This window comes from Lissotriton helveticus, chromosome 1_2 (assembly GCF_964261635.1).
Source record: "Lissotriton helveticus chromosome 1_2, aLisHel1.1, whole genome shotgun sequence".
Lineage (NCBI taxonomy): Eukaryota > Metazoa > Chordata > Amphibia > Caudata > Salamandridae > Lissotriton > Lissotriton helveticus.
The window spans coordinates 402,394,835-402,539,013 of NC_136058.1; the positions used below are offsets into that span (position 1 = coordinate 402,394,835).

Below are 144,179 nucleotides of genomic sequence, written 5' to 3' on the forward strand. Positions count from 1 at the left end.
GTTGGCAAGTTCTCTTGACAGGTGAGCATGTAATAGCTGGTGGGATCCAGGGAACTTTGAGGTCAAGAGGGTGGGAGGACAAAGACTAGTTTCATATGGACTGAAGCCTGGGCAAAATGAGCAATATTTCAAGGAAGTATTTACCATATAGTAAATCATGCAGAGTCAATTTTTTAGGTATGGGATATTACGTACCAAGTGGTGTCAGGGAGATTATAATCTTCCCTACAAGGGTAATCTGCTTTACAAAGAATTTCAATACAAGGAGTGACTCTAAAAAGCAGCGATGGGACATGCAGTGAGAAGAGAGAATGCAAATTGTCACTAACGTTATGGAACAGCACACAACTTTAGAGGCTACGTAGATACAAGGGAGACACCTGAAATGGGCTCTGCACCTCACATAAATCCAGTACACGAAAGCGCCTTATCACACAGACCCAACATCCTTGGTGGGTCCGAGGGGAGAAGGAGGGGCTCAGAACACAAACATTTAAACTCGAGGTGTGGTATTATTTCTAGGGTGTTAGCGTTTCTTGGTGGAGTTCACACATGGATATTAGGTAAAGAAAGATCCCTATTTGGGACGGTGCTGCAAGGTATAGAGAACACTAAACTCTATAAACCTGAGCCTGTGCTCAAAGCTACAAATTAATACACTCCCCAGCACACGTGAAATTCGCATCAAGGTTTGCCTATTATGGTTTGTAGACAGTTCACATGTCAATGTTCAAGCAAGTAAATTAAACTTTGATGAAAACAAAAGGTTGTTCGTTGTTTATTCCATCATATCTCATCTTTAATGTATTCACCACATCCAACACGTGTTTCGTCACATTGGGGGGCTCTCCCGCGACTTCCTCAAGGCTAATGCTTCTCATCCGCGATCTTTGATATGTGGTGATAATTCCGACCCACATAGGGGTTCAAGTTTTTTGCGACGCGCCCACTCTTATATCAAGTAAGTATCTCCCTCGTGTCTATCGGTTGCAGGTATCTCTACACAGTCTCTCCTGGTATCCGGCGCGTCGCTCACGTTTCTCTCGTGTGCAATAAGCAACTGGAGTTGCTGTGTTTTTATAAAGGAGATATTTAGATATGCCTTCGTATTAAGAGATGCAGAAATTCATTCTTGATAGAATCAGGACTAGAATCAGGTTTTTCCTAGATGAAGCTGGAATTTCAGCATTTGGGAGCTTGTAGAACAGTTGATTTTCAGCTCCTTTGCCACCCGACCTCGAAAAGGACAGGCCTCACCTCGTCTGCACCCCTCCACCCCAGGACAGGCCTCACCTACTCCGCACTCCTGGAAAGGCCTCACCTCCTCTGAATCCCTGGACAGGGCTCACCTCCTCTGCACTAACCCTGGGCGTAGTGGGGCGTAGTGGGGCTCCGCGGAGCTACGAGGAGAGGGCGAGAAGCTACGCCCACTCCCGCACTCCGCGTAGCCCCACTACGCACCTCCCTCCCGCTCTCCCCTACATACATTATTTAAGGAATTACAGTGATTAAAACAATATTAAAGCACTTACATTGTCCGGGGCTCGTCCGGGGCTCCCTCTTTGAATAGCGTCCTTTCCTGGATACCAATGCGCATGCGCGGGCGGCCGCGCATGCGCATTTCTCCCGAGAAATGCGCATGCGCGGGCTGCCGCGCATGCGCATTTGTTTCCAGGAAAAGGACGCTATTCAAAGAGGGAGCCCCGGACGAGCCCCGGACAAGGTAAGTGCTTTAATATTGTTTTAATCACTGTAATAGCTTAAATAATGTATCTAGGGGAGGGCGGGAGGGAGGCGGGTGGCGGCCGACTCGGCTACGCCCACGGAGTGGGCGTAGTGTTGCCGGCTACGCTGTCTACGCAAAATGCGTAGAAGGCAACACTACGCCTACTCCGTGGGCGTAGCCGAATCGGGCGCCCACCCTTACTCTGCACCCCTAGACAGGCCTCACCTCCTCTGCACCACTGGACAGGCCTCACCACCTCTGCACCCCTGGACAGGCCTCACCTCCTCTGTACCCCTGGACAGGCCTCATCTCCTCTTCCCGCTAAACAGGCCTCTCCTCCTCTGTCCACTGGACATGCCTCACCACCTCTGCCCCACTGGACAGGCCTCGCCTCCTCTATACCTCTGGACAGGCCTCACCTCCTCTACACTCCTGGACAGGCCCCTCTTCCTCTGCACCCCTGGACAGGCCTCACCTCCTCTGCACCCCTGGAAAGCCTCACCTTCTCTGCACCCCTGGACATGCCTCTCCTCCTTTGCACACCTGGGCAGGCCTCTCCGCTTCTGTACCCCTGGACAGGCTTCACCTCCTCTGCACCCCTGGACAGGCCTCCCCTCCTCTGCACCCCAGGACAGGCCTCACCTCCTCTGCCCCTCCCCTGGACAGGCCTCTCTTCCTCTGCCCCTCCCCTGGACAGGCCTCTCCTCCTCTGCACCCCTGGACAGGCCTCACCTCCTCTGCCCCTCCCCTGGACAGGCCTCTCCTCCTCTGCACCCCTGGACAGGCCTCGCCTCCTCTGCATCCCTGGACAGGCCTCTCCTCCTCTGCACCCCTGGACAGCCCTTTCCTCCTCTGCACCTCTGGACAGGCCTCATCTCCTCTGCCCCTCCCCTGGACAGGCCTCTCCTCCTCTGCACCTCTGGACAGGCCCCACCTCCTCTGCACCCCTGGACAGACCTCTCCTCCTCTGCACCTCTGGACAGGCCCCACCTCCTCTGCACCCCTGCACAGGCCTCACCTCATCTGCACTCCTGGACAGGCCTCTCCTCCTCTGCACCACTGGACAGACCTCTCCTCCTCTGCACCTCTGGATAGGCCTCACCTCTACTGCACCCCTGGACAGGCCTCATCTCCTCTGGACCCCTGGACAGGCCTCTCCTCCTCTGCCCCTCCTCTGGACAGGCCTCACCTCCTCCGCACCCCTGGACAGGCCTCACCTCCTCCGCACCCCTGGACAGACCTCACCTCCTTTGCACCCCTTGGACAGACCTCTCCTCCTCTGCACCTCTGGACAGGTCTCTCCTCCTCTGCACCTCTGGACAGGTCTCTCCTCCTCTGTCCCTGGACAGGTGTCTCCTCCTCTGCCCCCCTGGACAGGCCTCTCCTCCTCTGCCCCCCCTGGACAGGCCTCACCTCCCTGGACAGGCCTCTCCTCCTCTGCACCCCTGGACAGGCCTCAGCTCCTCTGCACCCCTGGACAGGCCTCCCCTCCTCTGCATCCCTGGACAGGCCTACCCTTCTCTGCACCCCTGGACAGACCTCTCCTGCTCTGCACCTCTGGACAGGCCCCACCTCCTCTGCACCCCTGCACAGGCCTTACCTCATCTGCACCCCTGGACAGGCCTCTCCTCCTCTGCACCACTGGACAGACCTCTCCTCCTCTACACCTCTGGACAGGCCTCACCTCTACTGCACCCCTGGACAGGCCTCACCTCCTCTGCACCCCTGGACAGGCCTCTCCTCCTCTGCCCCTCCTCTGGACAGGCCTCACCTCCTCCGCACCCCTGGACAGACCTCTCCTCCTCCGCACCCCTCGACAGGCCTCACCGCCTCTGCACCCCATGGACAGGCCTCTCCTTCTCTGCACCTCTGGACAGGCCTCTCCTACTCTGCACCCCTGGACAGGCCTCACCTCCTCTGTCCCCCTGGACAGGCCTCTCCTCCTCTGCCCTCCTCGACAGGCCTCACCCCCCTGGACAGGCCTCCCCTCCTCTGCACCCCTGGACAGGCCTCACCTCCTCTGCACCCCTGGACATGCCTTATCACCTCCACTCCCCACTCAGGCTCCTGACCTCACCATGAATGCCAGGCAGGGGGGGGGGGGCATCTGATCCATGGATTAATAGATTGCAGCCAAGTGAGTTGGCAGCTCTCCTACCTGAGCAGAAACCTGTCTGGGCTCTCTCCTCCTCCTGGGGCTGGGGGGGAGCAGATCTGGGGTCTGTGAGGGTCTGAAGATGGAGGTATCTGCCCACCGGACAGGGCTCCTTCCTCCTCTGCAGCAGGCTGGACACACCAGGAGAAGGAGGAAGTGATGTCACCACCGCTGCTAGTGCTGTCTCTGCCACCTCTGACCCGGAAGAGGAAACTCTTCTTTCATCCAATGTGCAGCTCTGTGGGTTTCATCAGCAGGCGAGGAGCGCCCTCTGATGGCTGCTGACGGAACCACCGCCTCCAGGCTCACACAAACAAGCATTGGTGCCTGTAAAGACCTGGGATTCCAGATGTCAGAGATGTGAATGTTTTAAGGGTCAGACAGTTCAAGTACAGGGCCTCACACTTTGCTGCTGTAAAAAAGTATTTATAGCTACACTTCAGATGAGCATCTTCCAAACACTAATGTAAAGGACCTAAGAGTATTTACAGAAAGGCGACAACTGGAAGCAGGCGCGCAACACCCATTGGAATGAAAGGGCTTCAGTCCCACCCCCCGTTGTGTGTGGCAGCCCGGGCTCAGACAGCTCCCGGGCACACACGCACCCGAGCACTTCACAGGTCTTTAAAAGACCATGTGCATGTTAAAGAGGCTTTGTTGATGTTTCACCCCTTTTAAGAGCCCCTGCAGTGCCACTCTACCTACTGCTTAATGTTTCAGCCCCCCATGAAATTTTTTCTTAGCCCCCCCCCCCCCGAAATGTGGCTCTAGTTGCGCCTCTGACTGGAAGTGGCAGTCTGTATTTCAAAGAATATATCTGTATTTCAAAGAATATATCTGTATTTCAATGAATATATCAGAATATCAGTCAGTTTTCCCATTAAACTGGGCAGCTTATTTATTCTTTAAAAAAATTTATTTGCAGTTTTTCAAATCCACAACGTCCTAGATAGCAAAGTAAACAGAGGTAAATATCATGGAGTTTTAAACACCAGATCAGTGACAATGCGGCATAGGTCATGTGTCAAAGCGACAATTGAAGGAACAGCGTATTTATAATTTTCCTATGTCTGTGGCTTATTCCTTATATTTACTTCGGTTTTATATCCTCGAACAAGACTGAATTGTAGGTTCTAATTAGGTTTTGAGTTTCTGATTTAAGAGCACAACTGCCTCCTAAAATATTAAGATAGCGCCCTCTTCCAGGCTTTGTTTTTTTGTTTACAGTAACCACCATCCTCTCTCAAGATTCACTGACAAAAATAAAGCAATATATCTTTGAAACAATTAATTCCTATGATAGGGCAACCAAGTATGAACCAGAAATTTCTTACACAGTTTACATTGTATCATAAAAATGAGTGAGTGTTACTGGTCTGAAGAAAAGGGGAGGGGCATTTCTTTACTCTAAAATATTCTACTCCTTCACATAGGCTCCTATATAAAAGTACGTCGTCATCAATACACCGCTGATTAGTGAGCACGTCAACTCTTTGTAGCATTGTCATGCAAGCAACCTTGAGTGCCTCGACAGCGACATTAATTTGGACGTGCATTTATCAGAGCCTTCAAACCTCACTCATCACGAGTGACACTAACACATTTGGAGGTCGTGCTGAGGTTTCACACAAACCTGGCCCATTCTTCCAAAACTATGGGGATTAACTAGAACTTCACACATGACTATTCATCAGAGAGCAGACCCTCTGTCCCACATTTTGGTGCAAAACTTTTCTCATATTTCACCATGAGTACTGCACACAGTGCAGTCGAATGTTACATTGAATGTCTATTTTAGTGATACTTGGTTGTCAATCTTATCACTTTACATGTGTGCTGATCATGTCTATAAATTCAGTAATAACTATGAGTGATTTTGTTTTTTCATTTATCACTCTCTGAGTGATTTTGTTTTTTCATTAAGAAACCTGACCTATAAATTCAGTAATGTCTCTTCCTTTGGTATTGTCAAAGTCAAATGTTAAGTGACACCACTCCCTGTGTCTTTTTTAAATACCTCAATTCTCTATTGATTTTTCATATACAATGAGCATATTACAGGGATGGAAGTTTATCGATCCAGCAGAGTCCAAGATACTGTGTAAACTAGAACTTGTGTGAAGACATTGAAAACAGGAAAAACAATAAATGAAATAACCCCTCTAGATAGAGGTGATGTGGCCCAGAAAATCCCGCAGATGATCCGGGAAGGAGAATGAGGGAGAACACGAGGGGAAGGGACATGGGAACAGGAAAAGAAAATGTCAGGGTGCCAAGCCCCATGGTCGCCCACAAAAAGCCAACTCCCACTATGAAGGCCATAGCCAGCTAACTCTTACAGTGGTGGGTTAAATCCTGGAATGCTGACATTTTGTGAAGCAAGGTCAGACGGGCCATCAATTGCGGTGCCACCTCTAGGTTGGTCATCAAGATATCCCAAACATGACAGGCACCGCGCGGTGCCTGCCATGTTGTAACCCCCAACCCCCCACGCCCTTTTACCCTGGGGGCCCACAACGGGCCACCAAAGCAAGAACCGTATGCCTTTTTGTGGTGGCATTTCCGCCATGGAAAGGCATTACCCTCAGCCCATCCTAATATGGCTGGCGGTGTCTGATAGACACCGCCACCATATTATACCTTTTCAGCCGCGGTCGCAAGGTGACCGCAGCAGTAAAGAGGCGTACGGTCTTCCCGTCTGCCACAGTCCCCCCCGCCATTGTAATATGGCGGGGGGAAATAGGTGGCAGATGGGCAAGGATGGCGGACGGATCGCCACCGCCTGCATGGCGGTGGCAATCCGTCCGCCATCCTAATCGTCCCCTAAGTTAGCGGCCTCTGTCAGGCATTGATACTTGGGATTGTCTCTTTGTTTGTTGCTTTGTTGACCACCTCCCTCTCTCTATCAATTCAATACTTTATTTTGCATAAAAGTGTCTAAAACATTTACAATAATTTAATAAAAAAAACATTAAATATGAAATAGCGCCAGTATAGGGATAAACATATCTTACAACACTACCAAGCTTGTTTTAGATCAGTTAGTTATCCCACAACAAATCGACTTAAAAAAATTCATAAAAGGCAATGCATCATAAGTAAACTGAATAATCTATTGTGTTTCTCTCCGGATGGTCAATAATCCTCTATTTCCACCATAACCACTTCATCTATCACTGGACACTCATCAACACCAATAATAGTCGACCAAAAAAAAAACTCCCTCTCTCAAGTATGATTCAATTACAAAAAATAATCAAGCAATGGCGTAGCCAATAGGTCTCGCCGACCGGACCTAATACGTGTTTAGCCATGCAGGAGAATAGGGTTTAGGCGCAGGGGGGGTTTGCTTAGAATAGCACTAATCTTTGAAGCTACTGTTTGTGGGGTCATGCCGCTGCAACACAAATCAACCACCAACAGAACCAAGCAGATCCAGGCACACGTACAAGCATACACACTCGTGCAAGCAGGCAATGAAGAGGGAGCATGCGGGCACCTGATCTGCCAGCCAGAGTCTGTGCCCAGCTCCTCGTGCTGCCCAAGCAGAGCCCCCCGCACACTGCGCCAGATGCCTTAGGCATGTCTCTTTTATTAACCGGATTGACTAAATCGATATCATGGATAATGAGACAGCAAGCACTGAGGCACTGTTAATTGTTAATTGGCAGCTCGCCTTTTTTTTTTTTTTTTTAAATGAATGTCGCCATTGCTAAACTGGCAGCAAGTGCCCATGCCTGGGAGAGGTCGCCATGCCAGGCACACCATGGGAAGTCTTTTACAGCAAAGGTGACAAATCTCCCTTAAGGGAAGAAAGAGAGAGATGGGTCCTGCAGAAGAGGCAGCGATTTCAGACATCCCTTTTCCCAGTCCTTCTCCTCCCCCTCCTTCTCCTCACCGGATCCGTTACCCCAACACTGATGCACCTCGTGTACCGGCTTGGCAGACAAGCATTGGCAAAGCCAATAGGTCACACCTTTTGGCTTTGCCATTGGTTTTTGCTGACTCTGTTCAACCTTTTAATAAACAGTGGTGTGCCGCGGGCGGGCAAGGGCGGGGGAGCACCTCATGGGCCGCCGCAGGTGAAGAGGCGGAAACAAAAAAGAAATGCAGACAACGGGAGGAGGGCGGGAGCATGTTCAACACGGACAAAGGTGGGGGGCGGGAGCAAAGGGTATGCGGACAGCGGGGGACGATAGCCTGGTGAACACGGACAAAGGGTGGGGGGTGGGAGCAAAGTAACAGGAAATTTAACAAGCGCGCCGCTAACGTGAAAGTGACTACACTGTGTTTAATTAGTAACCTAATCCAAAATGAGGAATGCAGCTGCCACCCTGCACGCTGCTACTCACTCCCGAGATCAAAACAAGGTGGGAGTGAACCTTTGAGAAGAGGTGGGGCATGCACCCGCCTTTGGCCGTTTGCGCGCTTCCATTATTGAAAGACACATGCAAAGGCCAATCCAATGTGTGGGAGGAGTCAGACCCATACAGAGAAGTTTAGAGTGCTCACAAGAAGCCTCCCATAGAGCTAGGCTCGACCTAAAAAAGATATTGTTGAAACAAGAATCCCTAAGAGAGAGCAAAAGTAAGAGACACCGCTTGCCTTCCGCACCGCGTTTTTAAGCTCTTTAAAACACTTTACATTTTCCCTTTCTCATTTTAAAAATACCTTACTCATTTGTACATTGCTTATTTGTACTTACATGTCACGGGGCGATGTTGTCATACAAGTTTGGGGTAGCTTTTAGTTTTTAACTTTACTGGGGGGTATACAATTCAAATTTGCTTGAATACGATTTGGATTTGCTTGAATTTGAATCTGCTTGAATCACTTTTACCTGCATTCAAATGGCGGCGGTGTAACTCCACTGCAAAGCCTTCGCTTCCCCACTCCAGTGTTTGGCAGTGGGCGGGGCAGCTTACTCTTTTCTCTTCTAACGCTTCTTAAGATGTTCACAGTGCAGATGTGCCACTGGTGTACTGAAGGCGAGCCTAAGGCAAGCTCATCTGCGCCCGTCATGATCCCGGAAGTAACCAGATTCTAGCACATCAGAAAACGTCAATGGGAATAGCAATTGCTCCTGCTGCAGATAATGTCTTACCAATGCCCAGTGCTTCAGGGGCAAAGAAATGCATGTGACAAGAGAGATCACTTATGAAAGGTCTGCAGGTTAAACCTTTCAGCACAATCTAGAGCACCTGAAAGAGAAAGGAATCTCGACTCTTCATGAAATACACATCAACGACAAGCGAAATAACGACTGAGAAGAGTTCCTCCACCAGACCCCATGCATGGTCAGGGCCGCATATTTTCTATTCACTACAGATTTGTTACTAAAGATGACTGCATCAAAGAGCTGGTACTGGACGTCATTACTGATACAATTGTTTTTCTAGGTTGATACAGTCCCCATGTTTTGTCTGCATCCCACCTTGGTCCAGTTTGATATCGCTGTTTGCCGATTACCTGGTCTTCTGAAGTACTTCCTTTGCCCGTTGTAGCTGCCGCCTAGAGCCTTCTGAGATTTGCGGGCTCAATCCTTACATCAAACCATCCACGCGCTTTCCTCGCAGACCGCGGACTGCCGGGGAACTACATCCCCCAGAAGGCAGTGCGGTCTCGCGGGAAGAGGCGCAAGAGGACCCGTGTCACCACCACATAAATCTGCCAGGGAGACCCCGCGGCGCGGGACGCTGTTTGCCGATTACCTGGTCTTCTCAAGTACTTCCTTTGCCCGTTGTTGCTGCCGCCTAGAGCCTCCTGAGATTTGCGGGCTCAATCCTTACATCAAGCCATCCACGCGCTATCCTCGCAGACTGCGGACTGCCGGGGAACTACATACCCCCTAAGGCAGTGCGGTCTCGCGGGAAGAGCCCGAGAGGACCCGCGTCACCACCACATAAATCTGCCAGGGAGACCCCGCGGGACGCTGTTTGCCGATTACCTGGTCTTCTGAAGTACTTCCTTTGCCCGTTATTGCTGCCGCCTAGAGCCTCTTAAGATTTGCAGGCTCAATCCTTACATCAAGCCATCCACGCGCTTTCCTCGTGTACCACGGACTGCCGGGGAACTACATCCCCCAGAAGGCAGTGCGGTCTCGCGGGAAGAGGCGCGAGAGGACCCGCGTCACCACCACATAAATCTGCCAGGGAGACCCCGCGGCGCGGGACGCTGTTTGCAGATTACCTGGTCTTCTGAAGTACTTCCTTTGCCCGTTATTGCTGCCGCCTAGAGCCTCTTGAGATTTGCGGGCTCAATCCTTACATCAAGCCATCCACGCGCTTTCCTCGCGGACCGCTGACTGCCAGGGAACTACATCCCCCAGAAGGCAGTGCGGTCTCGCGGGAAGAGGCACGAGAGGACCCGCGTCACCACCACATAAATCTGCCAGGGAGACCCCGCGGTGCGGGACGTGAGTGGGCTCGCCCAGGCCAAGGGCGGGCCTGTCTGTGCCCGTCCGGGATCGTTCGAGGCCGGGCAGGGCCACCCCCCCTGATATTGCCATTCCAAGGACAGCTGGACCCTGCAGCAGTGAGTGGGGTGTATTTTTTTAAAGTACCTATTGAATGTCTGGGGTAAAACACACCATGGGCAAAAAAATCCAACCGCCACAGATCGTAATGCTACATCTACAGATACTATGTTGGAAAGGGCAATGGACATAGTCAGTACCGAGATCGAACTGACAGAGAGACGTTTATCCCTGGGTCTCACAAAACCCCAACCTGCAGTACAAGTTGAGAACACTGATATAAGTGACCCTCAAATAATGGTATACAATGAGGCTGACCACTGTCCACACCCATTAATTGGAGATAACTTACTGAACGTGGAAGGTTCTGACCATATAGGTGCAATAGTGGACTCTTTATCTAGGAGCTGCCCAATTGACATTACAGTTTTGGTTAATTCGGACATATCCCCTAAAAGGAAGAGGAAGGCGGCGAAACCAGTTTGCTCCAAACGGAAACAACCTCCACGCTTGAACTCAAAATGCACAAATTGAATACATGGATTAAAGGCCTGAAGGCCATAGTAGACCCAATCCCTAGTAGTGACTCAATTGATTTAGTTTCATTGGATGTTTTAAGTAACTCTGTATACACACAGACGGAGTCCACACAGACTGGTTTTTCTAATTTTACACTTGGGGACACTGCCATAGATATTATTATAGACACACTGTATGAACGTGTTAAAGGGATTGTGGATAAAAGCTTTGCAAAACTATGGAAGCGTCTAGATTCCGGGAGGCAAGATGGCGGACTGAAGCCGCCACAGTGAGGACGCTTCTACGGGACCTCCCGACCTTCGTGTTTAGCCGCGCTGAACTGCACGGTACTTGGAGAATGGAGTAGACATCTGATGAGCCGGAGCTCTAATTTGCGCTAAGACTGCTTTAAAACTGCTTTCAGAGACGCGGCAAACCTGTTAAAGAAGAGAAAATTCCCTAACCTGCTTACCCGCTGTGTTTGCTCGAGAAAGGAGGAGAGGAACGCCGTATGATTACTATGCGGAGCCGGTAGCTGTGGAATCCTTGAGGCAGTAGCTGCAGCTGCAGAGAGAGGCGGAGGAGGCGGAACGAGCGGATTGAGCAAGGGCAACCCGGCAAGTGAGACTACGGGGAATCGGAGCCTCGGCAGAGCAGCGTGGTGCAGAGGGGAAAAAAAACGCCAGGTAGGAGCAAAAAACCAGCAGCCTCCCAGCTAAGAGGTCAAGCGGCAGAGAGGGGTTAAACAAAAGCCCCGCTGTGCCGAGGACTAGGAGTAAGAAGAGACAGAAGAACGGTGCAGTGATGGCCCCTAAAAACGCGCCCAAAAACCCTCCTCGCCTGAATAAATTACAGAAGGAGATTAATGAGGGTAAAGAGACTGTGGTGCCGGCGGCGGTGGTGGTTAAGCATGTAACAACAGTGCCAGCAACAGCAACACCATTAACACCAAAACCTGTTACCAAACCTGCCACTACCCTGAACGCTCTTTCCCCCAGCATGCAAGGTAACCAAATTAGTAAACAAATAATAATCCGTCCATCGGTATTACTGGCCTCAGGGGTCAAAGATACAGCATTAACTGTTGGAAAGTATGTAACTGTTACTGCTAGCAATAAGGGACTAGCTAACTCTCTGGCTTCTTCTACTAGCCCCACGGCCAATAATCAATCAGACGCTGGCACTACTCCCACTAATGACATGCCTACAATGCCAGATGACACCAATGCCGTTTCTGCTAATACATGTCAGTCAGAGGCGGATACGGTACAGCGCCCTGTTGAAGACTGTCAAGGTCTTGAGGGGGCAAACAAGGGGGTACAGACCCCAGGATCTGATACGGGGAGTGTGAGGATGATCACCGATGATGTACTAATGAGGTATCTAATCAACCTGACTCACCGGCCAACTCAGTCATCAATACCGAGATTACTAATCATATAAATACAAACATAACAAGCGTCTCTAATGAAACTACAACCGATTTTTTAGCAGTAGAATCCAACGAGGATGAGTATGAGGACCTAGGGGCTGGAGAGGGTCCCGAGGGTGAAGAGACTGAAGAGACTGAAGATGATGCCGTGATAACGATCAACGGTAAAAACACTGGTCTTTTAAAAAGGAAAGGGAAAGCTAAGATTAAGGTCAAGAAGGGCAGAGGCATGAATTTAAACATTTTGCCATCGACTTTGACATCTGCCAGCGCCAGCACCCGGGAAAAACTTTTGAAGGATCAGAGCCCACTGCGTAAGTGGATACAGGCAAAAGGAGGAGTAAAATCCATAGCCAAACGCCTCTCTGACAATAATAGCATAAATAACTTTAAGAATACACCCGGCAGTAAAAATATATCTCCAGATCCTCTGCAGATAGCTTCTCAGAAGGTAATAGGTAATGGCTCCAGCTCCAGCTCCACTATTATATTGGGTGAAAATGCTGACTCCTCGTCTTCTTTCTACGCTTGCAGTGAAATCACTCAGGTTCCTTTGACTGCATTAGACCCAGCATTGATACCAACCTCACCCCAACAACAACCGCCTCAAACACCTGCAGTTTCCCCCATGGGAACTTCATTGGATTTAATTCTGAAGACGCTATTAGAACATCGCCAAGAAGTTCAGCATAGCTTTTCTCAATTAAGAGAAGACAACTGTAAAATGCAGAGTTGTTTGCAGGAGGTTAGAAGTAATCTGCACAATGTTACTGAGGAGATTGTTGAAATCCAGCAAAGGATTGTTACTGTTGAAGAAACGCTTGCTACTACCGTTATAACTTCAGATTGTCAGGATAGAGATATTTTGACACTCAAGAACAAGGTTGAGGATTTGGAAAATCGCCAAAGGCGCCAGAATCTGCGATTTTTTGGAATACCCGAGGGGTCAGAAGGGGCAGACACCCGGGCATATATGGTCAAGTTTCTACATAAGGCCTTCCCAGATCTATCCGATTGGGATTGGGATTCCCAAATACAAAGAGCTCACAGACTACCTATGTTTACGAAGAAAAAAGATGGCCGATTCCCTAGACCCATACTGATTTATCTGGGAAACTTTTTATTAAGACAGGCAATATCCATCAAAGCCAGGCCCAATACTCCGGTGACGGTGGATGATGTTACATTTTTCACGAAGTCTGATCTCAGCAAAACTACAATGGATAAACGATGGGAGCTGCGAAAGTTGATAGTCCCTTTAAAATCTAAGGGGGCAGTGGTCTATCTTCAGGAGCCTGCCAGGCTTAAAGTTATAAAAGCAGGCCACACCCACATATTTGATGACTTTAAAGAGGCTGAGCAATTTCTTGCTTCATTGGTTAATGATCATTAGCCTCCAAAATTTAAAAGAAAAACACTGATTTCAGACAGATCATAGAGGGTTGGCTCTCTTTTTTTTATTTCTCATTTTCTCTTTTTCTTTTTGGGTGCTTTTCATACCTTATTATTTTTTTCTACTCTTTTCCCTACTCTTCTAATAGGGTAATAGGATACTCACGTATGATTTAATACGGAGGGAGGGAGGTCCTTGGGGAGCTCCCACTGTCTGGCTGCCCATCCAACGGCAGCAGAAGATAGGGGTAGGCTTCCGGGTAGGTACAGGGTGTGGGGAGGGACGCAGGTTGAGACTAGGGGGAGTCTGGGGGAGGGGTGGGGGGGACTTAGGGGAAACTGAAAAAGGTGACACAAGCAGATACAATATGAGGTACAAATTTACCATTTTAGAAGGGTTTTTTTTCCTTGAAGCAGTTGTCTAAGGAAGAACTAAAAACAGCTATCTTCTCTCTTCCCTCTGGGAAGGCTGCAGGGGATGACACTTTGCCGATTGAAATTTATAAAATATGTTGCGAGGAATTACTTCCAATATTCTGCTCAGTTGTTAATCAGATAAGTACAACAGATAGGGCCCGACCTCTTGGAATACTGCTAAAATTATATATTTTTTAAAAAAGAACAAACCACCTACGGAATGCGGGTCTTACCGCCCTATCTCCTTGATTAATGCTGATGCCAAGGGTTTTTTTTCCTTGAAGCAGTTGTCCAAGATATATCTGAATTAAGACATGAGCCAAGTTAGTTGCCTTGCTTGGAATGTTTCAGGGCTTAATAATAAAAACAAAAGACAACTTGTCTTTGAAGAATTAAAAATGTACAACCCTCATTTTGCATTATTAAATGAAAAACATATACGATACCAGGATAGGAAAATGTTGGAGCAGGGGGGTTATGAGCTTATTATATGCACACCATTGAATGCCTCTATCCGCGGGGTGGCTATACTCAAGAGAAAGCTATTTAAGGTTGAAGTTAATAGGGTTGCATCAGACAAAGCCGGAAGATGGGTAATTGCTCAAATTACGCTGTCTAATCTCAAATATACCCTCTGTGCAGTTTATGGGTCTAACCATGATGATGCAGCAATTTTTGACCGATTAAATATTGAACTACTTGGTTGGGAAGGGGAGTTATTACTTATGGGGGATTTTAATTGTGTTATTAATTATGCAAAAGATACGACTAAGGGCATTTCTTCACAAAGAATGCGTAAGACTAGGGCATCTATTCTAGAACTAGCCCGCATACATAAACTGAAAGGTGTTTGGCGGCACCTTTACCCTATGCTTGCAGGATATACTTACCATTCAATACCACATAAAATGTACTCGCGTATAGATATGGCTTGGGCAACGAATCATATTTTGGAAGGCTGTAAAATGGAGATTTGCCCAAAGGTAACATCTGATCATAACCCTATAGTGGTAATCTTCAAGATCGTATCTAAAAAGACAGAACCTAGGTTATTCTCCTTTCCCAGACATCTGATATCTAATCCTAGGTTTATCTCTCTTTTTAAAGAACACATAAAAGAATTTCTAGAGTTTAATATTGATACGGCTAAAGTTACCTCAGTTTGGGACTGTTGTAAAGCTAGCATCAGAGATTTCGCCCAACAGTTTATTATCCAACAGAATGCCAATCGTAAGGACGAGATCCGCTGTATTACATCAAGGATAAGGGGGCTAGAAGAACATATGGCAGAAATTACCAGAAAAGAAGGCACGGGGGCTTCTCATAACCTAAATAAAGCTAAACTAGAACTTAAGCTGATAACATTAAGATGCAAGACCAAGAAATTCTTAAGAGACAAAGTTACGACTAAACTACATAAATATAAATTCTCGCAATACGAGAGCGGCGATAGAATAGGTAAAATCCTCGCTTACAAAATCGCTGACGATAGATTTACTTCTTTAATAAAGAGCATAGAAGGCGCAAATGGTATTAATTATACTAGTCCAGAACAGATATTGCAACAATTTGTAGAATACTATACTAAATTATACACCCCAGAGGGCATCCCCCCTACGGCGATAGTGGAAAATTATATTAGAAACAATTGGCGGCTAGAGAAGGATATAGTAGATATGGAAGAATTGGAAAAAGATTTCACTAAGGAAGAACAAAAACAGCTATCTTCTCTCTTCCCTCTGGGAAGGCTGCAGGGGATGACACTTTGCCGATTTAAATTTATAAAATATGTTGCGAGGAATTACTTCCAATATTCTGCTCAGTTGTTAATCAGATAAGTACAACAGATAGGGCCCCGACCTCTTGGAATACTGCTAAAATTATATTTTTTAAAAAAAGAACAAACCACCTACGGAATGCGGGTCTTACCGCCCTATCTCCTTGATTAATGCTGATGCCAAGGTATTCGCTAAACTAATTGCCACAAGACTTTCCCCCCTCATGCCTAAGTTGGTTAGTGAACATCAGCATGGCTTTGTAGTAGGCAGAGATACAACCCAACACGTAAACACGGCTATTACTCTGTTTGACATAGCAGCCACTAATCCCTCCCCACTCGGAATGATATTACTCGACGCTGAAAAAGCTTTCGACCGAGTGGGGTGGGATTATCTCTGGGTAATTCTTAAAGCAATTGGGTTTAAAACTAAATTTTTAACTAAAATTCAAGCACTTTATGACCGCCCTAATGCTGTAATTGGGTACGATTGTTTACTCACTTCTAAATTTTTAATTTTGAGAGGGACCCGGCAGGGATGCCCGCTTTCACCTTTATTATTTGCTGTCGCCATGGAACCTTTTATTAATGCTAAACAAGAACAGATGTTGATAAAACCATTTACATCTGGGACAAGATCGCTTAAAATTACTGCTTACGCGGATGATTTGGCAGTTTATACTACTGATGTGATGGAAGCTATGGCAGGAATTATCAATGAAGCGGATGCATTTGGTGAAGTTTCTGGATACAAGTTAAATCTAGGCAAGACTCAAATTATAGCCAATTATAAACCACAGATACCAGTAACGGGAATATGCCATGCTGCTACCTATGTAGGTATCAAGATAACATCTAGTATCAAGGATATAATGGCATTGAACTATGATGCTTTACTAAAAGACACTCAGGCTCTCCTTAAAAAATGGCATAAGGTGCCTTTAAACCTTATTGGGCGAATTAATCTTATTAAAATGAATATTTTGCCAAAATTTCTATACTTATTTAGATGCATTCCTTTGAAGATAAATAAAATATTTTTTAGGAAACTTGAAGGCTTATTGGGCAGTTTTATATGGGGCTTTAAAAAGAATCGTAGAGCACTTTCTTCCCTGAAACTACCTTTCATTAAAGGAGGGCTTAACTTTCCGGATTTCAGAATGTACTATTTTGCATCATTTTTGGGACGGTTACAGAGCTTGTTTAATTCTAGTAATCCATATTTCTTTCACCAATTTATGTTAGGATTAGATTCATTACAATTTTTGGCCAGAAATAATGACCCAAATTATTTTAAAAGAGTTAAGTTCAAGACTGCGAAAGATATAATCAGCATATGGAAGATAGTAATGACCCAGAATAAAGCATCATTCTATCATTCTCTTTTAACCCTTTGGAATAATCCAGGATTACCAAGTATTTTTAGTGATTCAGGATGTAAAATATGGGCGAATCGAGGCATAGTAAGATTGGGGGACCTATATGGGTCGTCAGGCTTCTTGGATTTTGATACACTTAGGCTATTATATAAATTACCCGCAAATACTTATTTTAAGTATATACAAATACGCGACTTCCTTATAGGGAAATTAAACCTTAAAGAGATTGCTGATTCAGATTTATGGCTGTGCATGTATAAAGGAGTGGGGAACAAGAAAAATACCATTAGTCAAGGATACAAATGCTTTATTGAAGGCAAGATAGATGATTGTCCCAAATTAGCACAGAAATGGGCTCTACGGTTTACGACCGGTATTAGCTCAAATGACATTTCCTCTTTTTTAAACAAAATTGATACATTAATCCACTCTTCAAGCTTAAAACTCCAAGCATGCAAAACGATATGTCAACTTTACTATACCCCTTTACAAATAAGTAAATGGGTTCCCAACAACGTTTTCAACGATCGTACTAAATGCCCAAAGTGTCATACTCAGGCTACTGATTTAGAACATATGCTGGTTCTATGCCCTGTTCTTACTTCATTCTGGGACGGCATAGAAAATATTCTGAGATCAAAACACCTAATCGAGGTACCATTATCATCAGACATGATCCTTTTAGGCTTGCAACTTAACTGTTCTCCATTTCAAGACTTAATTTTTATTCTATTAGCATGTGCAAGGCTGGTCATAGCTCGAGCATGGATATTGGAACAATCACCTCATGCAAATGAATGGTGGTGCTTGGTTACAGAGATACATCATATGGAAATACTGTTAGCTAGGAAAAGAGGTGCTAAAGCACTGGTTAAAATAGATAGAATTTGGGGCTGCTTGTTTCCTACTTGTGAATTGATTTAATGTGAAATTGAGCCCTGTTTCTTCTTACTATTTTGTAATTTCATTTACTCATTCCATTCTTTCTTTTTCTTTCTTCTTTCACTGCTTCTTGAAATATTTACGCTGATTTTGGAAATTTTTTGTTAAACAAAATAGTTTGTATGTGTTTAAAATGCTTGTGTCACCTTTAAATAAAAATGTTTAAAAAAAAAAAAAAAAAAAAAAAGGAAGCGTCTAGATCGCCTGGAATCCTTAACCACTAAGGCAAAATCTCCCTGTAGGGAACCTAATCAGCAGCCTGAAAAGGCCGGTCCCCAGGGAAATTTAGCCCAGAGTGGGCAATATGTACCTCAAACTGCAAAGTCGTTATCTGCCCCCTGTGATATTAACAGTAAAACTAATGATTCTGCAGCTTTAAAAACATGCATTGGACCTGCTAATATTCAAAACATGAGTGTCATTTATGCTCATGACGTCACGACAGTCCGCTCGAATACTGTCGATATTAATATCGGCAAACATGTTGAGCCAAACAAGGATGTTTTTTTTTTTTTTATATTTATTTTTATTAATTATAACACAAGAGGAAAATGTACATATCGGGTGTCAGGTAACAAAGAAAATACTGCCGTGGGCGGGCAGACGGGTTAAGGAAGTGCATTACAATCAAATATCAGCGAGATTTCAATATTAGTTAAGAACCGAGGCAAAACGAAACAATACAGATGTCCACAAATAAACCACATCAGTACCCACCCCCCAGGAATGGAGGATATGCGAATTAAGCGGCCGACACCCAGATATGAGATGGAAAGGATAAGGAGAATATGCCACATCTCTCGTGAAGAGGGAAAAGGGAAATAGAAAGGTCATAGAACAAAACAAAGGAAAAATAAAAAATAAAACCTCAACCCCCCACCCTGCACCCCTGCAGATGGCTACGACCTAACCCCACTAGCAGCGTGCCTGTCGCCCCCTAAACTACACCCAAGGAAGGGAAAAGCTGGAGGAGGAGATATATTACAAAACGATACGGGCTCCTGAACTCCCTTCCCCCCCGCCAAAAGCAGACATCCCCTACCGTAATATGCAGCAAATTAGGATCGACCAATAAACAAAGTAATAGGGGAGCCACCGACAGGAAAAAAAGGGGGACCACCCCGCCAGGCCCCCGGCGCCACAGAGGCAGCAAATCCCTGTTCGAGCATGGTAGTAGCGCCAAACCCAGACAGTCAGAATCCCATCCGGCCCTCACGCCCACAGACTAAACCCAGCAGAACTAGAAGAAAGTCATTGCACGAAAGTTAATTCAAATTCAGCCCTGGCCCACACGATCCATTATAACCAAGTCACGATTCGTCATGCGAGCCCTGGCCAGTCGAACCGCCATCCAAGCGAGAACATCCAGAAATAGAATAGTGTCCAAGACGACACGAAAGGAGTGATACCAGGATAAACAGTCACAGAGTCGTAATGTCAAAGCAAGTTCACTGCCCACCAGCGATAAGTCAGCAAAGCGTTTTTGGTCACTCGGAAATAAAAGAGGCGATGCAATAATCTGATATTCACTGGGGAAGTCACACTGAAGTACAGGGATAGTCACATCCAGCTCGGGCAATATCGACACGGGGCAATCCAGACAGCCAGTACTTTCGGGCTCGCTCGCCGCCATCTTAGGGTCGCAAGAAAGTTCCATGTCCGATTCCAACACAGAGTCCTCGATAGCGATCGGTTCTTGCACCGCGGGTGAGGCATCCCGGCTCACTACCATCAAAGGGTCAGTGTCCGGTCTCCGGCAATTGTAATCAACCGGTACCCCCAACTTCTGGACAGTGGCGGTGACACGGTCGTGGAGCTCCCAAATGGCGGCCATTATTGTGCGTAGCGACGGTGTGCTTTCAGCCCGCTCCATCGCCCCTCAATGAGCGACCGGGCGGGTATCCGAACCCCGGAGGTCGACTACTTCAGGGCACCAGGCACAGGCACTACAGATGACAACTGTTAGCAATGCAAAAGTACAATCTCAGCACCGTCGCCGCCAGCGAGGAACCTAGCCCATCAACCCCGGGAGCTCAGCGGGGTCTCCGGGCGGCGGATCCCCAACAAAGACAGTTCTTAAGGCGAGCCGCCGTAGTTGCAGGATAAAACTGCCACCGGACACCATCCAAAACGGAAGGGACAAAAACGCCACTTTGGGAGACCGGAACCACCCAAGTCATGCGGCCGATGTTGTTGCACTCCAACCCAGCAGGGTTAAAACTCGAGGCCCCGGCTTCAGCTCCGGATTAGGCCGAAAATGGCACACGGCGTATCTTCCTCATGTGAGCAGCCAGAAATTTCGGGATTGCACCTTTAGAGTCAGGCGCACTTCAGCTACACGGGAGTCCGGCGGGGAGTCAGGATGAAAGGCAGGATGTATCAGCGGACAACAAGGAGGTTTTCTACCTCCAGCATCTTGCCCGTATGCTTTGGTTCTTGCAGGGGTACCTCCATTAGAGAAAAACAAAATAGAGTCCTGGGAACAACTTCGGAACAAAAGTGTGGATTGGCTGGCTAAATACAAAGGGTACAGGAGGTGGGATATACATGATATTCTAATGGTACGAAGGGTAGGCTGGGTGGGACCAGCAGAAAAAGCTATTAGGGGTGATTGTATTGTCATCAACTTTAGCCGACCAGGTATTGTTAGATCTAAACTAGTTGTTAGAGAGACTAATTACCCCCTACCCACAAACCTAAGTACACTACCCCTCGGCTTCTTTTATAGACCACCACCGACACAGTGCTCATTCATTAGCCCATTTTCCCAATCGGTAAATAGGTTCTCTCCCGTCTTTGACCTAGACACTCTTGATTGACCTTTTTCTAAATCTCAACCGACTGTTTCTGTATTTGCGGCACCCTTTGAGACTCCTAAAATTAATATTGACACTGAGGTGGAAACTTTCTCCAAATGATCATTCTGACTCATTACTACTGGTGCTGAGCAGGAATGTGGCTGGTCTGGCTCCTAAACTAGACATCGAAGAATGGGTTAATATGGTAAATAAATTTGATATCCTTATCCTGGGCAACTAAAGAATTATACCTAGAAGGATATGAGTGCTATAATATTATACCCCCAAACACGGTAGACCCTCTGGCGGTTTATCAATATGGGTCAGTATCGCATCAGGTGGCAGACCGAAATTAATTCCCATTAGAAACGCTAACTTTCAAGTACTGATTTATACACGGGGGGGTTCTATTTGTTTTTATTAATTTTTATAATAAGGACTTCTTAACCACACCTAACGTTAATTTTGTTAATCTTTTTAACTTTATTTCAGACATGGCTAATCTACTGGGAAAGCATAAACCGGTAGGGATATGTTTGGGAGGTGACTTTAATGCGAAGATAGCAGGGGGAAATACTGCGAGTCCCACCCAGCATATCTGAGTTAATCCATGTAAGAGAGGACACGAATTAATAAACCACCTATCAAATAGCAGCCTTTTAAATGTTATGGATATTGTTTCTGTAAATAATGGGGAAAATTCAACACCGACTTATAGAGGTTTTGGTCGATCCTCAACTATAGAGTATGTTTTTATATCTGCGCCATTAGAAGATCATCTGGTTTGGGCAGAGGTTAGGGCATCGACTTTTGGGGATCGCAATCCCATCTTAGTCTCTTTCTGGGCAGGCCCGAGACCCAAAACTAGAAAGGAGCCAGGGGCTGGCAATTTAGACATTTCCACTGATAACCTAAGAGTTAAATGGAAAGCATTGGACTGCACGAAGGTGTTCCAAAAGATGGTATACAACTATCCATCACTCTGTGAGACTTGTCTCACACTGGCTAACCCTAACCCAGAGGCAGTCTCTGCTTTTCTCTTACTATGCGCAGGTATTAAAGAACTAATCACCAGACCCGCAGCTACACCTCTACCCGACCCTAGGTGGTTTGATAACATTTGCTCCAGGGCTAACAGAGAACTCAGAGCTGCCCTATCAGCGTCCCCTAGAGATCCTAACCTCATTAGAGTACTAAGGCACACTTATAAAAGTGCGGTAAAGCACAGGCGAGATGTGGTTTTAAAAGAGCTCAGCCCAGGGGCCCCCGGATAGAAGAGCCCAGCTCAGCCCAGGGGCCCCCAGATAATCAATCAATCAATCAATCAAGCATTTATAAAGCGCACTACTCACCCGGAGAATCCCAGATAGAAGAGCTCAGCCCCAGGGCCCAGGAAAGAAGAGCCCAGCTCAGCCCCAGGGTCCCCGGATAGAAGAGCCAAGCTCAGCCCCAGGGGCCGCCGTATAGAAGAGCCCAGCTCAGCCCCAGGGGCCCGCGGACAGAAGAACCCAGCTCATCCCCAGGGGACCCTGGATAGAAGAGCCCAGCTCAGCCCCAGAGGCCACCGGATAGAAGAGCCCAGCTCAGTCCTAGGGGCCCCAGATAGAAGAGCCCAGCTCAGGCCCAGGGGCCCCAGATAGAAGACCCCAGCTTAGCCCCAGGGGCCCCGGATAGAAGAGCCCAGCTCAGCCCCAGGGCCCCAGGGCCCCCGGATAGAAGAGCCCAGCTCAGCCCCAGGGGCCCCGCATAGAAGAGCCCAGCTCAGCCCCAGGGGCCCCCGGATACAAGAACCCAGCTGAGCCCCAGGGGCCCCCGGATAGAAGAGCCCAGCTCAGCCCGGCTCCTGAAGAGATTCCCTCCAGGATTATTCAGTCCATTTCTACAAACACGGCAGAAGGTGCTGACAATCTCCTACCTGAGCAGAGACCCGTGCAGACATGTCCAGGCTCTTTTCTCCTCCTGGGGTGCCGAGGGGGGGAGCCGGGGCTGATCTGGGGTCTGAGGGGGGGGCGCCGGGGCAGATCTGGGGTATGGGGGAGGTGCAGATCTGGGGTCTGGGGCGACGGGCAGGTCTGGGGTCTGAGGGAGGGGTCTGTGTGGGTCTGTAGATAGCGGTAACTGCCCACCAGACAGGGCTCCTTTCTCCTCTGCAGCAGACTGGACAGACCATGAGAGGCCGGAAGTGATGTCACCACCGCTGCTTGTGCTGTCTCTGCCGCCGCTGACCCGGAAAAGGAAACCCTTCTCCTTTTCATCCAATGTGCAGCTCAGTGAGATTCATCAGCAGACAAGAAGCGCCCTCTGCTGGCCGCTGACGGAACCGCCGCTTCCAGGTACCTGCAGTGAATACATTTCACACAAACAAGCATTTATACCTTTAAAAACCTGGGATTTCGGATGTCACAGACATGAATGTTTTTAAGCACCAGACAGTTCAAATACAGGGCCTCACACTTGGCTGCTGCTGTGGAAAAGTATTTATTGCTTCACTTCAGATGAGCATCTTCCAAACACTGATGTAAAGGACGTAAGAGTATTTACAGAAAGGTGACAACTGGAAGTGACAGTCTGTATTACAAAGAATATATCTGTATTTCAATTAATATTTCTGTATTTCAATTAATTATATGTAGTTCAATGAATATATCTGTATTTCAATGAATATATCTGTATTTTAATGAATATATCTGTATTTCAATGAATGTATCTGTATTTCGAAGAATATGTGAGCATATCGGTCAGTTTTGCAAATAAACTGGGCAGCTTAGTTATTTATTTAACTCATGTAGTTGCAGTTTTTTAAATCCACAGGGTGGTACACAGGAAAGTAAACAGAGGAAAATACTACGGTCTTTTAAACACCAGATCAGTGACATTGGGTCATAGGTCATGTGTCAAAGCTGAAGGGGACAGAGCTGTATCCTCAGCACTTCTTGAGTGGGGTGCAGGGGGGAGTCATCTAGACAGTCACCTTGAGGTTTGTCTTAAGCTTTCTAGAGTGTTCATAGGACTTTGCTCTTTCTGGTCCCTACACTCCAGGAAAGAACGTGCATGTGCGTGATCCAAAGGATCAGAATCAGCTTCCGGCCTGGCCATTGTAATGCCAGCCACGCGCATTGCTCGCATTCTGGTTGTCTGTTTGTACCATACGTTATCTTAACAGCATCCATCTAACATTTTCTAGCTTTACAATTGCACCAAAATACGTTCTTATTAATGTCATTCTTTTTTGAAGGCCCTTGGATTTCTATCCATGGGCTGTGTTTGGATGCGTATCATTGGAAGAGATTTGTAAAGTATCAGATTTTAAATTAGTTATGCCACTGATGGCCGTACCAACCACATATTCCTAAACATAATGGGGTGCATTGTAGTGGCGGTTTGTGACTTTTGAAAGTAGTAAGGCGTAGAAGTTGGGGCTGAGTGTTACATCGGAACCAAGCAAAGCAAGCAAGCCTGGTCAACAAAAGGGGATTTGGGGGTTGTCCCCTCTGTGAAAATGTTTAAAAAGAGTGCACTTTAATACAAAATTATTTGACATGCAATTAGACATGGGGTCACAAAATTAAAAAAGTTCTGGCAACTGCCTCCTTAAACTGACCGACTTGCGTGCACAGCTGTACCTTTTATAATGTGTGTATGTAATTGTGATTGTGTGTACATGTAGTGTGTATGAAGCATGATCTGCTGTACTGTACCTGCTATGTGTGTATAAAGCGTGTGCTGTTGTTGCCTGACTGTACATGTCAAATGTAAGTGAGCGAGAGAGCGAGTGAAGCTTTTTCTGATATTGATGTGTGTGTGTGTGTTACTGTCTGTTTGTGAAAGCACATGTATGTGCAGCACTGCTTCTGCCAGAGGGTGCCTGCCAGTCATGTGTGTGTGTGTGTGTGTGTGTGTGTGTGAAGCTTGTGCTACTGTTGCCTGACCAGCTGCTGTTCCGTGTGGGAGAGCAGAATGAAATGGTAAAGCTTCTGCTTGTTAGCATAATAAGCGAATCTCGAGAACAGTGTTTACACTACACCATGGCACTACACAAACACTAAAACTGCTGGCCGCTGACACGGCTTGCTGCTTTACTCACCAAAACACGGGGTGTGCAGCAGCGCCTACTAGTGCCTAGAGAACCTGCTCTCCGGCGCCTCGGTGACGCTGTCGAGTAGTGAACCGCCCTCCTCATATCGGACTCTCGCAGGGCTGACTCTACCTGATTATCTGCTCTGAGGGGTTGGAGGAAGTGGGTTCCCAAAGGCCACAATTAAGAGGCAGCCACATCCCTCCTCTCAGCGAGCCCTATGTCATTGCTGCGCAGTTTGGCTTTTTAAACCGGCTTTCTTGGGGAGAGAGAGGCCCTTCATTACCAGGTCTTAAATCCTTGTGTCAACTGATAAGGGGGAGGCGTGAGGGAGCCAAGCCCAGGAGCTGTGTGCTCTGCCCATCGAGGGCTCTGCTGCTGCCTGGCACCGCGGAACAACTTTGAGGGCAGATCTAAGAACCTACAGCCTACCAAACAAGCATTATAAAATGCAATAGATCTAGCCTTTAATTAACTTAAAGCTACTTGCTTTGCTATACAATACCATTAGCAAAGCAAATGGCTTTAACTTAAGAAAAGGCGAAACCTATTGCATTTTCAATGCTTGTTATCGTATTGCCTCAACGAATGGACTGCCACCAACCGCCTTCGCATTAGTTAAGAACCTTGTAGTTGTAAGTCTAGCTCAGCTAAGATGACAGTAGCCTTCCTGAGTGACCTTTAATTTGGGATTTAGTGACTACCTGCCCTGCCCGGGGTAAGGTCCATTTATCGGTGCAGCTTTTCAATGCAGAGGGCTTTACTTTGGATTTTCTTTTAGCCCTTTTAGTTCCCGAGTATCACAAGTCAGCATCTAAAATGGTGTAACCCAGCTAGAAGCTATGGCCACACCTTGCCCTGCAGAGCCATTGGAAGCCCTTGGGCGGAGGGGGCTTCACCAGGCCTAGTGTGGCGTCTTCTGATTGATTATAGCATACATCTGCATAGCATAGTAATAGGAAACTTCAGAAAAACTTCAATCAAACCACCTGTAGCACATTATACAAAGGGCATTTTCAATGGACACAAAACAGCCAGAGATTCATTTTCTACAAACCGCTGAAGACTGTAATCAGAAGCCTGCAAACAATCACACACAGCACCCGCCTTACCCCGAAACACCAGCACGCCCGCTCTTACGTTTGAACAACTTAGATGGACTGGGTAATTCATCCCAAGCCTTTCCAGCTATTGTGGCCTCAATCGATGCACTCTATGCATACAGAACAGCCTCAATGTACATTGATCGCACAATATATCCATAGCCCAGTGTTCCCCAAAAGCATCAGTTTTACAATGGTGGCAATAAACAACAACTGCACATTGATTTCCAAAGACAGCATCAAATACTGCTCACCCAAATAATCCCTTTGCTTAAACAAGGCCATTATGGATTGCGCCACAAAATAGATATAACACATCGGTTTAAAAATATTTTTCTATCACAAGTTATATTTAAAACAAGCATTTGCAATGCAATAGGTCTCGCATTAGGAAAGTTTGAGCTAGTGGTATTGTAAATGACATTTTTTTTATTTATGTGTTGGTTTTGAAAATAGTGAAATTAATAGCTTTGTCATTTACAATGCCAATAGTTTAAACTTTCGCAAACGTGACACTTATAGCATTTGTAATGCAATATTTGTTGTATTTACATGACTTAGATGTATTAATATTACAAATAACAATGGCTTTTATTTTTTTAAATAATTAATACTTAAATAACAGGTATTGTAATTTATAATGGCGATACCGTAAACTTGTGTAAATAACTTTTGGGAAGATTATGTTCAGTGTATTTTATTGTGATGAAAATCCAAGAACAGAAGTGAAATATTAACATCTTTTTGTGACATTTGTAATAAAGCTTGAAGCATTGAGAGAACATATTAGAACCAGTTGTTATTGAATGGTTGCACAGAGTGATGCTGTGGCGTTCAGTGGTGCTGAGTGATGCTGTTGCCTTCAGTGGTGCTGAGTGATGCTGTGGCCTTCAGTGGTGCTGAGTGATGCTGTGGCGTTCAGTTGGGCTGAGTGATGCTGTGGCATTCAGTGGTGCTGAGTGATGCTGTGGCATTCAGTGGTGCTGAGTGATGCTGTGGCGTTGAGTGGTGCTGAGTGATGCTGTGGCGTTGAGTGATGCTGTGGCATTAAGTGATGCTGTGGCATTGAGTAATGCTGTGGCATTCAGTGATGCTTTGGCGTTGAGGGATGCTGTGCACTGAGTTGTGCTGTGGCGTTGAGTGGGGCTGTTGAGTGGTGCTGTGGCATTGGGTGGTGCTGTGGCATTGAGTGGTGCTGTGGCATTGAGGGGTGCTGTGGCATTCAGTGGTGCTGAGTGATTCTGTGGCGCTGAGTGATGCTGTGGCATTGAGTGATGCTGTGGCGTTGGGTGGTGCTGTGGTGTTGAGTGGTGCTGTGGTGTTGAGTGGTTCTGTGGCGATGAGTGGTGCTGTGGCATTGAGGGGTGCTGTGGCATTCAGTGGTGCTGAGTGATTCTGTGGCGCTGAGTGATGCTGTGGCAGGATGGATCCCACTGATTTCAGAAAAGGTCAAAGGGTGCGTAATATCACATCTGCCACCACCAGCAGTTTGGTGAATGGGGGACAATAATTGTAAGGTCACAGTGAAGCTTTTATTGTGGAAGTGGAAAGTGCACCTGCCCCTGAGAGCCAGCTACGAGACGGGACAGTAGTGTGTGCCAGCAGTAGCACCACCCTCCTTCGCTTGTGAACTGGGAAACTCTTATCACATGTAAAATCAGAGCAGAACCGTGGAACATACACAGGCGCGGGACTGGAAGCTTCCATCCAGGAACAGCGGGTCAGGGGTCAGGCACTGCAGACACACTCTGGGTATCGGTCAGCATCTCACCTGGAAGGACGATGTGTCCTCTTCTGCAACAGAAAGGGGCAGGTAGAGGGAGGGAGAGCAGGGGCGGGAGAAGCGAGAAATGAAATAGGAGCAGAGAAAACAGATAAGGGAAGGCAGTGTGGACAGAGGAGAAACAAATGCACAAATAAAGTGAGGGAAAGGATAGAAAGAGAGTAGAGTGACAAGATAGAGAAACAGGGACGAGGGGAGACGTTTAGAGAAATATGAGGTTGAGAGAGGATGAGAGGGACAAAGGGAGGTAGAAAAAAAATGAAAGGAACAGAAGGGAGGAGGGGCCAATCGAGAATGAAGGTGGGGAAACAGGGCACGAGGAAGTAGGAGAGAGGGAGAGATATAGAGGCGAGAGAGCGAGCAGGCACAGAGAGGGGAAGGGGCAGAGAAAACGTGTGTTACTTAAGTAAATAAAGCTGATTAAATATCATTTCACAGCGCCTAATCACAAACCTTTAACCCGGATTAGCATATGGCAGCAGGTCAGCACTAAAAGAAAAGGGTGAAAAGTAGCCGGCAGAGGAAAGGCAGCGCTGGGAGGGGGGCTGGGTAACCATGCCAGCATCCCGATTCACGAGCAGATGGTCCTGTTTATGACCTGCGGAGCGCGTGAAGTGGATGGTGGCAAATGGACTCAAAGCGGCTGGTCGCTTTGATGTTCTTGGCTTGCTTTGTGGGATGGCGGGAGTTTCAGATCCTCAACAGAGTCAGCAAGTTTCCAAGTACTAAGTGCAAATGTAGTCCTTAGTACCAGGTTATGGTCCTGTCCAGATTTTCATTCTGCTCCTCTAGTGCACGATGAAACATAACCAAACTAGGGCACAAATTAGAAAAGCAAGACTGCGTTATTCAACATGCACAGGGATATGGACTTGAATATTAAGCAGGCCTCCCAGGTGCACTTTAGAAATGGGGCTGGAGAGCTGTGCAGTCTGGCTGCAGTCCAATATCTATCTATCTTATTTAATATCTGTAACCCTGCTGAAATAACCAGTGATAGGAGCAGAAAAGCACCACTGTTAGTCTGGTACTATAGTAGCTCCTGTTGTGATTGGGATTCTGAAACTGGGGGATCAGGCATGTCAAAAATGAAACAACTGTGAAACAAACTATACTTATAAAAGCAGGACAAATGTATTTGTAAAAGAGTCTGCTAGCAACAAATTGATACTTGCGGTGTGAGTTCAGAGTACTTGGGTCACTGTGAAGCGTGTAGTCAAATATATGATGACATGCTAGCGAAAAAGCACCAAAACTCAGGTAAAAAAGACAAAAAAACACACAGGACACATCAATACAATGATCGACCATGGTTTCAAAGAACAAACTCTATATTTTGTTAAGACTTTTGTGAATCTGCCTAATAGGTTGTCATCTTGTCGGGGTGCATTTGTATCCATGTCTACTGTCATAAGGGTGGGGGCTGTAAGCACCCGATCATCGATGGTTCGGCATGTTCCCAGGCTTCCAGGAACCTGAGACAGGCCTTGGGTGTTAAGGCCCGAGATAGGATGGCGCTCAAAGGTCACGAAGAGCATATAAGGCTGCTCTAGCAACTCGCGAGTCGGCCCTGAAGATGGAGGCCTGGAGTACACTGAGTAATAGCTCAAAGTTCTGGTGCATTATTAACAGCCCATTTCTATCTGGAAATAATGCTAAATTACTGGAAGCCCATATCACTGAGGACAATTGAGTACATCATTTCGAGGGTATCTTCCAGTCGGATACCCCGCCAACTGAGGGGCAGGAAAGGGTGGAAGGCAAGTCGGAACTTATTTTTACCACCCAAGAGGTAAGAGCTGGTATTCTGGGTCTGTTTAAAAACAAGGCCCCCGTGCCAGATGGGATCCCGCCATATCTCTACATCACCCACGTAGAAACCTGGGTGCCTGTCCTCACAGCTGTTATCAATGCTGCAGTCCAGGTTGCCGCCCAGATTCTTGGGCTTTATCGATTATAGTCCCGGTATTTTAAAAAGGGATATCGGTACAGTACCTATTGTTATAGGTTCATGTCTCTTCTGGACTCTGTGGTGAAGGTGATGGGCCACATGGTACTTGACACACTTGTATCTTGGGTTGATGAAAACAACTTTTTATCCGATATCCGAAAAAGCTTTCGCCCAGGTAGTTCCACCGTGGAACATTGTTTTAAACCTGTACATGGTTCTCAACAAATACATTGTGGCTCGTTCCAGCCCCATATACCTAGCCTTCATGGACCAGTCCTCAGCATTCGACTGTGTCAATAGGTCCAAGCTGTGGCAGCTGATGTCCTCCATTGGCATAGACAGTAACATCATTTTATTTCTGCTGGATCTTCACCGTGATTCAACCGCGGTTGTCTGCTATTCAAAGGATCTGAAAGTGTCCAGTCAGCTTGACATCAAGAAAGGGGTGTGTCAGGGGTGCATTTTAGCACCCTTTCTTTTTAACCTCTATATTAACTCCTTAGAGAAGACCCTTTTGGCCACAAATGCTGATTGTCCTCAGGTTGGCAAGCGTAGCCTGCCAGTCCTCCTATACGCAGACGATGCAGTCCTTGGGCGAAGGCAGCTAGGGGCCTAAAACTTCTTCTGAATTCTTTTGCCCTTTTTATGAATGACTTGAACCTTTTGTTAAATCATTCAAGTCGTTCATTATGCAGGTGGGACCTCGTAAAGTTAAGCAGTTCACTTTTAAATTCGGACTTTCGTCAATACCGAAGACCAATGTTTTCTCCTATTTGGGAGTTGTGTTTGACGATTCCTTGAGTTGGTGCCCTTTGTTTACTTGGAAGAAAGGTGATCTAGTGAAAGCTTTTTCAGCTGTTTTTAACTTTGCCAGCAGAGTGGGAGGGAAGCCAGTAGGGGCTCTTTTGAATACATATGAAGACAAATATATCTCAAAGGTTAGTTATGGGAGTGAGATATGGGGCCACATTGGGGTAGGGGCAGTGCAAAATGCTGAAAACTCTTTCCTGCGATGGGCCCTTTCTGTCCCACAAAGCACCCCGTTTTATGTTGTGCACGTAGAGTTGGGGATGCCTTTCCTCTCAGATTTACTGGTTTTCCATCCCCTAGCTTTGTGGCTTAATATTTGGGCTAATTAAGAAAATACACTTAGCAAAGACATCCTACGGGAATGCCTTTCACTTGACCATGTCTCAAGCATCCGATGGCTCCAGTATATAAGAGTTGGCCTCTCCAGGGTAGGTAGGAACTATTTGCTAACCCTGAGCGCATATGTAAGAGAGACCTTTCTCTGGTCAAAGAATGTTTTTTAAAGAATGAGCTGCTGTGATAGAAAGGGAAATTAGCTGTGTAAGCCTAGTGTGCATAAGTACATTGGGCCACATGCATCAACCTATTTAGGAAGTGCAAACGGTGCGAATCGGTAAATTCGGCGATTCCTAAATAAGTTTTTGGGATGCATCATACATTTTTGTGAAAATCGCTATTTTTAGTGATTTCCAAAAATGCGATTGCTTTTAAGGAATCGCAAATTTGCGATTCCTTAAAAGCAATGCATGATTGTTTTTCAAATAGCGAATTAGCAATTAGGGGGTGCAAATTACCACGAGGTTGAACCTCGTGGTAATTTGCGAAAAGTTATGAAAATGCTCAAAATTGCATTTTTTAAACTTTCATGTTACAGACACACATGTCCTTAGGACATGTGTGTGTGAAACATGCACTTTAAAATACATTTCAGGAGTGCAGGGGGGGGTCCTTTGGACCCCCCTCTGCACCCTTGCAATGCATCAAACAAATGGGATTCGCCAAAAAAAAGTGCAAAACGGCATTGATTCCTATGGGCCTCTAGGCCCATAGGAATCAATGTGATGCCATTCCTTAATTGCGATTCGCAATTAAGGAATCGCAAATACCGAAAATTAAGAAATCCTAAAAACTTTTAGGATTTCTTGATGCATAGGATTTTGCAATTCCTAAATTGCGATTCCTTAATTTTCGCAATTTAGGAAATGCAAAATCCTACATTGATGCATGTGGCCCATTGTGTTCAAAACTGTACCAACCATCGAACCTTATTTCCTAGGGCTTAAAAGCATCCATGATCTTTTTCTATTCACCCAGTTTCGGCTCAACTTCTTCCATTACCTCTTGGCACACCCTTGCGGCTCTCACAGAGGCCTCGTGCCTCATGCCCTGTGGCTGCAACAGTGAGTCTCCTCAGGACATGATGCACTTTTTTAATGTTTTGTAATTTTAATGCTGTGTTTCATAAAGTTATTTATTATTCCCATTCTCAAAAAAGCGGGGTTTAGGAGGGTGAGACCAGCTCTTAACTTTTTACAACTGCTCTAATGACACTGTTTTGCATACGCTTAACTTTTTACGGGTCACTGTTCAGGTCAAGCTGCGATTAACTTCTGTACTGTAATTCATGAATTTTTATCTTGTGTTTTGATTAACTTGGACATATTATATTTGTCAATCTGTAACTTGGAAGATGTTTTATCATTTTATGTATGACTTTATGGTTTTCTTTTATAAAACCGAATAAAGTTTGTTGCTAATAATCAATAGGGGATTCATAGCATGGTATCCCTCACAATAACTCCAGGAGTCACAGTCCACACAATGGACATGCGTTGTTCCCCCTACTTCCAAGTTTACATGTATCCCCAATCACCTGCCCAAACCTCTCCCTGCTGATGCCAATGTGGTACTCCGTCAAGCCGCAGACCATATCTTTGGCCCCTTTGAAAGTGCCCATACAATAAAAATGATGCAGTTGTAAATACATATCAACTACCATTTGTTGTGTTTGAAACATTTTATTGAATAATAAAACCTAATAAACATAAGCTGATTATTAAAGCAAAACAGAACATCAGTTGCCATACACATAAGAGACGATAGTTGTACATAAAAATCAACATAATGTAACACAGCAAAGTTATGTAGAGCACATTTCCTAATTTCGGGCAATCTTTAAAGTTCAACAATAGAAACGTTCATAAAGAACAGGAAAGGAAACAAAGAAGGTAGGATACAGTGATTTCATTAATGTAATGCTTTTTACATATAGAAAAACAAATACTAATTATTTTCCTTAAACAATAAAGTCCTCACATTAAAATACTAAGAGAAATATATTGAACATTGAACATTTCATATGTAATTAGAATTCAATTAGAATATTTTAACCTCCTCAGCATTAATTGACTCATGATTACAACCTGAATGCTTTCTGGAAAGGAACCGCCTCATGGGGTTCAAAATCACATCTTTTCCAACAATAGGATTACAATGATAAACTTGAATTTCAATTCAATTTATTTATTTAGGCCATTTTGGAGATCAACAATTTGAAATATATACAAAATCCATACACTTTAGTAAAATTGTCTCCTAAACTTGAATTCCATCCACTTTTTGATTAAACACTTCCCATTCCAGCAAGCATCACAAGACCACTTGTTGTTATCTTCCCAATTAGTGATAATGTTTCGGCTGGCAACAACAATAAATATGTTTCGAATTTTACTTCCGAAAGCAAAAACATGCCATTTCTGAATCATGGTGCACAATAAAATGTAGGAACAGAAGGGCATCTTTTGGTGTAGCATTCATTAAGGTTTGACCAGGCTTGAAACTAGAATTCCTGATTTTTGGGACATTTAAATGTCATATTTTTGAAAGAGTTCTAACAGACCAGCAAGAGCTCCGTGAAAAATAGAAGATGACTGAATTGTACTTAGAGAAAATGTGCTGATAAGTAATGTATTGATTTAAAATACAATGGTCAGACAATGCTTGTGTATCTAATCTATTCAGATTTTAACTCCATAGTTTGTTCAATAAATTGACTGAGCATAATACTTGAAGGTCCATCTCTCAGATCAGTTCTATTACAGTTTTAGTTGCGATAACACTAAAAAAGATCAATGATAAATAGATTTTAAAAGCCATGGGTGGAATTGATCCTTGGTGTAAATCTAGATTATTGTCTGCAATGGAAACCAGTACAAACAGATCAAATCTAAAAGCATTGAATATGTTTATTATAGTGGTTTAGAGTAAACCCAGAGACACACATTGTTCCTGAAACTCAGAAAATGCATCTAAAGATCATGATTACATACTATTTTATGTCCAGAGACTGCTTTAGCTGCTTTCCTGTTTAAGTGACAACATTTACAAATATATTTAACAAAACATTAACGCTGGATGTCAGAAATTCTGTCTTTAAGTATTGTGTAAGAGTTATGTGTGATGGTTTTTATTTGATCTGAAGCAACACTAACACTAAATAGGTACATGCACCAGTTATAATTCAACTAACAATATTTGAAAACTTAATTTGGAGGGAATTGAGACAAATTGCCTCATGTTTTATTGTTAAAAAAATCTACTGGTTCAGTAGTTCACAGAGTTTGCAAATGCTAAACCCCTTTATGAAATGTACTAAGCCCATTTAACAATTCAGAATTTGGAAGGGGAATGTTAATGGTTTCCCTTCTGAATATTTAATACATTGTTAAGGTATGTATTGAGCTTTGAAACCATATGTGGACTGAAAAACAGTAACAGGAGGTAGTAGCCCAAGGGGACATTTGTGAATCTGAAAGTAAAATAGGGTGCATTAAAAAATGCCTTTATTTAAAAGCTATCACAGACAAAGTAGTGTGCTGACTCTACAAGCAACCACTTTTTACCAAATGGATTATTAGTACATGAGCCTCAGTATTTCCTATATTGCTGAGATTTAGTCTCTAATATTTTTGTAATGTCATGTAAATATTTGTTCCTGTTAGTTCCCATTTCAATATTGTAATGAAATGTCCCTATTCTTTTTGTCAAACATATTGAAATATCTTTCTCACAATTTTTGGAGCATTCTAAAAAGTGTTTTCACTCTCTAACTTGAAGCTTCCTAAGAAAAATACTGGCACCATTTCCTGGTTGCTCCTATATCATTTAGCTTTCTCACTAAAACAAGCACAATATTGATTTGTGAGAGGTGGTTATTGTAGTCCTACGCACTGGGGTTAGTTTAGAAAAGACCAAAATAGAACTTCCTTAATCTTTAGAAATAATACTTGGAAAAGTTTATGTTCAATAATTTCAGATACTTTACTGATAAAGATATCGGATAAAGATCCCCTAATTTCTTATACCTTGTGGTATCAAAAATCTGCTAGAATGAACAGACTTCTCTTCTAGATAAATCCAGGTTTGAGAAGTTATTAAATGCGATTATCAACTTTCTGTTATTGTAACACATTTTGTCAGTGCACAGAGTATTTTCCCTACATAGATCACAACATTTCATGCAATGGTCTGTGCTTAAACGTACAATGAAGGGGTAAAAATGCATTTCTACCACAATCAAGAAACCCTTGGGTCTCTGACGATTACTGTTTCAAATGAAGACCTAGCTAAAATGAAATATCCCTTTAAAAGGACAATTTCCCTCACCCACCATATTTGGCATGCTTCTTTATTGGGAATCTCCTTGCACAGTGATACAACCCCCTCACTGAGAGGGAGGAGTTCAGGCATGTTTTGTTGTAAAGAAAGGTATACTAAATACCACAATAATGAGCTCAGGGTAGTGGAGGCAGCAGAGTGAAAGTTAAAACTTGCTATAGGGTTTCCATTATTTGTACGCCCCTGGGCCAGGATTAAAAACAGGACACTGTGGGAGAAATATATATGCACTGTTAGAGTCAATAAAAGGTCAACATGTTTCAGTCTATTAACCCTCCGAAGAGGTGTTTGCGGTATTCTTCAGGACTTAATCAAAAGTTGTGCCGTTCAATGTACTCAATCAATAACAAGCATTGTCATAGCCAATAGGTCTCGCCTTTGGGACCTTAAGTGTTTAGCCATGCAGATTCAGTAACAATGTGAAATAATTACTATTGTAAAAAAAAGACTATAAACTAACTAAGCTAGACGTGACTTTATAACTGGTTAATCGAACGTTTCAGGAGGTTTAGTATATTTAAAGAACTCCTTTTTTCTATGATGTGTCATATAAAATTGATGCTCTAAATTTTGGTAAGAGTACACAACGTCAAGAAATTCAATACTGCTTTTATATCAATTTACCTTTGAAAGCTTGAAGTGAAAGACAATTCTAAGTGGCATTTGCTTATGAGTTGGTGCTAACGACTATTTCCGGATGACAATGTAATTAGCATTTTTTGTATAAGATGTTTTAAAAGCATGAGTAGGGAATGTGGCTATTTTGGCCAAAGGCTGCCCTTTCTATATGCATGCTAGTTTTAATTTGTAAACAGAATCACAATTTGTTATGTGGTACACTGTAATGTTAGATGAATCTGTTTTACCCTTCTGATAAGCAACGGATGACGATGAACCGTTTTTTCGTCCCTGGTTTTAAATGGATTCAGGTTGGAACAGACGAGGTGTTGGTTGACTTTACCTCAGAAAATGGTTGTTTCCCGCATGCTGCTTTCATGCGACTTAAATCCCTTCAGTGGAAGAGGCGGCTGCATGCCTGCATATATGGCCAGATAGGTACTTGGCTGTTTTGGTTCTCCAGTGGGGCTAGAATAGAAGCTGTTAAGGGCAGGGGCTTAGCTTCCCATTGGTGCAGCAGGTGCAGTGGCACCAGGTCCCAGATGCCTTAAAGGCCCACTGAACCCTGATAACTGCTGTTTGTCACAGTTCAAACAGAGGCCTGAGGGGCCCACAGAACAATGGTTATTGCTCTGTTCCACACTCCAAATAAAGGGCAGGGGTCACATTTCCTTTCTTGCCTTGGGGGCCAGGGCACACTGGCTAGGCCACTGGTTAAGGATGCAGTGTGGAAGAGGTGGCGAGACAGGTGGATTATCTAAACAGCTGGACGATGACTTCATGCATGGGTTTTAAAGTATTCATTACAATTAAAGACTGAAGCACGAATAGATATCATAATATAGGAAGGCCTATGTACAAATGCAGCTCGATTAGCGGCTGCCTTTAACTTCTCACTTATCACCTCTCCTAATTTACAGTTTTATATTAGATGCAGACATAAATCGTGACCTATGAATATGTTTATCTATCTTTAGGTTCAAATGACCCATCTTTTCCATATGCAAGTATCAGACAGGTCGGGAACGCCTAATGGCTTTGACCTTGATAAAGCCCCATTAATCACTGGTCTTGAAATGCAAATGGCAGCATTAGGCACGCAGAGGTGTATTCTAAGTAATCTCATTATGTTCAGCGTACGGGAGAGTATTTAGGGCATAAAGCACTTTGACAAAAACATTTGTGCCACCATAGAAATGTAATCTTCCTTGTCCTACCCTACTATACAAGTAGTACCACCTTCTTTGTATACCTGAATGAAATAGGCACACAAAATAGTACCGTATTTAAAGGCCCAGTTCAGAATTACATGGAAGGTGCACTGTCCCAGACTACACAACGGTGCAGTTTTCAGTGGGTGCTATCATTCCACACAGGGGGGAGCACACCAGATTATGCTGGAAAAAACATGTGGTGCCCCAACGTAGGCGCAGTTGTAAACCACCAGTCTGCTTACATAGTAAAGCGTCTAGCCGCTATTAAGTTAGGTGGCACGTTTCCCCTGCAGGTGGTTGGGGTCTGTCACCATCCTGTCAGGTGGGGGGTATACAATCAGTGTACCTCCTGACTGCTTGTTTGCCTTTTCGCCCGTGTCAATAATACAGTGCAGTCCTTGGAGGAGTAGTCAACTTGTATTCATGAAAGACACTTGTGTTTCTCGGATGTGTAATCCCCAGATGATGCCTGAACTGTTCCCCAATGGGCTATTTGTACATCGTATTGAATTGTATGGACTTATGAGCACTATTAATAATAAAAAAGAAAGATTTAGTGAGTGTTTATTGCCCTCTATGTCACTCTACTTCTAAGCACCTAATACAGCTTGTACAGTGCTTACTGTCATCTGCTCACTTACATTATGCTTATTATGCTTAATATAAATAGGGCACAATTTAGGCGTTTGTGTCTGCCTACAACGTGGACCTGATACAAATAGCAGTACCTACAAGGTGGATGTTACAATTCAACAAGAGTTTAGGATACGCCAGCACATATGACTTTGCATCAACATTACGGGGCATCAGTCTTGATGGCAAGCCAACTTAAAACTTATCAGTATTGTATACATTATTATCAGAGACTATACTTGCCTCTTGGATACAACTTTATAACAGAATTTTATTAATTTGTGTACAGTTGTGTGTATACAATAAAACAACCTCCCCACCATAATTGATCTGTCTATTCATCTTTTTGGGATCTGGAGTAGCATGCTACTTGCCGAAAAGCACTTCAACACTTCATCAGGGGTAGCAAGCGTTATATAAATGCAAAACCTTCCCTCTTCTATCTCCCCACAATCTTTTTTAACCCAACTAACAGACCAACATGTCCAGCTCTCATATACATTTTATATTTCCCTATACTAATTCACCACGAATCATTTTTGGATCCTATTCATCTTTTTGGGATCTGGAGTAACATGCTACTCGCCGAAAAGCACTTCAACACTTCATCAGGGGTAGCAAGCGTTATATAAATGCAAAACCTTCCCTCTTCTATCTCCCCACAATCTTTTTTAACCCAACTAACAGACCAACATGTCCAGGGAGGTCTGGAAGATAAGCCTGAAGCTCACTCATCCTGCAAGCAGAGGTGATGGCAAGCAAAAAAGCAGTCTTCAAAGGAGGCGAAGAGGACAATTATGTAGGCGCTCAAAGGGAGCACACATAAGATAAGTGAGGTCAACTCCCACTAGGGCATTACGAAAGGAGAAGGAGGAAAGAGATGAGTAATGCACTTCAGAAATCTGTTAACAATAGGATTGATGGCCATGCTCAAGAACTCGGGGTACCAGACTTGGGACTGATCGCGTTTGATCTTCTTCAGCAATCTTGGCAGAAGTGGTACAGGAGGCCGCAACTCCACTCGCAATGAAAAACGTCGCCGAGCGACAGCCGCTTTGGAAACTCTAACACGCAGAACTGCTGACATTGAGCATTCTCTTCGGTGGCGAATAGATCTTACCAAGGCTCTCCCCACTACTGAAAGAGACCTAGCACGACCTTCGAGTGAAGATGCCATTTGTGATCCATCATGCACTGGCGGCTGAGTTTGTCCGTCCTGGTGTTCAGTGAATCTGTTAAGTGTTGAACCACCAGAGATATGCCCTGATGTTCCAGCCATGTCCAAAGGCGAAGAGCCTCTTGACATATGGTCCACGACCCCACCCTGCCCTGTTTGTTGCAGTACCACATGGCGGTGGTGTTGTCCGTGAACACCTGCACCACTCTTCCTTTAACAGAAAGAAGGAATGCCTTCAGTGCAAGATGAATCGCCCGGAGCTCCAGAAGGTTGATGTGGTGCCTGGACTTCGCCGGAGACCAGAGGTCTTTGATCTCCACCATTCCCATATGGCCGCCCCAACCCAGGAGTGACGCATCTATCAGTACTGTGAACTCAGATCGGGGGAGGATAGAGCCAAAACTGTGCTGTGTCCAGAACCGCTCCAATGAAAAGGAGCTTATCGGTTAGAATCAGGTGCGACTTCAGCACGTTAACTGAGAACCCCAGCAAATGCAGGCAGTCCGTCGTAGTCTGGAGGTGGGAGCCTTCAACAGCCAGTCGTCAAGATAGGGGAAGACTGGAACCCCCTGATCTGCGCAGATGAGCTGCGACCACCGCCATCACTTTCGTGAACACCCGAGGGAGGGGGGGCTGGTAAGGTCAAAAGGGAGCGTGGTAAACTGAAAATGCATGTGGCCTACCGTGAACCGTAGGTAATGCCGGTGGGCAGGCAAGACGGGGATGTGAAAGTAAGTGTCCTTCAAGTCCAACGCTACCATCAAATCTCCAGGGTCGAAGGCAGACAAGATCTGAGCCAAGGTTAACAACTTGAACTTCTCCTTTCGGAGAAAGCGGTTGATGTCCCTGAGGACTAAGCTAGGATTCAGGCCTTTGTCCTTCTTGGGTACCAAGAAGTAGGGGGAGTAGCAACCCGACCTACTTCTGGCACAAGGACGCGTTTGACAAAGAGATCCATAACTTCCTGGAAGAGAAGGGCCAAATGATCCTCCGACATGGGATGAAATCACCACAAACTGCATGACCCTTACGCACTCCGCTGCTTGCGGAACTCCGCGTAGACCGCCAGAGTTTTTTTGTCACTTTGCGGAGTTCCTCACTGAGGAACTCCGTATAGGCTTAATCTTATCATGAAAAAATAGATATCAGTCATATGTTAAGAAACAAGGGTGAGTAGAAACCTTTTGGGTGGAGTAAAATTTAAGACATTATTATTGTGATTTTTTGGGCAATTAGTTGATTTTTGCAGGCACTAACACTTCTTTGTGTAAAGTAAAGACCTTGAGAGTTTTGTAACTTTCAGATACTCAAATTGTGGATTCTGTTGCAATGAAAAATATTTCCAGGCCTGAAATTTCTTTGGAGGTTGCATGCGGGCAGCCTAAGATATCCTGCAAGAGTTTCTTTATGAATTCTATTGCAACTACAAGATGTGCTCTCTCATGTAAAGTCAGGTTGTGAGAAGCTTTTCTGCAACTCAAGCTACGCCTTACTTTTCACCTGGTGTGGATGCATTTCACATGTGTAGTGAGATCTCCTTTCTCAGTAAAATGTTTCTGGCTTTCCCCTCCTGTATATGGCTTTAGTCCAGTGTGAATTCCCTCATGTGAAATGACATTGTATTCGAGACTAAACCTTATCTGACATTCAGAACACACATAAGGCATTTTTCCCCCGTGTGAGTTCGCTCATGACAAGTGAGAAGTAATTTGTAACCAAAACTTTGCTTGCATTTCGAGCACTCCTAAGGTTTTACCCCAGAGTGGGATCTCTCATGAAGCATAACTCTGTCTTTCAGATTCAAGCGTTTATGGCATAAGGATTTTCTCCAGTGTGGAGTTTCTCATGGTGAAATAGTGTTTTTCTCTGCAGCTTTTCTGGCATTCAGAGCACTCATAAGGTTTTTCATCAGTATGGAGTCGCTTATAGTTAGTGAGGCTGTGCCTATCAAATAGGAATTTCTGGCATTCACAGAAATTGGTAATGTTTTTCCCCAGTGTGCGTCTGCTCATGTAGAGTGAGATTGAGTTTAAAATTGATGCTTTTCTGGCATTCGGAGAACTGAATTATTTTGATGGTGTGTTTTCTTATGGCGCTTGTAACCATCTCTACCTCTGAATCTTTTCTGACATTTAGAGCACTGATAATTTTATTCACCAGTGTGGATTCTCACATGTTCAGTGAGATGAGATTTTTGGCTGAAACATTTTTGGCATTCGAAGCACTGATAAGGTTTTTCCCCAGTGTGGATTCTTATATGCTGAGTGAGACTGCTTTTTTGAATGAAACATATCTGGCATTCAGAGCACTGATAAGGTTTTTCCCCAGTGTGGATTCTTATATGCTCAGTGAGATTGATTTTTTGATTGAAACATTTGTGGCATTCAGAACACTGATAAGGTTTTTCCCCAGTGTGGGTTCTTATATGCAGCGTGAGATATCTTTTTTCACTGAAACATTTGTCACATTCAGTGCACCGATAACGTTTTACCCAAGTGTGGGTCCTTGTATGTTTAGTGAGTCTCATTTTGTCACTGAAACATCTCTGGCATTCAGAGCACTGATAAGGTTTTTCCCCAGTGTGGAATCTCACATGTGCAGTTAGAAGTGATTTAAGTTTGAAATCTTTAGGGCATTCAGAGCACTGATAAGGTTTTTCCCGAGTGTGGGTTCTTATATGCAGCGTGAGATGTCTTTTTTCACTGAATAATTTCTGGCATTCAGAGCACTGATAAGGTTTTTCCCCAGTGTGGGTTTTTATATGCAGCGTGAGATGTCTTTTTTCATTGAAACATTTCTGGCATTCAGAGCACTGATAAGGTTTTTCCCCAGTGTGGGTTTTTATATGCAGCGTGAGATGTCTTTTTTCACTGAAACATTTCTGGCATTCAGAGCACTGATAAGGTTTTTCCCCAGTGTGGGTTCTTATGTGCCGAGTGAGACAGCTTTTTTGACTGAAACATTTTTGGCATTCAGTGCACTGATAACGGTTTTCCCCAGTGTGGATTCTTATGTGCCGTGTGAGACAGCTTTTTTGACTGAAACATTTTTGGCATTCAGTGCACTGATAACGGTTTTCCCCAGTGTGGATTCTTATGTGCCGTGTGAGACTACTTTTTCTACTGAAACATTCCTGGCATTCAGAGCACTGATAAGGATGTTCCACAGAATGGGTTATTGCATGTCGAGAAAGACTTTGTTGGTTACAAAACCTTTCCTGGCATTCAGAACACTGATAAGGTTTTTCCCCAGTGTGGAATCTCACATGTGCAGTTAGAAGTGATTTAAGTTTGAAATGTTTTGGGCATTCAGAGCACTGATAAGGGTTTTCCCCAGTGTGGATTCTTGTATGTTCACTGAGTCTGCGTTTGCAACTGAAACATTTCTGGCATTCCGTGCACTGATATGGTTTCTCTCCAGTGTGGGTTATTATATGCCGAGTGAGACTGTTTTTGTCAATGAAACATTTCTGGCATTCTGTGCACTGATGAGGTTTTTCCCCAGTGTGGGTTCTTGTATGCCGAGTCAGAGTGCTTTGATCACTGAAACATTTCTGGCATTCAGAGCACTGATAATGTTTTTCCTTAGCCTTAGAGTGGTATCTTGTATGCTGAGTGAGACTGCTCTTGTTTTTGAAACATTTCTGGCAATCCGGGCACTGATAAGGTTTGTCCACAGAGTGGGTTATTGCATGTCGAGATAGGCTCGATTTGTTACAAAACCTGTTCTGGCATTCAGAGCCCTGATAAGGGTTTTCCCCAGAGTGGATTCTCATATGTTCAGTGAAATAAGATTTACGGTTGAAACTTTTTTGGCATTCAGCGCACTGGTAACGTTTTTCCACAGAGTGGGTTAATGCATGTCGATATAGACTCGCTTTGATACTAAACCTTTTCTGGCATTCAGAGCACTGATAAGGTTTTTCCCCAGTGTGGATTCTCATATGCTCAGTGAGATAAGATTTACGCCTGAAACTTTTTTGGCATACTTTGCACGGAGAGTGTTTTCCCCCACTGTGGATTCTCATATGCTCATTGAGATAAGATTTACGCCTGAAACTTTTTTGGCATACTTTGCACTGAGAGTGGTTTTCCCCTGTGTGCATTCTGTCAAATTCTGTGAGATAAGATTTATGGCTGTATCTTTTTGGGCACAGGTAACTTTTTTCCCCAACTTCGGTTATTTTGCCTCGATTTTAGAGTCAGGCTTGTTTAGATAATGTTCAGCACTTATCTCTAAAAGAAATTGTGTGTAATCTTCTCAACACTTGAATTGAGCAAAAAATGTCGGGAAGCAGTCCTGTAACACCTGTTGAAATTTTTCTAGCAGATAGTAGTATTTAGGTAATAGCCTCTCCGGCAGCAACTTCATTTGTGACTGAAGTTTTTCTCAAATCTATTTGTATAGGGTCTTAGCAATGCAGTAATAAGGTGTTAGTCTGATATTTAATGATTAAACTGATAAGTACCTTTTTGCACTGATGTAATGGCAGTAACTGAGGGTGTTAGAACGTGCACAGTACTATTGTGGATCATTAGTCGCAGAACATCTATGTTTGGTGTAAGGTTAAGGTTTGTAGTTCTAAAGATGAGGATTTATTTACATTAGCTATAGCGCAATGGTGATCCTTTAATCCATTTTTATATTTAAAAGTTCTACATATCACTCCTGCACAACAGATTATGTTGAGGCGATTTACATAGAATTGCAGAACAGTACACAATCAAAAGGAAATCATCTGAAATGGTCATGAACACAATAAAGTGGTGAATTTTTAAGGTTTTCGTAAGAGTGAGCAGAGTGGGTCAAGGTGTTATATCCCGAGGCAGATAGTCTCAAACTTGCGTAACTGTTTAAAAACGGTTGTTGAACAAAGGTGATTTTCTAATCTTTTGGTTGTTAACGTGTCAGCTTCGAAGTCTTCTTTTAGCGTCTTTTCTTTGATGGTATCCAGAAGAAACCTTTAGTTGTAACTTTCTTTTATGCAGTGTGTGCTTCCTCTCTAGAATTACATGGTGCTTTAGATGAACGTTATTCTGTCATGCTGAGGCAATTTGTCTTTCTGATAATATTTCAGATCAGGATGCTGAAGTGGTCTTTCTACATTATTTCTGATGCTGTGTGCACAGATATGGCTTTGCTCTGGGTTAATGAAATGCAAAATTAGAGACTTCACTTACAGGTATAGTACTTTCCTCGCCACACTTAGATTTTTGGAAATTGTTTAAACGTAGAATGCTGGATGTCCTTAAGTTTTTCAAAATAATCCTTCTTATGGCACTGACATTCAGTTGCTTAGTGCTAAATCTTGCTTTCTTCGTCCGTAATTTCAATCACCTATAGTATTAAAATAAATAGTTAATACATGTACATTTCCAAAAATATAATTTACAAGCCAAATCAATGGAGAATTTTGAAAATTCTGAGCTGTTTTTCAGACAGAGCAGAGTGTAGAATGGTAGCATGAGAGTACTTGGATGTAGGAGTGAGGTTTTGTAGAATTTCCAACATTTTATTAAGCTCACAAAGGATACATGTACCCTATGGATTTGCAACATAGAATCCCAAAGGCAGATATGAAAGTCATATGGACTGGCACCAAACAGATATTAAAAACATATACACTATTAATTAATTTGTAATGCAGATTTCTGGGAAGGGAATGACTCTTCCACGGGCAACAGGCGTTTTCCCCTGCCCTGAGTTACCACCTACTTGTATCTGGTTTCCTGACTTTTGAGTTTTGGCCTCTGCCTCAAGCAAATCTATTGGGCGTTGTGAGGACTATGCCTAGACCTATCCCTCAACTATGGTCCAGAGTGTGAATCAAGGGCAATGAAATTAAGGCGTACTTTCATGTGTTCATTTTATTCCACCTGATCATTAGTTGTTAGGTTTTTCTGCACCTGGATTTACCGGGTGCAGAAAACCAGGACACAATCTTTTTCCAGACAGAAAAATCAGACTGAAAAGACGCATAAGACTCTGGGTGCAGCAGAAGCAGCCAATGCTTATGCTGTTTTTTTCACTAACTGGGGGAAACACACGATTCTTCCCTCTGTTGGTGTTCACAGTTGTTGTCGGCCTGTGATACGGTGTTGAGTGCAGAGCGTATCGATTAGAGCCGAGGGGCTGAGCCGAGGAGGAGTTGACGAGCAAGCGGAGCGGAGCCTGGGACGACTGCCAGGGTTTGTTTTGTGACCGGTTCCTGCTTCACCCGCGTCCTGTTATAAGGGCGCTTTAAGTTCTACGGATCTGCGATGGAGGCAGGAACGGCCTCTGCCGGCACAGCGGTGCTAAGGCGCTGCTGGTGCTGCTCGTGCAGCGGCTGCTGCAGGGCACCCAGGAGCACAGAGGAGCCTTGGCCTGCCACCTGATTTATGTCAAAAATGTGTTTATTAATTTTTTTTTCTGCTGTCTACAGGCAAAAATTACATCATCACTTGGTCCCACGCAGGGGATCAGAAAGCCTCAACAGAATTATAACAGGTGGACAAAGTGCATTGATCAATATAAATCAGCTCCTCCTCTTATTAGATAAGCCAAATGAAAGATACAGCTTCTAAGTGCCCAGGAGCTGAGAGATAGAGATAAAGAAGATCATGCAACTTTGCTAAGCCAGCAGATAGGTCTAAAGAAAATTCAACGTCCTTCTGTAACGGTAATTTCTCCAGGTTGCTCCACCGAGGTGTTGTATGCGGAATAGACAAAAGGCGTGGAAAAACTCATCGTAACATGGGATAAGTAATTATGAATCTAACAAGGAACAAAGAAAAAAAAAAACAACAAAAAACACTCCCCACCTCACCCGTGGTGGTGGCGTGTTCATACTAATGAGAGGTTGGTCGACACTGGGATTGTGATCAAAACTGGAAGAGATGGCGGGCTCTGATGGTGGAGGGACACACCGCAGACGGACGGCTCTGGGAGAGGAATGAGACAAGGGGGCCCCATTTAAATTCAAAATTCTTTTCATCATCCCTGAAAATATCAGCCATACGTTCTAGGCTAAGCAGTCTCCAAAGACGAGAGTGCCATAGGAAAATAGCTGGAGCCTCCCTTCTCTTCCAGGCGGCTGTCAGGGTGACCTTAGCTGCCCTACAAGCACCACTCTTAAAGTATGGGACTCAATTTCGGGCGACATCGGGGATGGACTTCTTTTCCATCCCCATTTACTCCAAACCATTTCAATCCAGCTTTCCCCCGGCCCAACATGAGGGACCCTTTGATGCCTGGAGAAGGGGAGGCTGCTTAGCTCTAATACATTGGTTCCACAATTTTGATCCCCTTACTTTTGATCAATGTCAAAGGGACTTTGTATTGAAGAACACAGAAAGATATCAGTATATCCAGTAAATGCACTGGGCCCTCACACCTCAGATACGGGAGGCTGCTACTCGACCTCTCACAACATTTGAGGCCTTTCTCACCAAGACTGCTAACATGAAAGGGGTGATCTCATTTATCTATAGCTTCCTCCTTAAAACAGTGCTTTCCACACGCCCCCGGTATATGTCTATGTGGGAAGACTTAATTCACCGTCCTATTTCCGATGAGGAATGGACGCATCTATGGTCCGACATCGCACGCTTCAATCATTCCTCAGAACTCAGGGAACTGCCGCCTGATTTTACGTATACACCAAGCATTGAGCAGAGCAGAGATGAGAAGAGGAGTGGAGGGAAGTGCCTACATCTGCCGTCTGTAGGTGGACTGGCTCTGGATCCCGCTACTGCTCCTGAATGATTGCCAGAATTCTCCCTTGTACTATTGACAGCGATGAATAGCAGCGAACAAGCAATGAACAGTGAGTGGTGAGTGACAAGTGACAAGAGATGTGTGGCATGTGGCGAGTAGTTAAGGTTGATCGGTCCGTAAGTCGCTGAGCCATTTCAGTCTGTAATAAGTCTGTAATACAAAATCTGAGAAATTATGCAAAGGGGAAAGTGACAATAGACTTTGATCCTGTTGAAGCACCCCTCGACCCCTGAATTACTCTGCATGCCTAGACTACAGCCCTACCCGGAGATCGGATATTAATCAATCGATTAATTAATTAGTTAATTAAATAGGTAACCAGCAGCACCAGCGGGTTCTGTACGGAGGTGTGCTTTGGGGGTGTTTTCCCTTGGAGGTGTTTGGAGGTGTTTTTGTCCAATCAAAGCACCGTTTGGTCTTGTCACTGGCCTGTTTGATTCTCTGAAAGAAGCAAGACTTCTTCACCTTAGAGGATGTATTATGAGGTCAGGAAAGGAGCGGCCACCTTTCCCTCCTATCAAAAGGAAAAGAAAAATACAACAAACACTAATATTAGATATGTTTAAAATAAAACAGACAGGTGACGTATAGTCCTTTAAATCATCTAAGGTCCATACATTTGGGAAACTGGGAAAGTCGCCGTCAAAGTTTGATTTTATGAAAGATCCAACCGGTGCTATGCTAAAATTGCTAACTAACCCATGTGATCTTCAAACTCCGGTTAAACCACTGAGTAGAAAAAATATTATATCCCCTAAGCAAGGAGTAAGTGAACCAGGCCACCCTGAGTCTGAAACTGAAGTCGAACCAATGTCAAATTCAACTAAGGACCGAGTCAACCATTGGGGTCAAATAACGGACCTAGAGATGTTAACTATTCCACTTACTGGTCGTTCACAACAAGAGGACGCAAAATGCACAAATTTAACAATGGGAGATACTCAGCACTTACTACCAACTAGGCATCCAATGCCAATAGAAGTGCAAGTGAAAATCAGAACAGCTCACAGGATAGGGGAACCATCTAATTTAGGACAAATAAATCAACGAGAGCAAGAAGCTCCAAATGAACTAAATGGTGGGGTGAAAATCATAAGGGAAGCCAATACCCCACTGAAATCGGATCTTACTCTGTCTAAGATAAATTCAGTTAAAAAACAGGACCAGCCAAAATGTAATCAAAATAAGGGATCTCAAATTAATAAGGACGAATACAACAGCAACCCAGAAACTCTGCAGCGTTGGAGTACTCCGTATCAAAAAGACGTTTTGAATAGTAGTCCACAATTCATAAATTCTTGTGACGAGGGAGATGATTTTCAAGGACCACAAAAAGAGGAGTATAAGGACCTATCATTCATAAATGGGCAACACCATAGCCCAGGTACTCAGGTACCAGGAAGTGGGAACGCAGGAGCAATTTGGGATTTATTCTTCAAAACCTCGCAATTAACTCTGAAAGCTTTAACATATCAGTCCAACAAAAAGGAGGTCCAAATTGATCTCTTGAGCGCTACGGCATCCTCTGTTGCCGGAACTGAGCAGAAGATAACAACACAAAATAATCTAATAGTAAGGGCACAATCTCAGCCAATATCTACATATGCAGAGTGTAGTTGTACCCCACTAATTAACAAACTGGCTACCATTCCGGATATTTTAAAAACAATAATTGACGATGTAAAAGGGAATGTTCCTAATGTGGGAATTCAATCCATCAAGACCGACTGCCCTCTAAAGATACAATAAAATGTAAAGACAATACTGTTGTTGTTAAAGAAAAAATAGATGATAAAACAAAAGATCAAGAAGTGATAAACCTATGCTCGACACAATCAACAATGACAGACGCAGCTCCGGAGGTTCATCTATCAAAAAGTCAGAGGATAAAACAATGGAAAGAAAGAAATAAAGCTTCTAAAAGTATTAAAAAAATACAAATGTATCAGATATAGTGAGATTGAACACTGGAAACAACCATGACCAAATATCATATTGTGAAGGTGAGGGTAAACAAATGTCTCCAACAAAACCCTTTTACCCTCTATTTAATAAGCTATCGGAGGTACAAGCAGTTATGAAATATAAATGTCTAAACAAGCAAGCTGATAGTATAAAAATGATAGAGTATGGGAAAATTCAGTCCTTAGAAATGCTGCAAGTGGAGGAATGTAATAAACAGGTGGACAATAAGCCATCACAATTGGAAACAAATAGAGCAAAGAGTGAGAGTATCAGAGGGGATGAAACGAAGAGAGATTTGTTAAAAACCTGGAAGGATATTAAATTACCACAAGATCTGGGAACCGAACCGAAGCAGTTACATAAACATCGACAATCATGCTCTCAAACTGTTAATAATCATAATGGAAGGTTAATTGAGCATGCTCAAGGTAAAAATAGCCTGCAACAAATTAAATAAAATAACTCAGATCAAAAAGAAGGAGTGGTGCAGGTAATTTCTACGCTGGAATATTAATCTAGGGGTAATAATGATATCATGACTCGTGGGAACATATTAAAATGCAGTACCCTCATTAAAGAAAATTAAATGTACCGACATAGAATCAATTGAATTCCACACGTCAAGAATAATAATTGCAAATCAACATTAGTAACTTGGACATCATCTACTGCCGCCAGCCTTATTATGCAAGAACATAATCTCTTTCAAGACTGGGGAATAAAAATAACAACTCCCCTGCAACTTTCCTATCCTAGCCCTTTTGTTTTAACAAAATTACAAAATCATAACCAATGAGAACCGATAATAATAAGAAATACTCAATATTAAAAAACTCACAGGTATGACCAACGGGCATCTTTTAAAATTATTAGAGGTAAAAAAAAGTTTACCTATTATTTGACACTTTCAAATTAGGTTGGTTAACAGCAGCTCTCCATAATGTCAGGCAGGATTGACATCTACAATCTGAAGTTTTTTTAAGGGGGCCAACAATTATGAATAAAAGGGTCAGATTATGTTCGTGGAATATAAATGGGGTTCAAGCAAAGATTCAGAATAACCAACTCGCTACTCTGTGCTATTTTCAAATCATTTGTTTACAAGACACTTGGGCTTTAGTTCTTTTTAGATTGGAAGGGTATAGGGTTATTACTCATTAGCTTAGACAACAAGTAACTATGGCAGACCTTGTGGGGGTTTGGCTATTTTTATATCAACTGAGCTAAAAATGGAAAGTGAAATGGACGTCCCAAGTCAAAATGATTATCTTATTGTCAAAATACGATACAAGGAACAAAATATAATTAAATCTCTTGTAGTAATCAACATATATAATTACGAAGAACAATGGCGACCGATTTGATCATTATGATATTGCAGCAACTGGACAATGGCACCCAACCTGAGATTATTATTACCGGTGATTATAACATGAATATGCTATGGTCTTACGATAGAGATGTTGAAATACAATGGCAAAATTGCTTATGGTCAATTCCAAGTTTTAATATGACCAATATTGTTAGGACTCTGATTAGATTTGTCATAGGCACCTCGTTGGTGAGTTCATGAAGCCCTCACCCACCAACCTGGTTGGTGGCATGCTTCATCATCGGGCCCACCCAGTGACACCTAATGTGCCCCGGGTGTGCTGCGACGCCTGATTACAGCGGAGCTGGTATTTTACTGAGAGTGTAGTGTGAGGTGTAAAATGAAGTGTGAGTTAAAACGGCTTGGCGAGGGTCCCAGTACTCGAGGGTAAATAACATTTTAATAACTGGGCCCCCGTCAGCGGTTAAAATAAGGCTTGGGGATGATTAAGGGAGGCGAGTTACTACCTCCTACATCCATCAGTTGGTCGACATGTTTCAGCCAGTGCCTTAAACTAAATCTGGCTTTCCTCAGGACCTTTTTAAAATAGAGTGTAGTGCAGGTTCAAAAGGAGTGTAATCCAGGCTATGTGTTACACTCACTAAGGTGTTTCTCTAAGTGTGAGAGGGGGGATTCCCTTCTCATATATGCCTGTACCGACAACATTGAAGACATAGACAAAACATGTAAGAAGAGGAGAGTCAAATAGGCGTCTTCGCCACATAGTCATATACATAGAATGCCGAATCTACAGTGCTCAGTGGGTAGACTACAGTCGGAAAAAGTGTAATGGCACTGGTGGTGCCATTATTGTGATTATCGCAAATAATTGGGGGTGGTGTCGCTAAAACACGGGTATCACACATATGCATGAGATAAAAGTGTGATGGGGCGTAAGTAAACACTCTTACGCTTAGATTTTGCAGCCAATGCTTCCCGGAGTGAAGCGGTAAGGGGTTGACCCTGTAGGGAAATAATGTTGGCCACTGGGAGTTAGAGACGTCTAAGGAGGGAAAAACGCTTACCCAGAGATTGTTGCTTGGAGGTTGTCATACTCGCAGCTTTTCTGGTCAGAGCCTGCCTTGTACCTGTTGCACCGTCCTTGTGCTCCGGTAGAAAGAGCTGGAGTTTCTTGTTCGTTTTTATATGCTTGCTAATTGGATTAACTATCTGCACCTGTAGCTGGGAGTAAGAGTAGACAGACTACCCCGGGTGTGTTCCTAGCGGTCTGCTCATGGACGCTGGCAAGACACTAGCACATGCGCGGTGCTGCTTGTGTCTATTGCGCATGAGCGGGGGTGAGACACTAGTTGGTGGAAAGACACTAGTCTCTAGCACATGCGCGGTGCTGCTTGTGTCTATTGCGCATGAGCGGGGGTGAGACACTAGTTATTAGTGCAGGTGCGCGGTAGAGTATGTGTTGTGTTGAAGTATGCAATCTGCCACTATCAATAGTGCGGGCATGGAATTTCAAGGAGGTGCATTAGGTCGGGCATAGTGTAATAAATCATAACAGGTTGCTGTAGGAGCAGGAGGCTATGGCTGGGTATGGCAACTAGTCACAACCCGATATAAGTTGGGCACGATTAGGGGTGGTAGCCTCAGTTGAGTGGGAGTTCATAGGTCAACTGGGTTGAATGGGTACTAGTAAAGACCTCTGTATAGAGGTTTACGTCAGCATGTGACTGAGTTCCAAGGGATCGCATCGTTCAGGCCATTGATGTGTGAGGAAAGGCGATAGATCCAACGCTGTTCTTTGCTCATCAGTCTTCTTTCATTGTCTAATGCCTGCTCAGGGATTTGTTCGATGACTGTCCATGTGAGGTCATTTGGGGTATGGCCATGGGTGATGAAGTGGTTGGTTAATTTACTGATGTTTTTCTTACACCTAATGGTGCTTCTGTGCTCAGTGACCCTAGTGGGTATTTTGCGGGTGGTCATGCCGATATAGCGGAGACCATAGGAGCAGGTGAGACGGTAAATCACATTACGTGAATTACAGTTGGTGTGGCTGCGTTGTGTCCACACCTTGTTAGGTTCTAGGGTTAGAGTTTTGGTGTGGGTGGTTAAGTGACACACACTGCAATCATTGCAGGGGTAGTGTCCAGTTACTTTTGGTAGGCCCCATGCATTCAGAATGGTGTTCGGTTCTTGTGTGTTATGTGTTTTGGGACGGGTGTTAAGTAGTTGGTCCTTCAAGTTATTGCTTCTCTTGTAAGCAAAACGCGGTATGTCCCACTGCCTCTGGCCAGAATTCAAGATCTTCCAGTTCTTCTTAATGAGTTTGGCTACCTCATTGGAGGCTGTGTTGTACGTAGTGACGCAGGTGATAGGTTGTTCCTGCTCCTCTTTAGCTGTGGTTTCAAGGAGGGCCTCTCTATTCTGGTTCCTGGCCCTCTTCCTGGTTTTGGAGATGATGGCTGGTGGGTAGCCCCGGGCCTCCAGTTTCTTGGATAGTTCAGCGGACTGTTTTTTATAGTCTGCTATATCACTGCAATTCCTGCGTATACGTAAGAATTGCCCGAAGGGAAGGTTCTCCCTTAGCGGGCGTGGGCGGAAGCTTGTGAAGTGGAGTAAAGAGTTTCTGGTCGTGGGTTTATAGTAGGTTGTCGTGGTGAGTCTGCCATCTTTGACTGTTATATTTAGGTCCAGGAAAGCAAGTTGGTGTGCACTGATAGTGCTGGTGAACCTTACAGGTCTCTAACTCCCAGTGGCCAACATTATTTCCCTACAGGGTCAACCCCTTACCGCTTCACTCCTGGAGGCATTGGCTGCAAAATCTAAGCGTAAGAGTGTTTACTTATGCCCCATCACACTTTGTATCTCATGCATATATATTTTAGCGACACCACCCCCAATTATTTGCGATAATCACAATAATGGTACCACCAGTGCCATTACACTTTTGATGATTCATTACACTATGCCCGACCTAATGCACCTCCTTGAAATTCCATGCCCGCACTATTGATAGTGGCAGATTGCATACTTCAACACAACACATACTCTACCGCGCACCTGCACTAATAACTAGTGTCTCACCCCCGCTCATGCGCAATAGACACAAGCAGCACCGCGCATGTGCTAGAGACTAGTGCCTTTCCACCAACTATTGAACAGTAAAGCAAAAGAATTTTAAGATTGGGTAGTGGCAGGGGAAAAAACATTTATTCTGTACCCCTTCAGTCCCAAGATCTAAAAACAGTGCAGTAGTAGTGTAACAAAATAACTACTAGGAAGTATCTTAGGTCGACATGTTTCTGCAGACTACCGGAGCCAGGTGGTCTCCCGCTGCTTCTTCAGGACAATTGAATGCTACTGCTAAAAAAAGAGGAATTAATATCACCTTAAACGTGATCTGTTACCATCTTCCTGACTTATTAGCAGGAAGGAATAGCCCCACCTCACCTGGCTGCAGCTCAGGTACCTGGAGAACCGCTCTCTCCGTCGGTACCCCGGACGTCCCTCTGGGCTGTCTGTTGGGGAGACAGACTGAAGGAGCAGCGGGAGACCACCTGCTTTACTGTTCACTGATTCACTCCCACTTATTTCTTTTGCACTGCTACTCAGTCATCCACAGACACGCTTTCCTCTTGACACGTTCGATATAGATTAGGCTTATAACATCTGCCAATCTATTGTGGATATTCGACCTTCTAAACGTGACGGTCCCCAAATGATGAAGGGCGGTCTCCTGAGTTGACTGATGGGAACTCGCACATTTGGATGATGTTCCACAGGCAAGATCTCACTTACTACCTTTCTATGTATTAAGGTTTACACACAGATACATACTTAAGTTATATATATAATTTGTTTGACTTACTGCTATTTGTTGTTGGTGTAGTTAAGTAATTAGGGGTCATAGCAGTTTAGGTCGGTAAACTTTCCCCTAGCACCCTCCACCCTCAGTGTTTTGTTGAATCAGTTTCTCTCCCATTACACCATCAACTGAAGCAGCACGCATTAAGAGCACTAATGGAAAATAGCTGGCACTCACGCGCTGACTACCCAGCATTGTCTCTATGATGTCGGTGATAAAGCCAATGAGTTGCTTGCATGGTTATAGAGACAAGACAAAGGACGGAACTGGATCCTTGAGGACACTGACAACAAGGGGACGGAAATACTGGGAGAGACTTCCTGAAAGACCTGACCCTGCCAATGCTAACGAATGAGGACCGAGACGCACTAGACCAAGACCTGACAGTAGACTAAATAAATAAGACAATAGGAACCTTGCAAACAGGGCAAGCGATGGGGCCTGATGAGCTACCCTTAGAATTATATAAAAGCATGACCGATAAAACCAGGGAGTGCCTCCAGAGGAGGTTTCAGACTGCCTGAAAATAAGGGTGTCTCCCAGAGGACCAAAGAACGTCTGAGGTGGCGGTCATCCCAAAAATGTGGGACTTATAGACCTACCTCCCTGTTTAATTTTGAGACTAAGGTCCTTGCGAACGCCCTGGCGATCTGCCTGCGGACAGTAATTGCAACAGTGGGTCATCCTGATCAATCGGGCTTTATGCCACACCAGGGAACACGCTTAAATCTCCGACAACTTAATGGAGCTCTTGTATGTGGCCCCTCTAGCGCGCATGCGCGTCAATAATACAGTCTCCGGAGTCTTTGCCCTCCAACAGGGATGTTCCTTGTCTCCTATGTTCTTCTCACGTGCATGGGTTCGGCAGGACCTCTCATATGGGGTATTCATGTTTATCAGGAGTGGGATGAGAGAATCTTCCTCTACGCTGACGTTTTGCTATATGAAACGTAACAAGTCTTCTCGAGTGAACGAATCCTACAAATTATTCACATATTTGGAGATCATTCAGGATATAAGATCAATTGGAAGAAGTCCTTAATATTCCTGCTGGAGGCAGGGACCCTGCGGCTGCACTCTAGGTGCACAGCTCGGGTGGCACTACATGGCTTTAAATATTTGGGCGTAATCTGTCTTTCCTACTACCTCTTCTCTTTCTGACACTTTTCTGTCTACTCATCACTGCTCACTTCTTATGGGCCTCTTGCCCGTGTTCTTAGTGTGGTTGTTTTTAAAGGGTCCTGCGACTTCCCACAATAGACCAATATTGCTATACATAATGTGTCACGCGTCCGGCGCAGCAAGGGTTGTAAGCGACATGCTGTGTTCAAGCTACTTTGCTACTGATTCTCCATACTCTTGGAGACTCTCTTACAGTACGCTGCCGACCCTAAATAGGGTTGTGGGCTTTACGCTGTGTACATCAGGACCTGTTTTGTATTCTTTACCTACAAAATAAAAATAGATTTCAAACAAAATATTTGGGCGTGTTCATTACAAGAGAGCCACAGGCAGGAACATGCTTTCGAAATTAGACCGGTGTCACAGGGATACCCCAAACTGGCAGGCACTCCCGCTATCCTTACTGCGCCGGGTGGCCCTATTTAAAGTGATGACCCTCCAGGGTCTCCTGTACATCGTGCAAAAAACGTCCTTTAAGATCCCACCGGACATTTTCTTTCAAAGGGTAGACTGAGAACTTCGGCTCCTGTTGTGGGATAGTGGCACTTCACAGTAAGTTGCAGAGGGGAGTTTATTAAGGTGGACCGGCGGTCCAGAGCATTGTCAAATATTACTGGTCCACGCAGCTGGTGGCAGTCAACAACTGGGTTTTTGTGGACCGTGAGGATCCTGCTAACCAGGTAGATAGATTGGCCATGGACAAGAGAGGTTACCCCACCCCGGTGCTGTATTGAAGAAAGTATGAGTGCACCCTACCTACCCACCCTACCTACCCATATCCAAACATTGGTAAGGGTGTGAAGAGAGGCTACCAAGTGTTTAGGCTGAGAAGGTAAGCGGACTGAAATTACTCCACTGTATGATGGTGATATCTTAATTGCAGCAGGAGTATTGCAGGGCTTCACAAAATGGGGATTGATGAGCTTAGAACGGCCAGGCGATGTGTGGAGGGGAAAGGCGCTTGAGTCCTTCACGATCCTACAATAAAAGTATAAATTAGGTGACTAAAAATGGTTCTGAAATTCGCAGGTGGATCACGCTCTGCAAGGTCACATCTGGGAAGGGGAGCTGTTGCCTGATGCATCCCCACTGGAGGACCAGCTGCTAACTAATCTCATCTAACTAATCTAATCCCCTGACCGAAAAAGCAATCTCAACCATCTATAGGAAGTTGATACAGTTCTCTGGATCCCTTGGGGACGCGGAGGGATGTGTGGGAGAGGGATCTAGGCACGCTTGGAGAAGGCGATTGGGTTGAGGCCATTCAGGGTGCCAGGGAGGTGGCAACTAGAACTCGTTTTGGTCTAATTTAACTACAGATCCTACATAGGACCTACTACTCCAGAGCTTTGTTGCACCGAATAGGGCGGGCGGCCACCTCTCTGTGTAGAGGGAATGTGAGGGTGGGGGGGGCTTTTTTTAATGTGGTGTGGAGTTGTCCGGTAATTCAATGCTACTGGGTAGAGATCATGAGAATAATGTCCCAGGTCATGGGACTAGCGATCCCCGTGGGGGCAAATGGCGCCTCCTGAATATCACAAGTGAGGTGACATGGCATAGTATTCGCAGAATATGACTGGCCCTGGCTTCGGCGGTTGGCAAGCGTAATATTGCAGCGGTTGGGGAGCCAGCTCCCCCCCCCCCCCCCAGGGTGGAGGATTGGGAAGCAGATCTTGATTGGTGTCAACGGGTGGACACAGGGTGTATCTCAGTAGGGGCTGCCCTTGTAAATGGGAAAAGATATGGGAGGGATGGCAGAGCTACCGGGCCATGTGACGCGCCATGAAGTAGTGAAAGTTAAATATGCGAGCTAGTTTTATGTAGTCGTATTTAGCCAGGGAGTGTCAGGACAAGCCAAGCTATGTTACTCACTCCATATTTGCAGACTTTGTGTTTTTGGTCTAATCACTCTCACTAATGTGCACTGTATTTTTGTTTTCAACACCATCGATTGAGCACTAGTTCAATAAAAAGAGCTTTTAAAAGTAACTGTGTCTTGGCAAGATAAGCAGCGTGCTGGTCATTTATTAAATCGAGTCTGTTGATCTATTGCTGAGCTCGGAGTTCAAGCAGTCGACATTACAAAGCTGAGAATATTGTGACTGCTCGCCCTCGCTAACTTGAGAGTCAAGTACAAAAAAGGGTTTACTTGGTCAGTTTGCGCAGCATTACTAGGACAGGTCACATAACATCAAAGGAAAGTGACCTCAACCCAGTAGCCGCTACCTATCCCGTCGCCCTGGAACTAGACTGAACAGAGAGGCGGCACTGAAACTGCCTTGCTTTGTCAAGCTGAAGCGTTTGGTCCTTGTATGTTTTCTAGACCGCAATCCAGTATGACATAATTTAACATAACCAGTAACTTGCTCAGCTGGCATTGCAGAGATAAATCAATGCGACATATATAGCAGGTTTTTTAAAAAAAGGCTGAGTTAAGGTAAGGAACACCGCAGCGTCTTGTCATTTACTTATTCACATACAAGAAATCACATAGCGGCAGCATTCTAATTAACTCTCTTTTCTCCACTCCTCTATTTGTCAATTATCAAGACTATGTGTTTGATTTAAAGTCCAAAGGGTCACCCGATTTGTTAGAGATCTCTGCTGGCCCTGTTGCGCTCTCTGTTCCTTCAGAAGAGCAGCAGCCATGGTGGCTCCTCTGGAGGCACTGCAGGGGTGGTGAGCGGCTGCCATGTTTCAGGCGGCCATTCACCAACTTGTGTGTTTTTCAAAAACAAGCTTCCAAAGCAGTAGTTTGTTTTTAAAAACCAATAACTAATCACCCTCGCACCCTAGGAACTTTCTCCCTAATTAATTTTCCCCCAGGAAGTGGGGTTCATTTAAAAAAAAGATTCTCATCACGACTGCCAGGTATTCCCTGGTGGTCCTGAATAAGAGAAAAATACATCAGACTGCTTGATCTAAAAAGGAATGGCCGTCCGATGTATTTAAACCAACGGCACCCAAGCAAGGCTCGACACATGACACTCCACCTGACTTGCTTTAGGTCAGGCAGACCATCCGTTTGTTGGACAGGATACTCAAACATGCTTGTGAAGGAGTACCCTGCTCACCAAACTCTAAATCAAGACCGCTATATTTTCTGTGTTATGCATATATCTCTAGGTCCGCTTCAATATGTCCATCAGTCTTTCTATGATGTACCTGTTGTACGAGTTACTTACCTTCGGTAACAATGTATCTGGTAGAGACGATTCTAGCCGCAGATTCCTTAACGTAGAATTATCCTCAGGCGTGAAACTGGATCTGGAAAACTTTTTGCCACAGCATCCCTGTGCGCTGGGGGGACAGCATCACGCGACTCCGACCAGGCGTCGTCCGCGTACGTGACGTCAGCAAAGTCACATAAGTCCCACCCCGGCGCGCCTACGTCAGTTTTGTTCGGAGAACTTTTCCGCACCACAACGTGGAGCCAGCAGAGAAACTGTGGGAGCATGGGACCAGTGTGTGAAACAGCAGAAAAATGGAAAAGAAGGAATTGTGACGAAGAACACAATAAGGAGCAGTGCCAACACTGCAGTACCCAAAAGCAGGGAAAGAAGAAAGAACAGAGCACAGCCCTGAGCAGCCACTCTGCCAGTATGAAAACAGTACCCCCTTAAGACAAGGAAAATATGCAAAATATCATGACAACATGCAGCAGGACTACACCCCCGACCAAGACCCATGAAGGGGAGCAAGTTCCAAGAAAAAAGGGAACGAAAGACGTCCAAGGCAACCCCAGCACAGAGTGCCACAACCCCCCCAAGGGAGCCAGGACAGGGCACGGCCAAATGACACAAACCCAGAGGATAGCAGAGGGGCCAGGACCCTCAGGAACAAGAGGGATGAAAGGACGCCAGCCTCAATCCTGGAGCAACCAGAGCAGAGGGGCACAGGAGTACCTATAGACCCAGTCTTTAAATTGCCAAGGAAGAGGAAGGAACAAAGCAAGACAACGTCTTGGCGAGAGAGCGAAAGACTGCACTCACTCATCATAGCCATCCACCGGGAGGCGAGTGCAGAAGGGCAAGCCAAAGGGTCCTCGCAGAACGGGGAGGAAGGGCGGGCCGTGAAGGAATCTACGGCTAGAATCGTCTCTACCAGATACATCGTTAGCGAAGGGAAGTAACTCGTACATCTGATAGAGACTACTAGCCACAGATTCCTTAACGTTGAATAGATACCCTAGCCATACCCTAGGGAAAAAAGGGTCTGCGGAAGGACCCCACCAGCCTGGACAAGACAGGGGACTAATCCAATGGACAGGGCGAAGAGCCCCGTCTTCCCAGCCCCCCACAAGCAGAACACCACCGAACCCAAGAGTGGAAGAAGAAGAAGAAAAAAGAAGAAGAAGAAAGCCTGTTCACTCTCAACAGAGGAACCACGGGCAAGGCCAGGGAGGCCGAAGCACCCCACGCCCCTACAAGGCAACAGAGCTTCCATCCAATGCCAGGGCAAGGAAGAGGAAGAAGAAAAGCCTAGAGGGCCCAAGTAAACGATGAAAAAGAAGGCAAGCCCACCATAGACGGAAGGCAACAGATCAGACAGAGCGGTGCCAGCACTAATGAGCCGCCAGAAGCAGGAAGAACAGCCCGGGGGCCCCAGGAAGACCGGGAAGGCTATGCCTGACAAAGGGAGAAACACAGAACCAACCCAGCCTCCAGGAAAGGAGCATGAAGGCAAGGAAATGCCCGGACACACTACTACGAGGGGTCCACGCACACGACCTAAAGAAGCATCAGCAACATACATAAACGCCATGGAGAGCATAGGCCCGAAGGCGAGCATAACTCCCTAGTAGAGCGCAAGCTATATAACAGCTACTACTACCCCACATAGGGTACGTTAAGTCCCAAGACATGGGATCCCTCTTTGGAAGAAACTTCCGCAGCAGAGGAAAAAACAAAAGAGCCACGGGGAAAAAAAACAGCAGAAGGCTTGCCAAGCAGCCCAAGAGAAAAACAGAAGGCCTAATCTCAGGGCCAAGTCTGTGCAGATAACTCAAGCAAAAACAAACACAGTCAACAAAGGGCCTTCCAGCAGCCAACAAAGCCACAGTCTCAGCAAGGAGGACTCGAGTGGCCATAAAACCCACTTCACAGCCAGGGCAACCTGCCCAAAAGAAGGTCCAAGAACCAGATCAACTCAGCAGTCACTGAGGGGGAGAAGGAGAAGGAGAAGGAGGAGGAGGAGGAGGATGGAGCCCTGCCAAGAACCTCTGGATGGCGGAGTCTGCCGGGCATGGAATAACAGAGTGCCACCGAATGGAAGATCAACCAGCCGCTCCCGAACATTTACAGGGAACACACTGTCACCAAGCCAAGCATGCCGACGGAGGGCGACCGAGGTAGCCATGGCATGGCCCAGCACCTCAGAGATGTCCAGAGCGGAGCGGAGAATAAACGCTGCTAGCTCTCGGCCATCCAACGCATGATGCCGTAAGTCGACCTAAACAGTGAAGCGGCGAATCCCATGGACTCAGCCGAGTCCCAAAAAGAAGAGGTGGCCCTAGCCAACACACATAAGGTGTTAAGGGCCCGCAAAGCATCGCTGGTCGAGACGAACATATTGTGTCCCCAAGAGTCCAGCCAGCGGGCCTCCCGCGATGGCAGAGATAACAGTGGCGGTAAGGAGGGAAAAGAAGCCCGCAAAAGTGTACTGGAGGCAGAGGGGTGGAGGGAAAGACATGCCAGGTCACGTGGCGCTGGAAGGTGCCGGTGCAGGAGGTGTTGGAGCACCGGATCGCCTGTGGCGGGACGCCCCCAGGTCTCCATCAGGGAACAAAGGAGCGAACCCTCAAAGGGTAGCAATAGTTCCCTCCCACCAGAGCCCTGGTGGAGAACCTCCAAAAGATGGTCTACCGGGAAATGAGCAACCGGGTCACCCATGCGCAGAAAACCCAGAGCCGTGGACACTGCGTGAGCGAAGGCCGCACCCGCCTCCATAGGGCCCCACAGTGGAGAAAGCAGGTCCTCTGTGGGCGACGGCTGTAAACTAAGGCGGCCGTCATCAAAGCCAAGCAGGACGGGCAAAGGCCAGACCTGGAAGTTAGAAGAGGAACCGAAGAGTGGGGGACCTGTTGCACCTCCGGGAAACACCGCGGCCTCAGGAATGGCGGGGAGCCAAAGAGGTTTGACCTAAACTTCTCGAGGGACCAAACCACAGCAAAGGCGTCCATCTAAATGGCACTTCAACGTTGTTACCTGGGGATTAGCCTTCTACTGATGAAAGCCAGTGGCTGATCTTGACCGTGGTCATGTTTTTGGGATAGCACTGCTCCTGTACCATGTTCAGAGGCATCGGTCTGCACAATTAATTGCTTGACATAATCCAGGGAAGCCAAGGAAGGCCCTCACTTGAGTCTGGGTAGTTGGAGCCACCCAGTCCAGAATGGTCTAGATCTTGGGTTGCAAAGGTTGAACCTGGCCTCCACTAACAAAGTGACCCAAGTAGGCAACCTTTCCCTGCCTTATCTGGCACTTGAATGCCTTGATAACGAGGCCTGCACTTCTCAGAGCCCCCGGTGCTTTCCTAAGGTCAATCAGGTGATCCTGTCAGGTGGAGCTACAGACAGCAATATTGTGTAGAAATGCTGCACTCAAGGATTCCAATACAGCAAGGGCTTAGTTCACCAACCTTTGAAAAGTGGCAGAAGCATTTTTCAAACCAAAGGGCATTACAGTGAACTGATAATACCAATCTGTGGTTGGAAATGCAGATATTTATTTTGCTCCTGGAGTCGTCAGACCTATCAGCCAGTACTCTGATGTGAGATCAAACTAGCTGTCGAAGAAATGGTGCATGCCACACAACTAAGTATTGAGCTGACACCCAAATGCTTTTTATTAGGCCTGTTTAGATGTCAGAAGGGCGCAAGATAACCTATACATTTGGTCAGTCGCCTATGGTAATGGTATGACGTAGAATTGCAATCACATGGCTACCCCAGCATGCCCCATCGATTGTGCTCTGGCATGGAGATGGGCCTCTTCTTCTACGGCGGACGCTTCTATCTCGTCTTGGTCAGATTCTTCCCCGAAGATCTCCATAGTGTGTTGAATGCTTTGATGCTGTCTCCCTCATCATCGAGCCTGATGATCGTGAAGAGTCCTCTTGGACCGAAACGACTTACAAGCGTCGCAGTCTTCTTCTTGTGCTCCGGAGAGATGCACAAGTTACAAACTTGATGTACGTCGATGCGAGGGTACTTGGCGCGGCACCCAGGACAGAAATAGAATGGAGTCCGTTCCATTTGCAGATGGCAGCAAGGCCCGACGGTTGCCCACGAGGTTTTCTATCAAAAATGGAGAGTTTGCCAATTGATTTGAAACACGGAGAACAGAGAAACGTGTACTGAAACAATACAGTTGAGGGTAGAGTGGACTGCGCACTGAGGGGAACCCGAAGAGCGGTTTCGGAGTGCAGTAATACACATCCAAACCCGTTTGGTCTAAAAAACAATCTAACAATGCAGTCGATGCCCATGCGCACTATCACCGAAAGGTGGAGTCACCTTACCTCGTGACTGGAAAGGCTTCTTCAAAGGAAAATAACTTGCAAACATCCGGACCCAACACAAGATGGCAGGAGTACGTAAAGCATGTGCATATACAGCACACAAGCCTCGAAAAGAGGATTAATGGCCCCAAATCCCTGCCGTGGTATCTTGTCATGTTGTGGCTGAGTGTGCCATGTGATGTGGCAGGCTATAGTGCTTGGTGTGATTTGGTCATTTTTGCCATGGTGGAGTGCTAAACAATTAGGCAAATTTAGATTTTCTTTGTTTTTGGGATCGTGTGAAATAGTGCGGTACCTACCGTATGATGTAAGTAAATAAATTATATTGCTATTATACGGTAAGGATGTGGGGGTGAGTGTTATTAGGGCCAAAGCCTTGCTGATTATATGCAGAATAACAGGTCTGGGAGGTCACTCCTGACTAGAGCAGGTTAGCAGCTGCACAGGCCTTGGGCACTGATCCTATTGAGGATAATATGTGACGGGCCACTGGTGACTGGAGCTGGCTAGCAACAACGCTAGCCTCTGGTATTCCTTACAAGCAGGGTAACAATACATGTCAATATTGACTGGAACTGGTTGGCAGTAGAGTTGACCTCCGGTTTTGAATATTTGCAGGATTTAAGGTACAGGGGTCACTACTGACTGGAGTTACTTAGCAGGATAATAGGTCTCAGGGGGCCAATACTGACTGAAGCTGGTTAGTATGATCACTAGTCCTACTAATGACTCAAGTTGGCTAGAATGATAACCTGCAAAGTTACATGATTCTATTAGGGCCCAGAACCCTTTTATTTAGTGATGTCCATCTGCACACTTTCCTGCATCTTGTAGTAAATTGAACATTGACAAACAGAAGTGTTATTTCCAGAAACAGTGAATTCTGCAGCTTGTCTGTGTATCTTTTATCTGCACCTCACAGACTCCTCACATTCCTCTCGAGAGAAGATCCTGCCTCCTACTCATTAGTGTTGTTTCAGTAACTGTTTCTATCACGTGTTCAGGTTTCATTGACTTGTATTAGGAGAAAAGTGTATAAAAATACATTGTGTAGCATTAGCATTATATACTCCAACTTGCTTTAGGGTAGATGCTCTCGTCCATTGCAAAGACAATTGTGACTTGTTAGTTTGCTTGGCCTTTTGCTATTTTTGCATTAAATGTATGATAGATTTGTTGGCCTCCCTGTGTGTTGTGTTTTATTTTACATATCACAAGAGATGACGAGGAAAATGACAGTCCAGTATACACATTCTTCATATAAATCAACTCACAGTATACTGTTCTGGAGGTTCAGTCCCACAGACATTATCTCTAACTGAACGCACTCTAGGAAACATGTGCTTTTCAAACCAGTTGCCTTCTGATGCGGCGTCCTCGCTATTGGATAAGTCAGTATGTCCTGACCCTTAGGAGGATTACCGTATCTAGTGCACTCTGTTAGACAGCGCTCACCTGTGGTGGTAAGATGGTAATAGGCACCTTATCACCTATGCACAGTACAGGGCTTTGAGTTACAGAGCTCCTCACGCTGTGGAGAAGATTAGGTCACATTTACCCATTTTCCCATATTTGGGCCTGATGAAATGCCAACAGATTGCTCCATGGCTACACAGGGCATGAACAAAGTTGACCTGAAGTATAGACCCCAGCTTACCAGCAGGTCCATAGGTGATCGACACTTTCACACAGTGATAGGGGCCATTAGTTATTCAATTTCTCTGCCACTGTTTTTAATCTCAACATGGACCAGGATTAACTATATTGTGGCAACTGGTCGATAGTTGATCTTATATTCAGACTTTCACCAATCTCACATCTAATGACACAACATCCTCTGTCCTACTATGCGCATCCGGCGTACTTATTAAAAGATGTCCAACAAAGTGCCCTCTTGTGGTGCCCGCCAGGCATTGTAGCGCCGGCCTGGTGAGGAGTATAGCCCAATGATGAAGCAGGTCACCTTCAGGTGTGTGAACGCAACATGTCTTAAAAGCACATGCGTCCTAGGGTGTCTGCGTTCAGTTACAGATAATGACTCTGGGACTGAACCTCCGGAACAGTATACTGTGATATGATTGTGTTTTATTTTAACAAATGTACATAGCAGATATTGGCCCTTCCTTGATTCACAAAAATTATCGGATACCTGCTTCGGAGCGCACTTCTTACAGACGAGTATGGGGTTATCATGTTGCTGCTACAAGCTCCTTACCTGTGTGAGTTATCAGGAACGATGCAGGGGGCAGACCCAAACCAGCCACATGTGGAGATCAATGACAAATACTGAAGAATTAACAGAGCTTCCAAGCTGGTGACCATTACTTAATTGACCTAGAAAATAAAAGACATGTTTTTAGTATTCTGGTGACTCATGACCATAAAAAACAAAAGTTATAAATTCAATATTGTGTCAAATACTTATAAAATGAAACTGGATATGCTGAATCGGATGTTGCGCCTGGTCATGTGTGACACCCTCCACCACTATTGCTTATGGGACTTGTAGTTTTGTTTTTCTCTTTAAAAGGATGGGCTCTAAAGTCCCAGTGTTCTAAGCGATGTTGGTCAAAATCAGAGGCCTGACGGAGGATGAAGCATGACACTGCTCTGCTTAGCAGTGAGATGACTGACAGTTCCCCAGCCCTTTCATTCTTTGACAGAGAGAGGCTCGTCGGCCGTTCATATCTTTTTGCAACGACAAAGAAACTTTTATTGCAGCTTCTGTCAACTGAAGAGATAAAACGCCTAGGCATGTTTCATTAACTACATGAACAATCAAAAACATGAGTTTCTGGAAAACTATCAAGCACCCAATCGGAATCAGCCGCCCTTCACACCCAGGAAATCCTACTTGTTGGCAGGGTGTTGCCTGCCACTATATTACAGGTTACTTCCAACATAATCTTATTTATACATACATACTCCAGGGTGCTGCCAGCTATCGGGTGTACACACAGCAGTCTGGAGCCACTCAGTAAGGAGGTAAGCTCTTCATTTCATCTTAAGCCCATAGGTTACATTCACAGCCAGATGGGTCCGGAGAACTTTATCTGCACTTTAACTGCGCTGAGTAGATAGACGTAGCACATCATAGTCTGTGTTGTGTGCTGGGTGATGCCTGGTATCTTATTATCGTTGGCGGATGGATGAAGCTCTGATAAGAGCTACTACAAGGAGAACAGAGAAACAGGACCACAGATCGCCACAGAGTGACAACTGCCCAGAAGCTGAAGAAAGAACTCTGGAACAGCAAACCTCCTCTACCCTGGAGATTCTCCTGGGTAAGCAAATGATGGTAATGAAATGCAAACTGCAGCATTACGATCACACACTACAGCATCATTCCCTTTAAACCAAAGGTAGCAGTCTACAAGAAAAAACTAAACAAAAAGCAACAAAACTAGAAAATGCATTTCCAAATGCTGCAAAAGAGAAACAGTTAATACAATTGGAAAAATATTAAACTTTGTTGGTACCTTAGTAATGTGCTTACTTCTTGGCTTCACTCCATCTGCAGCAATAACGCTCTGAAAGGAGAAATTACTGCTGTGAGTCTCAGAGTCTTCAGTGTTACTGGTCTCAGTCACGAATACTGTGATGTCGGAAGATAACTTTCTCTTATTTGGCTTCATAGATCCACCAGTCATGCCATCGCTTTTAGCAGACACGCTACTGTCAGCAGCATCACAACTTCAGGCAGACCAGCAATGCAGATCTCACCACTCAAATTGAGTGAATATTAATAAGTACGGTCTCGGCTTACCAAGCAGAACCAAAGAATCGGGTCTCATAACCATACCCAGAGTCACAGCTGGCTCTGCCGCCACTTGAGCACACCCAAACACCTCAGCACTTAAGCACCAGTCCCAGGGGAGCCCATCCGAGATGTCCTTGTGAACTTGCACCACTCCTGGGTCAGCACAAGCAGCATCATGGACAGCGTCTAACACCGCTGCCACAAACATTCATCAACATCCAAATCCTCGTCACCCAAACTACCCAAAAGTGGCTTTCTAGATAAGCAGCCAGCCCTGTAGTGTCTGTCTCTGTGTACTAATTTGATGTCAAAGTTGTAATTTTAAAAACAGCCTTAGCAACCTTACAGGGGCCTTACTGACACCATTAAGGTTTCAAAGCAAAGGACTGTGGTCTGTGAACTTTAAAAGATGCATGCCCCCAGACCTCTTCTGGACAATAAGAACTGGTGAAACCATTCAGAGGAATTTGTATCATAAATCATGTAAGAGGGCAGTAAGCTCACTCCGTACCCTCAGAAAAACAGAGCGCACTCTATGAATGAGAGGTACTGCCTGAGCTTTAAGTTTGATACAATGCTCTAACCATTCACTGCACCCACTCGGGAAACATAAGGAGAATGTAGTAAAGTATTCTTAATGTCATTGGCATTCGATACCGGCATGTCACTCAACACCGCTGCATTATCAGGCACCGGCCTCATAGCGAAACCAACTTAGTCTGATTCTGCCATTCCATCCCTTACCTTCCATTGATAGATACACACATTTTTGAGGGAATCTTTTTACCCAATTATTCCAGCGGACTAACAAAGTAATCCAGTATATATCGATATCCTGCTCACCTAAGGCTTTAGGATTTATATTGGAGCTGGTCAGCTATTTCTCACATCTCTACTTTTCTCGAAGGCTACATCACACAAAATCTTGATGGGTAGTCCTGAATCCGCCATTCCATTTAACAGCACCGCACCAGCATGAACCATACACAAGGGACACATTACCTGTCGCAGGAAGGTGGAACGAACTATGGAATCAATTGCTAAAGCTAAGTTATTCCCTCTGGGGACATTCTTCCTCATTAACATCAATTGTGCCGACTTTCACAGTAGTGCATACACTCATACTGCTTGAAAATGCCCCAACACTGCCACACTGTCCTTGATCCGGGCATTTCCCATTACTTCCCACGTGTGCCTTAAACCCACACCTGTAACAACTGCCATAATGAGCTTTCAGAACCCCATTCCCATTTCTCTGGAGTTCACAGAACAACCCAGAGCAGTCCCAAGAATGCGACTCACTGGTGATGCGCCCTCCTCAAGTTCAGTGACTTAGATGAAAGCGTGGAGCGCTCTATGCTTTTAGGAATATTCACTTCTCGGGGAGAGTTGGGTTCCTTCAGCTCAGTAATCTCTCCTGCAACTTCTTAGAGAATCAGTTAAACACAAACTCATCTCTGCTACATACATCCACTCTGTTTTCAGATTTGCTTGGGGCTGTCAAAATGCAAAGAGCTGCAATATATTCCTCACACTTTCCTGACTACCTTGTTTTAAAAAGTTGTGACGTTCAAGCGTGATGCTTGGTTCATTTCCAAACTGAATTATTTAGAGGTTCTGTTCCCGCACGATACTCGTCCCATATTCCAAGTGCTTCAACCCTGGTAGGATATCAACTGCTTATTTTCAGATCATTTCTAAAAACTCTCTGCTACTTTCTGCAAGAAATGGAATTATTATTTGTGGTGAAAGAGGAAAAAACACAACCCCTGTCAGAGTGAATTTTCAACGCCATTAAAAGTAATCTGGAGTCAACCCCCTGGTACCTAAGGCACGGAACAGGCAGGCTTAACTTAGGGTACTATGTAAAATATGTATGCAGAAACCAAAACAGTAAAAGTCAAAATGCAAAAAAATAAAAAAGCGAAATAGAAAAATAAAGTGAAATGTAATGAACAAAATAACACTAAAATGACAAAACCCAATAAGCGGAATCTGAGATATGAACTGTAACGCTTTAAGTAGAGATAGTGCCAAGAATCACAAGGTGCCAATGATACTCCATTGTTGAGGAAGACCTAGGCGTAAACTGATGGTGACCGCAATGGAAGTCAGGTCGGATACATCAACCAGGTTTGTGCTGGTCAAAGACTTTACCTTTTGACTTTAGTCTTCTTCCATAATAGGAGTGCACTTCTATAGCCTCCCAGGACCTCAGGGGAAGCATTTAGAGCCTCATATGGGCTCAGTCCAGGACCAACAGCCAGGACCAGTCCAGTCCATGCCACTGGTCAGCTGGACAGTTGCAGCAAAGGCCTTTTTAGTGTTCTGTATCCTTGTAGGTTGAACAGGAGGTCAGCCGTATGACCCTACAAGTCTATTTCTTAGTCCAGAGTAAAATACGGAGCAGATCCAGTCCTTCGGGGCTTTTTTCCGATCACAGACAGGAGGTCCTGTCCTCGTCTGCTCTTCCTCAGGTCTAGGAGTGTTCTGAGGTGGGTGCCTGCAGATGCCTCATTTATGCCGGCACAGGCTATTACGTGGGAATGACTCCTAGGCATGCCCAAACCAATGGAGTAAAGGTTACCTGGCAATCAAACCCACTTTAAGCATTTCTAAGATGACAAACTTCTTCAACGACGCTAAACTTGGTCTTTGAGAGATGAGGGTGTCCATGGGGCATATACTATGGCAGTGCTAGTGCCCTTCCACATCCAGCAAGGTAGGTGTCATGCTTCAAAACATGAGCCTGCTCCTCGTTGGGCCGGCGCTGCAAAGCCCAACGGGCACCCTTACAGGGGCTCTTTATCGAAGATCTTTTGTTCCTTGCCGTATGGGTGTAGTGGGTGTGAGGGGCCTTAGTCAAGTGTAGATGTGTGTGGTGTGGTTTAAAATAGGTTAGGGGTTCCTCTTGAAGACTTTATTCTATACTAAGGGAGCAGTAGTGTGTTTTGTTATCTATGCGACAAAATACCTATTCTACTCCCAGATGGTTGACATGTTTCTCGCCTTAGAAATGTCAATAATTGATCAGTGGTGATTCTTCAGGACCGTGAGTCAAACAAATTGTGAAAAACAACCTATCTACATACAAGTGTGGTAAGGGTGCAATGCTACCTACCACTGGTATTCGCCTAGGGAATGGCCTCCTAGGGAACAGAGATCACCTGTAATAAAAACAAACAGTGAAAAGGCACAGCAGTCCTGAGTTTTTATACTACAGGTCATGAGACGTTTTGCACATTATATTCATTAGAAAGTTGAAAAGCACTGTTTATCAGAGGGGTAACCCATTGATCAGCGACCACCTGATATTCACAAGGCTGATGCGCCAGTGTGTGCAAGACTCACCGAAATTAGTGTGAAGTCTGGTCTCATCTGATGCAACGGATAAAAGACACCCAAACAGTGGTGTCACTATGAAAAGAGGAAAATCGAAATTCATTGAGTCAACGAGATAGGCAGGCACGAATGTGTAAAGTCTGCAACGGTTGAAGCACACATGCGCTAGGAGGAGGCACTGTCTCGCACACGAAGGTTCAAAAAGTGTCATGAAATGTTGGTTTATAAACAAGGGGGACTGTTGTGTTTTCAACCTCGTGGCACCCCACTCGTATCGTATCCCAAACAAAGAACCGTGGGGAGTGAGCAGTGTCAATGTTTCCTGTGGCTAAATATGTGTGCAGTCTCGAGGCAGTCAAAAAACAACTCCCTGCTGCCCGTACGGACTTGTGTGAACAGTAGGGCGGGGACCAAAGTATCAGCGGATACACTGGGGAAGAACAAAACAAGACACACCCCGTTACCATACTCGTAAACCGTTTGTAGCTTTTGCGGGCAAACAAGGAGTCACTATTCCATGCTGTACGAGCGCTACAAAAAAGAAGACGACACAAACACCTACAGTGGTGCTTACCTGTTCCCAATGCAGAAACAGTCTCTCGACCTACTCATACCGCTGCTCATCAGGAAGGGGAAGTCTACTCCGGACGCGGAGTATAAGTACTTTTCATGCATGTTGGAATGACTGTGGTGGAGGAGTGGCCTCGTTACTCAACAGCGAAGAAGGCTGAGAGGCATGCGTTAAATGCTTAAAACAAAGCGGCCATCTTGGAGTGTAGTACATAACCCAGCTAAGAGGTAGTTGGCCCTAGAAAACTACGTACGCTGAGTGTGTATCGCCCTGTGGGTTGTCTAAGTGTATATACAATTCAATGTAATATAAGGGTATATAATAAGTCCTAGTTAAGGTGAAATCAGTGATAAATATGTTGGCACAGTAATGGTAAAGCGTATGCCAGCAACCCTTATATTAGACTGTGCCGGGGTGAACAGCCACCTAGGTCCATGCGAAGTTGAAAGAGAGTACGTGGGTCGATGTGAAGTTAAAAAGCACCCGGTAGAATGTCTTGGACATTTAATTAGTTATTCTTTTAAGTGGTGTTAGGGTAGAGGTTCCTATGGGCCAAAACAGTACAACAGGTAGGCACAATGTGTCCGTCAGAGTACCCTATATTTGGCTATAAGAGGCTATAAGAGGGTAGAGCTATAAGAGGGTAGAGCGAAGAAAGTGTTTAAGGCCAGCTTGATATTACTGTTGTGTTGGGTGACAGAAACGTATGTTACTTCGTAGTTGTTCCAGGAGGAATAAGTGCTAGGGTGATGGAGGCGTTTGTAATCATGCTAGTTGTCTCATTGTCCCTAGTAGGCCAGATAAAAAACAATTAGAGATAATGAAGGAGATATGTTCTGCAGGTGCTTCAGGTGTTCGGCGAAACCCAGGGGATATCATCGTTGACTGCATCTAGGGCATGACCGCTGGACTTAGAAAAAGCCCAATAACTGTTCCCTCTTTTTAACCCTTTCGATGCTCATGACGAGCTCAGCTCGTCATGAGGCACAGTTGAGCTGTGCTGATGACGAGCTGAGCTCGTCATGAACAATGAGGATTCATAAAATGTCAGCACAGGAGGGGAAAATGCACAGCAGCCATGGTGTTAATAGCATGACAAATATGAATTGCCATTCAATACTATCGAATGCCATTTGGGCATCCAATGAAAGGAGTACCTCCTCCTCATCTTGTGTATTTTTGGTCCAGTATGGCCTTCGAAGGTTGAGCCGTGTGTCCCTATGACGCATAAACCCTGACTGATCCAGATGGACCACTGTGCTAGTATCTTCACCAGCACCTATGCCTATGTGTTTAGCAAGGATATCAACCTATACGACCCACACTCGACCAGCGATTTACCTTTTTGGGGGATCACCACTATCGTGGCTGTGCGTTGGTCCAGGGGGAGTTCCCCTTTTTCTCTTAACTCACATTTAAAAGATGGGGAGCAACCTTACTTGCTAGACTCTTGTACAGTTCAAGTTTTTCAGCTTCTCTATTTTGTTCTTTTCTATGACTGCCTATTTGTGCCTGGGTGTATCCTCTGATCACTGTCTTGTAAGCCTCTCACAAATTGGAGGCCGATTCCACCGAGTCCTCATTGTCTTGAAAGTATTGTGTAGTATGCATCTGTACCTTTTGCATGAACTGCTTGTTTCCGACGTGCCATGGCAGTGTAGTGTTTCTCGTTGGTCTCTTTAATTGCACTGTGACTGTGGGAGTGGTCGGATATAGCAAGCGCTTTGTGAGTGATCTCCCAAAATTGTCCCACCTGTGATTTGAATGTGAAGATGTACTCTAGTCTGGAGTGGCTTTTATGTGCCGCGCAGGTATGTGTGTACTGTTGACTCGATGGATTATGAGCCTGCCACAGGTCAATCATGCCCATCGCTGCTATCAATCCCTGTAGTGGTTCTCTTCCGAGTGTCCCCATTGCCTCGGTCAGTCTATCTAACTGCGGGTCCATGACTGCATTCATGGCATCCCCAAGAATGGGCATGCCTACGGGCAACTCAAGTATGGTGTTTCCCAGCCGTGCAAGGGTATCACTATGCAGCCTCGAAGGAATGTTTACTGAGCAAAGGTTCAGAGTTTTCCCTTCCCAAGAGCTGGTGATTGCTACATACTGTCCTAGCTTGTTGAGCCAACACCTACTCACTATCAGTGAAACGGATGCCTTAATTAGAATCCCCGCTCCACTTGAGCCTGAGGTATACCCTGCGTGCATGTGCAACTTGTACCCATATCTATCCATTGCATTTCAGTGATTGCCTCTTAGGTGGGTCTCCTGGAGCAGCACCATGCCAGGACCATGCCTACGAAGGCAGTGGAGCAGCAGCGTTCGCTTCACCTTACTACCCAAACCATTGATATTCCACGTCAAAATTGTAAGTGCCATCATGGAGAGTTGGTCATGTTATGGTGGGTGAGAACTCTCAACCCCTCGCGCCCCCAGCTGGTTAAGTGCATCTCCTCAACACCTGTGTCCACCTCCATGGAATTGTTTCATGTGTCCGACAGCTCTCATCCATGTGCCCTCCTGTATTACTGTGTTTCTTAGTTTCGAGCATAAAAATAACAACTACTGTAACAATCACACCCACTTGATGGGTTTCTATCCCTCTAACTTGCACCCCCCACCCTGCTTCCCTGCTTGAACTACCCTCTTCCCCAACCTGCAGGGAGCTTTTCGCCCTATAGAACATGCTTAATGCTAAGGTAGGCTGGAGTCTCTCATCTGACCCATTCTCGCCTGCGTTTCCAGCCCATTGTAACTATTAAGTTTTGTTTAATTGCATAGTGCCTTGGTTAAAATATCTCTTCCCATTGTCATCTATATTTCGTTGTCCCCCCTCCCCACTCTAGGGCCCCCCCCAACAACAGCAAGGCCACTGGAGTGAAGTCCATTCCTTGCTGCTCCCTGTTCAGAGCCTTTGCACAGGTGACGCATCCTATAGCCAGTCTTGTTGGATGTATGACGTTACAATGCATACTTTTACTCCGCGTACCATTACAACGCGGTATTTACAACGAATACCGTTACAACGCATAGCGCTTTGGGGTGCTGGATAGTGGTAAGTATAATTTACTATTCTAACTCCAGTCCCCGTGGACCCTAGGGAAGGTGTTGGATAGTAAATTAAACTTACCTCTTATCCTAGAGCGCCCCCCAGCGCAATGCGTTGTAATGTCATGCGTTGTAATGCCCGCGTTGTAATGGTAGTGCGGAGTAAAAGTTGCGTCGTAACGGGTGTATACCGTCTTGTTTCCCACATAGTCACTCAACGCCATTCTCCACCAGACCGGTTCTCGCCTCTCTTTTGGCTTCCCACGAGCCTGGGGGTCTCTGCTGATTTAAGAGGTTTTTTTATAGCACTGTCTGGACCCAGGAGTATCAGAGCACTTTACAAGGTGTTTCAATACAGGTACAGTGTGTATAAGCACAGACAATGGATTAATAAAAGAGTAAGTCCACATAGGATACATGACAACTAGATGAAAAAGTAAAAACAATTTCTAGACGCTATGAGAAATACAATATAGCGGTCACAGCTTGGTGGGAAGCTTCACCTAAGTCTACAAAAACATGCAAGAAAAAACTGAGGGTCATAAGGAGGGGAGGTAAGGTGATCAGATTGAAGGAAAGGGGGTTGGGTAGGCGGGTGGTCACTAGCCATATGCGGAGCAGCTAGGTGTGGTGATGCAGAGGGGCGAGGCTACTAGGGAGAGATTAGAAGCCCCAGTATTTATTAAAGAGAAGAAGTTTGAGTTCTTTTTTGAAGCTGGGGTAGAACTGGTTACAACGGATGTCTTTTGGGAGGGCATTCCAAATAAGTGGGGCATTGCCTGAAAAGGAGCGTGACTGAGTGGAATTCTTTTTCTGAAGGGGGGGATAAGTAGGAGGGTGTTGGAGCTTTTCAGTGATCGCGTGCAGCCTGCTTTGGTCAGTTTGTTGGAGAGGTATGTCGGTGTGTTTTGGTGGAGGATTTTGTGCGTAATGCAGGCGGTTTTATATGTGGATCTACCTTCAATGGGGAGCCATTTGAGGCCGGGAGAGATGTGGTCAAATCGTTTGCAGTCCGTGATAAGCCTAGCCGCGAGGTTGAGCACTGATTTAAGAGGTGCCAGGTGGGTTTTAGGAATTCCGGTGAGGATGGCATTGCCGTAATCAATGTACGATAGAGTAAGAGATTGGACTGCCAGTTTAAAGTCATCAATTGGGATGAAGGGCTTAATTTTCTTAAGGTTACGGAGGGTAAAAAGGGCTCCTTTGGCAGAGTTGTTGATGTGTACGTTGAGAGTTAGGCGGTTGTCAAGGGAGATGCCTAAGGATTTGACTGAGGTGGCTAGGGACAAGGAGCAGTTAAGGGCGTTAAGGTCTGTGATCCACTTTTGAATGGAGAGCTGGTTGTTTTTTGGGGAGAAAAGAATAATTTCAGGTTTTTATTGGGTTAAGTTTGAGATAGTTCGAGTGGAACCAGGCTTGAATTTTGATGAGGGTGTTGTTGAGGTGGAGGTTGTCAGCATGGGTTTTTATCTTATGGTAGAGTTGTGTATCGTCAGCGTAGAGGTGATAGTTAATCCCAGCTTGTTTGAGAATGAGGGTGAGGGATTCCATGAAGAGGTTAAAGAGAGAGGGAGATAGTATGGATCCTTGCGGAACTCCTATAGAGATGGGGGAGGGGTTCGAAAGGCAATTGTGGATTTTAATTTGCTGAGCAGATGGGAGTGGTCAGATGCACTGCAGCTCCGCGGCAGTCCCAACACCGCCAGGCCCCGCTTCAGGCGACACAGGACACGGAGGCACATTGGTCCGCCCAGCAGCAGGTCCAGGATCGGGGGCGGGCCGATGGAATGCAGGCCCAGGGCGATCCCGCGAAGGAGGAGGCAGATCGGGTTCAGTGAGCCAAGGCCCCGGGGGTCAGCGCCCACCACGGGAAAAGGAACCGATGGGGGAGGCAAGGAGGGGCTCCCCGCCGGGACAGCCAAGCAACGGCAGCACCACGGCCCGCACGAAGGGCCGAGACCAGGAGCGAACTAGGCTTCACTAGGCCGCAGCATCACACCACCCGGTCGCTCAGCAGATGGCCCCCAAACCCTGCAGGCACTAACCCCAGGCAGCGGCACAACTCACCAGAGGGGAACGGAATGACGATCTCCGCAGCGGAGCCCAGCACAGCCAGCAGGCTCACCACCAGCAGCAGCGGCAGGTCCAGCAGCTTGGAGCTCGCCACCGGTACAGGGGCTCCGGGCCCACCACGAGGCCAACAGCGTCGACCAGCGGACCAACAGAGAGGCGGAAACATGCCAGGAAGGTGCAGGACAGCCCACGGGGCGGAGATCAAAAGAGCAGCGCTGGCGAGGTAAGATGCCAGGAGGAAAATGACGGATTGTGTTGCTTGGCCGGCAGAGGCCACTTAGAGTGCGGCCATCTTGCAGCCGGCCAAGCCACGCCCCCACAGTGTATGATTTATAAGAAATGCTTTTGCTCTTTGGCTTTCCTTTCGAATTTACACTATGGGCTCGATTCCGATCCGGTAAAAAAAATCCCCCGTACGATTCGTATTCGTAGCCGTTTCCGTACGACTCGTAAACACACCGTACGACCCGGCGAGTACGATCCGGACCGGGTGATCAGGACGCTATTCGTACGGTCCACGTCAGGTAAGTGCGATTCGTACGGAAAAGCGCTGAATCACATACACACCGTACGCCGCGTACCCCCCATGATCACCGGGGTACGCGCCGTACCCCTGCGATCATGTGGGGTACGCGGCGTACACCCAGCGTACATGGGGTGCGCACCGTACACCCACCGTACATGGGGTACGGTGCGTACCCCATGTACGCTGGGTGTACGCCGCGTACCCCACATGATCGCAGGGGTACGGCGCGTACCCCGGCGATCATGGGGGGTACGCGGCGTCCCCGGGGGGGGCGTACTGTACTTGTTTCGGCGCGAACTATGCGTTTACGGCTGTTTCCAGCTCCCGTAAAAAAAAGGGTTGTACGTTGCGTACCCGACACGAATCGTACTTGCTGGGTCGTAAAAACCAGCCGCGAACTGTAGCGATGTCACGTACAGAGGGTTCCGAGTGCGACTCGTACGGATATTTTAGTCGTACGGAGTCCTGTACGACTCGTACGGTCTTTGGCTCCTGGTACGGATCGTACTTCGTCGTACGTACGGGGACGTGTACGGGTACGATTCGTACGGGGAAAATTGCTCCGTACGACGATTCGGAGCGCATTTTACCGGATCGGAATCGAGCCCTATGTGTAGTTATTGAATATTATGGTACACAGTCAAAATATCGAGTAGGAAATGTCGACCTACCATAATATCGAGTCTGAAATATCGAAGGTGCATAATATCGAAGGCAAGAATATCGTAGGACAGAATATCGACCCAAGGTAAGTAATATCGAAATACTTAATATCGATGTAAGTAATATCGAAGTAAGTAATATCGATAGCATATATATCGATGTTACTAATTTCGATGACACTAATATCGATATTTGTATTATTGTATAGTTTTTTATTATGTATGTGTTATATGTTTAATTTAAGTATTTAAAATAATTACTATTATATGTGTATACATTTTATATAATAATAAATAAATTTATAAGTAAATTTTATGAGCGGGTTGTGGGTTTATAGGGGAATAGGGTGGGAAGTAATTTAATTATGGTAAATTGATTAGTAATTAGTAGGATTTATTAATAAATTATCATTAATTGGTAATTATGTGAAAATAATAGGAAAATAATTTTAATTAATTTATTAATTGATATATATGTTCTGTAGCGGGTTGTGGGTTTATAGGGGAATAGGGTGGGAAGTAATTTAATTATGGTAAGTTGATTAATAATTAGTAGGATTTATTAATAAATTATCATTAATTGGTAATTATGTGAAAATAATAGGAAAATAATTTTAATTAATTTATTAATTGATATATATGTTCTGTAGCGGGTTGTGGGTTTATAGGGGAATAGGGTGGGAAGTAATTTAATTATGGTAAGTTGATTAATAATTAGTAGGATTAATTAATAAATTATAATTAATTGCTAATTAATATTGATTAATTGGGAAAAAATTAATTGATTAATTGATATATTTTTTCTGTAGCGGGATGTGGGTTTATAGGGGAATAGGGTGGGAAGTAATTTAATAATAATTAATTAATTAATATTGGTCTTGGGGATTGTTGGACTTCACGCACAGCCCCTCCTAAAGAAGCTGTTAAAGCGCTCTTTTGGAAGTGGACGGCGGAGCGCTTAATCACAAACTCAAAGCACTGCAAGTCCACGGTCTCATTTTTACAAACTAAAGACATTGTGGCCTTTGAACCCTATTTGGACCTGATCACACTCCCATTTGATCGTGCCCTGTATTTTAAATTTAGAGTTGGATCCCTCCCGCTAGGAGCTGTGGTATCAAACTGGACATCAGTGGCCCGCGCCTCCCCGTATTGTGCTTGTTGCCCGAACAGGGTTGAGTCTATTGCGCATGTTCTATTTGAATGTCCGGATTATGCCAGGCCCCGGAGGTATTGGTTGAAACCCCTCTTTCAAATCTTGGGTACTCGTAGCCACCTAGTCGCCTTGCGCATTTTAATTACTGACACTTCCCCCCTCATTGTGTGCGGAATTGCTAAATTTTTAAAACAGTTTTGGCTTATTCGATGTAAGAGATTGTCAGTAGCGATTTAATTCTTTTCTTAGCTAAGTTATTTATCGGGCGCTTTATGTCCTTTTATTCGTTTTAAATGAGTTCTCTATACTGACTTCTTAAAGCTATGTCTTTTTGTATTTTGTATTGATGTTTTGTATATGTGCTTATAAGATATCTTGCATATCGAATAAAAGCTTATGACTGACTGACTGAATTAATTAATATATGTTTTTAAAAAATTATATTTAATTTATTGGGAAATAATTAATATTAATTAGTTAATTAATTATTATAATTTTGTACATATTTAAAATTATTAATTAATTGGTAATTAAATAATATTAATTAGTTACATTAATTAGAGTAATTTTTTATATATAATTTTTAGTTACTGTTAATTAATTAATTGGGGGAAAATAATATTAATTATTAAATTATATTAATTACAGGTAATGTGCTAATATATTTACTTTATTTGTTATTGTTCATTAATAATTAATTGCTAATTCAATAATATTAATTAAGTTTGGGTAAAGGAGTATTTTTAGGGTTCAGGGTCAGTTTTGGGTTTTTGGGTAAAGGGGTATTTTTAGTGTTCAGGGTCAGTTTTGAGTTTTTGGGTAAAGGGTTTTTTTAGGGTTCAGGGTCAGTTTTTAGTTCTTGGGTAAAGGGGTATTTTTTGGGTTCAGGGTCAGTTTTCAGTTCTTGGGTAAAGGGGTATTTTTTGGGTTCAGGGTCAGTTTTCAGTTCTTGGGTAAAGGGGTATTTTTAGGGTTCAGGGTCAGTTTTCAGTTTTTGGGTAAAGGGGTATTTTGAGGGTTTAGGGTCAGTTTTCAGTTTTTGGGTAAAGGGTTATTTTTAGGGTTCAGGGTCAGTTTTCAGTTTTTGGGTAAAGGGGTATTTTTAGGGTTCAGGGTCAGTTTTCAGTTCTTGGGTAAAGGGGTATTTTTTGGGTTCAGGGTCAGTTTTCAGTTCTTGGGTAAAGGGGTATTTTTTGGGTTCAGGGTCAGTTTTCAGTTTTTGGGTAAAGGGGTATTTTTAGGGTTCAGGGTCAGTTTTCAGTTCTTGGGTAAAGGGGTATTTTTTGGGTTCAGGGTCAGTTTTTAGTTTTTGGGTAAAGGTGTATTTTTTGGGTTCAGGGTCAGTTTTCAGTTTATGGGTAAAGGGGTATTTTTAGGGTTCAGGGTCAGTTTCAGTTCTTGGGTAAAGGGGTGTTTTTTGAGTTCAGGGTCAGTTTTCCCTACTGTTGCACTCTCTGGAGTAGGAATAGAAATTTTTACCCTTACACTATCCAACGTTTTATTTAATTAATTGTTAAAATATCAAATGTTTATTTTATTTTTTATATTACTTACATTTTATTTATGTTACTCTTTTATGTTTGTATATGTGTTAGTAAATTAGAATATATTTCATTAATTTATAAATTCGTAAAATAATTATTAATATTTATTGTTCAGTGCATATATATTACATATTTACAGTATATATTTAATTAATGTATTCTTAATATATATGTATTATTTATTACTTTTAGACATTATTAGATACTTTTAAATATGTTTATTTTATTTATTAGTCTTATAGACTTAATATTCCATTTATATATTAAAAAAAACCGATATTTTTAACATCGATATTTTTTACATCGATATTTTTTTCCGATATTTTTGTACTTACCATGTTGTAGATAGGATGTCGATATTTTTGCCCTCGATATTGTTGACTCGATATTCTTGTAGGTCGATATTTTTGTAGTCGAAATTCTGTCAGTGATTCGAATATTATGTACTGTGCATACATTGAGTATGTTGTCGTTTCACCCTTTTGCCTCGGTGGCACGGAAAAAATGGGTGGAACTGATGTCATCACACCCACTAGCCTCTCTTATGGCTCAGGTGACGAGTCGCGTGCGGAGGTGTGGTATTGTGACGTCCTTATTGGCGTGCAGAGCTAGGAAAAAATGTTTCTGTGGAATGCTGGCGCAGGGGATATTCATAAGGTGAGGAATCCACAGGCAGACACTGTATCCACCAGAAAAAGCGTTACCGAAGGTAAATTACTCCCAACAAGAGCTTTCAAACATGTTTTTTTTAATGTGAAACATGAAAAATGCAAAAACAAGATTTATCCAAAAAATAGGAAGGTGAAAGAGCGCCATGCACTTTGTGCCTGCCTGCAGTGGGAACCAGCGCTCGCCATTGCGGGAAGGGAGGGGGCCATCTGTTTTCACTCAGCCGTGTGTTTATATTTGCATCGCGCTTTCACTTTCACTTTAAATGAAAGCACCATGCAAAAATAAACATGGGGCTGAGTAAAAACAGACGGCCCCATAAAGATAAGAAATTGCTTTGCGACAGCAGCAAAGCAGACAAGCCTGTCCGGATGGACCGGACGAAAAGGTGAACGGACAGCGGCTACAAAACCCCATTTCCAATGGCAGGCCACCGTTTAGCATAAATGGTGATGCAAGCCAATGAAAGTGAGGGGCGGCGCTTTGAGTCCCCTTCTCAAATCCCCTCTCTTACTATAACTCTAAAGGGCAAGCAGCGCATGTGAAGCAACGCTAGGTGACACCTAAAATAGGATTGAGTTCAAATCTTCATGCATTGCATTCAAGGCACTGCTTAACTCCAGTCCAGAATACCTTAGTCGACGCTTCCAGTGGTACGTCACTAAAAAATCACTGCCCATATCTTATACATCAAATCTCATTATAACTAAGGGTAGAAGGGCTCCTTGGGGATTGTGCAGCTGTTTTTTGTGCAGATCTTCTTTCCGGGCAGGACTTCTGTCAGCTGTGCCATGAGCAGATCTTCCTTCCAGGCAGGACTTCTGTCAGGTGGTCCTTGTGCTAATCTTCCTTCCAGGCAGGACTTCAGTCAGCTGTGCCTTGTGCAGATCTTTCTTCCAGGCAGGGGCTTTTGTCAGCTTTGCCATGTGCAGACTTAAGTCAGCTGTGCCTTGTGAAGATCTTCCTTCAAGGCAGGACCTCTATCAGCTGCGCCTTGTGCAGATCTTCCTTCCGGGCAGGACTTTTGTCAGCAGTTTCTTGTGCTGATCTTCCTTCCAGGCAGGATTTCTGTCAAGTGCACCATGTGCAGATCTTTCTTCCAGACAAGGGCTTCTTTCCTCAATGATCAGTTCAAAAGTTGGGAGAGGTAGAACTGGTCTCGGTCATCTTCTTTATTGCAGCTCTACTGGTCAAGCCACAGAGCTCGAGGTCTGAGATGAAGGAGAGTCTGGATTTTCTGATCTCCGTAGAGCATTGGGACAGTCATACCGCATCCAGCATATACAAGACTCCAAGAGTCAACGCTACAAGTGCTGCTCCAAAGTTTAATTCAACCACTGTATCTGAACATCCCCTGGCAAATGCCAATTGAAGAATAAACATCCAGCCAGCACCAGCAGAGTACAGAAAGCTTTTCAGACACTTCGTGGTACTTGGACTTTCTTTATCTGTCGTAACTGAAGATGTTAAACCTTGGTAACATCTATTCCCTTTGGACAAGGTCCTCCATTTTGTCATCAGAATGTAACTCATCCTGCGCAGACACAACCCCTCAAGTCCGTATTGCTTGAAGCTGGGTGGTTCTCACACAAAAGAAGGCCCTCCAAAAATTGCTGACATTTTCTTACACCCCCTGGACAGCCATGGCAACACCACACCAACTACACCCCCTCAGGGATCACCAGTCCATCTACCAGCAGCAAGACTCAGATCTTTCAACCTTCTCTGTTACCGTCTTTGGAACGGCTCATCTCTGAGATTCGTGGAAGCTACACACTCAGTGAGCTCAGAGTTCCCTTGTAAAACCATCTCATGAGAGTGGAAGAAAAGAACAATAAGTGACATGCACTGCACAGAAGTGTAAATAAATCTACCATTATCATTCCATGTACCATTGTTCTACTGCTGTTGTTTAGATATGGATGTTTTGCCGTCTATCACAGCAGCTTCTTCGTTACTCAACAGTTTGTTTTCCATCATACCTACTTACCTATGTACTGTTTCTGACCTTATAACATCTCTGTCTGACATGTTGTGCTGTCTGTTGCAACAAAAATTGGAAATAGATTGCTACTGCAGGATGAGTGCAGCGTCCTTGTAGTCAGATGCACTTGATTGAAATATGAAAGGTACCATGTTTGTTAAAAAAGCTGCAACTATTAGAATAATAACACACCAAAAGCAGCGCATACAATGCAATAACACGGACCACGTACTAGAAAAACGTGAGTCAAACAATGCAATAATACAGGTCAGGCCTAGGAACACGTGACACAAACAATGCAATACCACAGACCAGACATCGGGAGAATCTGACGCAAATAATGCAATAACACAGGCCAGGCACCAGGAGAATCTGATGCAAACAAAGCAATAACACAGGCCAGGCACTAGGAGAATCTGATGCAAACAATGCAATAACATAGGCCAGGCACTAGAAGAAACTGATGCAAACAATGTATTAACACAGGCCAGGCACGAGGAGAATCTGATGCAAACAATACAATAACATGGGCCAGGCACTAGGAGAATCTGACGCAAACAATGCAAAAACATACGCCAGGCACTAGGACAATCTGATGAAACAATACAATACTACAGACCAGGCACTAGGAAAATCTAATGCAATCAATGCAATAACACATGCCAGGCACAAGCAGAATGTGATGCAAACAATGCAATAACACATGCCAGGCACAAGGAGAATGAGATGCAAACAATGCAATAACACATGCCAGGCACTAGGAAAATCTAATGCAATCAATGCAATAACACATGCCAGGCACAAGGAGAATGTGATGCAAACAATGCAATAACACAGGCCAGGCACAAGGAGAATCTGATGCAAACAATGCAATAACACAGGCCAGGCACGAGTAGAATCTGATGCAAACAATGCAATAACACATGCCAGGCACGAGTAGAATCTGATGCAAACAATGCAATAACACAGGCCAGGCACAAGGAGAATCTGATGCAAACAATGCAATAACACAGGCCAGGCACAAGGAGAATCTGATGCAAACAATGCAATATCACAGGCCAGGCACTAGGTGAATATGATGCAAACAATGCAATAACACAGACCAGGCACCAATGGGTTTGCACCCAGTGGAGTTACTAACAGAAAGTGTTCAGTGTCTAACAGCAGGAAAAGTTCTATTCTGTCTGTAAGTTCTCTTGAGAGGTAGCATGTAATAGGTGGCGGGATTCAGGGTACTGTGTGGACAAGAGGGTGGGAGGGCAAAGACTAGTTTCATATGGCCTGAAGTATGAGCAAAATGAGTAATATTTCAAGGAAGTATTACCATATAGTAAATCATGCAGTCAGTTTATTTTTTTTTAATAATATGGACGGACAGAAAATCGACCTACAAAAATATGGGGAACAAAATTTCGAAGTCAAGAATATCGATATCCTATCTACATTAAGCACAAAAATATCGAAACAAAAAAATATCGTTGTTAAAAATATTAGTTTTTTTAAAGTTAAAAAAGAATGTAAAATAACTATATATATATATATAAGAAACATAGTTAAATATTTTTTAATATTTTAAAATAACTAGTATATATAATGTTAACATAAATTAAATATATAATACATATATACACATACAAGTTCAAGTTCAAGTTAAGCATTTGTATAGCGCACTACTCACCCAGAGGGTCTCAAGGCGCTTGGGGGGTGGGGGGTGGGGGGGGTTAAGTTACTTATCAAAGATCCAAGTTTTTAGTTGTTTTCTGAAGGAGAGGTGGGTGGGGAGAGAATTCCAGGTTTTGGCCGCTAAGTAGGAGAAGGATCTTCCTCCCATGGTAGATCTGTGGATGCAAGGAACTGCGGCGAGGGCTTGTTTGGACGATTGTAGTTGGCGGGAGGGGGTGTAAAAGGACAGGCGCGTGTTGAGGCATTCGGGTCCTAGGTCGTAGAGGGCTTTGTGTGCGTGAGTGAGGCGACGGAACATTATTCTCTTGTTGATGGGGAGCCAGTGGGGGTCTTTCAGGTGCCCGGATATGTGAGCTTGGCGGGGGATGTCTAGTATGAGTCTGGCTGAGGCGTTTTGGATGCGTTGGAGTTTTTTCTGTAGTTTGGCTGTGGTTCCGGCGTAGAGGGTGTTTCCGTAGTCCAGTCGGCTTGTGACTAGAGCATGGGTGACTGTCTTTCTTGTTTCGGTGGGAATCCAACTGAAGATTTTTTTGAGCATGCGTAGAGTGTTGAAGCATGATGATGAGACGGCGTTGACTTGTCTGGTCATCGAGAGGGAGGAGTCTAGGATGAAGCCCAGATTGCGTGCATGGTCCGTGGGGATGGGTGCGGTTCCCAAAGCCGGTGGCCACCATGAGTCGTCCCAGGCAAAGGGGGATGAGCCTAAGATGAGGACTTCTGTTTTGTCTGAGTTCAGTTTTAAACGGCTGTTCTTCATCCACTCAGCTACTTCTTTCATCCCTTCGTGTAGGTTGGTTTTGGCGGTGTTTGGGTCTTTGGTGAGGGAGAGGATCAGCTGAGTGTCGTCAGAGTAGGAGATGATGTTGAGGTTGAGTTGGCGCGCTATGGATGCGAGGGGACTCATGTAAATGTTGAAGAGGGTGGGACTGAGTGATGATCCTTGTGGTACCCGGCAGATGACTGGGGTGGCTTCTGATCTAAAAGGAGGGAGGCGGACTCTCTGGGTTCTTCCGGCGAGGAACGAGATGATCCAATCTAATGCTTTTCCTTGTATTCCGACGTCGCTTAGGCGTTGTATAAGGGTGCTATGACAGACTGTGTTGAAGGCTGCGGAGAGGTCTAGTAGGATGAGGGCAACTGTTTCCCCATGGTCCAGTAGTGTTCGAATGTCGTCGGTTGCTGCGATGAGGGCGGTCTCGGTGCTGTGTTTGGCTCGGAAGCCGGATTGTGAGGGGTCGAGGGATTTGTTGGATTCTAGGAAGGCGGCGAGTTGATTGTTGACGGCTTTCTCAATGACTTTGGCAGGGAAAGGGAGGAGCGAGATGGGGCGGTAGTTTTTAAGTTCAGTGGGGTCAGCTGTGGGTTTCTTCAGAAGGGCGCTGAGTTCGGCATGTTTCCAGCTTTCCGGGAAGGTAGCGGAGTTGAGGGAGCAGTTGATGACGTCTCGGAGATGGGGTGCGATAATGGAGTCTGCTTTGTTGAAGATGTGGTGGGGACATGGGTCTGTTGGCGATCCTGAATGGATAGAGTTTATCAGGCGGATGGTGTCTTCAGTGGTGATTGGGTTCCAGGCGCAAAGGTTGTTAAAGGGGTGTTTTGGTTCTGAGGTGGGTGGAGTGGACTGGACTCCGGATTGGTTTTCGAAGCTGTTATGTATATCGGCGATTTTGTTGTGAAAAAAAGAAGCTAGGGAGTCGCAAAGGTCTTGAGAGGGAGTGATGTCGTTGGTGCCTGCGGTGGGGTTGGTAAATTCTTTGACAATGTTGAATAGTTCCTTGCTGTTGTGGGCATTGTTGTCAAGTCGATCCTTGAATGCTGATTTCTTGGTAGATCGGATCAGTTGGTGGTGTTTGCGGGTGGCGTTCTTGAGGATGGTCAGGTTGTCAGATGTTGGGTTTTTTCTCCATGCTTTTTCGAGGTTACGACAGTGCTTCTTGGATTTCTTAAGGTCATCATTGAACCAGGGTGCTTTATTGTTGCCTTGCTTGATTTTATGGTTTTCCAAGGGAGCTAATTCGTCAGCGCTGTGGGTGATCCATTGTGTGAGGTTGCTGGCTGCTTGGTTTGGGTCCATTGATTTGGCAGGAGGGATTTGGTGAAGTGATGTGAAGAGCTGTTCGATGGTAATTTTGTTCCAGTATCTTCGGGGAATTGGTTGTGGGTGGTTGTGGGTCGTGGTCTTTTTGTAGTTGAAGTGAATGCAGCTGTGGTCCGTCCAATGAAGGGCTGTGGTGTGATTGAAGATGTGTTTGCTGGAGGTGATGATTGGGTCGAGCGTGTGCCCAGCATAGTGGGTGGGGGTGTAAACAAGTTGTTTGAGTCCGAGATTGGCGAGGTTGTCCAGAAGGGTGGTGGTGTTGCTGTCGTTGTTCTTTTCCAGGTGGAAGTTGAGGTCTCCCAGTAGAATGTAGTCCTCGGAGGGGAGGGCGTGAGGGCTGATGAAGTCAGTGATGTCTTCGCTGAATTGTGTGCGGGGTCCTGGTGGCCTGTAGATGAGGGTGCCTCTGAGTGTGGTCTTGGGGTCGGTGTGGATCTGGAAGTGTAGGTGTTCCGCGGAAGAGAGGTTATCGTCAGAGCTGGTCGTGATGCGGATGGTGTTCTTATGGACGATGGCGATGCCTCCTCCTTTTTGGTTGGTGCGGTCTTTTCGGATGATCTTGTAGCCGTCCGGGATGGCTACGGCGATGTCGGGTGCTGATGAGGCGTTCATCCAGGTTTCTGTAAGGAATGCGACATCTGGCGATGTGGTGTCAAGTAGGTTCCAAAGTTCAGTGGCGTGACTATGGACCGAGTGGGTGTTGAGCAGGATGCAATTTAGGTAGTTAGTGTCGGAGTTCTGTTTGGGGTTTGTGGATTTAGTGTGGGTCCTGATGCAGTCGAACTTGCAGGAGTGGCAGGTATTGCAACAGTAGAGAAAATATTGGATAGCGTAGGGGTTAAAACTACTGTTCCCACTGCAGTGAAATGTAAATGTAAATGTAGAGTATTTATATAGTGTAATTCTACCCGGAGGCCTCGTAGCGCTGTATTCATACCGCTGTGGAACCCATCCTGGCTTTCCTGTGAAATGTCCACTCCTGGGCACCCCCAAGGTGAAGCCAGGTATCCACAGCGCTGCTGGGGCCGTTGTGGAGATTAAGCAAGCTATTGCCCAGAGTCACAGAGTGTGACCCATGATTAGACTAGGCCCGAGGTGAGAATTATCAGGTCCGAGGAAATTGTGTTTAAGAGCCGCTGAGGCGGGAATGGAACCCTGGTCCCGGGCCAGACCTCTGCATCAGGGTCTGTCGCTCTAACCATTGATATTTACAACAAGGGGTGGTGAAGGACAGAGTCTCTGAATTAAGCAGAAAGCTCTCACCCAGTCAAAAGATCAGGGCTAGATCCAACACCGTTTTTTAGCTCACTGCACCATCCCAGTTTCAGAACCTGGCTGTATGCAAATTAGTCTGTTCCTGTTCCAGTGCATGATGGGAACAGGGCAAACCAAACTACAAAAGCCAATTCTTACACTGGGAAGGAAACAAGCTCCCGGGGACCGGTTTCTGGCATTACAGCCGTCTTCGGCCCGGTTTGCTTGAATCCTGATGGTGCAATGAGCAAGGGTCTCACATCTGAGAATACCCTTCCACGCTTAGGGTGGACAAAAATATTTACAACAAGGGGTGGTGAAGGACAGAGTCTCTGAATTAAGCAGAAAGCTCTCACCCAGTCAAAAGATCAGGGCTAGATCCAACACCGTTTTTTAGCTCACTGCACCATCCCAGTTTCAGAACCTGGCTGTATGCAAATTAGTCTGTTCCTGTTCCAGTGCATGATGGGAACAGGGCAAACCAAACTACAAAAGCCAATTCTTACACTGGGAAGGAAACAAGCTCCCGGGGACCGGTTTCTGGCATTACAGCCGTCTTCGGCCCGGTTTGCTTGAATCCTGATGGTGCAATGAGCAAGGGTCTCACATCTGAGAATACCCTTCCACGCTTAGGGTGGACAAAAATATTTACAACAAGGGGTGGTGAAGGACAGAGTCTCTGAATTAAGCAGAACGCTCTCACCCAGTCAAAAGATCAGGGCTAGATCCAACACCGTTTTTTCGCTCACTGCACCATCCCAGTTTCAGAACCTGGCTGTATGCAAATTAGTCTGTTCCTGTTCCAGTGCATGATGGGAACAGGGCAAACCAAACTACAAAAGCCAATTCTTACACTGGGAAGGAAACAAGCTCCCGGGGACCGGTTTCTGGCATTACAGCCGTCTTCGGCCCGGTTTGCTTGAATCCTGATGGTGCAATGAGCAAGGGTCTCACATCTGAGAATACCCTTCCACGCTTAGGGTGGACAAAAATATTTACAACAAGGGGTGGTGAAGGACAGAGTCTCTGAATTAAGCAGAAAGCTCTCACCCAGTCAAAAGATCAGGGCTAGATCCAACACCGTTTTTTAGCTCACTGCACCATCCCAGTTTCAGAACCTGGCTGTATGCAAATTAGTCTGTTCCTGTTCCAGTGCATGATGGGAACAGGGCAAACCAAACTACAAAAGCCAATTCTTACACTGGGAAGGAACAAGCTCCCGGGGACCGGTTTCTGGCATTACAGCCGTCTTCGGCCCGGTTTGCTTGAATCCTGATGGTGCAATGAGCAAGGGTCTCACATCTGAGAATACCCTTCCACGCTTAGGGTGGACAAAAATATTTACAACAAGGGGTGGTGAAGGACAGAGTCTCTGAATTAAGCAGAAAGCTCTCACCCAGTCAAAAGATCAGGGCTAGATCCAACACCGTTTTTTAGCTCACTGCACCATCCCAGTTTCAGAACCTGGCTGTATGCAAATTAGTCTGTTCCTGTTCCAGTGCATGATGGGAACAGGGCAAACCAAACTACAAAAGCCAATTCTTACACTGGGAAGGAAACAAGCTCCCGGGGACCGGTTTCTGGCATTACAGCCGTCTTCGGCCCGGTTTGCTTGAATCCTGATGGTGCAATGAGCAAGGGTCTCACATCTGAGAATACCCTTCCACGCTTAGGGTGGACAAAAATATTTACAACAAGGGGTGGTGAAGGACAGAGTCTCTGAATTAAGCAGAAAGCTCTCACCCAGTCAAAAGATCAGGGCTAGATCCAACACCGTTTTTTAGCTCACTGCACCATCCCAGTTTCAGAACCTGGCTGTATGCAAATTAGTCTGTTCCTGTTCCAGTGCATGATGGGAACAGGGCAAACCAAACTACAAAAGCCAATTCTTACACTGGGAAGGTAACAAGCTCCCGGGGACCGGTTTCTGGCATTACAGCCGTCTTCGGCCCGGTTTGCTTGAATCCTGATGGTGCAATGAGCAAGGGTCTCACATCTGAGAATACCCTTCCACGCTTAGGGTGGACAAAAATATTTACAACAAGGGGTGGTGAAGGACAGAGTCTCTGAATTAAGCAGAAAGCTCTCACCCAGTCAAAAGATCAGGGCTAGATCCAACACCGTTTTTTAGCTCACTGCACCATCCCAGTTTCAGAACCTGGCTGTATGCAAATTAGTCTGTTCCTGTTCCAGTGCATGATGGGAACAGGGCAAACCAAACTACAAAAGCCAATTCTTACACTGGGAAGGAAACAAGCTCCCGGGGACCGGTTTCTGGCATTACAGCCGTCTTCGGCCCGGTTTGCTTGAATCCTGATGGTGCAATGAGCAAGGGTCTCACATCTGAGAATACCCTTCCACGCTTAGGGTGGACAAAAATATTTACAACAAGGGGTGGTGAAGGACAGAGTCTCTGAATTAAGCAGAAAGCTCTCACCCAGTCAAAAGATCAGGGCTAGATCCAACACCGTTTTTTAGCTCACTGCACCATCCCAGTTTCAGAACCTGGCTGTATGCAAATTAGTCTGTTCCTGTTCCAGTGCATGATGGGAACAGGGCAAACCAAACTACAAAAGCCAATTCTTACACTGGGAAGGAAACAAGCTCCCGGGGACCGGTTTCTGGCATTACAGCCGTCTTCGGCCCGGTTTGCTTGAATCCTGATGGTGCAATGAGCAAGGGTCTCACATCTGAGAATACCCTTCCACGCTTAGGGTGGACAAAAATATTTACAACAAGGGGTGGTGAAGGACAGAGTCTCTGAATTAAGCAGAAAGCTCTCACCCAGTCAAAAGATCAGGGCTAGATCCAACACCGTTTTTTAGCTCACTGCACCATCCCAGTTTCAGAACCTGGCTGTATGCAAATTAGTCTGTTCCTGTTCCAGTGCATGATGGGAACAGGGCAAACCAAACTACAAAAGCCAATTCTTACACTGGGAAGGAAACAAGCTCCCGGGGACCGGTTTCTGGCATTACAGCCGTCTTCGGCCCGGTTTGCTTGAATCCTGATGGTGCAATGAGCAAGGGTCTCACATCTGAGAATACCCTTCCACGCTTAAGGTGGACAAAAATATTTACAACAAGGGGTGGTGAAGGACAGAGTCTCTGAATTAAGCAGAAAGCTCTCACCCAGTCAAAAGATCAGGGCTAGATCCAACACCGTTTTTTAGCTCACTGCACCATCCCAGTTTCAGAACCTGGCTGTATGCAAATTAGTCTGTTCCTGTTCCAGTGCATGATGGGAACAGGGCAAACCAAACTACAAAAGCCAATTCTTACACTGGGAAGGAAACAAGCTCCCGGGGACCGGTTTCTGGCATTACAGCCGTCTTCGGCCCGGTTTGCTTGAATCCTGATGGTGCAATGAGCAAGGGTCTCACATCTGAGAATACCCTTCCACGCTTAGGGTGGACAAAAATATTTACAACAAGGGGTGGTGAAGGACAGAGTCTCTGAATTAAGCAGAAACCTCTCACCCAGTCAAAAGATCAGGGCTAGATCCAACACCGTTTTTTAGCTCACTGCACCATCCCAGTTTCAGAACCTGGCTGTATGAGTGGTCTGTTTAACTCAGACACTCTGTTCATCACCACCCCCTTTTCTAAATCGTTTTTGGCCACTATAGGTGTGGCAGGGTATACTCAGACATGAGTCCCTTTCTCACTGCTCCATCAGGATTCAAGCAAGCCGGGCCGAAGAAGGCTGAAATGCCAGAAACCGGTCCCCGGTAGCTTGTCTCCTTTCTGGCGAAGAATTGGCTTGGTAGTTTAGTCTGCCCTGTTCCCATGATGCACTGGGCCAGGGACAGACTGATTTGCATATAGCCAGGTTCTGAGCTGGGATGGGGCAGTGAGATAAATAACGGTGATGGATCAAGCCCTGATCTTTGGACTGGGTAAGAGTGGTCTGTTTAACTCAGACACTCTGTTCATCACCACCCCCTTTTCTAAATCGTTTTTGGCCACTATAGGTGTGGCAGGGTATACTCAGACATGAGTCCCTTTCTCACTGCTCCATCAGGATTCAAGCAAGCCGGGCCGAAGAAGGCTGAAATGCCAGAAACCGGTCCCCGGTAGCTTGTCTCCTTTCTGGCGAAGAATTGGCTTGGTAGTTTAGTCTGCCCTGTTCCCATGATGCACTGGGCCAGGGACAGACTGATTTGCATATAGCCAGGTTCTGAGCTGGGATGGGGCAGTGAGATAAATAACGGTGATGGATCAAGCCCTGATCTTTGGACTGGGTAAGAGTGGTCTGTTTAACTCAGACACTCTGTTCATCACCACCCCCTTTTCTAAATCGTTTTTGGCCACTATAGGTGTGGCAGGGTATACTCAGACATGAGTCCCTTTCTCACTGCTCCATCAGGATTCAAGCAAGCCGGGCCGAAGAAGGCTGAAATGCCAGAAACCGGTCCCCGGTAGCTTGTCTCCTTTCTGGCGAAGAATTGGCTTGGTAGTTTAGTCTGCCCTGTTCCCATGATGCACTGGGCCAGGGACAGACTGATTTGCATATAGCCAGGTTCTGAGCTGGGATGGGGCAGTGAGATAAATAACGGTGATGGATCAAGCCCTGATCTTTGGACTGGGTAAGAGTGGTCTGTTTAACTCAGACACTCTGTTCATCACCACCCCCTTTTCTAAATCGTTTTTGGCCACTATAGGTGTGGCAGGGTATACTCAGACATGAGTCCCTTTCTCACTGCTCCATCAGGATTCAAGCAAGCCGGGCCGAAGAAGGCTGAAATGCCAGAAACCGGTCCCCGGTAGCTTGTCTCCTTTCTGGCGAAGAATTGGCTTGGTAGTTTAGTCTGCCATGTTCCCATGATGCACTGGGCCAGGGACAGACTGATTTGCATATAGCCAGGTTCTGAGCTGGGATGGGGCAGTGAGATAAATAACGGTGATGGATCAAGCCCTGATCTTTGGACTGGGTAAGAGTGGTCTGTTTAACTCAGACACTCTGTTCATCACCACCCCCTTTTCTAAATCGCTCTAACCATTGAGGCACGCTTCTTCCAGTGAGTGGAACAGTAGGAAAAATATTGGATAGCGTAACTGTAAAAATTACTATTCCCCCTCCAATGAGTGCAACAGTAGGGTAAGTGTTGGAGGGCGTAGGGGTTAAAACTACTATTCCCACTCCAGTGACTGCAACAGTAGGGTAAATATTGGATAGCGTAACTATAAAAATTACTATTCCCACTCCAATGAGTGCAACAGTAGGGAAAGTGTAGGATAGCGCAGAGGTTAAAATGACTATTCCCACTCCAGTGAGTGCAACAGTAGGGAAATTGTTGGATAGCGTAGGCGTTAAAGTTACTATTCCCACTCCAGTAAGTGCAACATTAGGGTAAATATTGGATAGCGTAATTGTAAAAATTACAATTCCCACTCCAGTGAGTGCAACAGTAGGGAAATTGTTGGATAGCGTAGGCGTTAAAATTACTATTCCCACTCCAGTGAGTGCAACAGTAGGGTAAATATTGGATAGCATAATTGTAAAAATGACAATTCCCACTCCAGTGAGTGCAACAGTAGGGAAAGTGTTGGATAGCGTAGGGGTTAAAATTACTATTCCCACTCCAGTAAGAGAAAAAGTAGGAATAGTGTTGGATGGCATATGTGTTAAAATTACTATTCCCACTCCAGTGAGTGCAACAGTAGGGAAAGTTTTGGATGGCATATGTGTTAAAATTACTATTCTCACTCCAGCAAATGCAACAGTAAGGAAAGTGTTGGATAGCGTAGGGGTTAAGATGACTATTCCCACTACAGTAAGTGAAATAGTAGGGAAAGTATTGGATAGCGTATGTTTTAAAATTACTATTCCCACTCCAGCAAGTGCAACAGTAGGGAAAGTGTTGGATAGCATAGGGGTTAAAATTACTATTCCTACTCCAGTGAGTGCAGCAGTAGGGAAAGTGTTGCATAGCGTAGGGGTCAAAATTACTATTCTCACTCCTTAGAGTGCAACAGTAGGGAAAGTGTTCGGATAGCATAGGGGTTAAAATTACTATTCCCACTCCAGTGAGTGCAACAGTAGGGAAAGTGTTGGATAGCGTAGGGGTTAAAATACTATTCCCACTCCAGAGAGTGCAATAGTAGGGAAAATGTTGGATAGCGTAGAAATAATATATTACTATTCCCACTCCCATAAATGCAACAGTAGAGAAAGTGTGGGATAGCATAGGGGTAAAAATTACTACACCCACTCCAGTGTAACAGTAGGGAAAGTGGTGGATAGCATAGGTGTTCATTTTAGGCACTTATAATTTAAATATTTTAATAGAAATAACATTTGAAAAAGTTCATTAAAAGAATTATTAATAAATATCAATACAAATAAAGAAATGTTTATGTAATTAACAATAAATTAAATCTCACCCTATTCCCCTATAAATACACTACACACTACACATAAAAAGAACATTATTTTAATTATAAATTAATTAAAAATAATGAAAAATTAGTAATTAATTAATAATAATTTCACATTAATTATTTAAAAATAATAATGACTTATTTATAATATATTACTTCCAAATATATTCCCCTATAAACTAACAACACACTACACATAAAAAATAACACAATTATTTTGTATCAATTGATAAAAAAATATTACCAATTAATAATTATTTAACAATAATTAATTAATAAATAATAATTAATTAAAATAAATAATTAATTATAATACATTAGTTCCCACCCTATTCCCCTATAAACACACAACACGCTACACATACAAAATTAACAAAATAATATAATTAACGATTAATCAATTAATAAAAATGAATTACCAATTATTAATTAATACACAATAATGCAATTATCAATAACCATAAATAAAACTAATAGCACATTATGTATTATTAATATACGTATTAATTAATAAAGTCATAAAAGCTAATGGCCAATTATTAATTACCAATACATTAATAATAAATACAAATTAAATAAAAATATTAATTATATAATTAAAGTACTTCCCACCCTATTACCCTATAAAGCCATAAACCGCAACAGACCTAAAACATAATTTCTCATTAAAATTAATTTATATTTAATAAAAATGTCTATTTAATATAATTTAATTACTTCCCACCCTATTCCCCTATAAACCCACAACCCGCTCTAATACTAAAATACAAATGATTATTAAAATTAATTTATATTTAATAAAAATTATTATTTTATTTAATATAATTACATTTCTTCTCACCATCTTCCCCTATAAACCCACAACCCGCTCTAATACTAAAACACAAAATGTTATTAAAATTAATTTATATTTAATGAAAATGATTTTTTAATTTAATATAATTAATATAATTAAATTACTTCTCACCCTATTCCCCTGTAAACCCACAACCCGCTCTAATACTAAAATGCAAAATCTGCCTAAAAATATTTTAATATTTTCTAAACATTTCATACATATATTTAAAAATAAATAAAATACATTACAAAAATATTAAACATACATATAAAATACATACTTAAATACATAACACTAATATAAATCTTGATATTATTTACAACTATATTTTTGCTAACAATATTACTTACATCAATATTAAATAAAACAAAATTACTTACCTTAAGGTCGATATTCTGGTCACCGATATTCTTGCTGTCGATATTCTGTACCTACGATATAAAAAACTTGATATTAAGGTAGGTTGATATTACAACATCGATATATTGACTGTGCACCACTTTTTTTGGGCCAGGTGTGGGATATTACGTACCAAGTGGTGTCAGAGAGATTATAACCTTCTCTACAAGGGTCATCTGCTTTACAATGAATTTCAATACGAGGAGAGAATCTAAAAAGCAGCGTCAGGCATGGAGTGAGAGGAGATAATGCAGATTGTCACTAACGTTATGGAACAGCACACAACTTTAGAGGCTATGTAGATACAAGGGAGACACCTAAAATGGGCTCTCCACCTCACATGAATCCAGTACAGGAAAGCGCCTTTACACACAGACCAAGCTTCCTTATTTATTATTATTGATTTTTTTGGGGAGATTTGTAAAGCGCACAAATACCCTGGGGTGTCTCGGTGCTACGGACTGCAGTAGGATGGAGATCTTATTGATTGAAGAGTCAGGTTTTTATCAGCCTTCTAAAAGTAAGCAAAGACTGACAGGATCTGACCTCCAGCGGGATAGTATTCCAGAGTTTACCCGTGGAGACCACAAATCTTCTGTCGCCCCAAGAAGCTGTTTTAGGGTGTGGCACATTTAGCTGAAGAGTATGTGAATCTTTGGGGGATATATTAGAAATTTGGATCTGTTTTGTGAGATGCTTTAAAGGCAATGCAAATTGTCTTGAACTTTATCCGATTCTTTACTGACACCAGTTATAATTCTTGACAATGTGGGAAATGGACTTGAATTTAGGGGTTCCTGATAAAATTCTAGCAGCTGCATTCTGAACTGTTTGAAGTTTTTGAATGACCTTCTTTTGCACATTCGCAAACAGTCCATTGCAGTAATCTATGGGAGACATAACTAAGGTGCTGACTAGAGCGTTCAGAGGAAGAAATGGCAGAAGTTTTTTAATCATGCGTAATGTGTGAAACGATGCTGAGGCTACCGAATTAGCATGTGGAAGAAAAGTCAGTCTATCATCAAATGTAACACCCAGATTCCTAACCTTGGTTACTGGAGTTGGTAGGTGCCCATGGAGGGGGGCCACCAGGTTTGAGACCAGCAGAGGAGTAGTTTACCGAAGAGCATGACCTCTGTTTTTTCAGAGTTTAATTTGAGGCAGTTGCTGGCCATCCAGCTACAGATGGTGAGAATGCCTTCCTGAAAGTTAGCTGCAACCCTTTCTCCGTTGTTGTTCATAGCCAGCACCAGTTGAGTATCGTCGGCGTAGGAAGTAAGGCCCATCCCATGAGCCTTGATGACTTTGGCTAGGTCCGACACATAGATATTAAAAAGAGTCGGACTCAGGGATGAGCCTTGAGGGACCCCACATGGTAGGGCCAATTGGGCAGAGTGGAAATTGCCTAAGTTTACCGACTGAGTGCGATTGGTGAGAAAGGATTGCAGCAGTTCTCTGGCCTTGTGTTGGATGCCCATACAAGTGACACGATCGATCAAGATAGTATGATCGACCATGTCAAAGGCCGCTGAGAGGTCCAGCAGGATGAGTATTGCTGTTCCTCCCTGGTCCAGGATAATTCTAATGTCTTCCGACGCCTTAATTAAAGCGGTCTCTGTTCCATGGCCTTTGCGGAACCCAAATTGAGTGTCATCTAAGAGATGATGGTCTTCTATATACTTGGAAAGTTGAATATTCATGAGTTGCTCTACACCTTTAGCTGTGAAAGGTAGGCTAGTTACAGGCCTATAGTTTTTGGTAACAACTGGGTCCAGGTTGGGTTTTTTAATAGAGGTTTTAAGATTGTCTTCTTCCAGGTGGTGGATAGGTTCCAGAGGAGAACATTACATAAAATTTTTGGGATAAAACAGCAGCCACCTGCTCAGCAACTGGTGTGAGTGCGTCCTGTGGTCAAGGGTCATTTGCTGACCCTGACTTTATAGAGGACATTGTATTAAGAATTTATTTCTTCTGCTGTTATGTTTTCAAATTGCTTCAAACAATGTTCTGGGGTACTGTTGATCAGAGGTTGATCGGCCAACTTGGTGTGAGATGCAAATTCCGAATAGATGTTGTTAACTTTATTATAGAAATAATCTGCTAAGGAGTTACATAGTGACTGGGAGGGTGTTGTAGCAGCGGTAGGTCTGTGACCTGATAGCTTAGAGACTACTTGATAGAGCTTTTTATTGGAGTGTTTTGCCTATTCTATTTGGGTTACATAGTATTCACTTTTTTCCTGTGCAATAATGCGTTTATATTTGGCAAGCTCATCTTTGTAGAGGAATTTTTCTTCGCTGGTGTAGGATTTCAGCCATTGCCTTTCCCGATTTCTGCATACTTTCTTTTGTTCCCTTAGGGTTTCAGTGAACCATGGGGCTGACGGGGAGGTTCGATTTTTGGAGAGGGTTTTGCTCGGTGCCAGCAGATTGAAGGCCTTCTGCAGCCAGTTGGTGTAATTGGCCACAGCAGTATTAGAGTCTGGCGAGGCATCTGGTCGAGGGGAGGACAACTGGGTATTGAGGAGATGATTGTCTACCTTTTTTCAAGCTTTAACTACATCTGGCCTATTTATGCTGGCGTTTAGGAAAGGCTTACTGTGGGTTGAAATGTCAAATATGATTGCGTGATGGTCGGTCCACACTAGAGGGAGTATATTTTTTACACGGATATTTTGGTTATTTGTGAAAAGGCCATCCAGCGTGTGACCCGCTGTGTGGGTGACTTTATGAACTCGCTGTGACAGCCCTGCTGCTTCTAGGTCTGCAAGTAGTGACGAGGTGTCCTTATCTAGGTGGTTTTCTAAATGAAAGTTGAAGTCGCCTAGAATAGAGAAGGTATCTTCGGCTACTGTGGATTCTAGGAGGTTACCTAGGCCGGACAGAAACTCTGTTCTCGATCCTGGGGGGCGGTATAGTAGTATCCCCTTAAATGTTTGGGATGGAGTGAGCAGGATCCTGAAGTATAGTGCTTCGCAAATGGAAGAGGGGATAGGATCTATTTTAGTAGTTAGCTGGCTGCGAAAAATTATTGCCAGCCTGCCTCCTTTATTGTGCAGTCTATCTTGGTTTTAAGGCAGAATAGCCCTCGGGCGTAGCCACTACGAGGTCTGGTCCAGATGCAGGGTCTGTCCAAGTCTCTGTTATAAAAAGGACATCGAGTTTATGATCAGTGAGTAGCTCTGCTATCTCATCCTTATGTTTGCCTAAGGAGCGGGCATTGATGGTGGGAAGGCACTTATAAATATGCTCAATACATCTAGAAAAATGATGTAAAAATAACCCTTGACACAAACCTTAAAGAGGTGGGCAATTCACAGGCATGTGCGCACAACACCACTAGACATAACATCTAATCCCGGCTTTACCACTTTACCTAAATATGCTGAAAATAGACACCAAATGTTACTTCTCGACAGTGCCACTATACAGGTCATTATCCAGGGATTGTAGTCCCTCTGCCTCTCCATCATAATCTCCAACACCCCAAGTGTGGTTTACTGCACTACGAAACTGGACAACCAGGAGACTCTGTGTTTATTCCTGACCTACAATGTGTGAAATAGTGAGCTTCAGGAATCACTAACTAAATGTATGCCTTTCCCCCATTTATGTCCAGGATCAGGGGTATATACAACCATTCTAAAGTTGTAAGTAAAACTGTGCTTTTTAAAATGGACCCAGACTGTGGTGATGCGTCTTTAACTAATGATTCCTTCCAGCGGCTCCTGGAATGTTGTTGTTGATGCGTTGCCAGGTTGTTACCGGCAGTTACATTCCTGGTGCAGTTGGGTGAGTGGTGAATAAATCTTACTCTTAGCCTACCGATGACACGAGAGTTTGATTACCACATAGACATTGCCTCTGGGTGGTACACATTGCTTTTGGGATGAACAAGATGATATCTTAAATGTGTTTATTGAATGGTTGAATGCCAGATCAGTAGATGTACAATTCTGTGTGTCCAGTAGCCAGTCATCTATCACATTTTTGGATGTAGCAGTCTTTGGCCACAATGGCAGATTATGAACTACCATCAACGAGCCTTCTCTGGCGCTGCACAAAATATTTGGAACTCTCTCCCACCGGAAATTCATAGAATCTCCTCCAAGGATGCTTTCAAGTTGGAAGCAAAAAGATTCCTCATGAATAAGTTCTTACCTTATCACGACGGACCCTAATCGCTCTGTAAATACTACAGCATTGGTTGATAATTCTGTTTGTTACAATTGTATTTGCCCCGCTTACATCATTATGTATCATCACTCCCTTGATGTCATTTTATCTTTGATGAGCCCACTCTACGTTAACCCTGAATTAGATAGGATCTGTTATGTTTGCTCTATGTGATTTTATGCTTATTAGTTTCACCATTTTAGTCTTGTTGTGATCTGTTTCCTTCCTCTCCCTCTAACTGTAAAGCGCTCTGATATCCTTCGGGATCAAGTTTGCGCTATATAAAACTTTATAACTAAAGAAATAAAGTGTTTACCAAATCAAGGGTTAGGAACAATGCCCTACATTATACAAGTCATCATCCACACAGTTTACATGACAATTTGCCTTCGGGCCAATTTCTCCGAATAAGACGGAATTGCTCAGGTAAAAGTGATTATTTCATGAATGCAGAAATTCTTGTGCACAAATTAAAGGAACGCGGATACCCAAACAAGTTGCTGAAAATACGATGAAACATGCTTGGTGGACTCCAAGAGAGACCCTTCTGGAAAATAGACCAGCAAATGACAAGTTAGAACGCATGGTATGCATCTCCACATTTTGTTCAAAGACTACCTGTAGGAAAGTGGGTTTCTGTTATAGTAACCCCCCAATTTTTGACAGACCACTGATTCAATTTGACTTGATGTGCCCTGGTACCCTGTCATTCACCTCCTCTGCATCCCTGGACAGGCCTCACCTCCTCTGTACCCCTGGACAGGCCTCTCCGCCTCTGAACCCTTGGACAGGCCTTTCCTCCTCTGCACCCCTGGACATGCCTCACCTCCTCTGCACCCGTAGAAAGCCTCACCTCCTCTGGACCCCTGGACAGGCCTCACCTCCTCTGAATCCCTGAACAGGCATCTCCTCCTCTGCACCACTGGACAGGCCTCACCTCCTCTGCACCCCTGGACAGGCCTTTCCTCCTCTGCTCCTCTGGACAGGCCTCTCCTCCTCTGCCCCTCCTCTGGACAGGCCTCTCATTCTCTGCCCCCCTGGACAGGCCTCTCCTCCTCTGCTTCTTCAGACAGGCCTCACCTCCTCTGCCCCCTGGACAAGCCTCTCTTCCTCTGTATCCCTGGGCAGGCCTCACCTCCTCTGCACCCCTGGACAGGCCTCTCCTCCTCTGCCCCTCCTCTGGACAGGCCTCACTTCTTCTGCAACCCTGGAAAGCCTCACCTTCTCTGCACCCCTGGACAGGCCTCACCTCCTCTGCACCCCTGGACAGGCCTCTCCTCCTCTGCACCGCTGGACAGGCCTCTCCTCCCCTGCACTCCTGGGCAGGCCTTTCCTCCTCTGCCCCTCCTCTGGACAGGCCTCTCCTCCTCTGCCCCTCCTCTGGACAGGCCTCTCCTCCTCTGCACTCCTGGACAGGCCTCTCCTCCTATTCCCCTCCTCTGGACAGGCCTCTCCTCCTCTGCCCCTCCTCTGGACAGGCCTCACCTCCTCTGCACCCGTGGACAGGCCTCTTCTCCTCTGCCCCTGGACAGGCCTCTCCTCCTCTGCACCCCTGGACAAGCCTCCTCTCCTCTGCACCCCTAGACAGGCCTCTCCTCCTCTGCAACCCTGGACAGGCCTCTCCTCCTCTGCACTCCTGGACAGGCCTCTCCTCCTCTGCCCCTCCTCTAGACAGGCCTCTCCTCCTATGCCCCTCCTCTGGACATGCCTCTCCTCCTCTGCACTCCTGGACAGGCCTCTCCTCCTCTGCCCCTCCTCTGGACAGGCCTCACCTCCTCTGCACCCCTGGACAGGCCTCTCCTCCTCTGCACCCCTGGGCAGGCCTCTCCTCCTCTGCACCCCTGGGAAGGCCTCTCCTCCTCAGCCCCTGGACAGGCCTCTCCTCCTCTGCACCCATGGACAGGCCTCACCTCCTCTGCACCCCTGGACAGGCCTCTCCTCCTCTGCACACCTGGACAGGCCTCTCCTCCTATGCCCCTCCTCTGGACATGCCTCTCCTCCTCTGCACTCCTGGACAGGCCTCTCCTCCTCTGCCCCTCCTCTGGACAGGCCTCTCCTCCTCTGCCCCTCCTCTGGACAGGCCTCACCTCCTCTGCCCCTCCTCTGGACAGGCCTCACCTCCTCTGCACCCCTGGACAGGCCTCTCCTCCTCTGCACCCCTAGACAGGCCTCACCTCCTCTGCACCCTTGGACAGAGCTCACCTCCTCTGCACCCCCAGGCCTCACCTCTTCTCCCCCCCCTGACAGGCCTCTCCTCCTCTGCCCCCCTGGACAGGCCTCACCTCCTCTGCACCCCTGGACAGGCCTCACCTCCTCTGCCCCTGGACAGGCCTCCCCTCCTCTGCACCCCTGGACAGGCCTCACCTCCTCTGCCCCTGGACAGGCCTCTCCTCCTCTGCCCCTGGACAGGCCTCTCCTCCTCTGCACCCCTGGACAGGCCTAACCTCCTCTGCCCCTGGACAGGCCTCTCCTCCTCTGCCCCTGGACAGGCCTCTCCTCCTCTGCCCCTGGACAGGCCTCTCCTCCTCTGCACCCCTGGACAGGCCTCACTGCCTCTGCTCCTCTGGACAGGCCTCACCTCCTCTGCCCCCCTGGACAGGCCTTATCTCCTCTGCACCCCTGGACAGGCCACTCCTCCTCTGCCCCTGGACAGGCCTCTCCTCCTCTGTCCCCCTGGACAGGCCTCTCCTCCTCTGCCCCTGGACAGGCCTCGCCTCCTCTGCACCGCTGGACAGGGCTCACCACCTCTGCACCCCTGGACAGACCTCTATTCCTCTGCACCCCTGGACAGGCCTCTCCTCCTCTGCACCCTTGGGCAGGCCTCATCTCCTCCGCTCCCCACTCAGGCTCATCACCATGAATGCCAGGAAGGGGGGGGGGGCATCTGATCCATGGATTAATAAATTGCAGCCAAGTGAGTTGGCAGGTCTCCTACCTGAGCAGAAACCTGTCCAGGCCCTCTCCTCCTCCTGGGGGGCTGATGGGGGTCCGTAGATGGAGGTAACTGCCCACCAGACAGGGCTCCTTCCTTCTCTGCTGCAGGCTGAACACACCAGGAGAGGCCGGAAGTGGTGTCAGCACCGCTGCTTGTGCTGTCTCTGCCACCGCTGACCCGGAAAAGGAAACCCTTCTCCCTTTCAGCCGATGTACAGTTCAGTGTTTCATCAGCAGACGAGGAGCGCCCTCTGGTGGCCGCTGACGGAACCACCGCCTCCAGTCTTTAAAAGTGAATTGGAAATGACATCCTGAATTTCATTAAATACATGAAAATGTAAGAAAACTGCCGTAATTAAACTACTCAACGTTTTTCTGTTTTTCTATTTTTCCTGTTTCTGTGGGTAATTCTTTATATTTGATAGGACTGTGTATATTCAAACAACTTTCCAACGATTTGCCCCAAATTAAGTTTTGCATTTCTCTGCATTTTTTACCCACTCACTCCCATGTGGAAACAGAGACCATTATGAAAGGACTGACTTCATGTTCAGCTTTTCTGCACAATACAAAGCCCCTGAAAGAGAAAAGAAAAGGGACTCTATAAGAAAAGGGGCTCTTCATTCAAAGTGAATCACTCCATTTGCTTGCTTGTTTGTATTTTCACTTGAGTTTCACAGTTCATTATTACATATTATTTGGGATGTCTGATATTTCTAGGATGGAAATATAGGGTGGGGGTGTAAAGGGGATGGATTTTAGTTTAGATTCTTCAGGGTTTCATTTTGTTAATGTTACCAGGCACATGCTCCTGCGAGTTGAACAGGATCACTTTGATTCTAATGACTAACAAATTGTTGTCAGACTGTGAGATGGGATATAGTATAAAGTCATGGACTGATAATAGTTTGAATACTAAAATTAAGAGGGGACGTTATGTTGTTTGTTGAACATCACACCCATGATAACCTGTTACTTCAAGAGACTCATTTACTAGGTACAACGTGTGTGTTCCTTGGTAGTACACATACACCTGTGTCAATCATGCAGGATTTACTCAGTGGTTCACAGGGTTTGCCATTCTTCATTCGCCTCTGTAGGTCCTTCCCATTTTCAGTAGAGACAGTTCATGTAGATGACATAGGTAAATATGTCATTCTCTCCTGCGGGCTTTTCGATCATTCACCAGTCCAACTAGCCCTCTGACATCGACAGTGGGAGTTGAAAAGTATGTGGTGTTTGAATGCCTGGTGGTTATTAGATGATACTCTTGTCAAACTTCTTCTTAGCAGTTACAGTTTGGGAAGTATTCAAGGTAGTGCCTAGAGGATATACCATGTGATACCAAAGGGGATGATGGCCGGAGCCTTTGAGCCAATCAAACACTCACCCCCAGCCAACAGATCTGGGTTTAATCCATCACCATTTTTTAGCCCACTCCACCCCCCAGTTCAGACATGGCCATATGCAAATCAGTCTGACCCTGTGCCTCAAGGGAACAGTCCAGCCCGAACTGCGAAGCCATGTCTTCCCTGGACCGGAAACAAACATCCTGGGACCGGTTTCGGATTCATAATCCTCATCAGTCAGGCTATCTTGAATCCAGCAGTAGAGGGAGCAAGTGACCCACGTCTGGGCATACCCTGCCAACTCCAAGCGAACAAAGAGATACCTGGTATCGCTTTGTCCGCCCCAGCCAGAGCATAGCAGTTTCCCTGCCCGCACTGGTCCGGACACGGAAACCTGTGTTTGCTCTCGCTTTGTGGGAGCAATTTTAAAGCTCCTGCAAAGCGAGAATAAACACTACGTCTGCTCCCAGCAGGCAGGAGCATTAGAAAATGCACCTAGCTGCTGTGAGCAAACTTTACAATTGTTTCCCTGCCAGCTGTGAAGTGGGCAGAGAAACATAAAAAAATTGCTCTTGCATGCTGGGAGCAGCATTTTTAGCTTCTCCCTGCGAGCGGGAGCAATGCTGGTACATGCCGGAGGCGTGGAGCATCAGAGGCAGTGCCCTAATGTAACTATAACTCACACCCTGGCCATGCACTGCTAATTACCCCACATATTACATCACTCATGATAACTTCTATACCATCATTGATGATATCATTTGCAGTAAAATTATTGATATGAAAACTGCATGGTGGGCGTGCAAGTTATAGTTACCCGAGGGCACGTGTTATAGTTTCTTGAGATAACTCTAACCATTACTGCTGAATTTCTATGGTTTTGTGTATAAATTGTGATCCGAACTATACCGTCCCTGTAACCTTTTTTTTTTAGCTAATTTCTCAGGTTTTTTTTAATTCTATTTCCTAACTAGAACGTCCCTGTACATTTTGTTTTTTTTCAGTGGATAAATATATAAATATATATATATATATATATAATATTTATAGTTAAGCACCTATAGAACTATGGAATTACTAGCCCCTAGACAATATCATAAAATTCTCTTTTACAGGTAACTTGGCAGAGGTGTAAGAAGATCTTACTCAGTAATCACAGTGAAGAAGCTCCGTAGACAGCCTTTGCTAGGACTTTATCACAGTAAGGTGTTCAGAAAATAGCCTCTCATACTATGAGAAAAAGTATAAAACGATGAGTTAGTCCGAGACCTAAGAGGAGCAACATTCTGGATTATGACCTTTGCAGGAGCGTTTCAACAAAAATCAAATAACCATTACTTTATAACTGATGACCCTTTACCCTTACTTGATGCTCTTAGGTTTATGAGAAGCTCTTTGTACTGAGCTCCTCCACTCCACAATAGTTCCCATAAATAATTTTGCCGTCAAGCATTGATTCTGTCCTAAACCAGTTAGAATGTGGTTGAATGAGTCTCTGTAAATAAGAAACTCATCACATATATTTATACAATTCATCTGACCGTGACTCATTTACACAGCCAGCAGTGACCAAGATCCAGCTCAATTCTAAACACCTCTGTTGTATACAATCCATCTAACCGTGAATCAGTTACATAATCAGCGCTGGGTGAGTTAAGATCCAGCTTGATGATAAACACCTCTGTTATATACAATTCATCGAAGCGTGACTTGTTTACACAACTATTGGTGAGTCAAGAACCAGCTCGATGATAAACACCTCTGTTATATACAATTCATCTAACCGTGACTCATTTACAGAGCCAGCGGTGACTAAGATCCAGCTTGATGATAAACACCTCTGTTATATACAATTCATCTAGCCATGACTCATTTACATACCCAGCGGTGAGCCAAGATCCAGCTCTATGATAAACACCTCTGTTATATACAATTCATCTTACCCTGACTCATTTACATAGCCAGCGGTGAGTCAAGAACCAGCTCGATGATAAACACCTCTGCTATATACAATTCATCTAACCGTGACTCATTTACACAGCCAGTGGTGAGCCAAGATCAAGCTCAATTCTAAACACCTCTGTTGTATACAATCCATCTAACCGTGAATCAGTTACATAATCAGCGCTGGGTGAGTTAAGATCCAGCTTGATGATAAACACCTCTGTTATATACAATTCATCGAAGCGTGACTTGTTTACACAACTATTGGTGAGTCAAGAACCAGCTCGATGATAAACACCTCTGTTATATACAATTAATCTAACCGTGACTCATTTACAGAGCCAGCGGTGACTAATATCCAGCTTGATGATAAACACCTCTGTTATATACATTTCAACTAACCGTGACTTATATACATACCCAGCGGTGAGTCAAGAACCAGCTCGATGATAAACACCTCTGTTATATACAATTCATCTAGCCATGACTCATTTACAGAGCCAGCGGTGACCAAGATCCAGCTTGATGATAAACACCTCTGTTATATACAATTCATCTAACCATGACTCATTTACACAGGCAGCGGTGAGTCAAGAACCAGCTCGATGATAAACACCTCTGTTATATACAATTCATCTTACCGTGACTCATTTACACAGCCAGCGGTGAGTCAAGAACCAGCTCGATGATAAACACCTCTGTTATATACAATTCATCTTACCGTGACTCATTTACATAGCCAGCGGTGAGTCAAGAACCAGCTCGATGATAAACACCTCTGTTATATACAATTCATCTGACCGTGACTCATTTACAGAGCCAGCGGTGAGTCAAGAACCAGCTCGATGATAAACACCTTTGTTATATACATTTCAACTAACCGTGACGTATATACATACCCAGCGGTGACCAAGATCCAGCTCGATGATAAACATCTCTGTTATATACAATTTAAGCATGGGCGGAAAATCCGTTACGCTCGCGGATTTTGCGGATTTTTGGGAAATTCGCAATCCGCGAGATTTGCGAATTTCCCGCAAAATCCGCAAATTCGCACGCAGCGGATTTTTTTTGCGGCTCGCGTCGTTGGTGATACAATTTTTGCGGCGCGCGGCGTTTATCATCGTTTGCCGAGTTGTTTTTCTCGATATTTTGCGAGTGCTGCGCCATTTTGGATCTTGCTGTGTGATCCCGCGGGAATTTGGCGAGCGCGATTACGTCATCGCGGCTTGCCAACTTGCACAGCGAGACTTTGTCAACGCAAGTACGGCGAGATCACGTCTCGCGGTACTTCGCAATTGCGAGATTTGAGATGCGGCGAGCAGCAACAATCTCGCAGAAGCGAAAATATCAAATATGCAATTCTGCACAAGAAATCCACCAGCAAGCAGCATAAACCTTCTTGAAATGATGATTTTTATCTGAATAACTCCTTAGGTTGACATTTGCCTGCACTTTTTTAGCGAAGAGTCCATTTTGGGGAGGGGGGGGGTGGGAGGAAGGAAGTGCCCCACAGTCTTCAACTTCCTGTTCCTGTCCAGCAGGCTCCTCCCAGTGCTTTGTCCATCTCCTGGTCACTTTTCATTTGGATCTGGAGCTGGAAGGATTACTTTTTGTGGATGCTGCTGGATATTTGGATTTGAGGCCTTTTGGACTTTCTTTGGATCACTGTTGGATTAGAAATTTTACAAGTAAGTTTGTTTGGGGCATTACAGTTGCTGCAACTAAAATTTTGGAATTTTCGATTTTTGAGCTGTTTTGGGGCCTTTTGCCCAGGGGTACTCAGTGGTGGGTGGACTGAGTCTTTCTGTGGGTTGTCTTGAACTTAAACATGATGGAGGGCATGGATGGATTGGGATTGTGCTGATTTTTCAGTGATTTTCGTTTTTTGGGCCTGTACTTGTGGCCTTTTCACCAGGGGTATTTGAGTCTAGCATGGGCCTAGTCTTTCTGTGGGCTGTCTTGAACTTAAACATCATGGAGGGCATGGATGGATTGGGATTGTGCTGATTTTTCAGTGATTTTCGTTTTTTGGGCCTGTACTTGTGGCCTTTTCACCAGGGCAGGGTATTTGAGTCTAGCATGGGCCTAGTCTTTCTGTGGGCTGTCTTGAACTTAAACATCATGGAGGCCATGGATGGAATGGGATTGTGCTGATTTTGCAGTGTTTTTCGATTTTTGGGGGTGTTCATGGGGAGGGACAGGCCATGTGGCTGGTGGCCATTTTGAGTGCTGCTACAGGCACTGGCCATGTGCTGGCAGGCAAGTGGCCATTTTGAATGCAGGCTTTGTTGTTAGGCCTCCAACCATTTTGCCTACTTTTTAACCTTTATGCCCAGGCCAGGGTAGTGAGTCTTGCATGGGCCTAGTCTTTCTGTGGGTTGTCTTGAATTTAAAAACATCATGGAGGGCATGGATGGATTGGGATTGTGCTGATTTTTCAGTGATTTTCGGTTTTTGGGCCTGTACTTGTGGCCTTTTAACCAGGGGTATTTGAGTCTAGCATGGGCCTAGTCTTTCTGTGGGCTGTCTTGAACTTAAACATCATGGAGGGCATGGATGGATTGGGATTGTGCTGATTTTTCAGTGATTTTCGTTTTTTGGGGCTGTACTTGTGGCCTTTTCACCGGGGCAGGGTATTTGAGTCTAGCATGGGCCTAGTCTTTCTGTGGGCTGTCTTGAACTTAAACATCATGGAGGGCATGGATGGAATGGGATTGTGCTGATTTTGCAGTGTTTTTCGATTTTTTGTGGTGTATAACTGAACTGATGTTCCTCTGTCTTCCATTGTTTTTAGGTGCACAAGACTCAAGAGAACCACCAGTGCCAGGAAGAAGTCCTTCAGCGGTGTGTGTGTGCAGCATAACGTCACGCGACGTCACGTCTGGCCTCAGACAACTCTACAATTCGTGCAACTGCGGCCTGCTGTCTGACCTGCTCTGAAGAAGATGGCCCCAAAAAAATTTCTCCGTAGCTCCTCTAGCAAGAAAGTTGCTAGTAAGGAGCAGAAGAAGCAAGTTACCAAGGAGGCTGGTGTGCCACCCGCCACGTTTTTTGGGAGCAAAAAAAAAAGTACGCCTGCAGCAGCAGGATCTGCTGGGGACCAAGCTGGGAGCAGCACCCCCGCTCCATTGGGCTCAGTGCCTCCACCACCACGCCAACTTAAGTCAAAGCCCTTGAGTGCTTCAGAGGCAGTCAGTGTACTTCTCCAATCACCATCGACCAGTGATGTTGGCTCATCGCAAGAAAGTAGCAGCAATGTCCCTGAATCAACACAGGTTGTTGTAACTCATCTGACAAGTGTTGAACAACCACAGCCGCAACAACAACACCATGTGCAAGTACACGCCCAAGTACATGTGGAAGGAGAGGCAGCAAAAGGAGATGCGCAAGCAAAGGTGCATGGAGGTTCACAAGTGCCCACAATAGTTGTTCCTCCCGAAGTAGGGGCACATCAGGAAATCGACAATGAAGCCGAGGTATTGGAAGCCACTCCTCCTGATGATCATTCATTGTCTTCCACATCCCTAGCAAGGAAAAGATCAAGGGGGGTGTCTACATCTTCTTCAAGCCCACCTCCTTCTGATGCAAGTGATCCGTCTTGGGAACCACAACTGCGGTCTGACAGTGAGGCACACCATGATCTGACAAAGGTACCTAAGCGTAAAAGGAAGGTCGTCGAAAAACTCATAGCTATGGATTGTGATGAGGCTCAACAAGAAGTGACAGATACTGCTGGTGATGAAGCCTCTCACGATGACGACGAGCCAGTCATCACAAAGGTCACTGCAGCCCCACCGGGCATGCAGCAAAGAGACATTTTGACCCTATCCCGAGAAGCTGCTGAGCGTGATGATGATCTCGACGAGGAGGCAATGGAAATGGAATCATTAGATTTGGAGTTAAGTAGTACACCAAAACCTACCGCTTCCATATTTCTTCCTCGCAAGAAGGTACCCACCTCGACCTCAATTCGTGGTGGTGAAAGTGCAAAACGTACTGAAGTTCGGCAATCCACATCCTCCACTTCATCTGGCATTAGCAGCAGGACCACCACCACCAGTATCGCCGCCTCCTCCGGCCCCCAAAGACATTTCAAGTCTCCAGTTTGGGACTTCTTTAGTGTTTGCCCAAAAATGGAAAACGTAGCCATTTGTAGCATTTGTAAGCTTCGAGTTGGTCGTGGTAAGCTTGGTTCTAACTATGGTACCGGAGGCCAGAGAGGTCATCTTAAGAGAGCGCACCCTGTCCAATGGTTTCCGCACCGAGAGGCGTTTAAGCAAGCCAGAATTGCACGTAATGAAAACGTTGATTTTTCATCTGATGATGACGAGGAGGAAGAAGACGATTCAAACACTTCACTTACACCCAGTACCCCTGTCAGCAGCACACCCCATGTGAGGCACACTAAGAGTGTGGGAGAGAGTGAGACATCAATGCGGAAAAGTTCATCAGCGAGGGTAACTGGGTCGAAGATATCATCATCATCCCGTAAATCCTTGGTCCAGGGCAACATTAAAAAGATGTTGTTTACAGAAGCGCAATATGAATGCAACCACCCACTGACGCGTCTGTATAACACTAAGCTGGCTAAAATGCTAGCTCTGGACCTTCTCCCTTTTTCTTTTGTAGAAGGGGTTGGTTTTCTAGAATTAGTGGCAGCGCTCTGCCCTAAATGGAAGGTTCCTAGCCGGTTCTATTTTGCCCGAGTTGCGGTTCCAGCACTACATGAAGATGTTCTGAAGGTGATTGGGGCAGCTTTGCAGAAGAGTGCTGTTCACACTATACATCTGACAACAGACATGTGGACCAGTGGCGCAGGCGCTGTTTACATGTGCATCACTGCACACTGGGTCTCTTTTTCAGGGGCTAAAGCAAAGCTAAACGCAGGTGTTGACGCGGACATTGTTTTTAAAGCTGCTCGGAAACATGCAACACTAGCCATGTTTGGTTTGGAGAAACGTCACACAGCAGAAAACATTTTGGATGTCTTTAACACAAAGGTCCTTAACTGCCTGTCCCCACTAAAACGCCAGGTTGGTTATGTTTCCACGGACAATGGCGCCAATATAGTTAAGGCCATGAGGGACGGTGACTATTTCAGAGTGCCGTGTTTGGCGCACTGTATAAACCTGGTTGTCCAAAAATTCTTGGGTAATAAAGGCAGTGCAGCGTACAGTGTATTGGACACCTGCCGAAAAATGTGCAAGCATTTCAGCCATTCTTTTAAGGCCCGGAAGCAGCTGAGGAGCCTGCTATATCAACGTCAAATGCCAGTGAAAGCACTCATCCAGGAGGTGGTAACACGTTGGAACTCAACCTTCTACATGCTTGAGCGTCTGTATGAGCAGTATAAGGAACTCGATCAATATTTCCTTACAGAGGGTACAGAGGAGCTGAGGATGGGTGCGGCGCAATGGAACATAGTTCAAAGCCTGACACGCATGCTTCGTCCTTTTGAGTTCTTCACGCGTGCAGTCAGCAAGGAGGACTCTAATTTGGGAAAAGCTATCCCATTGTTGTACATGCTGGAGGACCAACTGAAGGAGGTGTGTTCTGTGTTTGAAAAAGATGACAAAAACCAAGACTCTTTACTTCTGGCTGAGAAATTATTAGAGCTCCTACAAGGTGATGAACGTCTTAAAAAGATCCACTCAGAAGAGCATTACATTTGTGCTACTATTCTGGATCCAAGCTACAAAAAGGCGCTGGCAGGCCAAGCATTCTTTCCTTTTGATGATGAACATGTTCCAAAGTACAAACGTTGGCTAGCCTTGTCAGCCAAGAGGTTTGAAAGAGAACGGCTGAAAATTGAAGGAAATGGCAGTACATCAGCAGGCCATCCCCAGTCAAAACAATCCACTTCTGCACCTGTGGCTGTGGCACAAGTGACCTCTCAGCCGTTAAAGACACCGGCAACCGGATCATCTGCACGAGACACAACAGAAACATTGGAGGCTGGAGAGGATTGGCTAGCTCTGCGTGGGTTTGGTTCTCAAAAGGTCAGAGGCACAGCAAGAGCTAAGCAAAGTGGAGGAACCTTGGATGAGGACCTTGAGTCGATGGTGAAGGACTATCTGAATGACTCAACAGAGGTCTATGTTAATTACGAACCATTGGCGTATTGGCATGGGAAAAAAGAATTGTGGCCACAGCTCACCAACCTGGCTTTAAACTACTTGTCTTGCCCACTCGCAAGCGTGTCTTCTGAACGGGTTTTCAGTGCTGCTGGTGGCATTGTAACTCCCAAACGGAGCCGCCTCTCGCCCAAAAATGTGGAGAGGTTAACAATGATCAAGATGAATCAGCACCTCATACCACCAGATTTCAGAGTACGAGAAAGCGTGCCGGATGAAGAGGAGGTGGCCAGCAACATAGATGAGGGAATTTCTACTCTGTCAGGTGACACTGAGCTCACCCTGCCTGAATTCGCAGAGTATGATGACAAAGCCTTATTCTTATTCCTGGACCGTGATACCGAGCCCTGAAAATGAGACAACGAATCAATAACTTTCTTTTTCGTCCTTATTCACTTTTATTCCTGTGTGTCTGTCTTTCTTTGTTGTGCACAGTTAATATATTTCAAACTTTAATCAGATAATCACAAAATCAAGCCCATCAGCAGAACTGTCTTCACTGGTTTGCTAATTGATTTGAAGTTGCCGCAGTCTGCATTCCTCAGGTTCACAAGTTCAGAAGAACATGCTCCTCTATCCTCCTCCTCCAGACTCCTATTTCCATCAAACCAGAGGGCTGGTTTACGCCCAATGAAGAAAGACTCAGCACTTGTGGGGGTGTTGTTGTACCTCTTTGCAGGTGAGTTGACGGCTCTGGGACCATTGTTGGGAAGCTCTAATACCGGATAAAAGTGGTTTGGACCAAATCCCAGGCGGAAATTTTTTTGTGTTTTTGATGACATGCTTGCCTTTGAGGTGCTCTTAGGGGGCGTTCCGTCTGTTTGTGGGTGAGTTTCGTGGCCTGGGAGCACTGCTGGGACACTCTAATCTTGATTGCATTTGCTTTTCAGGAAATCCGTCGTGGCAACCCCGACTTATGGCCTAGCTACGCAGCGCGTTTGGACCGAAGGCCAAGAAATATTGCAAGTATGAGATTTTGCTTTTGGCCTGTTTTGGGGTGTTATGCTTCTTGGCGGGTGGGTTGGCGGGTCTTGGGGCATTCCTGGGAAGGTCTAATACCGGGTAGAACTGGTTGGGACAAAATCCAGGCCAATTTTTTTTTGGCTATTTCTGACATTTTGCTCAATGTAGCGTTTTCGGGGGCCTGTTTGTGGGGATTCCTGGTGTTTGTGGGTGAGTTTCGGGGTCTGGGAGCACTGCTGGGACACTCTAATCTTGATTGCATTTGCTTTTCAGGAAATCCGTTGTGGCAACCCCGACTTATGGCCTAGCTACGCAGCGCGTTTGGACCGAAGGCCGAGAAATATTGCAAGTATGAGATTTTGCTTTTGGCCTGTTTGGGGGTGTTATGCTTCTTGGCGGGTGGGTTGGCGGGTCTTGGGGCATTCCTGGGAAGGTCTAATACCGGGTAGAAGTGGTTGGGACAAAATCCAGGCCGATTTTTTTTTGGCTATTTCTGACATTTTGCTCAATGTAGCGTTTTCGGGGCCTGTTTGTGGGGCTTCCTGGTGTTTGTGGGTGGGTTTCGGGGTCTGGGCGCACTGCTGGCTATATATACTTTACTTTGCAAGAGGTTTGAAGCAAATCCATGGTGGCAGAGGGGAGTTAGGGCCTAGCTGCAGAGCGCGCGCGGAGTGATTTGGGAAATTTGTGAAAAATTGACAAAGTCCCCATTTTTGTACTTTTGCTCTTTGGCTGTTTGGGGGTCTTCTACTCGTTTTCTCCTGGGTTGACGGCTCTGGGGCCATTGCTGGGAAGCTCTAATACCGGATAAAAGTGGTTTGGACCAAATCCCAGGCGGAATTTTTTGTGTGTTTTTGATGACTTGCTTGCCTTTGAGGTGCTCTTAGGGGGGGTTCCGTCTGTTTGTGGGTGAGTTTCGTGGTCTGGGAGCACTGCTGGGACACTCTAATCTTGATTGCATTTGCTTTTCAGGAAATCCGTCGTGGCAACCCCGACTTATGGCCTAGCTACGCAGCGCGTTTGGACCGAAGGCCAAGAAACATTGCAAGTATGAGATTTTGCTTTTGGCCTGTTTTGGGGTGTTATGCTTCTTGGCGGGTGGGTTGGCGGGTCTTGGGGCATTCCTGGGAAGGTCTAATACCGGGTAGAAGTGGTTGGGACAAAATCCTCGCGGAAAAGCCTTTTGGCACTTTTTGTAACTTAGGGTTCGTTAGGGTTAGCCCTAGCAGCAGGATTGCATGTGTTTTGGGGTGTTCTAGATTTTTGCAACTGAGTTCTGGGGTCTTAGAGCACTCGTGAGAATGTGTAATTTTGGTTGCAAGTCATTTGAAGAAAATCCATGGTGGGAAAGGGGGGATTTGGCATAGTTAAAGAAAGCCTTTGCCACTATTCTTAACTTAGGGTTCGTTAGGGTTAGCAGTATTTCTATTGCATGTGTTTGAGTGGGGGGGATTTCGGGTCTTGGAGCGATGCTGTCTATGGATACTTTTGCTTGGTTGCTTGCAAGTGGTTTGAATGCAATCCACGGTGGGTAAGGGGTAATTAGGAAGGGGGTACTTCGGCCTACTTTTACTTTCAAAGTAAGTTTTGTCACCAGTTTTCTGCTAGGCCTCGTTTTTTGAGATTTGATTGGGGGTCTTCTACATTTTTGCGACTGGCTTTAGTAAGGGTCTGGGTGGGAGCACTGCTAGGAAGATCTAATTTTGTTCTAAAACACAGTTTACAGTACACCTAGCTTGAGGGGAAAGATCCGCTACATTAATTTGCCCCTACTTATTTATCCTTCAAAAGGTGACTCAGACAGAGTACGCACTTTCAAAAATATTGTATTGTCTACTAGGAAAATCAAATTGTGACTTTTTGCACTCCACAGCCTACATACCTTATATTTATTTATCAGTGGTGTTGTAATATTATATCACTTCCTGTTTTTCGTTGAATAATTACAGGCCGGGTTTCAGTCTCTGCAATGGGGAAAAAAGGATGGAGTCAGGCTTCACATTAGCGAGCCACAATTCAGCATCAGGCAGGCAGTGGACAGGGTGTCTTCTGGTGACCAACATCGATGGACGAAGCGTCGGCTGCAAAGGAGGAGTGCCGCTAATAAGAGGATTTTTTTTCTGCAGGCAACTTACTTACCACTTCCAACAGGACAACTACAACAACATAGATACAGTATCCCTTGCCTTTTTCTCTGACTGTGACTGCATTTCTTGGATCTTTCTCTGCTTCTAAATTGATCCCTTAACACATCACTTAGTCCACTCCACTATCACATCTGCACCACACATAGTCATTTGTAAGTGCTCCTACGTAATTCGCAAGTCGCAGCACGCCCCAGCCCATAGAGGACTGGGATGGCCCCAATGATGAAGCATGTCACCAAGGGGCAACCCTGGTGAGTGAGGGGACACCTAGAAAAAAAGCAATTTCTCCTTTTCTATCTACTATACCTTCCAGACCAACCCCATTGAGTGTTGTTGTGAATGGATTTATAGTGACCAGCAAGGCTCTCAGGTATCTGGCTACAGAGACCTTATGTTGAATATAGTTATCAATAATTCCACACATGCCCTGTACTGTCGCATTCTTTCTTCCACAGTTGTCGAAAGTACTACTTACTTTTCACTGACATGCATGCAGTAGTGCATGCACTTTCAAAGATTGATGGATAGGTTTGTACCCAAAGAATTGTTTAGGTTCAATTGTTTGTCTATGCTGTGCTTTTTTTACAGGGTGTCTTCTGGTGACCAACATCGATGGACGAAGCGTCGGCTGCAATGGAGGAGTGCCGCTAATAAGAGGATTTTTTTCTGCAGGCAACTTACTTACCACTTCCAACAGGACAACTACAACAACATAGATACAGTATCCCTTGCCTTTTTCTCTCACTGTGACTGCATTTCTTGGATCTCTCTCTGCTTCTAAATTGATCCCTTAACACATCACTTAGTCCACTCCACTATCACATCTGCACCACTCATAGTCATTTGTAAGTGCTCCTACGTAATTCGCAAGTCGCAGCACGCCCCAGCCCGTAGAGGACTGGGATGGCCCCAATGATGAAGCATGTCACCAAGGGGCAACCCTGGTGAGTGAGAGGACACCTAGAAAAAAAGCAATTTCTCCTTTTCTATCTACTATACCTTCCAGACCAACCCCATTGAGTGTTGTTGTGAATGGATTTATAGTGACCAGCAAGGCTCTCAGGTATCTGGCTACAGAGACCTTATGTTGAATATAGTTATCAATAATTCCACACACGCCCTGTACTGTCGCATTCTTTCTTCCACAGTTGTCGAAAGTACTACTTACTTTTTACTGACATGCATGCAGTAGTGCATGCACTTTCAAAGATTGATGGATAGGTTTGTACCCAAAGAATTGTTTATGTTCAATTGTTTGTCTATGCTGTGCTATTTTTTCTTGTCTCCCAAAACCTTTCCCAAAAACCCCCGTACCCATCCATTTTTCAAACCCTAACCCTCTTCCCCCGGGCTGTGTGGTTTTGATTGATGTGTGACTAAATTACAGCAATAAATCCACACACTTGCTGGGGAGGATAAGGTGATAGCAACAGGCTGGTGAAGAAATCCGAGGATATATTCTTACTCTGCTTGACAAAGACCCATGGCTAATGTCAAAGAACTTCAACCGAATTAGTTATACTTTAACATTTGTTAGGCTACAATGTGGCACTGTTCTAGTGTACTTCTGTCACCTGCTATATTCTGTATTGTACCTTTGAATTGCTCAGGAGGACAAACCGGATTTCATTTTCTTTTTTTTCATAGGCAAGCAACTGCCACTGTGTCACACCACAAGTACCACCGCTATGAGGAAATTTTATCCGCCCAGGATTGCCAACCTTATTTGCTGTTTCCCGTGGAGCCAGCCCTGGGCCTAGCCCTACTTGCAAACAGAAATTACACGTAAGATAGGCGTTTGGTTGGAGGTAGTATAATGGAGTATTAGGAGAGACGAGAGATTTGATTGACGGTAGTACTACTAAAGTCCTAGGACTATTCAGGAAAACAAACTTACTGTTATGTTAAACCCCCACCCACCAGACTCAAAAGCAGTAAAAAACAGGTATGGTCAGATAAAGTTTCAAAAAGTATATTTTTATAGCCCTAACAAAAGAATCTCCCGCAAGACCCTCCCTAACCCCAACGATTGTCCTTCAAAAGTCCCCAAAAATCCCAACTCCCAATTCCCACCCCCCAAAAGTCTCTAAAAAAGGGGCAAGGGACACTATGGCAGGGTGCTGTTAGAATTAACAGCCAGAGCATCATGCTCCTTGCGGAGGGTGGCAAGTTCGAAGCGGAGGCCCTCCACCACGTTCTTATAGTTATGGACCTCCTGCTCCAGGTAGGACAGTCTGAGGGATAAGCGGCGCCGGTGTGCCTTGCAAATCCTGTGAGGGGCAGCTGCTTTCTTTGCTGCTGGGCGGTGGCGTTTGGCTTTGGTAGCCCGGCTCCGTACCGCTGGAGCACTGCGCTGGCTGGCAGCCCGCACGGAGGAGGATGCAGCTGTCCCAGTGGACGTTGTTGTTGTACCAGACTGCGTCTCCTCCTCCTCCAGGGCCACCAGCCGCCGATATTCAGCAACAGTGGCATCCAGCCTCCGTTGCCGGGCCATTCGAGCCAGCTCCTTCCTCCTTGATGGTGTCTTGGATTTGGAAGGAGCAACTACATGAAAAAAGAAAGACATAGTCTGTAACCAATGCTCCTTAAGATTAACACAAAATGATTGAGCAGAAAGTTGTCACAGTACAAGTAGCAAATTGAAAGCACAGTACATAACTATTGAGGACAGTATCTATGTAACCTCCGATTTCTTCATCCTTGCTCTAACATTAGTGGGAGTTTAAGGAACAAATTCTACGAACACTATGGACTTCTATTACAGTCGACTATGACAGTACACCACTCTTATTCTTCTTCTTCTCTCTTGTTTAGGAAAATTGGTACGTTATCTTATGCAAGCCGGCATAATGCCAGCGCAGTGAACTTGCACCCGAGAAAAACAGACGCACACCATGGTGAGTGAGACAGACTTGCGTTACTGTACCGGTCCAGTACATGCAGGTGGTGAAGCTCTTACTTTTCTATTACGGGTGGCACTGAGAATACTCTGTTAAAATGGCTACTGCTTAATTAATTTAGCTTTCACCCTACAGTGCAAATGAGTATTAGAAAAGGAAAATGAAGAAGCTAAATTATCTGATTATCTATCACTTCACATGGGATGTATTTGATGACATATGGGATGACTTTAGGTGCTTTGCTTATTATTGAGTGAACAGTGATACCCCCACACATGAATGACGTACTACTACTAAACTAAAGTTATTAAGGGAGGTAGGGAGTGTCCACCGTAATAACCGGATATATGCTGTGCTTGCAGTTGCAATACAAACTACTGCTACTATTCATGGTACTCTTTGGACAACGTTACAACTTCTTTTCCTTGCCTTTCCTACACTGGAACGGACGTGCGGGTGCGGTGTTACATGCTCTTCAAAGTAACACTTAGTTCATCCAGTGACCGTCTACTCTCTCTAGATACACATATGCTATCTAAGAGTCAGATAGTACCATGAATGATCCAGGCATCCATCCATTCAAAGTATATTGCACATATACAGTTTCTGTCTCACCCACCCAGGCTGTTCTCCTTCCACCCATCCTTGCTTCATCATTCACCCAGCCATGCACCATACCATTTTCTTACCTTCCCAGCCACCTCGGGGACCAAGCAAACACATATCATTCTTCTTTGCCAGTCATCATTACATTTCTCGTGCTTCCACACTTACTTACACCCTTCTTTCGCTTTTCGTTCATCCCATCCATCAAGTTCACCTCAGATCTGATTGGGATTCTTCTCGCCAAAAACTTCACAGCTAAGTCGAAGTACATTTAGAGGAGGCTACTACCTGCTTTTTTTATAATACACCCGTGCAGAAAGCACACTCTGCAGTCTTCAATCTCAATGACTAAGGAATGTATAGCTTACCTCTGCCCGCCACCACCGTGTGAACCCTCACAGGCATGTCCTTGTCCGGCACTTGCACCGCCTCCTCCCCAGAGTTGTCCTCCTCGTCCAATGCCACCACCACCTGCGCGCTGGCCCCGTCTCCAGATGTTCCACCTACAAAGTACATTTAATAATGTTAGAATACACCACTCACTACTATATAATATTTGGTCTAGGAGGAAGAAAGAAATGTGAAAAAAGTGTACAATTTAATAATTTTTTGACTGTGTACTCTAGAGTAAAAATGTCCCATTTTCCAGGGAAGGCTGTTGTCTTGCTGCACTTTTTGGCACAACTGATGAATGTTTGCTTTTTACTTTTTAACACGCACCACTTTTTCTCCTAACAGACAGAACCTTGACTTCTAAGAACATGAGCAGGATCAAGTTCAAACCAGGTGAGAGCTCGGCTCGACCACAAGAAATGTGTCCAATTAATCGTCAGCACTAAGCACTTTTCCATTTTCAGTTACACGTTCACTTTTATGACAAACTTGAATTTAATAAATGTGTTTACTTTTAATAAAGCTTTTAAACTTAAATAGACTCTGCGGTTTTTGGTCCTCCAGACTAGAGTGGATGAGCTAAAGGTTTTCGAATTTTTGCAAGCATGAGTCCGTGCCTCTGCCATCGGTGACTTTGGGAGCTAAATGACTCTGCCACACTATCTAGTCAGTAAGGAGATTGGGGGTTCAACTACAAAGTCTGTTATCACTGAGGTATGTGGAAAGTCTAACAGTTACAGCACCTATTATAATTGATAAGCTAAGCGATGCATTATTTAGTGTCCATAGTTCTGTTTGTGCAGATTTGTCCCTGCAACAGTAGTAGAATGGATTGTCCTCCTATCCAAACCAAAAGTAAAGTAGTATCTTATTCTTTCTTGGTGGTGGTCATTCACCTTTTTATTGTTGGCAATGGTCAAAGCATAAACATTTAGAATACTTGAAAAGACATTATGGACAATCCCAGAGGACTGACTAGAATGGGAGTCCAATGGAAATGCCAAATGTGCAATCTTAGTTAGCTACACAGACAGACTAATAAGAATAATCTAGTAATACCACACAGAGTCATAGTCGAGGCAGGATAAGAATTTAGATCCTGTCTACAAGAAGATCAAAGACGATTTAGAAAAAATCGAATGAGGAACGCTAGGAAAAAATAAGTACTCTATATTAAAATTAAAACTTACTGGGGCCAGCAAAGGAGCCCTCGACTGCCCGGTCCTGGCCTGCATCGACAACAGCACCCTCCTCCTCCTCCTCCTGTGTCCTCCTCTTGCCCCTGGGGAAGCTGATGTACAACATGAAAGAAAGAAAAACAGAAAAATGGATGATATTTCTCAACCAAATCAAACATTTCAAAAGAACTAACAAAGCAACAAAATATTTTTGCGAAATAGCAAATAGGGAACGACTCCACGGGATATATTATTGACCAATCTCATGTGGTCGACTACGTCATTACTTTAGTATTGCTTGATTTGCGGACCGTCGAATTGGAAACTACCCTATGTAACTCACTAAACAAAGTACTAAAAAGGTTTGCCTAGGATTGGCAGGCAGCAGTCCGCAGCACGCAAAGTGACAGCCAAAGTCCATCGTGATTGAAGATCAGCGACAACACTAAAGTTTCCTACTACATTCACCAGTCATTAAAATACTCAAACTATTAATCCACCACCACTATTTCTTCTTATCGCCATGTGTACAAAGGAAGGACTGGACTTGAGTCTGTAGGGGCTGATTTAGAAGGCCCTTGCGGCTCTTTTGCTCCATTGTTGCGTGACTTTTGTGACGCAGCGACAGCACAAAAGAGGCGCAATGGTGCGGCGTATATTAACAACGTGACGCATCTGGGAGATGCATCACGTTGTAAAGCCCTGCGCCAATAGGGGGCGTTCCGGCGCAAGGGAGGGCGTTCCTGCGCAGGAACGCATCCTAAAAGTGGCTGAGGGAAATCTACAAGATTTCAATCAGTCACTTTGAGGACAATGATGCGTGACTCAAACCCTGCGCCTGCTTGAAGCAGACGTACGGCTTGACGCAGCATTGGGGAGATAGGGCACCCCAGAGCATTGATGGAGCTGCACCATCGTTGCGACGCAACTCCAGCAATGCGCCGCCTTTACGGCACAGATGCGTAACGCTTTGGTGACGTTTTGGGCCCATGGCGCGCCGCATTGTAAATACGGCGCACCATGGGTGATGGTGGCGTGACGCACAATTACTGGCGCATCCCTGCAACTTTGCAGGGATGCGCCGGTAATTAAAAATCTGAACCTTAGTGTGTAGCATTACGCAGTTCTTTCAACTACACTCATACATAATTTCACAGGCCAATGAAATGAACACAAAATCTAAAACAAATAAGCATAGTAGCAACACTACTGAGAAGAAGGAGAGCAGTGTACCTGAAATGCACAGAAGATTTTGAAATAAAATTTACCTACAATGTAATGAGCAGCATTATTGCTCTTGGTAAAAAACAAAAATTTGCAATATAATAACACAGCAGGAGAAAACATAGTAGTAAAGACATAGCTACTACTACTACTCACCAAGCCCGGGGATCTCAAGGCCAAGGAGGTCGAGCAGATCTCGCTCACGGGTCAGGACATCCGTCCAGCGGTGGGTGGCCTGGTTGTAGGTGCGCCAGACCCGAGAGTGGTGGTAAATGGCCTGGCACACCTTCTCCCACCGCTTCCGGCGCTCCCGGGCCCCGTACCCGGCACTGATCTTGCCGCCTCCCATGATGGTCCTGGGGAGGCAGCGCTGAACATAAAAAATGAGTTGGGCCACCTCCTCCGGGGTAAAGATCTCCCGTGGCATCACTAGCTCCCCCCTCAAACGCCCGCACGGGAGCCGGACACGGGGTGCGGGACCCTTCCCCTTCTCGGGATGCTTCCCGGCTCCCTTCACCATGGTCTGGGCGGAAAGGAATAAAGAAAATAGAATAGGGAAGAGAAGAAAAGAAAAGAAAAGAGTTTACAAAAGTAGTTTAAAATTAACCAAAAGTAGCAGTAAACACAAAAATATAGGGCTAGAAAAATAGAGGGATAGATAATAAGTAAAATAGATTAAAAAAAACTTCAAACTTCCGCAAGGCCGCTAAAACTCATTTATTTTCTGAGCTTTGTTAAATCCTTCACTCCCCAATTTCTTAATAATTATTTCTGTTCCCCAGTTGTGTTGTGTTCGCCACCTTGTCGGTGCTCCGGGACGCTCCTTCGCTGGAGCAGCCGTGCGCAATACAAATAGCACTAACATACCATAACATAACATAACAAACAAGCAAAGGATGGCAGAGATTGACAGAGGATACAAAGACCATGCCCAGAACCATAGCAATGAATGAGAAACAAGATGGCTGCACCCGTTCACGACCGCGCGGGTAAGTTCGCGCGAGATTTTCCTTGCGAACACGCGCGAGACTGTACTGGCAAGCCGCGGACTTTGCGAGATTACACTTCGCGCCCGGAAACGGAAATACGTCAGGCAAACAAGATGGCTGCGCCCTTGAACGACCGCGAGGGTAACTTTGCGTCTTGCGCTACGAGCGGCTCGCAAAAACGCACAAAACCTTACCAACTAACACGCCGCAAAAAAAACAAATTGCATATTCGCATGAATTTGCGGCTTCCGAATCCGATCTCGCGCGTGTTCGCGCCCCGCAAACCCCGCGAAATTGCAGAAAAACTAGTTTTTCAAAACTGAAAGCACTCGGCAGGGGCAAGACTTCAAACTCATCATTAGTAACAATTCCCGGTAGTGCTTCCTGACTGGGGCCCCTCCAGAATTCAGTTGCTAGTTGCAACAATTGTATGACCCTGCTCTGACCCTCACAGCAGGCTCATACAATAGCTACAAGTAGGCCACAAACAAGGTCCTGGGGAAAAAAAATGCACTGCAACAGAAAGCAAAATTATAGATAAGGAAGCAGGTGCCAGACTGGAATTTTAAAACAGTGACACATTAATAAACTAACCCCAAATTAATTCATCTCAGTTGAAGCAGGGCTGGTGTGCTTGCTTCCCCCCCCCATAATCTACAGTAATGATGAACCAGAGGGTGGCATTGATGTAACAGAGGGTTGCAGTGGTGAAACAGAGGGTGCTGGGAACCTGTGATGATGAACCAGACGAAATGTAAGTTCGCAATTGCGAACTGGTACGAAACCCTCGCGAACTGGCAGAAATCCTTGCGAACACAAAAAAAAAAAATTCTGCAAATTCGCAAGAATTTGCGGATTTTGCGGATTGCGAGTTCGCAAATCCGCAAAATTCGCGAACGCGAGATTCGCAAAATTTGCCCATACTTAATACAATTCATCTAACCGTGACTCATTTACACACCCAGCTGTGAGTCAAGATCCAGCTCGATGATAAACACCTCTGTTATATACAATTCTTCTAACCATGACTCATTTACACAACCAGCGGTGAGTCAAGAACCAGCTCGATGATAAACACCTCTGTTATATACAATTCATCTGACCGTGACTCATTTACAGAGCCAGCGGTGAGTCAAGAACCAGCTCGATGATAAACACCTTTGTTATATACATTTCAACTAACCGTGACTTATATACATACCTAGCGGTGACCAAGATCCAGCTCGATGATAAACACCTCTGTTATATACAATTCATCTAACCGTGACTCATTTACACAGCCAGTGGTGACCAAGATCCAGCTCGATGATAAACACCTCTGTTATATACAATTCATCTGACCGTGACTCATTTACACAGCCAGCGGTGACCAAGATCCAGCTCGATGATAAACACCTCTGTTATATACAATTCATCTGACCGTGACTCATTTACACAGCCAGCAGTGACCAAGATCCAGCTCGATGATAAACACCTCTGTTATATACAATTCATCTGACCGTGACTCATTTACACAGCCAGCGGTGACCAAGATCCAGCTCGATGATAAACACCTCTGTTATATACAATTCATCTGACCGTGACTCATTTACACACCCAGTGGTGAGCCAAGATCCAGCTCAATGAGAGAAGGAAGCAGTCTGAGTAGGAATCTTCTGTTAATTTGTTTTTAGCATTATATGTTTCAGATGTGACATTTGTTTTAACCTAGAACTGCCTTTTATCTAAACTGCCTCTTAACTGATTACGTTTCGCGCATTGTTTGGACTGCTCTCCGGTCCACCGCAATCGGATTTCCGATTGATTGAGTGGAGAGAGCACGCCCATAGTCTTTCAGACCTGTGGGGCGCCACTCTAACGGTTAGCGCTCTAGTTGACAGCCCTCCCAGGTATAAAATCACTGCATTTCCTGCCGCGCGCAGTGGGCGTGCCACTGGCCCAACGAAGTCGCACCTAAGGCAAACCCGTCTACGCTCGTCCGCGCCTGGACGCTGCCGGCTGCCAGGGTATGCTGCCGGTTTATCCCAGGCTGGTGTACCCTAAGGAGAGGTTGGTAGAATATGGGCTTGCCTCAGCTTGTGCAGGGGAGAGAATTAACCTGCAAGTAGTAGATGCTGTCACCTTAGAGAAGTGCCCCGATTGTGGATGGACATAGGGGGAAGTCATGCATACTCCCCTTAGTCCACTATTATGTTCCATCCCCAGTCCTACTGGAAGGGTGCAGGACACTGGAAGTGAGAGACAGACCGGGATGGGCCTAGCATTACCATTTAACGGGTTGTATCTGAATGCGCGATCTATCCCAAAACACGTGGTGGAAATTTGGGACCTATTAGACGAGACCTGGCCAGACATCTGCCTTTTCACCGAAACCTGGCTGAATAATGAAGCAACGCCAGCTTTGGCAATGGCTTTTCCAGAAGATTATGCTGTGGTCCGGCTGGATAGATCAGGAAAACGGGGTGGAAGTTTGGCCATTCCCACTCGTCCCCCTTATCGTATTAAGACTCTTGATACACTATCTTCCCCCAATATCGAGCTATTGATCTTCAGAGTGCATCCCTGCCAAGAGATTGAGTGGGGGGAGCTCTAGCATATCACCCCCCAGGAGGTATCAAGAAGGAGTTTTGTTCAGCACTGCTAGAACGGCCGGCCCCTTATACGTTACAGGCCAACAGGTTTCTATTGGTAGGGGACTTCAATCATCATCTGGAGGTTCTCTCCAATACAGAATATGTCTGTCTGTTGGCAGTGATGGAAACTCTTGAACTGTCCCCTAGAGTCACTAGCCCTACACATGTGGCTGGACAGGTGTTGGACATGATTTTTACCAGCATCCCTGAGTTAGTTGCCGAACCCCCCCTAAAGTTAAGCTGGACTGATCACCTGGCAGTACATTTTTCGTGGGCGTTGAAAAAACTTTCCGGCCCCCCACACTCTCACAAGGAGTTGCGTAGATCCTGGAAAAAGGTAACTTCTGCTGCGTTTAGTCGGGTCTATATCCCTCCCATACTTGAGAACTCTGACAATTGTGAGTCTACCTTAGAAAGGTTCAAGGCCTCTATAACGGATGGCCTCGACTTTATTGCACCTTTAAAAAGGGTAAATATTCAGGCAAGGGCAGCACCTGCCCCCTGGTATTGAGATAGTCTTAAGAGAGGGTGTTAGAAAGAAAATGGAGGAAATCCAACTTGGAGCATGAGGAAGCGCGTTACCGAGTGGCTCATAGAGCCTATCTAAACAGCTGTAACATAGCCAGGCAATCCTACCTAGGCTCCCGCATTATGGAAGCTAGGAATTCCTCTCGGAAGCTCTTCTATCCTAAAGGAATTCACAAACCCGAGGTCTAACAACCCACTCCCGCCATCCACCCAAAAATTATGTGAGTATCTAAGGAGCTACTTTACTAAAAAAATTAACGTGATCTATCGCGCCTTTGGGCCTGAAGAGGTAGCTCTTGAAAAGGTCCCAGTGCCTGAAAACCACTGTCCTTCGAGCCTAGAATATTTTCTCAACATCTCAGGGGAACAAGTAAGCCTGTTATTAACGCAGGTGAAATGCGGTTCCCCGCTAGACCCGGTGACGCCTGCTGTTATGTCTGAACTAACCCCAGTCTTATCTTATGTGCTTGCTCAAGTTTGTAACATCTCAAAAGGGACAGCAACGGTGCCACAAAATGGAAATGCGCTCGTATTAAACCTTTGCTTAAAAAGGCATTAGCGGACCCTACGGATTTACAGATTTTAGATCGATTTCCTCGCTTCCCTGTTGTTAAAAAATTATGGAGACACTAGTGAACTGGCACCTCTCCTGCTACTTGGAACAGAATAACTTACTGGACATATCCCAGTCGGGCTTCCGTGCTTCTTATAGCACGGAGGCCGCTTTGTTGGAGGTTACTGACACTTTAAGAATGTCTCTGGACAAGGATATCCCTGTGATGTTAGTGCTGCTTGATCTGTCGGCGCCATTTGCCACCATCTCTCATCGCATCCTGTAGGACAGGCTTCGAGAGATTGGTGTCAGAGGCATGGCCCTTAAATGGATTCAGAACTATCTGTTTGATAGAACACAAAGTGTCCAGTTGGACTCTTTTGTGTCAAAAACCACTTTGGTAGATAAAGGAGTCCCACGAGGCTCAATATTGAGCCCTACCTTGTTCAATATATATGTGACCCCCTTAGCTGCCATCATTAGGAATTTTGCTTTTGAAACTATATCCTATGCAGACGACACACAGGTGATAGTCCCCTTTGAGGCTAACCCTTCAGTAACCAAACTTAAATTTATAAACTGCACGATCAGAATAGCAAGCTGGATGAAGAAGAATTTCCTCCAACTCAACTCTTCGAAAACAGAGATCTTACTGTTTTACAAGGCGCAGGAGATATGGACCCCAGATTGGTGGCCAGCAGAATACGAGATCCCCTTCCCCTGGAGGATGGGCTAAGAACCTGGGTTTCAAAATTGACAACAAATTATCCATGGAAGAGCAGGTGAAGACCGTGTCATGCACGTGTTTTGGTACCATGAGAATGCTCAGAAAAATCTTTCAGTGGATCCCACTAAATGCCAGAAAGACTCTTATCCAGTCACTCCTAGTTAGTCGACTGGACTATGGCAACTCTTTGTTGGTGGGAGTAAGAGAGGACTTGGCGACCAAACATCAAGTGGTTCAAAATACGGCAGCCCGTCTTGCCCTCAATAAGCCTGCTCGAACCCCCTCTTTACCTCTCTTTCACCAACTGCATTGGCTCCCCATTAGAAAATGAGCCATCTTTAAGCTGTTGTTTATGGTTTTCAAGGCCCTCCAGGGTATGGGGCCATTATATCTGACAAAAAAATTGATTGTTATCAACCCGTACGACAGCTTCGATCCAGCAACTGCAACTTGCTCTGTACTCGGAGAATTCGGAAGACCAAAATGAGTGGGCTAGCCTTTTCTTATCTGGCACCCAGTTATTGGAACTCTCTCCCGGAAGAGCTCTGTGCCTGTTCCAGTTTCTTTCAATTTATGAAATTGCTTAAAACCTGGTTTTTCTAATCTGGTTCTTCTCCTTTCATTCTTCCATGTCAGGTTTTGGGTGGTAAATGCAGTGCACTGCAAGCATTAACCCTGAGAGTCACAGCTCAAATTCTTCTCCTTTCATTCTTTCATGTCAGGGCCTGAGTGGTAAATGCAGTGCACTGTTAGCATTAACACAGAGAGTCGCAGCTCTCATTCTTCTCCTTTCATTCTTTCATGTCAGGGCCTGGGTGGTAAATGCAGTGCACTGCAAGCATTAACCCTGAGAGTCACAGCTCACATTCTTCTCCTTTCATTCTTCCATGTCAGGGCCTGGGTGGTAAATGCAGTGCACTGCAAGCATTTACCCTGAGAGTCACAGCTCACATTCTTCTCCTTTCATTCTTCCATGTCAGGGCTTGGGTGGTAAATGCAGTGCACTGCAAGCATTAACCATGAGAGTCACAGCTCGCATTCTTCTCCTTTCATTCTTCCACATCAGGGCTTGGGTGGTAAATGCAGTGCACTGCAAGCATTAACCCTGAGAGTCGCAGCTCACATTCTTCTCCTTTCATTCTTCCATGTCAGGGCCTGGGTGGTAAATGCAGTGCACTGCAAGCATTTACCCTGAGAGTCACAGCTCACATTCTTCTCCTTTCATTCTTTCATGTCAGGGCCTGGGTGGTAAATGCAGTACACTGCAAGCATTAACCCTGAGAGTCACAGCTCACATTCTTCTCCTTTCATTCTTCCATGTCAGGGCCTGGGTGGTAAATGCAGTGCACTGCAAGCATTAACCCTGAGAGTCGCAGCTCTCATTATGATACTTTCATTCTTCCATGTCAGGGCCTGGGTGGTAAATGCAGTGCACTGCAAGCATTAACCCTGAGAGTCACAGCTCACATTCTTCTCCTTTCATTCTTCCATGTCAGGGCCTGTGTGGTAAATGCAGTGCACTGCAAGCATTAACACAGAGAGTCGCAGCTCTCATTATGATACTTTCATTCTTCCATGTCAGGTTTTGGGTGGTAAATGCAGTGCACTGCAAGCATTAACAAATAGAGTCGCAGCTCTCATTCTTCTCCTTTCATTCTTTCATGTCAGGGCCTGGGTGGTAAATGCAGTGCACTGCAAGCATTAACACAGAGAGTCACAGCTCACATTCTTCTCCTTTCATTCTTTCATGTCAGGGCCTGGGTGGTAAATGCAGTGCACTGCAAGCATTAACCCTGAGAGTCACAGCTCACATTCTTCTCCTTTCATTCTTCCATGTCAGGGCCTGGGTGGTAAATGCAGTGCACTGCAAGCATTAACCATGAGAGTCACAGCTCACATTCTTCTCCTTTCATTCTTCCATGGCAGGGCCTGGGTGGTAAATGCAGTGCACTGCAAGCATTAACCCTGAGAGTCGCAGCTCTCATTATGATACTTTCATTCTTCCATGTCAGGGCCTGGGTGGTAAATGCAGTGCACTGCAAGCATTAACCCTGAGAGTCACAGCTCACATTCTTCTCCTTTCATTCTTCCATGTCAGGGCTTGTGTGGTAAATGCAGTGCACTGCAAGCATTAACACAGAGAGTCGCAGCTCTCATTATGATACTTTCATTCTTCCATGTCAGGTTTTGGGTGGTAAATGCAGTGCACTGCAAGCATTAACACATAGAGTCGCAGCTCTCATTCTTCTCCTTTCATTCTTTCATGTCAGGGCCTGGGTGGTAAATGCAGTGCACTGCAAGCATTAACACAGAGAGTCACAGCTCACATTCTTCTCCTTTCATTCTTTCATGTCAGGGCCTGGGTGGTAAATGCAGTGCACTGCAAGCATTAACCCTGAGAGTCACAGCTCACATTCTTCTCTTTTCATTCTTCCATGTCAGGGCCTGGGTGGTAAATGCAGTGCACTGCAAGCATTAACCATGAGAGTCACAGCTCACATTCTTCTCCTTTCATTCTTCCATGGCAGGGCCTGGGTGGTAAATGCAGTGCACTGCAAGCATTAACCCTGAGAGTCGCAGCTCTCATTCTTCTCCTTTCATTCTTCCATGTCAGGGCCTGGGTGGTGAATGCAGTACACTGCAAGCATTAACCCTGAGAGTCACAGCTCACATTCTTCTCCTTTCACTTGTTCGCGTCAGTGCTTGGGTGGTAAATGTTGTGTACTGCAAGCAATATATCCGAGTGACATTTCACATTCTTCTCCTTTCACTTTGCTTTTGGACACTGTTCTCTGACCGCTGTCACTAAATCATTACTGTTGTAGAAAACAACCAAACACCACAATCAGCTGTGACTATTCACCAGTGTGTGCTTGTTAAATTAGTTCTTCTTGCAGGGACTCAGTCCAAGTGTGTTGAGTTTATAGGTTTTATCACTAATCCCTAAAGTTAGCTGAAAATACCCTTCCTAGTCCAAGCATTGTTTCTAGAGCTGCTTTTGTTGCGGGGATTCTGCTCATGCGCAGAACTATGCGCAGGAAACCAGGACCTCAGTGTATTGTGGTGTACCAAAAACCCACCTCAGTGCCCAGAAGCCCTTTCCGACTAGCAACAGTGCCTCATTCATTCTCCGTACTACAGCGAAGCTACCAATGATTAGACAACCCAGAACAAGAGACTTTGGGACCTCTAAGAAATAGTGGGCATTAAGAACACTTTTTTTTTTTATTCTAATAAATGTCCACAACGTGAGTAATCAGAGACACGGTATAGTTTACAATGCTTATTTCAACTACGTGCTCTAAGATGCAGTATCTTTACCGACATAAGTAAAATGAGGCATAAAATCAATACAATCAGCATTGTTACAATTCCATAAAATTCAAAGGGAGAAATCCTATTATAATGATAGTGGAACTAGGTCTATAGCGCCTTGTGTACTACCATCCCTTGGCTAGGAGCTATGTATTATAATAATAGAAGACCTCTAGGTTAAAACGGGGAACCCCATACCTCCAAAGTCAGGAAAAGTGAATCACATCCCAGATCAGCACAGCTCTTTGTCGATTCAAAGGTTTTTTCCAAGTGCTAGTCTCATGAATGCAGTGCAATATTAAAAGCACCTGAGATTCAGAAATGAGCAGCTGTGTTCGTGTTGTGTATAGAGCATGGGCCGATCAACCTGCATCAACAGCATACATTGTTATTTTAGCCTTGAACACTTTGTGCAGACTTGAGGCCGCATTGTGAGTCTAGAGATGTGAAAAACAGACCATTCTCATGTGAAGGAAAATCAAGCAGTTTGTCTTTATAAAAACAGAGACATGTAGTGTTATGTGCAAAAGCAGCAAAATGGCGTTTGAGCAACTAACTCACTTATGCTAACATAGCAATGTGTGCAGGCAGAACCGTATCCTCAATACACCCTCCCTTGATCGGGTCAATGCACGAAAAGAAACATAAGAAGAATGCAGAGTTCAAATTCATCCGAGACAGAAATAAGTTCATTCTTGTAAAAAAATGGGTAACGAGGAAATGAAAGGGGCAAAAAGAAAATAATGTCTATTAAAAAAGAAAAAAAAATGCAAGTGAGAAAAAAAATAACATCACGGGGAGAAGCAAAAAACTTGAGTGATGCATCGCATGCTGGATCGTTGCCAATCTAATCCATCAGCGTGTATGCACAGTATGTCGCAACAGCCTCCAAAAGGAAGTCATTGTTATTGTCAGCAAAGAGTTCTGCCATTCAATTTAGTAACGGAAATGAACATACATGTTCTTCAATTGCGGGAGACTCTAGCACAATCAGAGGACAACTTGCATTTACTTCAAGATAACTTCGTTCCAGGAAGTCATGCGCAGCCGTATATATGTCCCAATTCGGCAAAACTAAGTGCGCTGCTGCACAGACCATAATCCTGATTCCAGAACAGACAAACTCATGAGCCACTAAGGGACTCAATAGGTGGTCAAAATCAGGATCAGGAGACACCGTATTTGAGAGACAGAGTTCTAATGCCCCTTCGAATTGGCAATCCAGGCACTGGAACATGGGGAAGCCGCTAAAGATGCTGGAAAAAATAGAATGAAAAAATGCCAGTACCACACCAAATATAGTTTGGAATGAGGTCACAAGGCCGGAGCTAACAGTTTTAAAAAAGTGGGCCAGGCCTGTAGTGGTCGAGGCATTAAAGATAGTGTGGATTAAAGCGACAAAATGAAGTGGGAGATCCGTATTTAAAAGCGTGTGTACTTCTGTACACGTGTTAGCAACATGAAGGACAAATGTTTCACAAGAAGAAGTGAGAGCGACTTCTGTTTGAGACAATAAAGCTCTTATTCTGTTCAACTTGTTGAACTCTGCTTTCAGTGTCGGAATGGAAGGCCACATAGAGATATCGAGCCTCCATTGCGGGGGCGGGAAAAGCAAATTTTTACAGCAATATACTCGCTGTGAAACAGTGACAATGTACAGAATTCTAGCTAACATCCCGAAGCAAGCTTCATTATTTAAAAGCAAATAGCTATCAGTTGCTAATAGTGTGAATGTTGGTAGGATAGCTGGCACAGGAATTCCCTTAAAAATGCAAGCTAAATTCGGAGCCTCCACATTACACGTCCCGTGCAATTAAACATTCTTGCATACGAGTGAGTGATCAGGTGTGGAAGTGCACTCCTGCCCTTTTAAGCAAACATCTTAGCCATCCCTCAGACATCTGTATGAGAAGGGCAGAGACCAAACTTCATGGAGAAAAGAGGTACCGAGTGGTTCACATCTACCCAGGGCATAGTGTTTCATACATGAACTAAACTTAAACAGAGGAAAAGGCAATGGTATTAAACCATGGATGAGCCACACAGCTGAATTAGATTCGGCTACAGAAAATGGTAATGGTTCTAATTTATTTATATGCAATAGAGAATGTGACGCATCCTTCATGGACATGAACTGTTGTTTTTCTGTTAAATTAAACGGTATAAACACTGACGAAATATTAATGTAGTCCCAAGGCACTTTCCCAGATTTTAAAGTTTGTAAGGTCCAAGCAAACTGCGTGATGGACCGCAATTGATTTTGACCATGGAACAAAACAGAAACATCATCTTGCACAATATGCACAACAGATAAAACAATATTATCCAAGGTGTAAATTCTGGAAGAGGGTGTGTTAACGCTATTATCAATGAGAGCAAGCACTTTTTCCAAATTAACTTGGTCTATTGCTCTTAAACAGGAAGCAGCCTTAACCTGCGATAGTTTCCAAACTTCATTGTAAATCGCACATATATATATCTTTTAGATCTTCCACTCACAGGACCCTTAACAAAATCAGTTACATTGTCGGTGAACAAAGATAAATGATGTTTAACAGACGAAAGAGTGGAATGTTTCAGCCAATTTTGACATCATTTCCCCACTGACTAGGTGGTAACTGAATGGGAAGTTTCAAAAAGGGATCAGTTCTGTCCTGTGTAAGGCCTGGGGCTAAACCCAGAAAGCCATGTTGACAAGAATCAGAACTTGTTGGCCACAACAGCCAACCCTCAGGATCCAGGGACGAAATGTTAAAGGAGGAATTTGAAATTAAAGATTGTAATTCATCAAGGGATCTATCAGTATGATTCTTCCAATTAGGGTACGCATGCAGATTAGGAATTTTAGGGGTATTCATGTGTTTTGAAGTGGCCAAACTAAGACAAGTTGTTTGTGAGATCGTACTATTTAAAAACAACATGTGGCCCGGAATAAGACATGCTCGGTGTAAAGCTTCAGTGCACTGCCCTTGCAGATGAGAGGCGAAAACCCAAAGTTTTAGATTGTTTAGTGCAATACCAGAAAGAATAGAGGCTTCAAGCTAGATCATTAAAACTTTATTGTTTTTCTGCATTTTACACAGAAAAGTGACAAAGCCCTGATGACTGTCTGGGAACTGGTTTCCTCGGACTAGAAACGCGTCAGCCCATCGGAGGGAGCAATCAATATCACTAAGCGTTTGAACTAGCTCTGGCTGGTTGTAAAAGTCAACCTTATATTAGAACGTGCTCCTTCCTTTTGACTTTGTCTCTTCATTCTTCAGGAATTCAGATTAACTTTATTGAAAATTTCAATTGTTTGTGTTTGTATAGTGAATTTTTTGTGGAATGTATGATAATTGTGTATATGAATTGTAAATATTTTATTTGTAAATAGTTAGATGTTTAAATTTAAATGTATTGAATAAACAGTTGTCTCCTTTTTTTGCAAAACTTTCAAAAGAAGAATGAATTTGTTTTCCGAAAGAGACAGGTATAAATAAAAATACCGGGTGAAACTCAATACGTTTGTGTTTCTCCTATGATATGAAATAAGTTTTTGGAAATTAATTGGGTGTAGACATATTCTTGTGTTTTCTAGTTTATTACGATCCAGTCTACCCCATACCCTACATGGACCTAACTCCTTTGTTTCACAAAGATACTCCAAAACCAGGCAGTACGACCCTTCAGGTTTGGTAACAGTGAAATGAGGATTATTCACAGGTGACACACATGTCTCAATCACACCTTGATATTCTAATTGTTCAAGGATTTCCACAACGGGGGCTTTAGCCAATCGCCGCATGGGATATTGGGGTTGTGGCTGTGGCATAAACCGCAATGGAATCTTGTGTCTGGGAGAAAGTTTATCCCACCCGACTTAAGTATGGTACAATGCAGGTGCAAGCACCAGAGCCCACTCTTCTGCAAAGTTCTGCGGACTGCTCCTTGGGCACATTGTGCGGAAAGCTGGGGAGGGTGACCTCCTCCCCTCTTGGAGCGGCAAAATGAAAAGCGGGGGCCAGTCTGACTCAGCTAACAGAATGTCATATGTAGAGGTCAGATGGTCCCAAAAAATCCCTTTTATTACACGTTGGATATCACCTTCTATTAAAAGAACTATATCATATAGTCTGTCGGGGGAGCCACCCTACTGTCAGCAGTTTCCATTGTGATAAAAGTGTCAGTTGCTGTCGCCTTCAGCTATGGACGCAGTGCTTTCCGCACTATTGTAACCTCCGCTGCGCTGTCGTGCAGCGTTAATGCCCATGTCAGGATCCGTAGCTGTGTTCTCACTATCCGTGGCATACCTTACGGATAACGCAGCAACTTTCTTTTTCTGAAAATGAGGGCGTTAACGTGGCAAGTCTTCCTGCTTGCCTTTACCATCAGACCGGCGGGGCTGCTCACGTCCTTGTGGGGAACCCCGACCCCTGCCGTGTTCTCCTCCACCAGCTTGCGCGCGATGTTTCCTGTGAAGAATGAGGAGAACGTTGCTCAGGAACCTGAAATCTATCAGGAGACCTAATTCTTGCTTGGTCGCACAAATCATTAGTGCGCTCAGTATTTATTTATTTATTTATGACATTTATTATTTATTTATGTCATTTATTAAGCGCGAACAAATGCCCGTGGGCGTCTCGGCGCTAAGATATCTGCGAATGATTCTCCTACTGCCAGGGTAGATCTTGTGTTACTGGTTGAACAGCCAGGTCTTTAGCTGTTTGCGGAAGGTCCAAAATGAGGGGCAGGTTTTTATTGACTGGGGTAAGGAGTTCCATAGTTTCGGAGCCGAGACCAAGAACCTCCGATCCCCCCAGGAAACAGTTTTGGTGCGGGGAACCACTAGATCTGTTTCAATGTTTATTATCTGGTTAGTTAGCCTTTAGCTGCTAGCGCCGAGACACCTACGGGTAATTGTAGCGCTTTAAAAATTGCCAAAAATAAAATAAATAAATAGATCGTTTAGGGTAGAGGAACGTAAAGATCTCGATGGACGGTAAGGAGTCAGATGTTGTTTGAAAAATGAGGGTCCTTGATTGTGCAGAGACTTATACACAATGCAGAGAGTTTTAAACTTAATCCTGTTTCTGATATGAAGCCAGTATAACTTTCTAATGGTGTCGGTCGCTGACTTATATTTGGGAATTCTGGCCAAGAGTCTAGCTGCTGAGTTTTGGACAGTTTGCATTTTATTGATGACCCTTACTTGGGCATTTGCAAACAGGGCATTACAGTAGTCCAGCGTAGACAGCACTAAGGAGGTCACCAGAGTTTTACCGGCCGTTTCAGGGAGGAAGGGGATGATTTTCTTTATAAGGCGCAATTTATGGAAGGCTGAGGATGCAATTTGGTTGGCGTGTAAAACAAAGTTGAGACGGTCATCAAAAACGACTCCCAAGTTCCTCACCTTGCTAGCAGGTTTAGGCGGAATTCCGAAGGCGGTGGGCCACCATACGAAGGACCAACCTGGGTTAAGTTGTCCGAATATGACGACGTCCGTCTTATCGGAATTAAGTTTTAAACATTTGGGGGCTATCCAGTCCCCAATTGCCAACATACCTTCTTTAAAGTTTTCTGCTACCTTATCTCCGTTGTTTTTGATGGCCAAGACCAACTGCGTGTCATCCGCATAGGAGGTAAAGCTCATCCCATATGCTCGAATGATGTTAGCTAGGTCCGACACGTAGATATTAAAGAGTGTCGGACTTGGGGATGAGCCTTGTGGTACCCCGCATGGCAGAGACAAGTTGGACGATTGGAAGGGGCCCAGTGTGACAATCTGGGTTCTGTCAGACAGAAAAGATGCCAGAAGTTCCTTGGCTGTGTGTTGAATGCCCATGTTATAAACACGGTCGACCAAAATCGAGTGATCGACCGTGTCGAAAGCAGCCGATAAAACATGCAGTATTAGTACTGCTGTTCTACCATGATCTCGGATGGATCTTGTAAATGGGTGAACATTTCATTAAGCATTTCAGTAAGACTTTTCATTAAAATAATAACCAGCTCATCTAAGCAATGAAACATTAACTAACCCCGCCTGTCGCATCAGACTCTTTGGCAGGCAAAGGGGTAATTGTATAAACCTGGAGGATCCTACAAGAAGCGACTATAGTATTGCGTTTAAGTAACACATCAAACCTCTCATGGACGCTTTTCCTAGAAAGTAATAAAACATTCTAGCAAGTACTTATCAGTCTAACAAGGAACGTCAAAGAACACAGCCTTTAGTCATCAACCACAAGCCTTTCTTCTTGTGAATACAGATCGGTTTGCGACCCAGATCAGATCATCAGAATATTATGGAAGTCCACCTCTGCAAGAAAATTCAGTACAGTGAAGTGACTCTCCCTCTCATTAACTGGCTGGCAAATAAGGTACACTTTAAACATATCAGGCTTGTAAATACGGTACACTTTGAACATATCAGGCTTGTAAATATGGTGCACTACGATATAATTGTGAGAAGTTGGCCTGGTATATGATGCTCACTAGTTCTAGTGATCACCTTGTACCACGCCAAGCAACCCTTATGATGATTGGTTGTAAGTCAACCTTATAGACCAGCTATCCTAGTGGTAGCGTGGACAAAGCAGTCTTAGGCTAAACTCTGAAAGGCATGTGAAGCAAGCTGTTTTACCATATACAACCCCCTTGAATACCAAATGAAAGGACACCACACAGATATATATTGAAAATATATATAGATTTATTAACTACAAATATCCCCTGGACTCTTTATGAGAACAGAAGCACAAGCGTTAAACACAAGACAGTTTAAAATACACAAAAGTTGCACAATATGGATGAGCCCTAGGGGCCACCTAAACCATATACTAAGAAAGTGGTATAAGAGATACCAATCGAAAAGGAAATAGGCCTAGGGCCTTGGGAATCGCTGGATCTGATCGGGACTTGCAGTGACTAAGTCAGGAAAGGCCCGCGGGACTCTGGTGCAGTGTTTAAAGTGCACGCACTCACCAATGCAATGTCTATGGTGCCTAAAAGTTATAAAGTTAGTTAGAAAGGAACCTTCCGAGTGACCTAGAGGAGTGAAACTTATGACACAGACACTAGAGGTGTGTACCAGTGTGGGAACACCGGCGTTGCTGAGTTACCTCACCCACAGGACTCGGGTGCATAGGGGCGAAGTAGTGTCAGGTTTCGTCACGCTGGCCGATGGTGATTGGAGCTGAAGATGCTGCAGGCGGCTCGATGTGAAGAGTTCCTGTGGATCCAAGGGTGGATCTGAAGTTGTGAAGACCTGAAAGCAGAAGGGAAAATGTTCAAAGTCACTAGCCAGTGACTACCGTGGAACCAGGATGGAACCAGGTGATGTCGGGTGCAAACAGGCGTTGAGGTGTAGCAAGCCACGCAGGAATAGAAAAAGGCTTATCACTCGGACCAGCAAGGTCAGAGCGGGTGCTCCTTTTTACGGGAGGGAGGGCAAGTCTGGAGCAACCAGACCCGCAGTGTAGTTTGTAGATTTCGTCGCCAAGATGGCCGCTGACCACGTGGCTAGTGGCCGGGATGGCGCGTCGAGTGGCACAATGCAAAAGGGCCCCACGCAGATCGTGGAGATACTGGGGGGCTGATCTTCGGTGCAAGGGCTGCACGGTAGTAGGGGTTCTCAGTCCCCAAAGCACAACGTCGAGGATGCCTCGGATGCTGCGCAGTCAGCTTTTCGGGGGTCTTCCAAGAGGTCTGGTCCCACGTCTCTCGGTGCGTCCACAGGTCCCTTCTTTGCAGGGACTGTGGATCGGGCTGTGAGAAGTCTGGGAGTCTGGGTCTTGTCAGGCTCTGGGCTCGGGCTCCGGTGGGAGGCGGCGGCAAAGCACACGTCGAGTTGCTGGTTGGTACCTGTGTTCACAGGGTGGCCACTCCTAGGCCACAAGGGAGATACTCTTCAGTCTTCTGAGCAGCAGAATGTCGAAGTCCAGTCATCTTCTTAGTTGCAAGTTGATTTCAGGATGATCCGAGGTGCCATGGCACTGCTCCCACTCTTATTCCCAATCTGAGGGGTGGATCACCTGCTAGGTCCCTCCTCTGGGTGGGACCAGGAAGGGGGGCGGTTACACCCCCTTTCCTTTGTCCAGCTCCTTGCCAGGCCTGGGTCTGGAAAGTCCCAGGACCGGTTTGGACTGGCTTATGCACGAGGACACCTTGTGTGCCCCGGGCATGTCTCAATCTATTCAGCCCTGTCCTACCCAATACACAAAATCCTGTCTGGGGTGGTGCTCGCACCTCCCAGGCAGGAAATCCTTTGTCCAAGCCTCCCTCGCTGGAAGGACTCCCAGCAGCAGGAGGTCAGACTTGTGTCTGTGGTGGCAGCATCCATTTTGTGATGCTGAGGCTCTGGTTAACTTTAACCGGGGTTAAGGCTAGGTACATGTCGTGTCCCTCTAGAAGGGTGGAATGCTATCCCGGTCGACAGAACTGTCGAGGGGATAGTATTCCAAATCGTATGACACCTTACTCGACATGTTTTGATAAAGCCAAACCAAAGTTAGCAAATAACCGCGAGGATTATAATGCACTTAAGAGTATATGGTATGGCAATATCCCGGAAAAGCTAAGGGAGTTGTTCCCGACAGCTGCAGACAGGCTCAGCTCATGCTAGAGCACCATCTCACATGAAACCATGCACTCCGCCCCCAGGATTGCAGGGGCCTTCCATAGGAATGGCTTATAGGTTAACATGTGTCCAGTTAAGGTTAGATATAGGGATACTATATCTAAGCAAGAGGTGATTACACCAACTAACCCCAGCTGAGTGATCAGCCAGTTGTGTCAAAATGTGGAGGCCAGGCCAGAGGTGGCACAATACATGCTGCAGCCCCTGGTAGGCCTTGGCTACACCTATGCCCTGGGTACCTATGGTACACTGTTACAGGGGCCTATAAGGTGAACCAGTTCCAATTGTGTATGCACCTAAGGTACATGGAGTCTATTTTAAGGAGAGAGCAATTAGCCTGGGGCCCTGAATAGCAGGATCCCAGGCCAACTATGTCAAAAACCAGCTAAACACCAGGCACAAAGTTTGGGGGTAACCATAGTCAAATATCCACCTTCCTACACAACCCCCCCCCCAAAACAAAAGGAGATAAGGCTATCCTTGACCAGGTAAGCCTATATTGCCTAAGTGGCCATATAAGGAAGTACCAGCTCTGGCTTGGTAACCCCCTGTCTCATGGTCCACTAAGCAATCCCTCACCCTAAGGGTATCTGAGGGTCTCCACCATAGGGAATCTCTACCTGTGGTGTGTCTTTGCAAAGTTAAAGGTTGGTGTTGGGATGGAGTACTGAAATGAGATTCCTCTGTAGGACTCCGCTTCCTGCAATCACTCTCCACCATGTGTGCCTTTCGTTCCCTGAGGAGGCTGATCCTTTCCTAATGTCTGGTGAGGGGGAGATTTCTCTTCCTCCTCCATGCTCTCAGTTTGGGTAGAGTTATCCATCATTTCAGGCTTCACTACCCATGTATCAGTTTGAGTTTGGGCTGTGGCCATCACAGCCCCACCAACCTTTTCAGGAGGAGACTCAGTTTGGGTATGAGCTGTTATCATCACAGCTCTGCTAATCTTTTCAGGGGGAAGTTAGCTAAAGATGGGGCTGAGGTTTGCTCAGCCCTCCCAACCTTTTCAGGAAGGACATCTTGGATTGGGGCTGTAGCCATTACAGCCCCACTAACCTTTCCATGGAGATTTACCATTCTAGAATGGGTTTGCTGTTCAACCTCAGCCCAGGCTGAGATTTCCAAATCATTACCAAGTAGGCAATCTACAGGCAAGTTTGCTGACACTGCCACTCTCTTTGGGCCAGTGACACCTCCCCAGCTAAGATTGACTACTGCCATGGGATGTTTGGTTTCTATGCCATCAATGTTTGTCACCTGATATTTGGCATCAGGTAAAAGTTGCCTTGAGGGGACTAGACATTCAGCCACCATGGTGATGCTAGCCCCTGTGTCTCTAAAGGCCTCAACTTTCAAACCATTGATGAGGGGCTCCTGTCTATACTTGCTCAAAGTGTTTGGGCAAGAAGTGAAATTGGCAAACCCCATGTCAGTCTCATAGACAAGAGTATCTGAGTTAGGAGACCTGGTTAGGCCAGAATCCACCTGCCCCCCAAAAGTAAACCCACCCAAATTCTTGGGGGTGCTCCCACCACCTGGGCGGCCACTGCTAACAGTGACAGGAGGTGTTGGAGCTTTACTTGGAGGTATATTCTCCTTATCACCATTCTTTGGACAACAGCTGTCTGATTTATAATGTCCAACCTGTTTACAGGCATGGCAGTAAGGCCTTTTCTCTGTAGAGGAAGTGGTCTGGGGCCCACCCTTTCCATTGGAGTTTTGGGGCCCTGGGGAAGTCTTCTCTTTGGATTTATCCCCACCTTTCTCTTGAGGCTTGGTAGTGTCGTTCATTTGGTCACCACCCTGGTTCTTAGGCCTGATCCTGGTTCTGACCCATTTGTCTGCCCTCTTACCCAATTCTTGTGGAGAGGTCAGATCAGAGTCAACAAGGTGCTGATGTAGAAGCTGATTTTGACAATTATTTAAGATTTGCTCTCTCATCATCAAATTATACAATCCTGTATAGTCTGTAACCTTACTTCCCAGCAACCAGCCCTCCAGAGCCTTAGTGGCACATTCAACAAATTCAGACCAGTCCTGAGTCTGTGTCTTCTGGGTATCTCTGAACATTAACCTGTACTGTTCAGTGGTTAAGCCTAACCCATCAATCAGAGCACTCTTCAGGACCAGGTAGTTTCTAGAATCCTCGTCACTAACTGTGAGGAGTCTGTCTCGGCCTCTACCTTCAAAGGAGAGCCACAAGATTGCTGCCCAATGCTCCTGAGGGATCTGCTGTACCTTGCAGGCTCTCTCAAGTGCAGTCATCCATTTGTGGATATCATCCCCAGCTTTGTAGGGGGGCACAATCTTACTCAGGTTTCTGGTATCAAAAGACCTGTCTTTATCCTTTTGGATAATGCTGCCACCAGTGGGTTCTATTACCCCACTCTCTCTAGGCTGTCTTGCTCTAGCAAGTTTCTCTTGGGCCAGGGCAACTTCTATTTCTTGTCTCTGGATCCTAAGCTCAGCCTCTCTCATTTTGGCCTCATGTTTCCTTTTCTGAGGGCTAGTCATCTCCCTCCTGGAGTGACCATGAGAACCTCTAGAAGCCTGGGAGGTATTGGAGTCACCTGAGTGATTTCTCCTCCTCCTATGCTCCTTGTTAAGTCCACCTGGGTGCCTGGGCAAGGTCATCCTTGCTTCAGTCCCAAATATACTTAAGTTAGTCTGGTTAAGCCTGCTGACTAGTACCTGACTATTTCTGCCATCATCAGAATCACTGCTCCCCCCCTTCTGTCTCCTCTTCTTCTTCCTCCTCCTCATCTACCTGAGGAGCTCCAGTGACTTGGTCATCCTCATCTACCTGGATTATGGGGACAGGGGTCTCAGTACTGTCATCTTCAGTGGGAGAGCCTCCTTCAGCATTCCCTGTGGGGTCTGCTTTAGAGGTCTTTAGAGCCTCAGACTGGTCTAAGAGCTCTCTAAGGTGGTCTGTAGTAGGGGATGGCCCTGTCTTCAGACCCCTTAAGACACAAAGCTGTCTTAGTTCCTTAAAGGAAAATATAGCAAATCCGGATGGTGCCTTTGGAGGGTCACTCTCAGCAGAGACATTCCCAGTGGAACCCTCTGCCCCAGACATTGCTCTAGTGTGAGTGGATATGTTGCAGTCTACCTACACTGGTGTTTACCTACTAAACCTATCTAGTAGTTGTAGTCAGGGTGTGCTACTCCCTATCCTCTACAACAACTAAGTTCAGTAGAACTTAAGTATACTAGTTTTGTTTTATATGTACCTAGCAGGTACCTGTATGATCTTTCAAATGATAATCTCAAAGATTGTAATGGTAAAACAACAGCGAGCTCAAATCCCAATCCGCTGCTCACCAATGTGAGAAGTTGGTCTGGTATATGATGCTCACTAGTTCTAGTGATCACCTTGTACCATGCCAAGCAACCCTTATGATGATTGGTTGTAAGTCAACCTTATAGACCAGCTATCCTAGTGGTAGCGTGGACAAAGCAGTCTTAGGCTAAACTCTGAAAGGCATGTGAAGCAAGCTGTTTTACCATATACAACCCCCTTGAATACCAAATGAAAGGACACCACACAGATATATATTGAAAATATATATAGATTTATTAACTACAAATATCCCCTGGACTCTTTATGAGCACAGAAGCACAAGCGTTAAACACAAGACAGTTTAAAATACACAAAAGTTGCACAATATGGATGAGCCCTAGGGGCCACCTAAACCATATACTAAGAAAGTGGTATAAGAGATACCAATCGGAAAGGAAATAGGCCTAGGGCCTTGGGAATCGCTGGAGCTGATCGGGACTAGCAGTGACTAAGTCGGGAAAGGCCCGCGGGACTCGGGTGCAGTGTTTAAAGTGCACGCATTCACCAATGCAATGTCTATGGTGCGTAAAAGTTATAAAGTTAGTTAGAAAGGAACCTTCCGAGTGACCTAGAGGAGTGAAACTTAAGACACAGACACTAGAGGTGTGTACCAGTGTGGGAACACCGGCGTTGCTGAGTTACCTCACCCACAGGACGCGGGTGCATAGGGTCGAAGTAGTGTCGGGTTTCGTCACGCTGGTCGATGGTGCTTGGAGCTGAAGATGCTGCAGGCGGCTCGATGTGAAGAGTTCCGGTGGATCCAAAGGTGGATCTGAAGTTGTGAAGACCTGAAAGCAGAGGGGACAATGTCCAAAGTCACTAGCCAGTGACTACCGTGGAACCAGGATGGAACCAGGTGATGTTGTGTGCAAACAGGTATTGAGGTGTAGCTTCTCTCTGCAGCCACGTGGACACGAAGAGGTCGAGGATGTCCAGGAGTCAATCACGAGCTGTCCCACGCAGGCTTCTCGCTGTTGGCGGTATCGGCAACTTGATTGGAGCAAACAGGCCTTGGCTAATGCAAGCCACGCAGGAATAGAAAAAGGCTTATCACTCGGACCAGCAAGGTCAGAGCGGGTGCTCCTTTTTACAGGAGCGAGGGCAAGTCTGGAGCAACTAGACCCGCAGTGTAGTTTGTAGATTTCGTCGCCAAGATGGCCGCTGACCACGTGGCTAGTGGCCGGGATGGCGCGTCGAGTGGCACAATGCAAAAGGGCCCCACGCAGATCGTGGAGATGCTGGGGGGCTGATCTTCAATGCAAGGGCTGCTCGGTGGTAGGGGTTCTCAGTCCCCAAAGCACAACGTCAAGGATGCCTCGGATGCTGCGCAGTCAGCTTTTCGGGGGTCTTCCAAGAGGTCTGGTTCCACGTCTCTCGGTGCCTCCAGGGGTCCCTTCTTTGCAGGGACTGTGGATCGGGCTGTGAGAAGTCTGGAAGTCTGGGTCTTGTCAGGCTCTGGGCTCAGGCTCCAGCGGGAGGCGGCGGCAAAGCAGATGTCGAGTTGCTGGTTGCTACCTGTGTTCACAGGGTGGCCACTCCTAGGCCACAAGGGAGATACTCTTCAGTCTTCTGAGCAGCAGAATGTCGAAGTCCAGTCGTCTTCTTAGTTGCAAGTTGATTTCAGGATGATCCGAGGTGCTATGGCACTGCTCCCACTCTTATTCCCAATCTGAGGGGTGGATCGCCTGCTAGGTCCCTCCTCTGGGTGGGACCAGGAAGGGGGGCGGTTACACCCCCTTTCCTTTGTCCAGCTCCTCGCCAGGCCTGGGTCTGGAAAGTCCCAGGACCGGTTTGGACTGGCTTATGCACGAGGACACCTTGTGTGCCCCGGGCATGTCTCAATCTATTCAGCCCTGTCCTACCCAATACACAAAATCCTGTCTGGGGTGGTGCTCGCACCTCCCAAGGCAGGAAACCCTTTGTCCAAGCCCTCCTCGCTGGAAGGACTCCCAGCAGCAGGAGGTCAGACATGTGTCTGTGGTGGCAGCATCCATTTTGTGATGCTGAGGCTCTGGTTAACTTTAACCGGGGTTAAGGCTAGGTACATGTCGTGTCCCTCTAGAAGGGTGGAATGCTATCCCCGTCAACAGAACTGTCGAGGGGATAGTATTCCAAATCGTATGACACCTTACTCGACATGTTTTGATAAAGCCAAACCAAAGTTAGCAAATAACCGCGAGGATTATAATGCACTTAAGAGTATATGGTATGGCAATATCCCGGAACAGCTAAGGGAGTTGTTCCCGACAGCTGAAGACAGGCTCAGCTCATGCTAGAGCACCATCTCACATGAAACCATGCACTCTGCCCCCAGGATTGCAGGGGCCTTCCATAGGAATGGCTTATAGGTTAACATGTGTCCAGTTAAGGTTAGATATAGGGATACTATATCTAAGCAAGAGGTGATTACACCAACTTACCCCAGCTGAGTGATCAGCCAGTTGTGTCAAAATATGGAGGCCAGGCCAGAGGTGGCACAATACATGCTGCAGCCCCTGGTAGGCATTGGCTACACCTATGCCCTGGGTACCTATGGTACACTGTTACAGGGGCCTATAAGGTGAATCAGTTCCAATTGTGTATGCACCTAAGGTACATGGAGTCCATTTTAAGGAGAGAGCAATTAGCCTGGGGCCCTGAATAGCAGGATCCCAGGCCAACTATGTCAAAAACCAGCTAAACACCAGGCAAAAAGTTTGGGGGTAACCATAGTCAGATATCCACCTTCCTACAATAATGAGGAAAGTATCTGACCCTCCAGCCTCCAAATATTCGAGGCACATTCAGAAGGGGGCCAACAGGACCCAGTCTCAGCTAACCCCGGGGGAGGGGCGACCTCGGGCCTCACTCGGCCTAC

General features: G+C 45.3%; 1 long non-coding RNA gene across 2 annotated transcripts; it reads right to left on the reverse strand.

Annotated features, from left to right (window-relative positions):
• Window positions 1-26,881: 26,881 nt before the first annotated feature.
• Window positions 26,882-101,898, reverse strand: LOC144806456 (uncharacterized). 2 transcript variants are annotated; one of them, XR_013605808.1, is made up of 6 exons: window positions 101,775-101,898; window positions 94,646-94,696; window positions 66,154-66,204; window positions 64,890-65,008; window positions 44,234-44,390; window positions 26,882-27,984 (listed from the first exon to the last, which is right to left on the reverse strand). It is a non-coding gene; the product is annotated as an uncharacterized LOC144806456 (long non-coding RNA). The 2 variants fall into 2 exon arrangements; XR_013605810.1 differs by lacking the exon at window positions 66,154-66,204.
• Window positions 101,899-144,179: the final 42,281 nt, after the last annotated feature.